At 38.3% G+C, this 140,514-nt stretch overlaps 2 protein-coding genes across 2 annotated transcripts; one reads left to right on the top strand and one right to left on the bottom strand.

The window, feature by feature from the left end:
* Positions 1-20,167: 20,167 nt before the first annotated feature.
* On the bottom strand, positions 20,168-57,894 carry Ccnb3 (cyclin B3). Its single transcript, XM_052171622.1, has 11 exons — positions 57,802-57,894; positions 54,679-54,762; positions 52,110-52,222; positions 39,925-42,400; positions 38,273-38,386; positions 34,795-34,887; positions 31,265-31,402; positions 27,203-27,361; positions 26,376-26,525; positions 20,487-20,617; positions 20,168-20,249 (listed from the first exon to the last, which is right to left on the bottom strand). The coding sequence occupies exons 1-11, from the start codon at positions 57,892-57,894 to the stop codon at positions 20,168-20,170; spliced, it is 3,633 nt and encodes a 1,210-aa protein (XP_052027582.1).
* Positions 57,895-106,654: 48,760 nt separating this feature from the next.
* Positions 106,655-117,939, top strand: Akap4 (A-kinase anchoring protein 4). Its single transcript, XM_052171660.1, has 6 exons — positions 106,655-106,681; positions 109,829-109,924; positions 112,774-112,824; positions 113,183-113,284; positions 115,302-117,416; positions 117,784-117,939. The coding sequence occupies exons 1-6, from the start codon at positions 106,655-106,657 to the stop codon at positions 117,937-117,939; spliced, it is 2,547 nt and encodes an 848-aa protein (XP_052027620.1).
* The last annotated feature ends 22,575 nt before the right edge of the window (positions 117,940-140,514 follow it).

Genomic DNA, 140,514 nt, shown 5'->3' with positions numbered 1-140,514 from the left:
TTGTGGAGGGGAAACAGAAGGGATATAACATTTGAAATCTAAATAAATAAAATAACCATTTCCTTTTAAAATATGGCAAGAGAAAAAATAACCAGTAACATATAAATGCAGATTTATCAGAATTACATTAACTTCTCAGCAGAGACTCTTTTTTTTTTCTGGGTTCTTTATTTTTTTAAAAATTTATTGATATATTTTTTATTTACATTTCAAGTGATTTCCCCTTTTCTAGACCCCCACTCCCCGAAAGTCCCATCAGCCCCCTTCTCTCCCCTTGTTTTCCCCACCCAACCCTTCCCACTTCCCTGTTCTGGTTTTGCCCTATACTGCTTCACTGAGTCTTTCCAGAACAAGGGGCCACTCCTCTGTTCTTCTTGTACCTCATTTGATGTGTGGATTATGTTTGGGTATTCCAGTTTTCTAGGTTAACACCCACTTATTAGTGAGTGCATAGAGACTCTTAAAAACCAGAAGGGCCTCAGAAAATGACTTTCAGTCTCTAAGAGACCACAGATACCAGCAAGACTACTATAATAAGCAAAACTCTCAATTATCATCGATGAAGAAAATAAAATATTCCATGACAAAACCAAATTGAAACAATATCTATCCACAAATCCAGCAGAATTATGTATCTATCCATACAGAAGATATTACACAGAAAACTTCAACCTAAAGAGTACATCAAGAAAAACATGGGAAATAAATAATTCCATACCAGCAAAACCAAGGGAAGAGAAACACACACACATATGCACATACACCAGACAATTATCAGCAACATCAAAATAATAGGAATTAATAATCAATTATCATTAATACCTCTCAATATCAGTGGACTCAATTCCCCAATAAAAAGACATGGGCTAATAGAATGGATATGAAAATATGATAGGAAAATAGGAAAATTCTGCTGCTTACAAGAAATACATTTCAGGAACAAAGACAGACATTAACTCAGAGTGAAAGCTAGGAAAAATATTTTCCAAGCAAATAATCTCAAGAAGCATGCTAGAAGCATGCTGGAGTAGCCATTCTAATATCTAATAAAATAGATTTTCAACCAAAATTAATCAAAAGATATGGGGAAGGACATTTCATACTTCTCAGAGTTATACCAAGATGATGTCTCAATTCTGAATATGCCCCAAATACAAGTATACCCACATTCATAAAAGAAACATTACTAAAGCTTAAATCAAACATTGAACCCAACACATTAATAGTGGGAGACTTCAACAACCCATTCTCACCAATGGACATATCAGAAACTGAAAAGACAGAAACTAAACAGATAAATAATGAAACTAATAAAAGTTTTAAGTCAGTTGAACCTAACAGATATCTACAAAATATTTTACCCAAACATAAAAGAATATACCTTCTTCTCAGTACCTCACAGAACCTTCTCCAAAATTGAGCATGTAAGTTGGTCACAAAGAAAGTCTCAACAGATAAAAAAAATTTAAAATAATTCCCCGTGCCTTATCAGAATACCATGGATTAAAGCTAGACTTCAACAACAACAATAGAAAACCTACAAACTTATAGAAGTTGAACAACTCTCTACTCAATGGTCTCTGTCTGGGTCAGGGAAGAAATAAAGAAAGGCATTAAAGACTTTCTAGAATTCAATAAAAATTGAAGGCATAACATATCCAAACTTATGGGACAGACTGTGAAAGAAGTGCTAAGAGAAAAGTTCATAACACTAAGTCCCTTCATAAAGAAATTGGTGAGATCTCATACTAGCAACTTAACAGCACACCTGAAAGCTCTAAACCAAAAAAGCAAACATATCCAAGAGGAGGATATGGCAGAAAATTATCAGACTCAGAGCCAAAACCAATAAATTAGAAACAAACAGAATAATACAAAGTCTCAAGGAAACAGAGTTGTTAGGGAGTTTGTAAGTTGTTTTTTTTTGTTTTTTGTTTTTCTTTTTTGAGAAAATAAGCAAGATAGACAAACCCTTAGCCAAACTAAGAGGCAGAGAAAGATTATCCAACTTAACAAAATCAGAAAGGAAAATGGGAGACAAACTAAGAGGCAGAGAAAGATTATCCAACTTAACAAAATCAGAAAGGAAAATGGGAGACAAAACAACAGATAATGAGGAAATCCAAACAAGCATTAGGTCTTACTTCAAAAAACTGCATGCCCCAAAGTTAGGAAATATAAACAAAATGGACAATTGTCTTGATAGATACCACTTACCAAAGTTAAATAAAGATCAGGTAAACAACTTAAATAAACTGATAACCCCTAAGGAATTAGAAGCAGTTTGAAAGAAAGAAAGAAAGAAAGAAAGAAAGAAAGAAAGAAAGAAAGAAAGAAAGAAAGAAAGAAAGAAAGAAAGGAAGGAAGGAAGGAAGGAAGGAAGGAAGGAAGGAAGGAAGGAAGGAAGGAAGGAAGGAAGGAAGGAAGGAAGGAAGGAAGGAAGGAAGGAAGGAAGGAAGGAAGGAAGGAAGAGAAAGAAAAGGAAAAGAAAAGGAAAGAAAAGAAAAAAGAAAAGAAAAGAAAAAGAAAAGGGCCCAGGACCAGATGTTAGCACAGAATTCTACCAAAATTTCAAAGAAGACCTAATATTCCTCAAATTATTCCACAAAGGAGAAACAGAAAGAATATTGCTAAACTCATTCTATGAGGCCACAGTCACCCTGATACCTAAACTACACAAAGACTCAAGAAAGAAAGAGAACTTCAGACCAAATTCCCTTATGAACATTAATGCAAAAATACTCAATAAAATATTTACAAACTGAATCTAAGAACATATCAAAGATATAATCCATCATGATCAAGTAGTCTTCAGAACTACCCCAGAGATGTAGGGGTGGTTCAATATATGAAAATCCATCAACATAATCCATCATATGAACAAACTAGAAGAAAAAAATCACGTGATCATCTCATTAGATGCTGAAAAAGCCTTTGACAAAATTCAATATCCCTTCGTGCTAAAAGTCTTGGAGATATCAGAGATACAAGGCACATACCCAGAAATAATGAAGGAAGCTGATAACCAAAATCAACTTAAATGGAGAGAAACTTAAAGCAATTCCACTAAAATCAGGGACAAAACAAGGCTGTCCACTCTGTCAGTACCTCTTCAATATAGTACTTGAAGTTTTAGTTAGAACAATAAGACAACTAATATAGATCAATAGAATATAAATTAGAAAGGAAAAAGTCAAAGCATCACTATTCACAGATGATATAATATATATATATATATATATAACTTGCCTGAAAAATTATACCAACAAACTCCTACAGTTGATAAACACCTTCAGGGAAACAGCACCCTTTAAAATAGCAACAAATAATATAAAATATCTTGCTATAACTCTCACCAAGCAAGTAAAAGACCTGTATGACAAGAACTTCAAGTCTTTGAAGAAATTGAAGATATCAGAAGATGAAAAAATCTCCCATAATCGTGAATTAGAATTAACATAGTAAAATAGCCACCTTACCAAAAACATTATACAGATTCAACACAATTCCCATCAAAATTTCAACACAATTATTTTTAGACCATAAAAAAAAACAGTACTCAACTTCATATGGAGAAAGGAAAAACCAAGGATAGCTTTAAAATTCTGTACAATAAAAGAACTGTTAGAGGTATCACCATCTCTGATTTCAAGCTGTACTACAGAGCTATAGTTATAAAACCCACATGGTATTGGCATAAAAACAGAGAGGTGATTGATGGAATCCAATTGAAAACACATAAGTAAACTTGCATACCTATAGACACTTGATTTTTGACAAAAAAGCCAAAGCCATACAATGGGGAAAAATAAAGTATCTTCACCCAATTGTGCTGGTCTAATGGCACATCTGCATGTAGTAGAATACAAATAGATCCATATTTATCACCCTGCACAAAGACATACCAGAGAGAAGAGAAAGTGGGGAACAGCCTTGAACATACAAGAGACAAGTTTCTAAACAGAACACCAACAGCCCAGGCACTAAGAGCAATGATTAATAAATGAAATCTCAAGAAACTGAAAAGCTTTTATAAGGCAAAGGACACCTTCAATAGTACAAAATAGAAGCCTGCAGAATTGTAAAAGATCTTCATGAACTCTACATCTAACAGAGGGCTGATGTCCAAATATATATAAAGAACTCCAGAAATTAGACATCAAAAAACCAAATAACCCAATTTAGAAATTAGGGTGCAGGTATAAACAGAGAATTTTCAACAAAGTAATCTCTAATGGCCAGAACACACTTTAAGAAATGTTCAACATCCTTAGTCATCAGGGAAATGCAAATCAAAATGACTCTTAGATTCCATCTTACATCTGTCAGAATAACTAAGATCAAAAACTCAAGTTCATGCTGGCTAGGATGTGGAGCAAAGGGAACACTCCTCCATTGCTGGTAGGAGTGAAAACTTGTACAACCACTTTAGAAGTCAATTTGGCACTTTCTCAGAAAATTGGAAATAGTTCTACTTGAAGATCCAGCTATACCACTCCTGGATATATGCTCAAAGAAGAAACTTGCTTAACTAAGTTCATAGTAGCTTTATGCATATTAGCAAAAAACTAGAAATAACCTAAATGTCTCTCAACTGAAGAATGGATAAAAAAAAGTAGAACATTTACACAATGGAATATTACTTAGCTATTAAAAAACAGTGACATTATGAAATTTGTAGGCAGCTGGGTGGTGGTGGTGCACGCCTTTAATACCGGCACTTGGGAGGCAGAGGCAGGCAGATTTCTGAGTTCAAGGCCAGTCTGGTCTGCAAAGTGAGTTCCAGGACAGCCAGGGCTACACAGAGAAACCCTGTCTCAAAAAAAAAAAAAAAAGAAAGAAAGAAAGAAAAAGAAAAAAGAAAAGAAAAGAAAAAGAAAAGAAAAAAAAGAAAAAAAAGAAAAAAGAAATTTGTAGACAAGTGGATGTAACTAGAAAAGATCATCCTGAGTGAGGGAACCTAGACCCATAAAGACAAACATGGTATGTACTCACTTACATATGGATAGTAGACATAAAGTATAGGATAACCATCTACAGATCAAAAGAAGACAAATAACAAGGAGAGCCTAAGGGATGTTGCTTGAATCTTTCTCAGAAGGGGAAATAAAATAGACTTGTCTGTGATTGGAGGAAGGGAGCTGGGTGAGAGAGAGGGTCATGAAGGGAACAGGAAGGATCAAGTATAGGGAGGATGGAGGGAATGAGAACTGGGAGAGAGAATTGGAATCAGTGGTGGGGGTGGTCATCTCTGGGATGAGCTAGACACCTAGAACAGTGCAAATTCCCAGGAACCTATGAGGGTGACCCTAGCTAATTCTCCTAGCAATAGGAGATGTAGAACCTGAAATACTCTCCTCCTGTAACCAGGCAAGACTTCCAATGGAGAGATGTGGACACCAACCACAAAACCTTAGACCTATAATTTGTCCTGCCTACAAGATGTGTGGGGATAATGGTAGAGCAGAAATCAAGGGAATGGTCAACCAATGATTGGTCCAGCTTGAGACTCAATCATGAGAGAGAGCCCAGCCCTGACACTATTAATGATATTTCTTATACTTGTAAACAGGAGCCTAGAATAACTGTCGTCTTGAGAGGCTTCATCCAGCAACTAATGGAAACAGATACAGAGACACATACTCAACTGTTAGGTAGAACACAAGGAATCTTGTCGAAGAGGGGAGGAAGGACTGAAGGAGCCACTGAGGGGAAGGACATGACAAGAAAAAGTACAGAATCAACTTACTGGGCCTATATGGGCTCACAGAAACTGAACCACCAACTACCGAGCATGCATGGGACGGACCTAGGTCCTGTACACATATGTAACAGATGTGCAGCTTGGTCCTCATGTGGGACCTTAATACTGGGAGCAGGGATTGTCTCTGACTGCATTGCCTGCCCTTGGATCCTTTCCCCCTAACTGGGCTGCTTCGTCTAGCCTCAATAAGAGAAAATGCACCTAGTCTTACTGCAACTTGATATGCCAAGGAAGGTTGATATCCATGGGAGGCCTCTACCTCTCTGAGAAGAAAGAGAAAGGAGATGTAGGGAGAACTGGTGAGAGGGAAGAACTGGGAAGAAAAGAGGAAGAAGAAACCAAGATTAGGATGTAAAGTGAATAAAAAAAGAAATAACTATGGTTCTTTAATAAGGTACTAAACACAAAGATCCTGTTATAATGGGTATCTTAATTTTAAAGTAGTTATTAAGCTTTAACTATAAAGAATTTACGGGCCAGAGAGATGGCTCAGTGTTAAGAGCACTGACTGCTCTTCCAGAGGTCCTGAGTTCAAATCCCAGCAACCACATAGTGGCTCACAGCCATCTGTAATGGGATCTGATGCCCTCTTCTGGGGTGTCTGAAGACAGCTACAGTATACGCATATATAATAAATAAGTAAATCTTAAAAGAATTTACAATAGCAAAACAAGATGATTGATGATTCATTGGCATCTCTAAAGAACAAAGTTGGAAAAAATTCAAGAAATAATTCAATTACTTAGTTTTACCCCTGATGTGAAGCTCAAGGTTTTCAAAAAGCAGTAGCCAGTGGATCGGGGGAGTAAATATGAGAGAAAGGAGGTAAGTAAAGCTCCAGTTCTATGCTTTTAGGATACTTGTACAAAGTTGCTTTCTGTTAGCTAGATTTTTTGGTCACTTTACAAAGAAGTAGAATTTGGCAACAGGATCCTAATGATATCTTCCAAGGTAGTGCTGTTTATGAGGAGTAATAAGAAATTGATTCTAAGTGACAGTAAGCACTAAGGGCTTGCCATATTAACCCTCCTGTCCTCAAACCTTCAGAAAATGTTGTATGTCTTGAGAAGTCTTAGAGCAAAGTTAAGTAGGCATTTTCCCCATAGCATCTTCATTAACTATCAACACCAACAGATGTCCAACCCAGAACAGGTCATAAAAACCTTCAACAAGTAGTATCAAATAGCCATAGAGTAATCAGGACAGTCATTAACTACAGAATGGAATAATATTTACAGCTGGGTGTTTGGGCACATGCTGCAGCCCCAGTTAGTGAGGAAGTTGAAGCAAGAGAGTCAAAAGTAGAAGGCTAGCCTGGGCAAATTCCTGAGAATTTTTTTCAGAATAAAAAACGTATGGCAAGGGAAAACAGCAAAGATAACACACAGTAAAGTCTTATCCTGTAAAAGTCAAGGTCTATTTGAAAAGTGTAGCTCTTAGTTGCTGAGCCATCTCTCCAGCCCCAATTCCTTTCTCTTTTTACTTGTTAATTATAACCCTCCATAGATTTAACAATCCCTAAGATCTTTAGGCCCTAATTATAACCAAACTATTAGTTAGCTCTCGGTGGTTTGAATGGGAATTCTCTCCTTGGGCTCAGGTATTTGAACAATTGGTCCCCAAAATTGGTGATGTTGCTTGGGGACATGGTATAGCCTTGACCTTTGCTTATACTGATTTAGAAAGCCTTGTGTTCTTGGTACTCTCCATCCCTCTGGCTTTTACATTGTTTCTACCTCCTCTTCCATGAGGTTCCCTGATGTCCCGAAGGGATGGATGTATTTGATGGAGACATCTCAAGTAGGGCTCTGTGTTCCAAGGACTCTGTCTGTCTGTCTGTCTTTCTCCATGTGTGTGTGTGAGAGTGAGTGTGTGTGTGTGTGTGTGTAATGTCTGGTTAGGGAGTTTCTATATTTGTTCCCATCTCCTGCTCCTCTGAAAATGGCTGAATAAGCACTATTCTATGAGTATAGCAGAATATCATTAGGAGTCTGAATGAAAATGAGGGCATGACTACTCTTAGGTATAATTGAGGAGAAGGGAGTTATTGGAGATATAAGGAAGAACACAGCCAGAAGCATCTGGAAGCATTCAGACTGAACAAGGCCAGCAGAATACACTGGACCATGAGAGGAGAGAGAGGAAGGGAGAGTCAGAGAAGAGAAAAGAAAGGGAGGAAGAAGCCAAGAGGACCAAGAGAGTGCATAGAAAGCAATAAAGCATATAGTCAAAGTAGCTGAGTTATGTAAGAATCAGAAGCTGGAGGAAGGGAAACATAGCCCAACCTCTAGGCTGAGGTTTATTGTAAGTGGGATGAGAAATGCTAGAAGGAGCCACAGGTACTGAGTGAGATTCGTCTTAGGGTTTTTTGGTATCTAACATTCCAGCCTTTTTGTTGATAACAAGTGATGTCATCTCAAATGGGACCTCATAAAATTACAAAGTTTCTGTAAAGCAAAGGACACCATCTAAAGGACAAATCGGCAACCGAGAAACTGGGAAAAGATCTTCACCAACCCTACATCAGATAGAGGGCTAATATCCAATATATACAAAGAACTCAAGAAGTTAGACCCCAGAAAACCAAATAACCCTATTAAAAATGGGGTACAGAGTTAAACAAAGAATTCTCACCTGAAGAACTTCGGATGGCGGAGAAACATCTTTAAAAATGCTCAACTTCATTAGTCATTAGGGAAATGCAAATCAAAACAACCCTGAGATTTCACCTTACACCAGTCAGAATGGCTAAGATTAAAAATTCAGGAGACAGCAGGTGTTGGAGAGGATGTGGAGAAAGAGGAACACTGCAAACTGGTACAACCACTCTGGAAATCAGTCTGGCGGTTCCTCAGAAAACTGGGCTCGTCACTTCCGAAAGATCCTGCTATACCACTCCTGGGCATATACCCAGAGGAATCCCCAGCATGTAATAAGGATACATGCTCCTCCATGTTCATAGCAGCCCTATTTATAATAGCCAGAAGCTAGAAAGAACCCAGGTATCCCTCAACAGAAGAGTGGATGCAAAAAATGTGGTATATCTACACAATGGAGTACTATTCAGCCATTAGAAACAATGAATTCATGAAATTCTTAGGCAAATGGATGGAGCTGGAGAACATCATACTAAGTGAGGTAACCCAGTCTCAAAAGATCAATCATGGTATGCACTCACTAATAAGTGGATATTAGCCTAGAAAACTGGAATACCCAAGACATAATTCACACATCAAATGAGGTACAAGAAGAACGGAGGAGTGGCCCCTGGTTCTGGAAAGACTCAGTGTATCAGTATAAGACAAAACCAGAACAGGGAAGTGGGAAGGGATGGGTGGGAGAACAGAGGGAGGGAAGGGGGCCTATGTGACTTTCAGGGAGTGGGGGACCAGAAAAGGGGAAATCATTTGAAATGTAAATAAAAAATATATCGAATAAAATTTTTAAAAAGTTAAAAAAAAGTGATGTCGTCTCTTCTATAACTACTTCCTGTCATCTCTTCTATAACTACTTCCTGCTGAAATTGGGACATCATGGTCAGTGGTAACCAGGAAGGCCTGAATGTTGGTCAAATCCAGGAAGGGTGAGAGGAATGCAGGTTGGAAGACATCTGCTTTGCTTGCTGCCCAGGTTCTGCTGAACCACCTAAGGCTAATGAAGTACAGGCAGCTTTGGATAAGCCTGGGATACAGATTCTGGAGGAACACCCGGAAGATTGCAGCTTTTTGGGGGCAGTTAGCAGTCAGCAGTTCACTGGAAATCTGTTAGGACAGATATGGACAGAAGGTAAAGTCAAGGAACTTAGCAGATTTTTTTTTTCATTTTGAGTGTACACTGGAAATTTCCAGGCCCATGGTCTTGGTAGCTGGAAGGAGGGATCCTAAGACCAGAAGAAAGAGGATTCCACCCTCAGTAATAGGCAGTAGTGGAAAATGCTAAGATATATTAATATTACCACTGGTTTTAATGTGTATTGAAATCCACATCGTAGAAAAGGCAGTAAACTCATGCCTTTGAGTAATAGCAAAAACTTGGGAACAAAAATTATTCTAGATTAAAAGTATTAACACTTTTATATCTAGAGAGCTGGATATACAGATTGGACAGAAATGTTTTTAACACGAGAAACTTTAAGTCTATATCTAGAAGACAACCAAAGGAAATTTAAAATTTTAAACTCGTCACTGATAATAGCAGCAGTGCTTTACCAGGGCTAGATTAACAGCTTATATAGACCTTTACAACTTGCATTTACTTTCTTAAACTCTTTTAACTTATAGAAACTTCAAACCTTTTCTTTCCATCCAATCATTTTCCAAAAGACAGGAGTGATTGATTTTTGAGAGCAAAAGTGATTGATTTTTGAGTTACAAAGAAAGTTGCTTTAAATAAAGGACTACTAAAGAGTTACACTAAAACCTGTTTTGTGAGTTTCTTTCTTTTGGTGTGAAGTCTGTCAGCAAGATAAACTGTGTCTGCCTTTCTCAGCTGGAGACCTGGATTTAAAGTGAGGCCTGACTTTTAAGTATGAAATGACTTGACCAAGCTGCTGTAGCCTTGGGGAAGGAGCTGGGATCCTGCCACAGCCTGATAAAACTGGTTAGCCATCAACACCTTCAGAGATGTGAAAAGGATAAATTATAGCAGGAAGTATAATCCAAATTTCCTACATATCAATTAAAGTGACAGACACTTAGTGCCAACTGTGTGGTCACCCTAGGCTCATGCCATCTCAATGGCTTCATTAGGGAGCAGAGGTCATAGGTGTCACATAGCTGTCACATAGTCACACAAAACAGCATTACATCTCAGCTGCTGCACATAACAGCATTGGCCTTCCACTGCCAGGCAAGAAAGGTTTGAGAGATTTTCCTGTGGAGGAGGAATTTGGGGAAACTGATACACCTTAAGGAGGCAGAGTAAAGCAGTCAACCCAATGGTAGCTATATTTTCAGGAGAGTCCTGGTAACAGACTGCGTGGAGCAGTTCTTGCCCAGTGGTTAGAGCCAGCAGAATTCAGGTGTAGTCTTCTATGCACCACAATCTTCTTTGGAGACCCTAGGGTCACTGAGAGGAGTTGGGATTTCTGTCCATCACAAGAAGCCTTTACAATAAACACTTTAAATGGCATATTCATCAGAGCTCTAAAAAAAAAAAAGAGTTCAAGGAGCATTATCTATAAAGTATACCTAAGAATCGTCTATTTTTAGTTACTTGCTTTAGTCTTAACCTTGAAGACATATACAGCAGGCTAAATGTTTGAGAGGCTCTACCAGAAGCTGACTGAGACAGATGCAGATATTTACAGCCAAGCATTGGACTGAGGTCGGGGACCCCTATGGAACAGTTAGGGAAGAATTGGGGGAAATGAAGGGAATGGCAATCCTTTAGGAAGAAAAACAGTGTCAACTAACCTGGACGGCTGGGAGCTCCCAGAGGCTGAGCCACCAACCAAAGAACACACGGGCTGCTCCATGGCCCCTGGCACATATATAGCAGAGGATTACCTGGTCTGACCTCAGTTGGAGATGATGCACCTAACCCTCTAGAGACTTGATTGACTAAGAAACAGGGATGAGAGGTGAGGTGAGAAGGTTGGGTGAAGGGGGCAGGGGTAGGGTAGCACTCTCTCAGAGGCAAAGAGGAGGAGGAATGGGGTAAAGAACTCTGGGAGGCAGGCTGGGAATGGAGGCAGCATTTGGAATGTAAATAAAACAATTGAAAAAGAAAGAAAAGGGATTAAAAGAAGAAATATGAGAAACATTAGCGATGAGAGATTAGGGATCATTTGCTTGTGAGATGCAAGAAATTATTACAATATGCAAGGATTTGGAAATCAAGTGTGCTATCTTTGGCCATTGAACTGTACTGAAGCCAAGCTGTTTGCAGTAACTTAGTGAGGCTTTTAATGAAATCTCCGAGTCTGAGGATCAAAGAAGAGAGGGTCACAAAACAAACTTTTCTGGAGGGAAGGTTCCAATAGGTTCTGAGGGGAAGCTGAGAGACAGAGTGGTGTGGAAAATCGTTGTTAGGGACAAGCGTTTCAAATGAAAACTGTGCCTGAGGGAAGAGTCCAATATCCTAGAGGCTATGACTGAGTAGAGAAGTGGTGGCACTGCAGGTCCTAGGAAGCAAGAGAACTGCAGGAAGGAGCTGAGAATAAAGGCTGAAGAGAGGCATCAAGTGTCTTAGCAGGTACTTGCCCATGTGGTGGAGCTCTGGAGGATGGAGGAGGCTCCAGGAGGCAAAGAGAGGACACTTACCAAGTAGGCAGGGAGAGACGGATGTTTGGAGCAGGTAGAGGGAAGAAGTGGCAGAAAAGACAGATTCTAGAATTTAGATTTCAAATGTTATTCCCTTTTCCGGTTTCTCCCCTCCCAGAAAACCCCTAACCCATCTTCCGTCCTCCTGCTTCTATGAGGATGTTCCTCCACCCAACCCACTCCCACCTACCCTCCCTCGATTCCCCTACACTGGGGCATCTACGGAGCCTTCATAGGAACAAGGACCTCTCCTCCCATTGATGCCTGACAAGGCCATCCTCTGCTACAAATGCAGCTGGAGCCATGTGTATCCCTTGGTTGGTGGCTTAGTCCCTGGGAGCTCTGGGGTGTCTGGGTGGTTGATATTGTTGTTCTTCCTATGAGGTGGCAAACCCCTTCAGCTCCTTTAGTCCTTTCTCTAACTCCACACTCAGTCCAATGGTTGCCTGCTAGAATCTGCCTCTGTATTTGTAAGGCTCTGGCAGGGCCTCTCAGGTGACAGCCATATCAGACTCTAAAGCCTTTTTTAAAATTATCCTGATTTGAAGATAGGTAGAAAGGGAGGTCTAAACACATAAAGTCCAGCCAAAAGCCCTTACCCCACAAATGAACCTGAGGATTGGAACACACGAGCGCACACTGCACACACACATACACACACAACCATAAACACACTCTCAGCTCTGAGTAGCAGTCAGGTTCAGCTTTGCCTGCTGCCTATAAGATCACAGAAATAGGACACTTATCTCAAAAACAATCACCAGACCACAGTAGATGGTCATACTATACAAAAGTGGATTCTCTTGAGAAGGGTTTTATTTTAGATACAAGGGAGAGAACAACCAGAGACATCAGGAAAACTAAGCATATGGTCAATAGAACTGACAGAGGTAATGAAAGGAGATAGGAGAGGGGAGAGCCAGAGAGAAGAGGGAGGGAAGAGGAGGCCAAGAGGATCAAGACACTTTAATCCATATCTTGAGGAAAGACACACCTTTAATCTAGGCCACAGCTCCTGCTGAAAGCCTATAAAAGGACACGTGAGAAGGAAAGATTTGTTGCTTGTAAATTTCATTATTTGTACTCCAACAGTTATTGAGTGTGTGTGTGTGTGTGTGTGTGTGTGTGTGTGCGCGCGCGCGCGCGCGCGTGCGCTGGGGTAGGGGGAGATTCATTCCTCTGGAGAACCCTGACTAATACAGATGAAGATGTAATCACTCTGCCTGCCATTTACTACTACGCCCACCCCCTCTACAATGGACTCTTATCTCTATGGTACTGCAAACCCAAATAAACTCTCCAATAAATTGCTTTAGGTCGTGGTGTCTAACACAGAAACAGAAAATGAACTAATACATAATCTTATACTTACCCACACTAATAACCATTGTGAATATTTGGCTGGTACAATATAGGATTAGTGCTGATAAAGCAGTTCTGGTTTCTCAATTATAAAATATCCTAATCAGGGAACAATATTTAGTTTAGCTCAGGCACCCTGATCTCTAGGTCTAAGGAACCATTTTCCAAACTACACATTCAACTCTACCATATCCAAGACCCACTTGAACATTGTGAATATTTCATGTGAAACACACACACACACACACACACACACACACACCTGATCTTAAAAAATACTAAGCAAATAACATAAGGAGCTTAAACCCAAATGTACTGATACAAGAAAAATGAAAAGCCAAGGCAACATAACTCCTCTAAAATTTACTATTCCTATAATGATAGCTTTTAGTGATTTATGGTTAGATGAAATCTTAGACAAAGAATTAAAAAGAATGCCCATCCCACTAGGTGAGAATAAGACCATGACCACAATTTTTGAGCCAAATTTGAAGCCGGCTTTATTAAATATTAAACAATAGACACTGGCCAGGTTGATACCCTAGATTCCCAGAGCATGGCCACAAATTACATTAGTCAGGTCCTTATAAAGGCAAAACCTGCAAGGCTATGATCCTTTCTGCCTTGGTCCTATCGGGCACAATCATACATCCTGATATGCCTCCTGCCTACGTACCTCCTGCCTATTTGTGATCAAGCACATCCTGTGCAGTTGGGGCAACTAACCTTGTTTACAAAAGTAAAATCATGCGGCTTGTTATCTTACATGAACAACAAATAGCTCCCAGAATTCCAGGAAGTTATCTGTCCTTGGACAAGTAGGGTTTATAGGTTATAGGCATTTTTGTTTTATAGTTCTCTTAAGCACAGTGATTTAAACTTAAGGCAAAACTTTAGCTCTCAAATTTGATTATAAGTATGTTCAAAGAAATAACATCAGCTCTTGGTAGAGGACCAAAGAGAAGAACGAAATCAGGAAAGTGATGCAAGATCTGAAAGAATTCAATAAAGAACCACACTAAAGAAAACCCAAACTGAAATGCTAGAAATGTAAAGCATTGTAAAACAGGATTCACAAGATTTCTACAGGATTACAGATGACCTTGCTTGGTCAAGTCAGAAAGGAATGTTTGCAGAGATAATCTGCCTCCCAAAATAATTTGTCTTGATTCAAGCACAGAATTCCAGGGAAGAAGCTAGAGAACTGCATATAGTCTACATGGCTGCAACAACCTCCCCATTTTCGATCGTCCCATGCTGGCCCTATAGAGTTGCAGCCAGCCCTTCCCCTTTACAGCCACTTCTTTTCCCACAGGAGAGTGTTTGTCCTCTGAAAAAAAATTCCAGCCTGCTTAGGTCAGAAACCTGTCTCTCTTAAGCCTTCTGGCCCCTTACATTTCCTCAGAAACACAACATTTAGTGCTAAAATCTAAGAGAGAAATCTGGGGTCTTTGCTCCCAACACCAGCTGGGGGTGGCGCCATCATCTTTGTCTACTCTTGGGACCTGTTTTCTCACAGCTTCTAGGTGTACTGCAGGTCTTTGTCAATGAGACTTTGGGCTCTTGGGGCTTTATGGGAGTCCTCCCCTCTTTTATTGAAAATAGATTCCTTTACTCATACAATATAACCCGATCACAGTTTCCTCTCCCTCTACTCCTCCCAGTTCTGCCTTGCCTTCCTTCCCATCTGGATCCTTTTCTATGTCGCCTTAGAAAATAACAGGCTTCTAAAAGATAACAACAAATATAACAAAATAAAATATAATAAGATAAAACAAAAAGTCACATTGAGACTGAACAAGGCAACCTACTGGAAGAAAAAGAGTCCCAAGAGAAGGCACAAGAATCAGAGACCCATTCATTTACACACTCAGGAGTCCCATAAAAACACTAAGCTGAAAGCTATTATATATATAATATATGTAGAGGACTGGTTGGAGACTCATATAGGCCCTGTGAAAGTTGCCTCAGTCTCTGTGAGTTTAAATGAACTTTGTTTGTTCAGTTGATCCAGAGGGCCTTGTTCTCCTGGAGGCTGAGTCCTTGAAAGACACTGATGATTCTGACTGTGGTGACCATGCTCATCCAGCACCTTTGCTGAGTCCCTTTAAGTCCACCTGACCGTACACCTGCCTGCCTGTCACTCTCATGAACTTCTCTCCTCCACTATCTCACCTTCTCTTAGAAAATATTTACATTTTTCTTCTCCCATATCTGTTTTCTTCCAGCAGTCTATCCTCCAGATAAGGGGCTAATTCTCTATCTGACCAGACCACACATCCAACACAGCCAAATGTCAGGACAAGGAAATTCATGGGACTTAGAAGTGCCCTGATTAGGTTTCAGGGAGGCAAACTTCTCTCTGTCTTAAGACTCACTCAGATCAGGGGCTCCAGGAATCCTCCTCTATCCCATCTTCAGACTTGCTCAGTCAAGAGTTGTAGGAATTTCCAGGGCCCCATAGTCTCTTAAACTCTGAAAAATATGAATTTAGGGATACCCCTCCTACTTCTCAGGTCTGTTCAGTTAATCCCAAACTCAAGGGACACCCCAAGGGGTCTGGATTTTGGCCCCTGTCTTTATTTTGATATGGATACCTGCTATGGTTCCAAATTGTCTGGCCAAAAGACACTCCTTTAGCCTGTTTGTGGAATTACATAAAGGAATTCCAATTATGAGAACTGAGACCAATGACTCTTCTTTACTTTTCAATGCAAATATGGTCTCAGTGTGCACTGGGCAAAGTCAACTGTTGACCAGAATCACTTTGATTTTAGTATCTTAATTGATTTAAATAACTTCATAAAATTGAATGGACAATAGTCTGAAGCCCCTTAGAAAGAAGGCTTTTTTGTTCTCTGGGCCAAACCTTTCTCTATTACTCTTGCCTTGCTTGTCAAGTTTTCTTCTGCCTCTGAAATCTTGGTTCCAACCAGCAAAAAGCCAATGTCCCCCTGTCCTCCAGTTTCAACCCTGCAGATGACCCTTCACCTTAAAAGTACCCTACACATCTTCTACCAGCTCCTACACCAGCTCCCTCGATCCTTTCCAGCCACCCCCCCCATCTTCTCCTTCTCTTCCATATCACCTCTATCCCTTGAGGCAGATAACAGGATGGCCTCTCTGTCTATTTCCACATTTTGTTCACCATAGTTGATATGGACCACATGGAGAAAAAAATTATGGTCCTTCTCAGAAAAATGTTTACATTACGGAAGAAAATGTGTCAGACTGTGCCAACTTTACTCATATGGCAGGGCATTTATTACATACTTACAGGCACTGTAACAGCAGATTAAAAAATCATATATCTGAAAGGTAGCCCAAGACTACGTTAGAGAGGCTCTACCAGGTAAATAAACAATCTGCAGGGGGAGGAGATACAATGCCCACAGGCAACTTCAACTCGAAGTACCTGGCAAATGGCATGGTGACTCAACACTTTCAATTGTAAGTACTTGCCTAGCAGAAGGCATATAACAAAATATTCAAAATATTTAACTTTTGAATGGTAAACCTTTAAAAGTTAGAAGAAATAACTCAGAGCCCATCAGAGAACCATAGCCCCTTTTTAAACTGAATTCAGGATGCTGTCACTAAACTTACCATTGTAGACCCAGAAACCCCAGAAGGAACCTTCTGTCACCATATCCATTTCATGAAATACCAGCCCCTGCCATTAGATGCAAATTCAAAGAACTAGAAAGGTTCCCCTGATACTCCAGAATGAACCCCTTGAAACCATGTTTAAGGTCTTTAACAACAGAGATGACAAGAGACAGAGAGAGAGAGACAGAGAGAGAGAGAGAGAGAGAGAGATAGAGAGAGAGAGAGAGAGAGATAGTAAAATGGTAATATGAATCAGATTGAAAAGCTCAATTTTGGTCCTGGCCTGGAAGAATACCACCCCCTCTCTCCCATGACTCTGCACTCAGATGCAAGTTCCTGCTGAGCTCCTGCTTCAAAAACTAAGTCAGACCATTGAATAAGAGACAGCCCAGTCCCTGTCCCCTGAATCTGGTATACCCCATATGTAGGAAATAGGGACACTGGAAGGTGGACTATCCATGGGGACTTCTTGAGGCTCCCTTACATGTGTCACATACCGATAGCACCCATAGCATATACCCATAACATTAATATAATATACAAGTTAAACACCCCTGCCTGGAGAATCTGCCAGCTTGTTTGAACTCAGGGTAATAGGGACAATGATAGGGAGATAAATCTCTTTTGTCCTGGACACAGTAATTTCTGTTTCTCTGCTAACCAAATGGCATGGAACCATGTTCCCTTCCCTTTTTACAACTGTTGGAGTGCCTGGGGTCCCTATACATCCCAGAAGCACCGCTTCACTCTCCTATCAATCTGGATCCTTATTTCTAACACATTCATTCATAGTTACAGCAAATTGACCCCTACATTTCCTAGGATAAGACCTCACCACCAAAATAAAAGGCTCCTTTCACATGAGCCTCCTACCTCATGTAGAAACAACTTCCAACTTTTTCTTAACAATGGGACCAGGCTCAGGTGGTAAGATAGCATCTCCTAAACCCTTTCTCATCCTATGTCACCCTCTATTCACCCGACAACATGTGACACTGCTGATCCTTCCATAGCCTCATCACTCTGTCTCTGTCTCTCTATAAGACCCCCTCCTCCTATATAAGACAAGTACAATACTATCTATCCACAAAACATGAAGAGGCCTAATACCCCAACCCCCAATTCATCAAATCCTCTGGAAGGACTCCTAGTTCCCACATCCTACCCTCATAACTCATCTATCCTGGAAGTAAAAAATCAAAACAAACAAACAACAAAAGCAACCGAAAAACAAACAGAAAACTAATGGGTTCTTCTTCCCATTCCAAGACTCTAGAAAATTCAACAAAGGTATAGTCCCCATCCCAGTAGTCTCCAACCATCCTTTCATCCCTCCCTCCCAGCATGGCCTAGTTTTCAATTGTTTACTTAAAAGATACCTTTTTTAATGTATTGGACAGTCCTATGCCATGGCTTCCAGGACATCCTTCTTCTTTTATCAAGCCCTGCAAAATGACCTAGGTTGCCTCTTCCTTTTTCCTAGTTTCCTTCTGCAATATGTAGATGGCCTTATCCTCTACAGCCTTACCCATAAAGACAAGCTTTGTCAATCCACACCCATCCTCAGTGCTCTGAGTTCCTGGAACTATTAGGTGTCCAGACAACAGGCACAGGTTTGTACCCACACTGTTCACTACCTAGGCCACTTCTTCTCTCTAGGAGCATCTCCATCCCCACTTCTTGGACTCAGGAGCTGGTAATGGACCCCTTACCCCAGACAAACAGAGAACTCATGGCTTTGCTAAACCTTTTAACCTTTTTCCAGATATGATGTTATATATGATTCTTCATATATAACACACTCCTTCTATGAGGCCTCTAAAAGTCCTGTAGAGGAATCTCTCCTGTCTCCTCAGTCTCACCAGAGGCCCACAGACCAGTTTAAATCCTCCATGTACCCTGAAGTTTCTGGATACCCTCAGACCCTTCTTTCTTTTCCAATTGAATCAGACACAAGAACTAACAGTCAAAAGGCAGGAGATACGTTTTCTCCTGTAGCTCATTTGTCAAAGGAACTGGATATGGCCATGAAAGGCTGGCCCTTATGCTACAAAGCTTGGCTGCCCTCACTCCTGATTCCAGAAGCTGACACTATTTTTCTCTACATCCTGTGCCATGTATTCAATTCACATTCACCCAGGGATCTTCTAAATCATCAAGCCTTCCTCTCCCTATCCCAGTCTTGGATACAGATCCTCCACATCATTTGTAGTCCCTAAACAGTGGGTCAAAAAAAGCTGTGAAAATGATGGTAGTTCCCTCATTCCTGCCCCACCCTACAGGTGTAGTAAGATGCTGCTACAGGAGCTTTCAAAATGCCTGTTCCTGTAAATAGGGTACCACTACACCTCTTCAGCCTGCAGCTGTCACAGGAGCTGTTGATGGTGGTGCATCTCCTTTCCTGTCTCAGCCTACAGCCTTGGTGAAGCACCATCACAGGAGCTGTCTATATTGGCAGCACCTTCTCTCCAGCCTTGACAAACAGCTCCACAGAGATGGTACCTCAGTCAAAGCTGCCTGCATCTGTGAAGGACTTCCCATTCTAACCCAAAAGGGTTGAAGAAAAGCAACCAATCCCTGAGTAGGAAAACTCACCAATCCCTGAGCAGGAAAATCCACCAATCCTTGAGTTTTCCATGCTCAGGACTTGAAATCCCACCATGCCTCAATCTGGAAATCTCTGCTCTGAAAATCTCCCCCCACCAAGAAACCCTATATGAGCCCCATGCTATTCAGTCTCAGGAGCAGTACTGGGCACTACTCACCAAGATCATTCTTTTATAGACTCTCTTAATAGTTCACACCTAGCTGAATTCCTCTTCCTCTGAGGAGAAACCTGGTAAATGAGATCCTGAAACAGGCTTTACTGGGTTGGAAAATAACCTTCTTGGGCTATTCATGGGGTGCCTCAGTAATAAGAGGGGACATGAGTCATTCTAGTAACCATTGTATTTTATTAATTTTTTTAAACATATAACAAAACAATGTCTTTTCTTTCATAAAAGTAATTTAACAAATTTAAGTTTCCACAATTATCAGTTTAGGAAAATAAAGAGAGGAAAAATATTAATGAAAAGTTGACAAAAGGGAAACTTCATGCATAAGATAAATGAATAAATGTATACTATGTATTTGTCTGCCCAGCTATGACAGCTGCTGTCAGAGGTCCTCAGCTGAATAATGCATAATTCAAAAGATCCTCCAGCTCTTTCTTGCTCAAAAGAGGGATTTTGGCAACTTCAAAGTAGGTCCTGCAAAAGGAAGAGTGTTCTGCTTAGAGGAAAATAAGCCAGAGAAAAACAGGTTCCACAGGAGAAATGTCACATTCGAGCCTCTGGCTTCCTATCGGGCTTTAACTGTAGAGTGGAAAGGAAGGTGTAAAGTTACTGAATCCTCTTTTTTAAAAAGTGAGATTTGTCTAGGCCCACTGTTTAAAGGTTTCTAATGAATGAGTATAAACTCCACTTTAACTGTAGTTTGGTACTTACTCTTCACAATACTTCTCATACACATTCTTGAGCACAGTTTCGGATCGGTGGTTCAGCAAATAGTTTAGCTTCCTGACCACGATATGGAGTTCTGCCATTTGGTAGCCAGTAGAATATTCCAGTGTAGGAACCTGACAAAAAGAAGAATGAACATTAACTTCTATTATTGGAAGTATACCCTAACTCGAACTATGCTTTTCAAGTCCAAACATCCCTTTTCTGGTTTAGACAGGGAGATACTCAAAACATTCCAAATACTCATACAGTACAGAGACTAACTAAACATTATAAGCTAGCACCTAAAAGAATAAGTTTTAAACACAAACTTCCAAGATGATTATGTTCAAGTGTTATCACTTATGTTAGCCCTAATTAATTAGTTCTAATTAGTTATTGGATGCTAAAAGCCACCAAAGACCAAAGAAAAGGTTTTAAAATTTTACCCCAAACATATACTCATTTCTTTAGTGCCTCACATCTTTTCAGTTCATACTTTGTCCACATTAAATATCTCCTCTCACAAGTTTCTACTCATCTTTCAAGACTGAGCTTAAAAATTACTCTTGTGGTGTGGACAGAGATGAAAGTGGACAGAAAGGATGCTAAGGATGGAAAGTTTTAAATGAAGATGGAGGTAGGGGTGCAGGAAAGCAAATGTAAGGGTGGTAGTTAACTAAAACTAATAATGTACGAAAAAGTCAGATAGAAACCCAGTATGCTGTGAGCTAATGTTAAAATATAATTTAAAAAAGACTTTGAACAACAACAAAAGAGTATTGAAAGCTGCAAGGAAAACAAACAAAAACAAAAACTGAAGTCATGTATAAATGAAAATCCATGAGAATAACAGCTAACCTCTCAATGAAGATTTGAAAACCAGAAGAGCCTGGAATAAGGCATGCAAATTCCTGAAAGACCATGATTGTCCATCTTGACCATACTCAAAAATATCTGCTATAGTTAAAGGAGAAAGACAGACTTTCCAAAAATACAAACATCTTTAAAAATATCTTCAACGAAGCAAATGTAAAGGAAATGTAGGGACGACATGTTGGGCTGTAAAGAGCAATGGACACAGCCAAGAGACAGAGGACAGAAACACAAAGCCGTAATTACTAAGACACACAAGCAATTCCAGAATCAGCAACACAATGGCGCAATTAACACAAACATTTCAAAAGTAACTTTAAGTATTAATGACCTCAATTTTCCAATGAAAAGACACTGGCTGGCTGAACAGAAGAAACTAAAATCCGCCTATCTGTTGTCTTCAGGAAATACAGCTTTAAAAGTAGCCACTACTTTGAATTAAAGATAGACAAAATTACTCTAACCAAATTGAAGTAAGAAGCAAGGAAACATTATTATTCTAATACTTGACAACAAAGACTCCACAATAAAAGGAATCAGAAAAGATAAAGAAGAACAATTCTTTCTAATCAAGGGAACAGTTAACAACAACAACAACAAAAAGACATTACTATCATCTATATGCATCAAACCCTGGAGTTCACAATTCATTTAAAAAGTTACTGCTGGATTTAAATACAGATTAACTTCAACCCAATAAAGATAATGATAGGCGGCTTCAATATTTCACTTTCTCCAATAGACAAGTGATCTGCACAAAAATAAACAAAATTATTAGAAATAAATGACAACATAACCAAACACAGAAATATACAGAGTATTTGTTCTACCCAAACACTAACATCAAACAGATATATACAGAGTATTCTACCCAAACACTACTCAGTAGCACAAGGAAGCTTCTCTAAAATAGGTCATATCCTGGGGCACAAAACAGATCTTTAAAAATTCGAAAAGATTGAAAGCATTCTTTGTATCCTATCTAACCACAATGAAACAAAACTTAAAATTGACAGCAAAAGCCAGGCAGTGGTGGCACATGCCTTTAATCCCAGAGCTTGGAAGTTAGAGGCAGGTGGATTTCTGAGTTCGAGGCCAGCCTGGTATACAGAGTGAGTTCCAGGACAGCCAGGGCTATACACAGGAACCCTGTCTCGGAAAAAAAATTGACAGCAAAAAACTCTCTAATAAATATACAAAGTCAGAGATATTAAGCTACTCATTGCTTAATGATTAATGAGTCAAAGAAGATATCAAAAAGGAAAACACTTCTTAGAACTAAATACAAAATGAAATGACAACACAAGAAAACCTCTGGGATGTAATGAAAGTAGTCCCACAAGGTAAATTTATATCTTTAAGTGTCTATATTTAAAAAATAAAAAAACAGAAAGAGCATAAATAAATATCTTACTGATAAAACTCAAATTTTTGGAAAAATAAGAACTAAAACCAAATCCAGTTGATGGCAAAAATAATAAAGATCAGAGCAGAAACCAATGAAAAATATAAAAAAGCAATACAAATAATTAACAACTTAAAAACTGGTTTTGGTTTTTTGTTTGTTTATGTTTTTTTAGAAGATAAGATTGGCAGGCCTTTGGACCAACTAATCAAAATAAAGAGAGAACCTGAATTAATAGAATCAGAAATGAAAGGGAAATACATACTACAGTGGATACCAAAGAAATTCAGAATGTTACTGGGCACATATTTTTTTTTAAAAAACCTGGGCTCTATTAAGCTGGAAAACGTAAAACGAATGGGTGAGCTTCTATATTCAGCCAAACAACTAAAATTAAACCAAAAAGTCAACTATCTGAATAGATCCATAACAAATAAGAAATTGAAATAATAATAAAAAGCCTCCCAGCACCCCCTCAAAAAGGTCCAGAGCCACATGGATTCACCAATGGAATTCTACCAGACATTCATAGATCTACAACTAATCTTTCTTAAAAATATTCAAAACAATAGAACCAGAAGGAGCACTCTCCAATTACTTCTATGAAAGCAGTAACACTCAAGTACACAAACCAGGTAAATATACAATACAAAAAAGCCAATATCCCCAATGAACGTACTCAAAAATACTCAATAAGATACCTGCAAAAAGGATATAGACATACATCAAAAAGGTTACATACTGTGACCAAATTTAACTCATCCCTGAAATGAAAGGACTGTTCAACATTTGCAAGTCAATAAAAGCTGAATAAGCCTTTTACAAAAGCTAACTAACACATCTTCAGGATAAAAGCCCTCGAGCAGGCAGCACTTCAGGGGGGGTGGGAGTTGAATGACCTTTTCACAAGGGTCACACATCAGATATTTACCTTACTATTTATAACAGTAGCAAAATTACAATTATGAAGTGGTAACTAAGTGGCAACCATGTCAGAGGCACTGTATTAAAAGGTCACAGCATTGGGAAGGTTGAGAAGCACTGACTCAGAGAATGTAGGGCTGGAAGGAACATACATTAATACAATAAAAGTTATATATGAGAAATCATAGCCAACATCATCCTAAATGAAGAAAAACTTGAACAATTTCACTGGCATCTGAAATGAAACAGGTATGTCCACCATTCCAACTCATTTTTAATATTGTACACAAAATGCTAGCTAGAGCAATAAGACAAAAAAAAATACAGGGATACAAGTGAGGAAATAAAATGTCAAACTATTGTTATTTGCAGATGATATGATAGTATATATTAGAGAATCTAAAAATTCTACAAGAAAACTTCTAGAAATGTTAAATTCAGCAATATGGTACAATACAGAATCAACTTTTAAAAATCAGCAGTTTCCCTAACACTAGTAACAAACATCACAGAAAAGGAGATTATGTATACTTTCATTTACAATGTTTTAAAAGAAAACAATGTGTCAAAAAACAAACCTAGCCAAGGAAGTAAAGAACGCTACAATGAAAACTTTACATCTCTGAAGAAAGATAAAAGAAATAGACACTAGAAAATAGAAAGATATGGCATACTCATGGATTGGTATAATTAATTTTGTGAGAACAACTCATTTTACTAAAGCTATTTACAGATTCAGTGCAATCCAAATCAAAATCCCCAATCTCATTCTTCACAGAAACAGAAAAATAAAAATCCTAAAATTCATATGAAACCACAAAAGACCCCAGAAAGCTAAAGTAATCCTGAGAAAAAGAACACATTGAAGGAATTACCTTGAAGGTATTAACATATATAATAGAGCATAAAATCAATATGATACTGGCACAAAAACAGACATATAGACAAATAATGATATTGGAGACACAAATATGAGCATGCATAACTTCAGCCACTTAATATTTGAAAAAGATGCCAAAAACATAAACCAGAAGAAAGAAGACATCTTCAAAAAATGATTCTGGGAAAACTGACTGCCCACATGCTGAAGAATACATTTAACCCATACTTATCACCTTGCCCAAAAGTTAACTTCAAATGGATCAAAGACCTAAACATGAAATCTAGAACACCAAGACTTCTAGAAAAAAAGGGAGGTAACACTGTATACAGTAAAAGTGTCTAGAAAAGAACTTCCTGAATAGGATTCTACTTGCCCCCCAAGTTAAGGCCAACAATTGACAATGTGACTTCATAAAACTAAAAAGTTGCATAAATTAAGAAATAATAACCTGGAAGAAGAGGAAGCCCACAGAATGGAAGATAATCTTTGCCAGCTATAATCTAACAGATTAACATCCAGAATATGTAGAGAAGTCAGAAAACAACTAGTCAAAAACAAATGCCTCATTCAAAAAAATGGACTTGGGACAAGAACAGAGTATTCTCAGAAGAAGAAAAAAAGTTTAAGAAACACCTCAAAAATGTTCACCATCCCCAGTAATTAGGGAAATGGAAATAAAACAATTTTGAGATTTAATCTTACCCCAGCTGTAATGCAAAAGATTGAAACATGAAACACTTTAAACTGCTAGAAAAAAATGCAGTTGTTGGCTGTTCACCTGTCTGTGGATTTCTCAGCATTCAAAGGCTTACTAATCAAGAATAGCTCAGAATTTCTAAATAAGAGGTCTTAGAAATGGTTCAAAAAGTGCATTATTAGCATATTGTCTCTACTTTGATTATATGTTATACATCTGTAAGAATCCAAAGTTTTCAAAGTTACTTTTCTCTAAATTGTTTTATAAAATTGAGGGAAGGACCAAGTATGAATTTTATTAGCTGTCTACAAGTGTTTGGAGACTTTCTACTTGAAAGGTAGCAATATAGACATGGCCTGTTATCCACATGGACAGAGAGTCTTGCACTAGCCTATAGTCTCTGGGTTAGTGTTTCTCAAACTCTAGTCTAACAAGCACCTTAAGAAGCCGGCTCTTCTAAGGGGATTGCCAGGGACAGGAATGGAATGGGGTAAAGGATAGAGCCCACCATAGCCCTTGACAATCACAGTGAGTTCACATTGGTCTGTTTTGCAATTTTGGCATTTGTGGGAGGCTCTATTTAAAACAATTAGTGCTATAGGCTAAGAAAATATAAACATTTGAAAGCAATTACTATAATTACTTGCCCATATGTTGTTCAGGTGTTAAGCCACAGGAATGCAGGAGTTCTGTTACATGAACATCCCACAGTCCTAATTTTCTCCCTATCTCTGACTCCTCATCATAAACATTTACTTCAAGGAGTTTTTGTGCATGTGTGTGTGTGTGTGTGTGTACCTGTGTGTATACATGCACAAGTCATAGGAGAATTTTCAGGTATCCTGCTCTATCATTGTCCACCTTATTACTTTGAGACAGAGTGTCTCACTGAACCTCAAGCCAGGCTAGCAGTCAGCAAGTTCCCAATGATTCCCTTATTTTGACACCCCTACCTCCCCCAACACACACACACACACACACACACACACACACACACACACACACACACATGACTAGTGGCACAGTCAAGCCTGGTTATATGTAGCTTTTTACATGGGTATTGGGGATTTGAACTTAGAACTTAGTGACTGAACCACCCCATCCATTTACACAGTCGTTGAGATTCCTCATAAAGAGGGCCAAGACGAAGGAGGCTGCAGCTAGCTTTGAAGGCCTCTCTTCAATATATTCATATTCCTGCAGGGTCATCTCACAGATGTAGCGGGATAAGGTTAGTGTCTTCATGCTAACATGGATACACTAAAGGAAACAAGAAAAATGGTTAGCAATCAATTCAGAAAAACAGCAGCAGGATTAAGACTCCCTTTCAAGTTATCTCATCCCTAGTCCACATGGATTGAACAATGTACTTCTCCTGCTACTATCAGCCCTTTGGCAGACTCCTGTCTACACAAATGCAGACACTCTAGAAGAAGCTTATGATACTGGCAAGGCTCCTAAACTACCAAGTGCCTCTTCTTGCTATAGTAGTCATCCTTTGATGGGTCAAAGTCTCTCAACTGTGTCTGTGTCTCTGCACATAGTTCTACTCTAGGAGATGGTTCAGGCTCAAAAACACTGTTCCTTCTTATGTCTGAAAAAATTTTAACTTATAATACACATAAAAACATGCATAAAACAATTGAAGGACAATTAATAATTATAACCTGATCTTCCCCTACAACCAATATTCAACTAAGGAAAATAAGATTGCCAACATTTCCTCAAACTGTATTCATCCTCTCCTGATCAAAGAATATTTTTACCTTACCCCCTACTTTGCCCCTATTCCAAAACCGTATAGCTATGCCACAGAAATCTATGATGTACCCCTACCCCAAGTATCTGATAACCTTTCACCTAGAAGTCTGTCAGACACTTGGGATATAGAAAAATAATCCATAAATCAAAATAACTAAGCTGTGTCTCCTTGTTACCGAAGCATATCTACGCAGAAAATTATATGCAGTGGGAATATTGATTTCAAAGTTGAGAGTTTTCAGCATGTGGCGTTCCAAGGACAACATGTCATTCTTCTGATAAAGATCTTCTTCACAAGTGTACAAGAACTCTGACAGAGAAGGGGGATATGATTCCTGTGGATAGAAAGAGACACAATCATCCATGTATACATTCCTTTAGTCTCTAATTATGATAAAAGGAAAATAGTGAAAGAAGCGAGGGATAAAGAGTTGACCACATTTCTAGACATAGACTTTCAGGGCAGATCTGAGCCAGTTTTAGTTCATCTGAATGGCTCAACAGAAAGAAAAAAAGAAAACAAAAAAATTCTCTGACCTAAATTCTACCAATATCAAGCAGAGGGTAGGGCTAAAGGTTATGGGCACTTACAGTGCTAAAAAACAGCCTAACATGTAATAGCACTGGAGAGTAGGAATGGGCCTTCCTGATGGGTGAGAATCAGAACTCAGAATAGAAAGAGCCAAAGCCTTCTAGGAGAAAGCAATGGAAGGAAGTCAAAGAAGGATAAGCTAGAGACAGAGAAAATATACATGGCAGGATGGGGAGGAGCTGGGAGTTCAAGTGTGCTATGAATCCCACTGTGCCGAGAGTGCCTTTCTATCCCTGTTCTCTAGAGATTGAACACTGGTTTGAGGAAATCATGAGGATATAAAAAACCCTTGATGTTTTTACTCAACCTAGGGCTCACTGTCCACTCCAGCTTTACTTTCCTCTTGACCTCCTTGCTGCCCTTCCTCTCTCCCTCTTCCTCTCCCTCCATTCCTCCTCCCCTTATGGAGTCATAAGGTCCACATACCCCCTAATTACTTGTTCCTTTTCCCACAATCATCCTAATTCCACACCTCCCTTAAAACTCTTTCGGCTCACCTGTGTTGTGATATTCCCCACTCTCGCTCCCTCCTCCCATGCTCCATCTTTACTTTCCTGTTTTTTTTTTTTTTCAGTTACTTCAGGATATATTCACAGCTGAAGATTTGGAGTTAAAAAAGCAGCAAATCATAGAACACATGGCATTTATCTTTTTTGTCTTGGGATATATCACTCAATATACTATTTTCTAGCCCCATTGATTTACCTCCAATTTTCATGATGCATTTTTTTCTTTACAGCTGAATAGCATTTCATTGTATATACATACAATTTTAATCATCCATTCAACTATTGAAAGACATTGAAATTGTTTCCATTTACTAACTATTCTGAATAGAGGCACATATGCATTGCTAAACATGTTATTTGTGAAGTAGGAATGTCAAGTCGTTATGATATCTACCAAGAAGTGGTATAGGTGGGTCATATAGTTTATTTGAAGCTTTCTGAGGATTTTCCAAGCTTAATTACAGAATGGCTGTACCAATTTTATTCTCACCAATAGCGAATGAGGGTTCCCTTTTCCCCATATACTAACATTTATTGTCAGTTGTTTTATAATGCTACACCAAGAGCCACAGATTACTTACCAAACTTCTCAGAACCAGGCAGGAGAAATCTCTTTTCAAGCTGTTGATCAGGACAGTCCAGAAGACTCCCAAGACAATATAAGCTATTGCTGTTATGCTTGGGTGTCTCCCAGAGATTGAAAGAATCTGTTCCTGAAGACATCACACACTTTGGAAACATACAACTTTGAATGGAGAATTTGAGATGGATCTGGCCTGAAATCTTCCTCCCTGAAGTCTAGGTTTCATAGTACCAGAAGCAATCAACAGTCTTACCCAGCTATGATACTTGTAAACCACAAGAATGGCATTCAGAGCACAATATCCCTAAGGTGCAATAGTGACGTTCATATCTTGGTGATAACCAACAGCTGTCTAGTTAGACTTAAGACCACTTACCTCAACAGGGAGAAAACAATGCCTGCTCCTAGAAACCTATCTAACTTCCCCAGGCTAGTGAGTTATTGATCTTAGAGAAGAGCCTACTATTGGTGCTTCGCTAAGGCAGCATAATTCCTAGCTGCATTCTAAAACTTATTCTTATACCTACAGATAAGTATAATTCCCACCTTTCACCAAAGAAGCTTTACTCTACAGCAGGTGGAGAGCATCAGAGAAAACCATAAATGGCCAAGATATAGAAAGCAAATGATAACGGGGTATCAACAGCCAGTTGGTATAACTACAAGAACAAGAACACCAACACCTAAGGCTTAGGAAACGTTGCAGGAAAGAGTGTAAAGATTGTAAGAGACAGGGCCAGGAAAACTGTTGTGAGATGAACCTAGAAATGACAGGAAGGATATATCACAACAATATGGCTGCCTAAACAAAACCTGAATGATGACAACACCAACTGGCATCATAATGTGGAAGCAGAAAACTTCACAAGCCCCACTTAAGGAATTACAGGCAACTAGTGACTGCTAAGAGAGGGAGAATTAACCTTTCTCAGAGATGGTCCCCTTATTTGATTATCCTATACCAAGTGGTCAGTCCTGAAATCATGTACATACAAGCAATATTAAATGAACTCTGCAGGTTGTATATTTATGTGTGTAGTACATAAACAATAATAAAGAAAAAGAGGCCATGAATTTGAAATGGAGTAATGGATGTGGGGGGAAGGGCAGAAGGAGGAAAGGAAATGGGTAAAGAATGTAATTACATTTGAATTAAATTTTTATAACTTAAAAATTCTCTTTCATGGGCTACAAAAATAGCTCAGCACTTAAAAGTGCTTTTACCTACTGTTATAGCAGAGGCCCTGACTTTGGTTCCTAGCATGTATATCAACCGGCTCACAGCTGCCTATAAATTCAGCTCTAGAGACACTCAACATCAATTACATGTATATCTGAACTCATATGTGCAGACTCCCACACAGATATATACACATTATTAGGAAATAAAAGAAAATTATTTTTTAAAAAGTCTTCTAGCATTTCTAAATCCCGTAAGGGGAAGCTATCCTTCCTCCACAGGCCTTAGTAGAATCTCTTCTGACCATAAGAAGAGGAATACTCCTGGTTCCAAAGCTCGGTTAAATGGACCCCATTGACCTCTTTGTCTTTCTTCTTACTCTACCTATGCCCAGCCTTGAAAGAAAGGTGTAGGACAGCATCTCTAAGGTGCACATAAGCAGGGAAGCAATGACATAGAGAGGGAGACACAGACAAGATAGAAAAAACATAGGTAGCAAGGGGAAAAGAGAAGAGAAAACACACACACACACTCACACACACACACACACACACTCACACACACATACACACACACACACACACACACAGAGAGAGAGAGACAGAGACAGAGACAGAGACAGAGACAGATAGACAGACAGACAGACAGACAGACATGGGAGCCAGCAGACACACCAAAAAAATAGCTCAAAAAATTTTGAACCTTAAAAAAAATACCTAGTAAAGTTGATATCTTCTCTTAAAACACTAGTTTGATACTACTAACATAATTGAAGGAAAACTTAAAGAGTTGAACAAGATCATTAAATACCTAAATAAAGGAAAAATGAGAGAGGTTAGCAAGATGGATTCTGGTGATGAAGACCAGTTGTCTTTATACTATTACTTCAAAAATAACTATTTCACCTAGACCATTTTAGACTCACTATAATCTATAGCAAACCCTTTCCTATTTTCTCTGGTATCCCACTTTGTTTTATTATATATGCAGACAAATATTCTCCTAAGCAAGAAAAACTTGGGGAGAGGGCAGGAAATCATGAATAAGTAGAAACTTTTTAACAGAACAACCTATCAAATTAGGCGCCTTTGCCCATACATACCTTCAAAGACTAAACAATTGAACCTTACTGATGTCAGGACAAATATGCCACCAATGCCAACCAACAACTTTCCAGATTTGAAGAAATAAACAAAATTTTGATAAGAAATATATGTGTATGTGCATGTGTATGTAACTTATACACACATATAAATAATTTTATAGAAATGCATAAATACAATTTTTCATGTACAAATACATTTCCATATTCATTCTCTTTTTTAGGAAGGATATTTGTTAAGTTCTGCTCAGACCTTGAGGATTCAGACTCACCTCAAATTTGGCTGCAATCATGTAGGCAGTGGAACCAAGGAGTTGTAGATGATTCTTCTCGCATTGTACCTTCATTAGGTAGAGATCCATTAGCTTCACTGCCAAATACAGGGTCTCATGGCTCAACTGAAATGATGTCTGTAGGAACAAATAAGATAGAAATCTACATATTTTCCAAATAAATAGCCAGCTCCAAAGTAATCTAGAAACCTTGCCTGTCTGAAGCATCAAAGATAGCCCTAGATAGTTTGTACTCTGCTAGGAATATGGAAAATGTTTTAGAAAGGTACCAACATATACCTTAGTAGGGTCCCCTTTAAGGATCTGACAATTATCTGTTATTACTACTTGGATAGAAAATCAACCTTACAAACTAGACAAAAAATTTATCCCTTGTCTGTGTTTGCCTCAAGTCCATATACCATTTTTCTTCTTAATCTCTAATAATCAGATTCCTGTTTTCCTTGTTTGTTAGTAACTTGTAATCTCCACAGAGAGTGTTTCTTTAGTTCCAAAACACAGAGACGGGGCTAAAAGTCAAATTCATAACAGGTCCATCTTCCCCTGTAGAAGTTCTAGTAAATAATATATTATCTTTCATTTTTAGCTTGCAGAGGCAATTCACATTTTTTTTACTCTGTTGTACCTTTCATATTCCAAACCTGTGAATAACCAGACAAATTTTTCTCATATTACATTACCTAGTTTCCCTGGTCCACATTTAAGGACACCTGTAAATACATCAGGCTCACTCTAACAATCTGAGATCACTGGTGTATCATAAACTCAGCTGATTATCAACTTTAACATTTCACAGGTACTGGAGATTCTTTTTTTTTTTTTTGGTTTTTCGAGACAGGGTTTCTCTGTGTAGCCCTGGCTGTCCTGTCCTGGAACTCACTCTGTAGACCAGGCTGGCCTCAAACTCAGAAATCTGCCTGCCTCTGCCTCCCAAGTGCTAAGATTAAAGGCGTGCACCACCACTGCCCAGCAGTACTGGATATTCTTACATCAACATTTTATTTTGCTTTCCATGGTATTCAAATGAATGTCTTAAGATAGAAATAGGAAGGTAAAAAGTAATTGCTACAATCTTAAGTAGCAAATTGAAAAAAGCTAATCACTAGATAGATAGATAGATAGATAGATAGATAGATAGATAGATGATGGTAGGGATGGGTAATAATATGTATCTAAGGCTAATATTTCTGTGAATACATCCAATGTGAACATGCCCAATACATTGCTTCCTTCTAGTACACATAGTCACTTATTCATTCCTGTATGCTGGCATTAAATGGCAACATATAAATATGTGGGTAATATACGAATGATAATCCTGTGTGTATTCATGTACATGTGTGAGTGCACATGTAGGGAGTACATGTGTGTAAACATATAGCAGTCAGAGGTCAACCTCAAATGTTGTCCTCAGGTGCCATCTACCTTAGTCTTTGAGACAGTCTCTGTCAGTGAGCTCCAGTGCTGGGATGATTGACACACACAACAATGCTCATCTTTCTATGTGTAGGCTGGGATCCATTCAGGTCCTCATGCTTGGCTAGCAGAGAACCTTTTATCTAAGTAAATGGGGTTTAATATAAGATGGAACCAAGTTCTTTCCTGCTATATTTTTGCTGGCTACAACTTGAATCCTGGGGCTAAGCCATTTGTTTAGATGTTTGGATGATTTAAATAAATAAACTCTCACTTATTTCTGAGAGTTTAACAGATCTGTATGCTTTCTTCTGGCTATTGAAAGTCAGCCCTTGATGTAAGTATTTTTAAAACAAGAAATCAAAAGTAAAAGAAAAGTAGAAAGAAAGGTAAAATAGTAAATAGGAAAAATGATAAAATTTCTTGGAGTCAAAGAATAAACACATTAATTAAAAAGGCCTTACAGTATAACAACATAATTATAGAAATCAGAGCCACATGTAGGGTTTTTTTTTTTCAAAATCAAACATACTTGACAAGACTAATATAGACCTAAAAGCTTAGATTTTTAAAACTGAAAGCCAAAAGAGGAATGAATTGAAATATGCAAACTATTTAATATTATGTTAGGAGAAGTTAATTAGTTCACTTCTATCAAAAGGGCTAGTTAACTAAAAGTTTTGTATAGTTAAGAGAATCGCAAAGCCATTTAAAAAGAGTGCAGTAGGGGAGAGGGACAAAAAAACTAAAATTAAAAAAAAGGAGTACAGTAGATCTATACTTATAGGGAAAGATTGCTTGGATTATTTTTTGCAATTGTTTTGAGATAGGGTCTCATGTAGTCCAAACTGACTTCAAGCTTGCTGTGAGGCTGAGGATGGCATTGACCGCTTGACCACCTGACCCTACTTTCTAAATATGGAGATTACAGGTTTGTACCACCACATTCATGTTGGGGTTTGCTTGGTTGTTTCATTTTGTTATGATGTATTGTGTTTTTACAAAAAAATCTATGAATACATACTCTCATACCTGTAATCTCAGAATTCAGAAGGATCAGGAGGTTAAGGCTGCATGTGTATTACTGACATAAACAAAAGACAGCAGGACCTTAACAAAACATACAGGAAAATATTTGAAAGCATACACTCCAATTAATGTATAGATGGTAACCCTTAGAGAATAAGGAGCAGTGAAAAAAAGTAATTTGCCTTAATCTGTCTCTGTAGTTGAACCAGTTTGGCCAAAGTAGATTCTCTACAATCTGTAAAAGTTAGAACCTCACTTTGTAACCAAACAGCTGAGTACCAGTCAAAGAAGCTGACTTTATAGCCAATTAGAAGGTGAAATTGCCCAAATCTTGAACATATAAACCCAACACTAGTAGTTGCCATCAGGGTTATATTATATTCACTTGTCTTCATGGCTTATTTTTTCATCTAAATGATAAATTCCAAGAAATCAGGAACTATTGTTTCTTTGGCTCTATAGATTCAGTATGTTTTTAGTATGTTTGATTTGAGCTGAAAAAAAAAACCAGCTTCTCAAGACTGTAGGCAGAATTTTTTTGTATACAGTTTGAAGTTTACCCTTGGGTTATTCAAATACTGATTTCTTTGCCCTCACATCTTGTTTCATTCAGGGCATGGCTTTGTTGTTTATTTTTAGAAGCTCTTTTCTCAAGTTTACATAAACATTGCTCCTCATTCATTCTCTGCCTTGTCAATAAAAACCAAGGAGCCAATACAGAGTTTTAGAAAGAGAATAAAGTAGGACTTCCAATGATAAAGGGGTAGAGACGAGAGACAGGAAGGGAAGGAGGGAGCCACAGGAGAGGTAAAAAAAATCAAGAGAAGAGAGCTGGGCCAAGGAAGGATGAAAAAAAATGCAAACTGGGAATATTGTCTGGGAAGAAGCCTGACTAGCTTGGAGTAATCACTCAGTATTTGGCTCAAGGCAATTTTAATAAATCTTAGTCTCTCTGTGTGGTTATTGATGAATTTAGCTGGTTAAAGAATAACTATTGCTGTACTAATTTTATGAATCAGTCTTAATATAATTATTTTACATGAGGGAACAGTTGCTAGACTTACCTGTATTTCCACCAACCAGTCCACAAGAATGGCTCTCATATCACTGGTGAGTTCCATCTGCCTATGCATGTATTTCTCAACTATGAACATTTCCTGTGTTGTTAAAAAAAATCATGTTGATAAACTATTCTTGTACTCCAAAATTTTAACAATTAATCTCTTCTTCATTCATGAACTCGCGATTTTCAAGTAGTACCAGATATGAGCAGATTAGAATATCTTTTTCTGAACAAGTTCCAGTTATCTTTGGAAAGTGGACATTTAAATATTTAAGTGTCAGAAGAGATATTGGAGAATTCACCTATGGCTGTCAATGAATACTAGAAAAGTTGCAGTACTTCTTTGCAATTCAGTATAAAACACAATACCATAGTGTGCAGACCAAAGCTTTTCAACTTTGACATGCATATGTAGTACTCAAATATATTTTAAAGCTTCCTATCTTGATTTAGAAATCTAATCTTAGTCTCTACATTTACGTTAAGATTTCCAGTGAGATCTACCAGAGCCAGACTGCCTACATGCCTGACCCCTTAGCCGACCCCTACTGACAATGTGGTATTCTCTGAGATCAAGTTCTGGCATGGGCCCCAGAGCTAATGTGCTACCCCAAAATCTCATGGCTCCAGTGAGTACATCCCCAGGTACAAATCTATATTTCAGCCCCAGTCTCAATCCCACTCACCTCTACCTGAGGAAGGTGTAGCATTCTATGCCCCACCTCTAGGGAACACCTTCCATTCCCACTGAGATCCCACACCTACTGGAATAATAGACTATTTTTTAAAAATCATGACCTTCAAAATTCAAGCCTACTGGCTAGCTTTCCTTATTCTGGAAGATGCTGTGTATGTTACTAGGGAAGAAAAATTAATGAGTGTTACTCATCTGTGAACTCTGAAAGTATAATGACAACTACTCTGGCAAGATATTTCCCCTGGTACAATAGTGGAGTAGATGTTATGGAAGTAACCAAACGCATTCTGATTGGATTTAAAGCCAGTCCACAAGGTAGAAGCCATATCTGGAACCATTACTGGAGCCCAATACCAGGGGCTAGACAAACCTAAGGGAAAACCTAACTGCTAGTCCATTAAAAGGACATAGTATTAAATCATCGTCTAATAATTGAATGCTGCATCTATAGATTATATTCACCTTTCAATCCTCATCATAGAAGCTTCGTTTTTAGCAGAGGGGCAATTGACTAAGATCCAAAACTAGTCATTATGCTGAAAATAAGTCACTATGGAATGATCAGCCCCAAATGGCTCAGGGATGAGTGTAGAAGGAGTAGAAAGACTGTAAGAGTCACAGATGATGGTTGATTACATTGAAAGAGTATTTTCCTGGCATAACAAACATGAACACATCGTGGTTGTGATGAATGCACAGGACCTGCAAAAGCTCTGCCCAGATAAAATCCCAGCATGTAGGAAGAAAGTAGGCATGAAATACCACTTCTAGGTGAGGATCTATTGGCTATTTATAGCTTCTGAGAAAGGGAAAGTTCATTTTCTTTAAGAATGTGATTCTTGATATATCAACCATGCTCTAGGGGTGGTTCTATACCCAAGAAATAATATTAGGCTAATATATATTGTACTTGATGGACTTAGAAAAAGAAGACACAAAGTTGAATGCTTATATAGGTAGGGATGGATCTAGGAAGAGCTAGGAAATGGTGTGACTATGTTCAAAATACATTGCTTGAAATTCTCAAATAATTAATAAAATAAGTTGTTATTTAAAAAAAGATTTTAGAGAAAGAAGGATGGGCAGGGAGAAGGGGAGGATCTGGGAGTAGATGAGGGAAGAAAAATCATGATTGGAATATACTGAATGGCATATGGCTCATGTGGAAAGGTATCACATGATGCCAATAACATATGGCAGACAGGAATCACAGAAATCGAAAGTACTATGGTCACAAAATACCCTCCACAAGGATTCCTTCGATGACTGAATCTCCTCTTACAAAACATACCTACAAAAGGTTATTCTATTTCCTGGTATCACCTCAAGTGAGGGACTAAGCCTTTGGGGAACATTCTAGATCCAAATGATAGCATAAAAACTCATGGAAAATCTGAAACTTGTTATCAATTATGTAGAAATATGGGTATAGTAGATACCTAGTCTATGTCTGACATATGAAGCTAGTGCATTACTGTGTAACTGAGCCCTTTATCTGAGGGATCTGATGCGAACTTTGGGTGCCTAGTGTCAGAAATGCATCAAACTGTTCAATAGTCATTTGTGTTAGAGAAATGGGCAATTGCTGCTGTACAAAATGTTGTATTAGCTTTGGATGAAAAAAAACCACTCTAATACCTAAAAAAATAACAATTACAACTTACTTCACCTTAAAAAAAGAAGATACTATATGAAAAAATTTATTTTCAAAAAATAAAACTAGGAAACATGGAAAACATTTTCAGATTTCATCTAATACTATTAAGCCAAGTCATGGTTAAGGGAAAAACAAAACAAAAAACAAAGATATCTCCTGGTTTCTCTAAGGTACAGATGGTCATGAATTATAATATTTCAACTTAATTTTCATACTTTATGATAGGTAAAAATCAATATACATTTAGTAGAAACATAATTGCTAGTTTTTAAATTTGATCTTTTTCAGGGCTAAAATATGTATTATAATCCTCTCTCTCAATGCTGGGTAGCTTTTCAATTAATTTACAGTTAATATATTCTGGCTGAGAAATGATATTTCAATTTTATACAGATTTTATCCTCTTCATACACCAATAAGTATCTATCTGTACATTTAAAAAAGCATGGATTCTAAAATCAGGTAACCAATTCTCTCGAGAAAAAGTGTGAGATGTGTATTCACCATCATATATAAAGTCTGTTAAGATTTCTACTTGGTAGATAATCTGACCAATTACATTGAAGAGAAGAAATTTTGGAACTAGTGAATATTTGAAGCAAACCTTTCATTTTCAAAGGCAAAGAATACTGCACCAAATTTGAAAGTTGAAACAATGGGTGTGATTATTACACACAATATCAGAAACATGGGAAAACAAGGAAAATGACCTCTAACAGAAGTTACTCAGATACAAGGCACTTAGGATTTTTATGTCTTAGACTATCTGATGAACAGCTAGATGTTGCAAAGTCACGGTCTTCATGGTAGTCAGATTTTTCCTTCTATTTCAATTCTAGCATGTAATATATGTGACTCTGGGTAGTTTCCCCTACAATACAAAAGGGAGATAATAATCTCCACCATCAAAACATTTTGGATGAATTAACATAATGTCAACAAATCCTTTTATTATTGGTCAATTTAATTGTGGTCAACACACAATAAGCTACCAATAGATGTTATTCACTGATATGGTTATTTTCAACTCACTATAGGTCCCTTCAATTTATATACTGAGGAAGAGAATGAGAAGAAAAGGAGAGCTAGAAATTACTGTCCACTTTCAGCAACCTTCATACCGACCTCTCTTTCTTTCAAGTAAATGAAGATGTCTTTGGTATATGAAGAGTTCAGTGGTGGACTGTAGTCTTCCGATTCAATACTTTCCAGTGTGTCACTGTCATCCAGTATGATTATCTGCTTAGAAATAATCAAAAAGACATTAGAAAAGGATTTCAAAGAAATATTAGTCCACACATACTTATTTTCATTTCACTGTCTTCTATTATGGTTCTGCAAGCTTCAAGTATTCTGAACAATCACATATCATATCTTGGCCCTGCAATCTGCAAACTGTTCTGCAATCAATATTTGCCTATTATATGCCTGTTCTGCCCCAGGAACAAGGCATCCTTTTTACATGTAACTTCAAGCCTTTATTTTACATGTATGAGTGTTTTACCTGCATGCTATGTATGTGCACCATGAACATGCAGTGCCAGTTTGAGGACAGAAGGCATTAGATTCCCCTGGAACTGGTATGATAGTTGTAACAAGTCATGCAAGTTCTAGGGACTAAACCTGAGTCCTCTGCAAAAACAGCAAATATTCTTAACTACTGGGCCATCTCTGCAGCCCCAATTCAAGCTTCTCTTATAACATTTTTATTTTATTATTTCAGCTATGTCATTTGCCTTCTAACATCTCATACTATGCCTCAGTCTTTTGATCTGCTCTGATTCATCTTAGTAGTCTACATGTAAACCTTTATCTAAGTTGTTTTGCTTCTAAATAGGGAACAATTCTCCTTCAACTTGTTAAATATCATGTTTATTTCATTCTTATAATTTATAACTTACTTGTATTGTGCTCCAATACTCTGATCTATCCTAATTCATCTTAGTAGCTTTTTCCTGCATCTAAACATATATCTAGTTTGTTGTGCTTCTAAATAGGGGAACATTTCTCCTTCAACTTGTTAAATATCATTCCTTTATTTAATTCTTATCATTTATGACTTAACTACTTCATTTCCTGGGATATATATGTCTCAGTACTTTGGCCTTAATGAACATAAGTACTTTCTGATTGCTAAGCTTCATCATGATAAAAATCATAAGTTAAAAATATCCTATAATATCAACTTGATATAAGAGGAAATTTTCAAAGGGTCTAGTAACTTTTTTCCATGTCATGGGTAACCTTAGGGTATGAAAATGAGAAATGGGAGATTATGCATCACTTCTCATTAAATAAAATAAGAAAGTAGCTAAAGAAATATCATTTCTTCCTAAGTAGCAGCTCCTTCCACAACACTGTCTACACTGTTTAGTTGCATATAAAGAACATATAAAAAGAACACTTTCGATGTTCTGGAGTTATGGCTCAGTAGCTAAGAGCATCTGCTGCTCTTGCAGAGAACTTAAGTTCAGTTCCCAGCACCCATTTTGGGTAGCTCACAACTGACTATAACTCTAGCTGGAGGGATTTTTCAATGCCTCTGGCTTATACAGATACCTAAACTTGCATGCATAGACATAGACACTGGCAGATAGGCAGGCAGGCAGGTAGGCTGGCAGACAGTCAAACAGATACACACTTTATTAAAATATTTCTTAAATAATCTCCTTGGTAAAAGATAATTTATCTTAAATTAGATAAATCATCTTACCTAAATTTTTAAAAGCCCCTTATTTATCTAATTTTTTTTAAAAAAAAGAAAAAGAAAGAAATACCTCAGTCTCTTTTCCACCCAGAGTTGACTGAAAGCTGGAACTAGATACATGTGGATTGGAGTTCATGACAGGACTTAATTTCTCTAAACTTGACATGACATCACTGGAATTGTCTTTTCTGTCTTTAAAAGCATTGCTGAACATATTAGGGCTATTCTCATTTTCAAAGACAAGGAATGATTTGAAAAATTCCTCTTCGTCAACAATTTTACTCTCTTCAAAATTCTGTAGATTTGTAAAGGCCAATTGGTCTGCAGCAATGAGTCCATGACTCCGTGCTAATGCCCTCTCATAAAGGGTATCCATGTTGAGCTCCTCAACAGTTAATGATGTTCTGGTTATTTCACTCTTCTCAGCGTTAGGCTTATGATCAAAGGATAGAGAATCCTTGGGGCTTGACTTTTTAATGCTGGGATTCTCCTGCAAGGCCAAGGGCTCCTTCAGAGTAGATTCATCAGCTGTAGTATTCTCCACCAATGCCAATACTTCCCTCAAGAGAGTCTCTACATTACTGGGTGGATTCTCTTGAAAGGCTAAGACCACCCTCTCCAGCCTGGGATTCTTTACTAAAACAAGTAGCTCCTTCAGAACAGTCACCAGCACAGCTCTATGCTTCTCCTGTGAAGATAAGGGCTCCTTTAGAGTTGCTACCTCATTAACGCTGGACTCTTCCAAGGACAAGGATTTCTCAGCATGAGCTTCCATGGCAATAGTATAATTCCTGATAAAAGTCTCCTTAATAGACTCATCTTCTGTGATCAACGACTTCATGAGGGCAACTATGTTCTCAGTGCTGATTTCTTCCTGAATGTTTAAAGGTTCCTCCGAGGTCTCTGAGGCCTCCATGGCCTCCTCCATAGTGCCAGAATGGTTCTGAATGTGAGGTGACTGATGACTAAGAGGGCCATCAACATCACTTCTGGTGTCCTCATTCAATAATTTCTTTAAGAGGAATTCCTGTTCCAGAGCAACCGTCCTCTCTTGGCTTGATTCTTCAGAGGAGGAGTGTCTGTCCTTACAAAATAGCTTTCTTAAAAAGGACTCCTCTTCAGAAACACTGTCCTGGGAGACAAACATTTTTGGGGGGGAGTAATTGTTGCTATCAACCTTTTCTTGAATGTCTAAAGACTTATGGAATTTCAATGTATCTTCATCAGAACTGAAAGGAGAAAATAGGTCCTGAGAGAAGTTCTCCTCATCACTTGAAGCCACTGATTCCTTACTATGTGCTCTTTCTTGACTGGTGATTGTCTGTGAGGCAAATGACATCGAGAGGGATAGTTTTTGTGAAATTAAGCAATTTTCATTTGGTGGCAATGGACTCTGCAGGAACCCAGGTGTAGGTTCCTCCCTATATGATCCACACTTTATAGAAAACAAACTTCTATCTTCGTCTATCGTTTCCTGCCACTCTGTCTGTGCTTGTTGTAAGGTTATTGTGTGACTAGTACACTTGCTTTTCAGTAAAGGTGTATTTTCTTCTCCAAAGGGTGGTGGCTCTTTAGTCAGTGACTTTGCTCCTGAAGTAACTGTTGGTGGATTTTTCAAGTGGAACCCTGTCTCTTTAGTAATAGTCTGCTGCATCTCTAACTTTATAGGCTTATTGCTGGAGCCTGGCTCCTCGCTGACGTGCTGTTTCTTAGAAGCTGAATCTAACTGAAAATATGAGTCCTCATCTATGAGAGGCTTTGGTGTGACAAAGCGCTTCTTCAGTGTTCTGGACAATGACTCAGGACTGTTATGCTTCTTTCGCAGTGTAAAAGACCCCTGGAAAGGGGGATCTTTCTCAGTGGTAGACTTCTTAAAGGACAATTGTTCACTAGTGACTGTTTCTTTTACTGCAGAGTTACTGGAGAAACCTCTCCTTTTAGGGAGCTGTTGCTGCTTTCTTAAAGGTGAGGACTTCTTCAGGTAAGGGACCTCCTCCATGTTATGCTGCTTCTTCAAAACTGTAGCTTCGGGAAAATGTAACATCTCCTCACTGGTAGGATTTTGCAGAGCCAGGGATTTTTTCACAGTGGATGCCTCCATTTGAGGAATATGCTTGTCTGGCAGTACAGATGGCCCATGGAAATGGGAATCTTTCTTCTTAGTAGTTGACTTCTGAGAGGACAATGAGCCATTTTTATGGGTGACTGGCTGAACTTCTAGTGGCCTCAAAGTTTGCCTAGTTACCTCTTCAGGTTCCTCCTTCTCTTCAGAAGTCATTAGCTCTTCTGAATCAAACTCATTGAAATCTTCAGTTTCCTCCAGCAAGGTTAGTGGCTCAATTAGAAGTGTCTCCTGATGAAATGCACAACTTTTTAATGTCCTCTTCATAAAGCATGTCTCTCCACTATCAGACTCGTCATTTAAAACTAATGTCTTTTGAAAGATAGCTGGTTCCTCAGTAGTTAGTGTATTAGGTTTGTTGGGTATATCCAGAACAAACTCTTTCTCCATGTTTGACACTGACGTACCACGTCCCATCTTAGAACTGTAAATAAAACAAAGTCTGGGTAAGAAGAATGTAACTCCTAGTCCTCACCCACCATTTCATACTGTTGCTGCATTAACCAAAAGAAAAGGAAAGGACTTTAACTCCAAGACAGTGCAAAGGGTTTAAAAAAAAAAAAGATGTCAGTCATACCAAATCAAGTTAGTAGCACACAGTATAGTTTCTATTTCTACATCCTTACACTTTGTACTTTTCCCATGAAATCCATGTTATACTTTCCTAATATAGTTTATTGCCATTACTTACATACAATGTTCCTATTATAATACTTATTTGGATGCATTATCTGCATATGTATTGATCACTCTCGTTAGAACTAGTTATTTATCTTTGTCTATCAGTACCATGCCTCTGATAAAATGCATGTTGAAATCATTATTGTTTGAGAGATGAAGATAATTAGAGATGAAGGCTAGTAATTAATATTGATGGTATCTAACAATATTCTCTTTACCAAGAAGTATTTAGAAGTTTGACTCTTCTTTAGTTTTAAATTTGACTTTTATTTTCAAATGATTTGATTATAGTACGTTGATCACTCATTAATCGGGGAATTCTATTCAAACCACTATCCTGAACACAAGGGATAAATGCCTCTAAAGACTACATAGCATATAATTCAATCCACACAAAATATACAGGATGCTAGGGTAATGGGCAGCAATTCTCAAATTGTGGATTGTGACCCCCTTGGGGGTTGAAAAATCTTTTCACAGGGTTCACCTAAGACATGGATATTTACATTACATTTCATAGCAGTAGCAAAATTATAGTTAAGAAGTAGCCACAAAGATAATTTTATGGTTAAGGGGCACCACTACATGAGGGAAACGTATTAAAGAGTTGCAGCTTTAGGAAGGCTGAGAACCACTGATATAGGGAGAGCTGGAAATTAAATGTCTAGATATAGTTTGTTTTGAAAGTGTTAACATTTTTAAAGCTACATAGTGGTAATAGCTCTAGAAAAAAATTAAACCACTGTATTGTAAAAGATAACAGAACACCAATAGCGTATGCTCTAAGATCAAAAATTGACAAACGGGACCTCATAAAATTACAAAGTTTCTGTAAGGCAAAGGACACCATCAAAAGTACAAATCGGCAACGAACAAATTGGGAAAAGATCTTCACCAATCCTACATCAGATAGAGGGCTAATATCCAATATATATAAAGAACTCAAGAAGTTAGACTCCAGAAAACCAAACAACCCTATTAAAAAATGGGGTACAGAGTTAAAGAATTCTCACCTGAAGAACTTCGGATGGCGGAGAAGCATCTTAAAAAATGCTCAACTTCATTAGTCATTAGGGAAATGCAAATCAAAACAACCCTGAGATTTCACCTTACACCAGTCAGAATGGCTAAGATTAAAAATTCAGGAGACAGCAGGTGTTGGAGAGGGTGTGGAGAAAGAGGAACACTCCTCCACTGCTGGTGGGGTTGCAAATTGGTACAACCACTCTGGAAATCAGTCTGGCAGTTCCTCCGAAAACTGGGTACCCCACTTCCGAAAGATCCTGCTATACCACTCCTGGGCATATATCCAGAGGATTCCCCACCATGTAATAAGGATACATGCTCTACTATGTTCATAGCAGCCCTATTTATAATTGCCAGATGCTGGAAAGAAGCCAGGTATCCCTCAACAGAAGAGTGGATACAAAAAATGTGGTATATCTACACAATGGAGTACTATTCAGCCATTAGAAACAATGAATTCATGAAATTCTTAGGCAAATGGATGGAGCTGGAGAATATCATACTAAGTGAGGTAACCCAGACTCAAAAGGTGAATCATGGTATGCACTCACTAATAAGTGGATATTAACCTAGAAAACTGGAATACCCAAAACATAATCTACACATCAAATGAGGTACAAGAAGAAAGGAGGAGTGGCCCCTGGTTCTGGAAAGACTCAGTGAAGCAGTATTCGACAAAACCAGAACGGGGAAGTGGGAAGGGGTGGGTGGGAGGACAGGGGAAGAGAAGGGGGCTTACGGGACTTTCGGGGAGTGGGGGGGCTAGAAAAGGGAAATCATTTGAAATGTAAATAAAAATATATCGAATAAAAAACAAACAAAAAAATTAATTTAAATGAAATGCCTTATTAAGATTCTGCTCAGCAAAACATGTTCCCAGCCCTTCCTGATTCATCTCCAGGTCTTCAGATAGTCTAGGTATAATAAGAACATACATTGTCTGGAGCTAGCCTGTCAAGATTCAAATCCTTATTTAGGGCTTAGATAACCTCAGGCAAATCAACTCAGTGCTTTTGGGTTCCCTACCTATAAAATGAGGATAAAATTAATAGCTCTTTAATAAGTTTGTTGTATACATCTAGACAAATAGGTAGACCAATGAAAAGATGGGCAGACAACAGATAGATCAAAAGCTGACAGACAGACAGACAATAGATGGACGGACTGATGAAAAGATAGACCGGACAGGCTGAAAGATGGCAGATGGACAGACAGATGAACAGACAACAGATAGACAGACCAATGGACAGACAACATAAGACAGACTGATGTACAGAGGGACAGACAGATGGACAGACAGGTGGACAGACAAAAAGATAATAGTACAAATAGACCGACAGACAACAGACTGACAGACAACACAGATAGACAGATGGACAGACAGACGGATGGATGAACAGATGGATGAACAGACAGAGGGACAGACAGACGGATGGACGGAGGGACAGACAGACTAAAAGATAATAGATGTACAGATAATAGACTGACAGACAACACAGATAGATGGACGGATGGACAGACAGATGGGCAGACAGACAGACGGATAACCAGAGGGACAGACAGACAGAAAGATGGGCAGACAGACTAAAAGATAATAGTATAGATAATAGACTGACAGACAACAGACTAACTGACAGACAACACAGATAGATGAACAGACAGAGGGACAGACAGACGGATGGACAGACAGACAGATGGAAAAGACAGACTAAAAGATAATAGATATACAGATAATAGACTGACAGACAACAGACAGACAGACAACACAGATAGACAGATGGACGAATGGACAGATGGATGGACAGACATACAGATGAACAGAGGGACAGACAGACAGATGGACAGACAGACTAAAAGATAATAGTACAGATAATAGACTGACAGACAACACAGACAGATGGATGGATGGACAGATGGACGGACAGACAGATGGACAGATGGACAGATGGACGAACAGATGGACAGACGGATGGATGGACAGAGAGACTAAAAGATAATAGATGTACAGATAATAGACTGACAGACAACACAGACAGATGGATGGATGGACAGATGGACGGACAGACAGATGGACAGATGGACAGATGGACAAACAGATGGACAGACGGATGGATGGACAGAGAGACTAAAAGATAATAGATGTACAGATAATAGACTGACAGACAACAGACAGACAGACAGACAACACAGACAGATGGACAGACGGAGAGATGGCTGAACAGATGGACAGATGGACAAACAGATGGACAGACGGATGGATGGACAGACAGACTAAAAGATAATAGATGTACAGATAATAGACTGATAGACAACAGACAGACAGACAGACAACACAGACAGATGGACGGACGGAGAGATGGCTGAACAGATGGACAGATGGACAAACAGACAGAGGGACAGACAGATGGATGGACGGACAGACAGACTAAAAGATAATAGATGTACAGATAATAGACTAACAACAGACAGATAACACAGACAGACGGATGGACAGACAGACGGATGGACAGACGGATGAACAGACAGAGGGACAGACAGACGGATGGACGGACAAACAGACTAAAAGATAATAGATGTACAGACAACAGACAGACAGACAACACAGACAGATGGACGAACGGACAGATGGACGGACAGACAGACGGATGAAGAGAGGGACAGACAGACAGATGGACAGACAGACTAAAAGACAATAGTACAGATAATAGACTGACAGACAACACAGATAGACAGACGGATGGATGGACAGATGGACGGACAGACAGACGGGCGGATGGACAGATGGACAAACAGATGGACAGACGGATGGACGGACAGACAGACTAAAAGATAATAGATGTACAGATAATAGACTGATAGACAACAGACAGACAGACAGACAACACAGACAGATGGACGGACGGAGAGATGGCTGAACAGATGGACAGATGGACAAACAGACAGAGGGACAGACAGATGGATGGACGGACAGACAGACTAAAAGATAATAGATGTACAGATAATAGACTAACAACAGACAGATAACACAGATAGACAGACGGACGGACAGACAGACGGATGGACAGACGGATGAACAGACAGAGGGACAGACAGACGGATGGACGGACAAACAGACTAAAAGATAATAGATGTACAGACAACAGACAGACAACACAGACAGATGGACGAACGGACAGATGGACGGACAGACAGACGGATGAAGAGAGGGACAGACAGACAGATGGACAGACAGACTAAAAGACAATAGTACAGATAATAGACTGACAGACAACACAGATAGACAGACGGATGGATGGACAGATGGACGGACAGACAGACGGGCGGATGGACAGATGGACAAACAGATGGACAGACGGATGGACAGACAGACAGACTAAAAGATAATAGATGTACAGATAATAGACTGATAGACAACAGACAGACAGACAGACAACACAGACAGATGGACGGACGGAGAGATGGCGGAACAGATGGACAGATGGACAAACAGAGGGACAGACAGATGGATGGACGGACAGACAGACTAAAAGATAATAGATGTACAGATAATAGACTAACAACAGACAGATAACACAGATAGACAGACGGACGGACAGACAGATGGATGGACAGATGGATGGACAGACAGAGGGACAGACAGACGGATGGACGGATAAACAGACTAAAAGATAATAGATGTACAGATAATAGACAGACAACAGACAGACAGACAACACAGATAGACAGATGGACGAACGGACAGATGGACGAACAGACAGACAGATGAAGAGAGGGACAGACAGACAGATGGACAGACAGACTAAAAGACAATAATAGTACAGATAATAGACTGACAGACAACACAGACAGACGGATGGATGGACAGATGGACGGACAGACGGACGGGCGGATGGACAGATGGACAAACAGATGGACAGACGGATGGACGGACAGACAGACTAAAAGATAATAGATGTACAGATAATAGACTGATAGACAACAGACAGACAGACAGACAACACAGACAGATGGACGGACGGAGAGATGGCGGAACAGATGGACAGATGGACAAACAGACAGAGGGACAGACAGATGGATGGACGCACAAACAGACTAAAAGATAATAGATGTACAGATAATAGACTGACAGGCAACAGACAGACAGACAACACAGATAGACAGACGGACGGATGGACAGACAGACGGATGGATGAACAGACAGACGAACAGATGGACAGATGGACAAACAGACAGAGGGACAGATGGATGGATGGACAGACAGACTAAAAGATAATAGATGTACAGATAATAGACTGACAACAGACAGACAGACAACACAGATAGACGGACGGACGGACAGACGGACGGATGGACAGACGGATGGACAGAGGGACAGACAGACGGATGGACGGACAAACAGACTAAAAGATAATAGATGTACAGATAATAGACTGACAGACAACAGACGGACAGACGGACGGACGGACGAACAGACGGACGAACAGATGGACAGATGGACAAACAGACAGAGGGACAGATGGATGGACGGACAGACAGACTAAAAGATAATAGATGTACAGATAATAGACTGACAGACAACAGACAGACAGACAATACAGACAGACGGACGGATGGACGGACAGACAGACAGATAGACAGATGAACAGACAGAGGGACAGACAGACAGATGGACAGACAGACTATAATATAATAGTACAAATAGACTGACAGACAACAGACTGACAGACAACACAGATAGACAGACGGATGGACAGACAGACGGATGGATGGACAAATGGATGGACAGGCGGACAGATGGACGGACAGACTAAAAGTTAATAGACTGACAGACAACAGACAGACAGACAACACAGACAAACATGGATGGACAGACAGATGGACAGACGGATGGACAGACAGACAGGTGGACTGATGAGCAGACAATAAACAGACTGAAAGATGACAACGGGATGGACAAAAAGATGAACAGACAACCAGACAGACTAACAGACAACATATGGACAGACAGACTAAAAGGTAACAGACATGCAGAAAGATGTCCAGATAACAGACAGATAAAAAGACCATGAATTCTAGAAGTGGTTGGGAGAATACCTGAGAAGCTTGATTGGGGTGAAGGGGCTAGCAAAGATGCAGATATAGTATACTCTTTTATGAAATCTTCAAGTACAAATATATCTGAAGAAGAAATCAGATTCATGGACCTGATATAAACAACATCTACAAAACCCTAAAGTTAAAATCATGTTTAACAGGAACAGAATAATGCCTAACATTAGCAAAAAGGCAAGAATGACAAACTTTGGGTGGTTCTATATTTTACTGACATTCTAGCTAAGGCAGTTAGGTAAGAAAATTAAATAAAGGCACCCTATTTGAAAGAAATAATCAAATTATGTATATTACCATATATTTATGGTAAAATATATAAATATTTATATAATATATATAAAATCCTAAGGCATCCACACAAAAACAGACAATAGATAAGTTAAGCAAGATATCAGGAAAAACTAGATGCCCACATGCAGAAGAATAAAAATAGACCTTTATCTATCACAATGAACAAAAACTATACTCAGGTTCACCAAAGACCTCAATTTGAAACCTAAAACACTTTAAAACTGCTAAAAGAAACATCAACTGTCCCTTATAAGATATAGAGTTAGAAAAGTACTTTCTAAATAGGACTACATTTGCTCAGGCATTAAAGGCAACAACTGACAATTGGGACTTCATAAAATGTAAGGCTTCTGCACAGCTAAGGAAACAATCAACCAAGAAAAGATAAGGCTCACAGAGTGGAAGAAACTGTTTTCCAGCTACACATTTGACAGAGAATTAATATACAGAATACATAAAGAACTAAAAGCCAAGTCAGAAAAATTGGGTTATGGATCAAAACAAAGGGTTCTCAACTGAAGAAATAAAATGGAAGGAAATGGGAGAGAAGTACAGAGGGTCAGGAATTTGAAAGGAGGGGAGTAGCATTGGGGGAGGGAGAACTGGGGGTAGCCACTAGAAAGTCCCAGATGCCAGGGACCCAAGAGGTTCTGTATTAATATTTTAGAGGTAGGTGGGTGGCCCATCCCTCAACTGGGATATGGTCTTTACAAGTTCAGACACTATTGCTGATACCGAGAGCTCCCAGGGACTAAACCACTAACCAAAGAAAACACAGAGTACACATGGCTCCAGCTGCACATGTAGCAGAGGATGGCCTTATCAGGCATCAATGGAAGGAGAGGCCCTTGGTCATGTGGAGGCACAATGACCCACGGTAGGGAGGAATAGGTGGGTGGGTGGGGAAACACCCTCAAAGAGGCAGGGGGAGGGGATAGGGGGTTTGTGGAGTGGAAACTGAGAAGGGGGATAGTATTTGAAATGTCAATAAATAAAATAACCAATAAAAATAAATAAAAAATAAAAAAATAATTTGCTAAGAAATATCTCTAAAAGTGTTCATCATCTGTGGCAATTAGGGAAAAACAAACTCAAACAGCATGGAGATTTATCCAAGACTAAGATAAATAATAACATTTGATCATAAATGCTTCTGTGGAGAAAGAGGACTCCTCATTCATTATTGGTGGGAATGCACACTAGAGCAGCCAATCTAGAAATCAAAAAGCTAAAACTAAGTGCACCATATGAGCCAGCTGTATCACTCCATTGACCACAGGACTGGACATCCTACTCACGAATCTTTCTCAGTTATGTTCATTGTTCCTCTATTCAAATTAGGTCAGAAATATAAAAAAAAACTCCATGTCCTTCAACAGATGAATGAATAATGAAAAATGTGGTATGTGTACATGGAAGAATATTATCCAGCTGTAACGAAAAGACTGAGATCATGAAATTTGCAGGAAAATGGACAAAACTAGAAAATACAGTGTTGATTAAGGTAACTCAGACCTATAACAAAAATGCTGCATGTTTTCTATCATCTATGCTTCATAGTTCCAAACTATCAGATAATAACCAGATATACAACCTGCAGTGACCACAGAAAAGTGAAATAATACCATTGGTGGTGAGGATGGAGGGAGAAGAGCAGGTACAGGTGATATGAAGCAGAAATGGAGAAATAGGGAAGGGTTTAAGGAAATCAATACAGAAGGCAACGAGGGAGGAGGAGACAAATACCATTAAGGGTATTTACAAAAGTCAGGAATCATATTATTTTATATTTGTCTAAAATTACATATAAAACATGAGTATGTATATATTCACACACATATTATATATAATATATTACATAATATATTTTATATATTATATAATATATATTATGTATATATACAGAGAGAGACAGAGTGTGTGTTTTGCCGCTTAGGCTTATGATGCTCTCCCCTCTCTACAAGAGCGTTACACTATATAGCAGACAAAAAATCAGGCATGAGAAACCTCCTTTTAAATTGTTGGTTAGGGGAGTCCAATTGACTCCCAAAACAATATAGGGTACTGCTGTTACACTTGGATTCCTCCCAGAGGCTGGAGATACCACACATCTAGGACACAAGATTTGAAGGATTTGGGATACATTTGGCTGCAAAGCTTCCTCCCTGAAATCTAGTATCCACAGTACCAGAGGGTGTCATTTAAGCTGCTAAAGGAGGGAAGCAATCAGCAGTCTTACCCAGCTATGACACTTGTAAACCACAAGAATAGCATGCAGAGCATGATCTCATGAGGATCATGAGTTCTAGGCCAATGTGGGTTACGTATTAAAACAGAATCTCACAGAAAATCTAAAAAAAAAAAAAAAAAATCAGGATTTCATGGTAATCAATCCATGCTGGCAATGTAAATACTACAACATACATTGTGTAAAGCCATGAATGTAGCTGTATATGTTAAATAAAATTTTATTGCTTGCCAAAATAAGAAGGACTAAATAAAAAATATATCGAATAAAAAAAGAAAAAAAGAAAAAGAAAAAAATAAATAAATAAAAGAGAAAGAAAAAAAGAAGAAAAAGACCTCAGTAGTTTTTAAGTCTTCTTCTAGTAAATGCTTTCCTAGAAGTAAATTTTTTTTTCTAACCTACTTATATAACCTCTAACAATTGGGAGGCACATGTTTGAGGTGCAAGCAGAAAATTGCCCTATAGTAGCAAAAGGAATAGGTTTCTCCCAAAACTTCTAATTAGATAAGCACTGTCTGTGTTATTAACTAGCTGCTAATACATGTTCATGAAAAGTTAGGGGTTCAATTTCATATATGATCTCTTCCAATTGTGCAATGAAGAAAGCAAGAAGAGGACTAGAACTCCAGCAACCACAGGTAGTCTTCCATTAGCATCCAAAGGTAATGTGCCAGTCACCACTGCACCTCACTAAAATTATTTTTAATGGAGACAAAGATGATGTCATAGTTTTGCCTTTATCATATGAGACAATGCCTGCTGAGTCTTCTCTTACCGTTTTCTTCTTTTCTGAGTAACTTCACCAGCTCCCTTATTTGTCCTTTTGGAAACATGGCTTCTAAGCTCCATATTGTCTTCCTTTGACTGAACACATTGATCATGAGATGCCTACAAACAAACAAAAAGGAAAACAGTAAATTAAAAGAACCACATATTATTCAATACATGATTCTTATAAGTCATGATATGTTCCCCATCCTAGTCAGTTTATTAAAATCCCATGCAGAGGAAAGAGTAGCTAAAACTTGCAACAGAAAAAGGTTGATAGTGAAAAATGTATGTTCTATATAATCTTAATTTACTACACCATACCATATATGTAACTACTATTCAACTCTTATTTAGGAACATACATTTTTTTTAAAAATTAGAACAAGGAGGCAACACCAGCTCTCCAAGATGGTTTAGTTTAGTTTAGTTTACTTAGATGAAGAAGGCAACACTGGGCTTCTAAGATATTTTTCATAAAGCTGAAATATTTCATGATTTTTGTCCTAAGAGTGAAAAACAACAGACAGGGACAAAACCACAAACAAGGTTTATGGAAAATAGGACTCAGAAACAACATTTGTTTGATGATGCCCAAGAAGGAAGGAAGGAGTGGCCACTGGTTCTGGAAAGGCTCAGTGCAGCAGTGTCAGGCAATACCAGGACAGGGAAGTGTTGGATGGGGAAACAGGGGGAGGGAAGAGGGCTTATGGGACTTTTGGGGAGGGGGGATCCAGAAAAGGGAAAATCATTTGAAATGTAAATAAAGAATATACTTAAAATAAATAAATAAATTGGTACCTTAAAATTCCAAAAAACAGTTTATAAAATTCTAAGTTTATAACAGTCTTTAACAGACTTTATAACACTTTATAACACTTATAATAATAATAAATAATAAATAAAGTTTATAACACTTTAACAGAAACTGACCTAAAGACGTGTGTCTAATCACACATGTTTGCTAATTGTAAGGTTTTAGCTACTTAAAAAAAATGTCATACCAAAAATAACCTGTGATATTTTTTAAAAGTATACTATAAAAGGATCTGGAAACGAAGTTCCTAGCTTCTCTATGGACTGTATTTACAGTTTGACATTTATTTTCATACTAAATGATCTTCAATTTTGAAAGTTACAAAATTTATGGCTCAAACTTAACAGATAAAATCCTGAAATCCTAACATCATAAATGTTACTAACTTATAAATTGTTAAAGCTAATCAAGATATAAAGTTAATGGTCAGTCACCTTATACATGATCAAATTCTTTAATCTGCTCAAAACCATGTTTATAGTCATGCTAAGTACAATTATAATTTGTTTATAATTATAATTTGTTTACAAGCTTGGAGGGAGAAATGATTTTTTAATCTCCCATTATAAATTGTCAAAGTCAAGCAAACTGAAGCAATGAAGTGAAAGCAAGTTATAAATAAATTTAAAATTTGTTTAATATAGACAATGGCCCTCAAAGTCCCCAGTATCTGCTGAATATGGCATATAAGGTACTTAATGAAAGGGAGGAGCAGGAAAGGCCACAAAAATCTTCCCAAGGTAGGCAGAAATACCTGCTTCTGGCTGCATCTCTGAATCCACTTACAAGAAGAATAGGGCAGCAACGGACTCCACCTAAGATTTGCTTCAAATGTGGCAACACCAGTCACCGGATGAAGAACTGTGCTTCACCTCAACTGCCACCAAGACCCTGCCCCTGCCCCTGCCCAAACTGTGTATAAGCAGGATGCTAGAGAATCAAGTGTCTTTTGCCTAACCAACATAAGTCAGTACCCCAAGATCCTCCTCCACAGGAAAATTTCTTGGGTTTTCTGGGCCTAGTAACTGAAAACCAATGATGCTGTGGGATCTTAGCTCCCAACAAAACCATCATGATTACCATGGAGGAGCCTAGGGTAACTGTTCAGTTGAGCAAGATCTTCATTTTTAACTGATACTGAGGTCACTTGCTCACTATTTCTGCTTATTCCAGCAAAGTTTATCCTTCTCAGATCTCTGAGGTAATGGGGGTTGATTGTTAGCCCAACCAGCCTAGGGCTATAGGTCCTCTCCTCTATAGTTTGATATACACAAGAGGTAGTTTTGATTGTCACTATGATTAGGCTAATTATAGAATTTAAATCCTGGGAGACAAAAGTGATAGGTGAGGTAAATACTACAGAAAAGAAAAATAGTCTTCCCCCAAACTCCCATACAGCTTGAATTGAAAATGTTACCCTGGACTATAAGTATCCTATCATAATTCATTTCCAAAGACTAGGGAGCCATTTCTGGATTTTGGGTAAATATAGTCTCTCATCATTTTTTTTTAGTTATTTAAAATTCCATGTACTAGTCACTGTTTACTGGCTCCAGAGAACATATAAATTGACCAAAATGGTTTATGCTAGTAAAAAGAGCCTCTCTTTTGTGATATTGTGTCACTGATTCCAAATAAATTCTGCTGTCAGCATTCCGAGAGAGTCAAGGTCTGCTGGTAAACTGGAAAGATCCTTCAAGGCAAAGAACATCTAAGAGTTCTGTAAAACTACAGAAAAGAACAGGGTTAGCAAACTCACATTAGTGACATCTTCAAATGCTGATCTCTTCTTTACTGTGCTTTGAGATGAAGATGAAGATTCTGAGTGGTTACTCTTTTTAATCTATAAAAATAAGAATCAAATGAACATGGACAGTTGAACAGCCCCTTTATGAACTTGGGGTCTCATTCGGGGTGTGGATAAACTCCACCATGTCCAAGTAACTGGGATATGTATAATAAATCCTATGAACTACAACAAAAAGTTTTAGTATCCACAGATTTAAACACTGGAGAATATAGTCATTGATAATAGGGACATGAAAAGATTACATGGTCTTCAGTAAACAATTTCAAAATGAGTAAAACATGTTGGTGAAACTGATTTATTCTCCTCATAGTTATGGTTATACTATCCAGGATCAAATATAATCACAAGGAATAGTGAGTCTTTCTATAGGAATTCCTCCAAAAAAGTTAGTTAAAAATGTAAGTAATTAAGTACCTCTTATACTAAGTGAATTTTAATACATATTCAGTAGGGACAAACCTAGGTACTAGCCCAGATTCAGCTCAATATTTTTTTAAAAAAACTGTTGATCTTGGAGGAGTCACTTTAATCTATGAGACTCATAATTTTCTCCTCAGTAAAATTGGAATGATAACCTACCTTACAGAGTCTTTGTGGATTACAAAAGAGAATATACTTTTAAGAGTGTTTTATTGTGATTGTGCTAAAGATTGAACCCAGAGTTGAGAGCCTAAGCAATGTTTCTACTATAGAATATATTTTTCAGTCTATATAAATTGTAAATGGAAAGAAAAAGTACTTTAAAACTATGTAGTCCTGAATGCTTGTAAACATCACAAGAAAAAATTTATTTTAAGAAAATAGTTTGTTAATACAGATTATCTCTAATGTTATTTGATATGTGAGACTCATGGCAAAGAACATCAGTGATCAAGGGGAGAAGGAAGCTGCATCCCAGAAGCAATGAAGATTTTCTTTCTTGGTACTATACATGCCTTAACCTACTCCCATGTGACTATGACTATCTCTATGGAATTAGAAGTTAGGGGAAATCAGTCTTGTGGCATTTCTCTATCCTTTCACGGTTTCTAGTTGGTGACTACCTATTAAATCTCAGCTTTATCTTTTCCAATTCTAAGAACAAATTCTGCCTTACCTTTAAAAGAAAGTTCTTACATTTTTTTAAACAGAACCCTGGGATATGACCACTAGTTTTGTGCTAACTACATCTTTAACAATATATGACATAGTAAGTGCTCAAAAACTTGGAGAACAGTATCGTGATGCAATATACCATTCAGCAAAATACAGCAATTCTAAGAATTCATTCTCATTCTATTTCAGCTTTAAAAACCCTATTTATTTTTATCTTATAAATAAAATGTAATAAATAATCCTAGTAGAAATAATTAGCAAATAATACAACATCACTTTTCTTCCAAACAGGCTAAAAAATAAGCACGTAGTCTTCTAATTCTCATTTGATATTACTGTTAAAAATAATCTCAAAGTCAAATTAACAGTAGAAACAGAACTTAATAAAACTTATACTTACAAAATATGTCCAAAATAAGTTAGGATTTGGAAAACAATAGCCATGAAAAGTAAACTTAGAAAATCATAACGACATTCAGAACATTTGATATAAACAAAAGCTTAATTAAGGTATGAAATCTTCTTTTAAGGTATAAAAATCTTTCTTGATAAATATATATGGAAAATGTCTCATTCCTTCCATGAAATCATTTTACTAAGACATGGTAAAAATTAATAGAAAATGTTTATCTACACATAAAAATGTCTGCAGTGCTAGAGATTGACACAGGACCTTGGACCTGATAGACAAGGCCTCTGTCACTGAGCTATATGTCCAGCACTATTAAAAAATTATACTGGCCTAATGCTCTCTGCTTCAGAAAAACTCTCCCTGATGATAACTCATAAGTGATAATATAACTATTGTTAAAATATATATGGTAATGAACATAGAATATACCAGGATGAAAGGGTCAATGTTAAACTTCCCCAAAGTCAAATTAGGCAAGTTTGAGTGTACCAACACATTCTTGACATTTAATACTGCCTAAGTATCCTATATCTATCATGCTTGGGACTAGAAGTTTCTTGGATTACAGCTGCTATGTCCACTCAGCCTTTTATGCAGATGCAAGGAATTCAAACTGATCTGAATGCTTGTACAGCAAATGCTTTAAGCACTGAGCAACCTCTTTGGCCCTTAGTATGCCTGCAGTTTGACTGTAAACTCCATTACCTGAGATTAAGTATGGCATTTTCCACTTACAGAATCAGGTCAGCACTCAAAGATTTCAGAGTCTGAAAATTTTAATTATTGAATTTCCAAATTAGGGATATTCGATCTGAATATTCAAAATATGATAATATTTCCTGACAGAATGTGCTACCAAGAATGTACTACAGCCTCTGGTAAGATACTTGGAGCTTCTAGAAAAATATATACATATAAACATGTTCAATAATGAGAACTCAACATTGTTTCGCCTTGAAAGGTATAAAAAATGACCTTTACTTCATTCATACATATTTAAATACTAGTAGAATTTTTCATTTTTGCTTCATTTACTTTGGGAAGACAAATGGGATAGAACCTAAGGCCTTGCATATGCTAGGTAAGAGCTCATCCCTGTACACTAGCACCCCAGGACACACTCAGCACCCTAAGACACACTCAGCACCCCAGGACACACTCAGCACCCTAAGACACACTCAGCACCCCAGGACACACTTAGCACCCCAGGACACACTCAGCACCCTAAGACACATTCAGCACCCCAGGACACACTCAGCACCCAAGACACACTCATCTCTCCAGGACACACTCAGCACCCCAAGACATACTCAGCACCCAGGGCACACTCATCTCTCCAGGACACACTCAGCACCCCCCCCCCAAAGGAGCTCATCCCTGAACCAAATCTTCAATTCCTAGCTCCATGTTCCAACATACTGGTATTCTTCAACTATAAGAATTTCTAGAAATTCCACTTTCTCAGATTAATACAGACATCATAAAAGATTCAGAGGTATGGATAAGCACTATTGCATAAAGAGACTACATGAGATACTATTGGAAGAGATAATTTGCTTTTTAACCTTTTCAGATTGCTGATCTTCCATGGTTGTGATCTCGTCAGACTCAGCTTTCTCATTCTCTGCTTTGGATCTTTTGTTTAACAGTGGTGGCATCTTTAAGCAGATTCAGCAGTGTTTCCTCCAAGGCAGAGCTGCAATCAGAAAGAAATGCTTTAAAATACCATTCACCAGAAACACTACAATTTTTTGTAGACACTCTAAAGAAAACTTAGTTGCTCTATCACATCTCTAGGAAAATGCACACTTTAAGACAGAGTAGATCTAAATACAGAGCTTTGTTCTATCACAGTTAACCCTGAGAAACAGCTACCTCACCTATAAAGCAGATGTAAACATACCTGTCTTTATCTACGGAGTCTGTTAATTAGGTAAGGCATGCCACCCTTAAAGGATGTGGCCTAGTATGCACAAATTTACATAAGAGTTGTGTACTGAAACCATCAAATACATGACAGCTCATATAGACTAGCTACTAGCTGGTGGACTTGAAAGAAGCTGAGGAGGAGGGCGACCCTGTAGGAGGACCAGCAGTCTTAATTAATCCGGACTACCCAGAGATCTTCCAAACACTGGACCACCAACCAGGCAGCAGACACCAGCAGACACCAACACACATACACTTCTGGGTCTGTGTTCATTCAGAGATGATGCACCTAACCCTCAAGAGACTGGAGGCCCCAGGGAGTTTAGAGGTCAGGTGGGGTGGGGGGGTGGGGGTATCCACATGGAGACAGGGGGAGGGGAGGAGGTATGGGATGTAGAACAGTAGGAGGGTGGACAGGTGGGAGATAAAATATGGAGTATAAAACTTTAATTAATTAATCATTTAAAAAGAAAAAAATATTAAGCAATACAGATTAACAAGTGCTTTCTAAAGTACTACAAAGTCCTTCTTAAAAAACATTTCAAAGAATTGAAAGGTTGCAGTGTGAAGAGGCAGAATGAGCACAGATTTTAGAATTTGAGCAATCAGCCTTCTAAATCAGCTAACTTAGAAGTCTCAGGGAACCTTGTTTGCAAAACAATTATAATGGCACTAACATAAATAAGAGTCATGCAGCTCAAATATAAATCTGTATGTACAAAGTACATAGTAGATGCTCAATAAATAGTAAGCTGTACTCTCCTCTCAAATCTAAACCAATTTTTAAAAATCTTGTTCCCCAAAAACTTGGCCCAACAGCAATAAAGTTAAATTGGATGCAAGTATCTTTTAGAATGTATGAAATCATTTATACCACAATCATTATTCTTGTTTCAAATTCATTTCTATGGCTTACCAGAGTCCTATGTTATGAAACATTTACCTTTACCTTTTAAAGGGAAAGACGAAATGTGGTGTCAAGAATCAAGAACAGTCTCTGTTGATAACTGCAGATTAAACCCCCAGAGAAAATAAAACTATGCAGATTATGGCTATACTCATTATCCAGAATACAAAGTATCTGCTTTAGGGGAAGCATACACCAGCTTAGGCAAACTAATATCCCAGCCACCAGGGACAGACATAGGAGAAAGGGGGACTGCCACTCTTTAAAACATATTTTTATAAGTGGATGCTTTGGGACTGAAGAGATGGTTCTGTGGGTAAAGATAGGCCTTGCTCTGCAAGTATGAGGACCTGAGTTTGGATCCACATCACCCAGGTAAAAGCCTATCATAGCAGTACATGCCTATAACTCCAGAACTAAAGAGGGACTACTAGAAGAGAAGGTGGAGACAGATGTATCCCTCTCACTCAGTGGCAGTCTGTGAGTTCCAAGTTCAATGAGATACCTTGTTTCAAAAAATAAAGTGTAGATTAATTAAGAAAGGCACTTGGATGTAATAAGGACACATGCTCCACTATGTTCATAGCAGCCGTATTTATAAAATATAAAATATAAAATATAAAAATAATGACTTTAACCACTCCTGGGCATATACCCAGAGGACTCCCCAGCATGTAATAAGGATACATGCTCTATTATGTTCATAGCAGCCCTATTTGTAATTGCCAGATGCTGGAAAGAACCCAGGTATCCCTCAACAGAAGAGTGGATGCAAAAAATGTGGTATATCTACACAATGGAGTACTATTCAGCCATTAGAAACAATGAATTCATGAAATTCTTAGACAAATGGATGGAGCTAGAGAACATCATACTAAGTGAGGTAACCCAGTCTCAAAAGATCAATCATGGTATGCACTCACTAATAAGTGGATATTAACCTAGAAAACTGGAATACCCAAAACATAATCCACACATCAAATGAGGTACAAGAAGAAAGGAGGAGTGGCCCCTGGTTCTGGAAAGACTTAGTGAAGCAGTATTTGACAAAACCAGAACTCATGCTCAATAAATAGTAAGCTGGGAAGTGGAAAGGGGTGGGTGGGAGAACAGGGGGAGGGAAGGGGGCTTATGTGACTTTCGAGGAGTGGGGGACCAGAAAAGGGGAAATCATTTGAAATGTAAATAAAAAAAATCGAATAAAAAAAAAGAAAAAAAAGAAAGGCACTTGGATATCTCTCTCTCTCTCCCCTCCCCTTCCTCCTCTCTCTCCCTTCTTCCTTCCCTCCCCAACCTCTGTGTGCTGTGTGTGTGTGTGTGTACGTGTATGTAACACACAATAAAATAAAATAAAAACCATGAAAGGGCACACTTGATTTCTACCACCTACAAAACCTCAAACTTCCCTTACAGAAATCAGAATACTTTCCTCTTTCTTGATTTTCCATATCCCTAATTTTATGCTGATAATTGTGGGATTCTCTCTACTGTGCATTCTAACCCACACCAGGGTAGCAGAGTGAAAAATATGATCAAAACAGATGAGTAACAACATCATTTTATGTATCAAAGGTAATTGTGTGCAGAACACTGGAAAGAGGGCTCAGTGAAAACAGCTGTGTTTAATTTTGACCCTGTCAGGAGGCAGGGGGTGGGAGGAGGGGTTGGGGGTTTTTCAGAGAGGGGGGAAACTGGGAAAGGTTTTAGCATTTGAAATGTAAATGAAGATTATATTCAATTAATAAAAGAAGTTATTTTGATGACACTGGGCAATGTAAACCTTAATTTTCCAACTAATAAAACAGCTGCCTCCATATTCTAAGAGTGATCAATGACATGCAGCATTACCAACACCTGGGAGCTTTTCCAAAGCCCCGCCATGAGATCAATTAACATCTCCAACTGATGCGTATGCATTTTAAAGTTTAAGAGGCTCTGTTTCTGCAGTCCCTTGGGCTCCTCACCTTCAAAGACTCTAAGTGCATCTTAGCAGAAGACATCCCTAAGAAAACCAAAGTTTTAAACCAGAGAACAGGGCTGTAGAAGTGTCAGCAGAAATAAAAGGAATAACAAGAGAAAAGACAAGTTTCTACCCTTTAATCTGTAGTTCAAAAGACATTTTGAAGAAGCATTCTCTGTCTTAGCAATACAGCAGATCTAACAGCACTTGTACAAGAAACCAATTGTGTATACTTTCACTGTGAAAGACATTTTGTAAAAGTACTCTGATGCGGCCATGTGTACTGGATCATCCATCTGAAGGCAGAAACCCACTCTCTTTAGCTTTTCTATCTCATTTCCCAGTAATCACTCTCTGCCCACCTTTGTGCGCAGTGCACTCCAAGGAGTAAAAAGGAAACCAATGTTTCCTAAAGAAACACTGTGCATTCCAACAAAAGAAGACAGGGTGAGACAAGGAGCAGAAGTGACCACCAGGGACTAACTAGCAGGTGACAGGGCCAGATACTCAATTGAGCTAACATTACAAACCAAAGGTGTCTATCTCACACTGAGATTAAGGATAGAGCAAGAAAGTACCAGAAAAAGAACAAAGATAGGTGTCTGTCTCGACCAATCCTGGGCTCTCTCTTAACAAGGCTCACTAGAGTTTGCTCCAGGAGAAAGCACAATGATGGCTGGCAGGTGCTACTATGATCCCATGAAAACCAAAGGGATTGGGTATTTTTACACTGGACTCCTGAGCTAATGGATCTGTCATTTGAGTTAGGTTAGGCCTGGGGAGTAATATGCCTCTATAAAGACACTTTTAATCCTCCTGGAGGATGAGTTGGGGAGAAATACTGAATAATGTCATTCAAACAATGGCATTCAAATCAAAACAAGTAGCAACTCTTATAGAGTCCAGTATTAAGTTCTTAAGGCTTTAAAAATGTCCAAAGGACATAAAGTTTGGCCCCTATTTTATGAGATCCTGAAGTATAGAAAGCTAATAGAAATTAAGATGAATTCAGCCACAGCTCTATGCTATTATGAAATTGTTATTGTTCTAAATATTGGTCAAAAAGATAGGTGCTTCTATTATTCCCATTTTAAAGATGACAAAATGCAGCTCACTAAATGACCAGTATCACAAAACTACACCGAGGTACAGCAATTTTATAATATAGACATTATCATTTATTTCATTTATATATTAATTCAGTTGTTCAGTTGTTAAAGAGAATTTGGGGAATAGGCTTTATTCCCAAAACTAGAAAATATATAGAAGGAATCAACAAAAAGTTTACGGAATTTATAATCTGCCTAACCCTCTGAAAAGGCAAAGAGAAAACAGAGATGCCAGGGATAAATCTAGGACTTTACCTACATACAGCAAGTACTCTACCACAGAACCATATCCCGGGCCTCTTTTTATAATCTACTATCCATAAGATCTCCTGCAAGTATCATCACTGTGCATAACTATGTCCCACAAGGATTAAAAATGAGTAACTGTGCTTTAGTCAAAAGAAGAAAGGGCCCACCAATCAAAAGCAACATAAAAATCACAAAAGTAATTTAGGTTTACCTATTGCTTTCTAGCTCATCATAAAACAAATGAAAAGATATTTAAAAAGATCATTTGGGTTTTGACATAAGACTTCACTATATAGCCTGAGATGGCATCAAATTCAGGATTGTTATACCTCATCTTCTAAGTGCTGAGAGTATGCGTTTGTACCGCCATGCTTGGCTCTTTTAAAAACTTAAAGATTTATTTCCCCTTAGTCTTCATACCTCAAGTTCATTTAATCTTCTCTGAGGGTAGGAACCAAAAAGAACACAGAGGAAAGAGGCACTAGCCCTTAACTTTTCCAATGTACTACTCCCAGTGTAAACTGCCCTTTCTTTTCCTCCTTGTACAAAAGTTATATATCTCACATGAAATTATATTCCAGAGGGGTCCATGATTTAAATGTGAAAATAGACTATAAATTAAAATGAACCACAGTAAACTATATTAAAATAGAACTATAGATAAAAATGAAAGAGTATTTTTATAACTTTAGAGAAAAACACGTAAACAACAAAGAATCATCCTGATAGCTGTAAAGGAGAAATACCACCTTGCAAATGGGCATCAAAATCTATAAATGGCAATGGACTGCCCATCAGAAACCATGATGCCAGAAGGAATAATACAATATTTTCCAAGAACTAAATGTACAGACATGCTAATTCAGAAATAGATTGCAGTGACAATATACTTTATGGATAAAGGGGTAAAACTCAAGTGTTTCTCAGATTATGGGAAATCAAGAGAATCTGTTACCAATAATCTACAAACAGAATGTTCACAACATAGCAAAACAAATGAGCAAACAAACATGTTTTAAAAGCCTATAGAGGAAACACTGGAACAGCAAGAAGAAAAACAATGGAAAGAGTGAAAAATATCAGAGGACCTAGAGAGACAGCTTGGTGGTTAAGAGTTCTTACTACTCTTGCAAAGGACCTGGGTTCAATTCCTAGCACACACTCACATGACAAACCACAAATGCCTGTAATTCCAATTGCAAGGCATCTGACAATGAAAGGGAGAAAATATTAGTAAAAATATAAAACAAAAACCTGGTACATTTAAGAGATGAAACACTTGACTAACTCAAGACAGAGAAGGAGGAGAAAACTTAATATAAAAAAGTCACAGAGGGAGGTTAAAAAGATATATACTGCATACATGCCACACATACACTTATAGTACACTCACTCTTAAAACAAACCTTGATAGGAATAAGTTATAGAGATATTCCACACAATAGTGTAGAAAGTAGATCTTAGTGGCCAGGGTGTAGTGACATACACCTACTATCTCAGTCTTCAAGCAGGAGATTGAGTCAGTTCCAAAGCAAGGCTGACCAACAAAAATACCTGCATGCACGCATATATATATATATATATATATATATATATATATATATATATGTGTGTGTGTGTGTGTGTGTGTGTGTGTGTGTGTGTGTGTGTGTATCTCATTAAATTATATGCTGGGATTAAAGGCCTGCGCCAGCACTGCCTGGATACTATTTGCAGGTCTTACATTTCAGGTATATGCCAATGAAACTATTTAAAATGAGATACCAAACAGAGCACATTACTAAAGATCCTATTGCGAGTAAACTAATCAGTAAATATTAATATTTAAACAAGTTGTCAACTTAAATAAAATACAACAATTCCTCAGGAATTGAAAATATCCATAGTATCTGCAATACAAAATAATTTGAGTGAACAGTTTCTAAAACATTTTTATTTTTAAAAGATTTATTTCTACAAGTTTTTGTAAATCTACCCATATCTACCTCCATATCTGTTCATATTTATCTGAATCTAATTCTCCTTAGAAACCCTCTAATGCCATATTCCTCCCAGTTCCATATCCTGTTTTTAATATTTGATATTAATAACTCTCTGGGTACAATTACTGCTGTCCATGTGTTAACATTAGTACTATGACTATCAAAATAAATAACAATAAACATCATGAACTAAATGATACCCAAACCATTTAAACACAGCACACACAAAAAGAAAATTGCAGGCCAATATCACTCATTGAAGTTAAAAACTTAATATGTACACATGGCCATAAGCCCATAGTTTAAAGTTAAAATTTTAACTTATAATTTTTCTAAAAATTCATATCAAAGCCCAGGTTCTTTACATGGAAAAATAAACCAGGCATTTCAAGAATATATAACATCAACTCTATGCCTATCACAAAACAACAATACAAAAAACTCAGGTAGTAACAGCCAACTCATAGTCACACAATCCATCCAAAGATAGCACAAAGAAAGAAAATTGCATGACAAAGTCACTGATAATATAGAAGTAAAATATTTGATATCCACACATGGATAGAAGCAAACAGTTAAAAATTGAAATTTTAGTTCATAATTCTCCCAAAAATTATTCTCCAAGCCCAGATATTTTACATCAAAATGGACTAAGCCTTTAAAGGATATTTAACATTAGTTCTATTTCTATCTCAATAAAATCAAAGCTAAACAAGACAGAACAAAAATTCAGGATATTAAAACCATCCAAAAACAGCACACAAAAAGGAAATTAAAAGCCAATTCACTAATATACCAGCAACTCTAACAAATTACTAACAAAATTATTTTAACAATATATTAAAAGATACCCCTAAAATGAGTTTATCACAAAGATATAAGACTTGTTCCAAAAACTAAATATATGTAAACCAGCACATATGCAGACAGGCTTAAAAAACTACAGTAAAAAAATTATTAGATCTAACAAAAAAGCTCAAGATTTTAGGATGCAAGCTCCATCAACAAACTAATTAGAAAGAAAACTGCATGACAAAGTCACTCACAATATAGAAGTAAAATATTTGATATCCACACATGGATAGAAGCAAACGGTTAAAAATTAAAATTTTAATTCGTAATTCTCCCAAAAATTATTCTCCAGGCCCAGATATTTTACATCAAAATGGAATAAGCCTTTAAAGGATATTTAACATTAGTTCTATTTCTATCTCAATAAAATCAAACCTAACCAAGACAGAACAAAAATTCAGGATATTAAAACAATACAAAAACAGCACACAAAAAGGAAATTAAAAGCCAACTCACTAATATACCAGCAACTCTAACAAATTACTAACAAACTCATCTTAGCAATATATTAAAAAATACCACTATGAGCGACAAAAATACCTGCAAACATAAATATATATATATATATTATTTGCAGATGTTTTTATACAAATAAATATATATGTATATTTGCAGGACTTTTTATATCTATAAATATGTGTATATTTAGGTATATAAAATATCTAAATATATATAAAAATAAATATATATGTATATATGCATTTGCAGGTCTTTTTTTTGTTTTGTTTTGTTTTGTTATTTCTGAGACAGGGTTTCTCTGTGTAGCCCTGGCTGTCCTGGAACTCACTTTGTAGACCAGGCTGGCCTCGAAATCAGAAATCCACCTGCCTCTGCCTCCCTGAGTGCTGGGATTAAAGGCCTGCGCCACCACTGCCCGGATACTAATTGCAGGTCTTACATTTCAGGTATATGTCAATTAAACTGTTTAAAATGAGATACCAAACAGAGCCCATCACTAAAGATCCTATTGCGACTACAGTAATCAGCAAATATTAATATTTAAACAAGTTTGTCAAATAAAATACAGTAGTTCCTCAGGATTTGAAAATATCCATAGTATCTGCAATATGAAATAATTTGAGTGAACAGTTTCTAAAACATTTTTATTTTTAAAAGATTTATTTCTACAAGTTTTCGTAAATCTACCCATATCCACCTCCATATCTGTTCATATTTACCTCCATCTAATTCTCCCTAGTACCCCTCCAAAGCCATATTCCTTCCAGTTGCACATCCTGCTTTTAATATTTATTATTAATAACTCTCTGGGTACAATTACTGCTGTCTGTGTGTTAACATTATTACTATGACTATCAAAACAAACAACAATAAACATCATGAACTAACTGATACCCAAACCATTTAAACACAGCACACACAAAAAGAAACTTGCAGGCCAATATCACTCATTGAAGTTAAAAACTTAATATGTTTAAAAATTAAAATTTTAACTTATAATTCCTCTAGAAATTAATATCAAACCCCAGGTTCTTTACATGGAAAAATAAACCAGGCATTTCAAGAATATTTAATATCAATTCTATGCCTATTGCAAAATAACAATATAAAAACCCAGTTAGTAACAGCCAACTCATAGCCACAGAATCCGTCCAAAGATAGCACACAGACAGAAAATTGCATGACAAAGTCATTCATAATACAGACATAAAATATTTGATATCCACACATGAATAGAAGCAAAGAATTAAAAATTAAAATTTTAATTCATAATTCTTCCAAAAATTAATTTCCAGGCCCAGATATTTTACATGGAAAAATGAACTAAGCGTTTAAAGAATATTTACCATTAGTTCTATTTCTATCTCAAAAAATACAAATCAAAACAGAATAAAACACAAACTCAGGATACTAAAACCATCCAAAGACAGCACACAAAAAGGAAATTAAAGGCCAATTCACTAATATACCAGCTACTCTAACAAATTACTAACAAACTCATTTTAGCAATATATTAAAAAATACCCCTAAAATGAGTTTATCACAAAGACATAAGACTTAATCCAAAAACTAAATATACGTAAACCAGCACATATGCAGATAGGCTTAAAAAACTACAGTAAAAAATTATTAAAGCTAACAAACAAGCTCAAGATTTTAGGCTGCAAGCTCCATAGACAAACCAATTAGAAACATAATCACATGACAAAAATTCCATTCATAAAATAGAAGTAAAATATTTGATATCCACACATGGATATAAGTGAACAGTTAAAAATTATAATTTTCCTTTAAAATTCTTCCAAAAATTATTCTCCAGGCCCACATATTTTACATGGAAAAGTGAACTAAGCCTTTAAAGGATATTTAACATTAGTACTGTTTCTCTCTCAAAAAAAATCAAAGCTAAACAAGACAAATCAAAAACTCAGGATACTAAAACCATCGAAAGACAGCGCACAAAATGGAAATTAAAAGCCAATTCACTAATATACCAGCAACTCTAACAAATTACTAACAAACTCATTTTAGCAATATATTAAAAAATACCACTAAAATGAGTTTATCATAAGGACATAAGTCTTATTCAAAAACTATACATAAATATATATAAGCCAGCACAAATGCAGAGTCCAAAGACAGCCTGAGCGACAAAAATACCTGCAAATATGAATATACATATATATTTTTTATTCGCAGATGTTTTTATACATATAAATATATATATATAAATATATTTGCAGGACTTTTTATATATCTAAATATATATATATTTAAAAATATATATATAAATATCTAAATATATATATAAAAAATGAATATACATGTATATATGCATTTGCAGGTCTTTTTTGTTTTGTTTTGTTTTGTTGTTTCTGAGACAGGGTTTCTCTGTGTAGCCCTGGCTGTCCTGGAACTCACTTTGTAGACCAGGCTGGCCTCAAAATCAGAAATCCACTTGCCTCTGCCTCCCTGAGTGCTGGGATTAAAGGCCTGCGCCACCACTGCCCGGGTACTAATTGCAGGTCTTACATTTCAGGTATATGTCAATTAAACTGTTTAAAATGAGATACCAAACAGAGCCCATCACTAAAGATCCTATTGCGACTACAGTAATCAGCCAATATTAATATTTAAACAAGTTTGTCAACTTAAATAAAATACAGTAGTTCCTCAGGAATTGAAAATATCCATAGTATCTGCAATATGAAATAATTTGAGTGAACAGTTTCTAAAACATTTTTATTTTTAAAAGATTTATTTCTACAAGGTTTCGTAAATCTACCCATATCCACCTCCATATCTGTTCATATTTACCTCTATCTAATTCTCCCTAGTACCCCTCCAATGCCATATTCCTTCCAGTTGCACATCCTGCTTTTAATATTTATTATTAATAACTCTCTGGGTAAAATTACTGCTGTCTGTGTGTTAACATTAGTACTATGACTATCAAAACAAACAACAATAAACATCATGAACTAAATGACACCCAAACAATTTAAACACAGCACACACAAAAAGAAAATTGCAGGCCAATATCACTCATTGAAGTTAAAAACTTAATATGTTTAAAATTTAAAATTTTAACTTATAATTCCTCTAAAAATTGATATCAAAGCCCAGGTTCGTTACATGGAAAAATAAACCAGGCATTTCAAGAATATTTAACATCAATTCTATGCCTATCACAAAACAACAATATAAAAAACCCAGGTCACAGAATCATTGTCACAGAATCCATCCAAAGATAGCAGAAAGAAAGATTTTGCATGACAAAGTCATTCATAATATAGACGTAAAATATTTGGTATCCACACATGGATAGAAGCAAACAGTAAAAAAATTAAAATTTTAATTCATAATTCTTCCAAAAATTAATTTCTAGGCCCAGATATTTTACATGGAAAAAGGAACTAAGCCTTTAAAGGATATTTAACATTAGTTCTATTTCTATCTCAAAAAAATCATCGCTAAACAAGACAAATCAAAAGCTCCCAATACTAAAACCATCCAAAGACAGCAAACAAAAAGGAAATTAAAGGCCAATTCACTAATATACCAGCAACTCTAACAAATTACTAACAAACTCATTTTAGCAATATATTAAAAAAATACCCCTAAAATGAGTTTATCACAAAGATATAAGACTTATTCCAAAAACTAAATATATGTAAACCAGCACATATTCAGATAGGCTTAAAAAACTACAGTAAAAAAATTATTAGATCTAACAAAAAAGCTCAAGATTTTAGGATGCAAGCTCTATCAACAAAATAATTAGAAAGAAAACTGCATGACAAAGTCACTCATAATATAGAAGTAAAATATTTGATATCCACACATGGATAGAAGCAAACAGTTAAAAATTAAAATTTTAATTCATAATTCTTCCAAAAATTACTTTCCAGGCCCAGATATTTTACATGGAAAAATGAACTAAGCGTTTAAAGAATATTTAACATTAGTTCTATTTCTATCTAAAAAAATACAAATCAAAACAGAATAAAGCACAAACTCAGGATACTAAATCCATCCAAAGACAGCACACAAAAAGGAAATTAAAGGCCAATTCACTAATATACCAGCTACTCTAACAAATTACTAACAAACTCATTTTAGCAATATATTAAAAAATACCCCTAAAATGAGTTTATCACAAAGACATAAGACTTAATCCAAAAACTAAATATACGTAAACCAGCACATATGCAGATAGGCTTAAAAACTACAGTAAAAAATTATTAGATCTAACAAACAAGCTCAAGATTTTGGGATGCAAGCTCAATCAACAAACTAATTGGAAAGAAAATTGCATGAAAAAGTCACTCATAATATAGAAATAAAATATTTGATATCCACACATGGATAGAAGCAAACAGTTAAAAATTAAAATTTTAATTCATAATTCTTCCAAAAATTAATTTCCAGGCCCAAATATTTTACATGGAAAAATGAACTAAGCATTTAAAGATTATTTAACATTAATTCAATTTCTATCTCAAAAGAAAAAATCAAAGCTAAACAGGTAAAAAAAAAACGCAGGATACTAAAACCATCGAAAGACAGCGCACAAAATGGAAATTAAAAGCCAATTCACTAATATACCAGCAACACTAACAAATTACTAAGAAACTCATTTTAGCAATATATTAAAAAATACCACTAAAATGAGTTTATCATAAGGACGTAAGACTTATATCTGCAAATATAACTATACATATATATTTTTTATTTGCAGATGTTTTTATACATATAAATAAATATATATATTTGCAGGACTTTTTATATATCTAAATATGTGTATATTTAGATAACAAAAATATCAAAATATATATAAAAAATAAATATACATGTATATATGCATTTGCAGGTCTTTTTTGTTTTGTTTTGTTTTGTTGTTTCTGACACAGGGTTTCTCTGTGTAGCCCTGGCTGTCCTGGAACTCACTTTGTAGACCAGGCTAGCCTCGAAATCAGAAATCCACCAGCCTCTGCCTCCCTGAGTGCTGGGATTAAAGGCCTGCGCCACCACTGCCCGGGTACTAATTGCAGGTCTTACATTTCAGGTATATGTCAATTAAACTGTTTAAAATGAGATACCAAACAGAGCCCATCACTAAAGATCCTATTGCGACTACAGTAATCAGCAAATATTAATATTTAAACAAGTTTGTCAACTTAAATAAAATACAGTAGTTCCTCAGGAATTGAAAATATCCATAGTATCTGCAATATGAAATAATTTGAGTGAACAGTTTCTAAAACATTTTTATTTTTAAAAGATTTATTTCTACAAGGTTTCGTAAATCTACCCATATCCACCTCCATATCTGTTCATATTTACCTCTATCTAATTCTCCCTAGTACCCCTCCAATGCCATATTCCTTCCAGTTGCACATCCTGCTTTTAATATTTATTATTAATAACTCTCTGGGTACAATTACTGCTGTCTGTGTGTTAACATTAGTACTATGATTATCAAAACAAACAACAATAAACATCATGAACTAAATGACACCCAAACAATTTAAACACAGCACACACAAAAAGAAAATTGCAGGCCAATATCACTCATTGAAGTTAAAAATTTAATATGTTTAAAATTTAAAATTTTAACTTATAATTCCTCTAAAAATTAATATCAAAGCCCAGGTTCGTTACATGGAAAAATAAACCAGGCATTTCAAGAATATTTAACATCAATTCTATGCCTATCACAAAACAACAATATAAAAAACCCAGGTAGTGACTCATTGTCACAGAATCCATCCAAAGATAGCAGAAAGAAAGAAAATTGCATGACAAAGTCATTCATAATATAGACGTAAAATATTTGGTATCCATATATGGACAGAAGCAAACTGTTAAAACAAAATTTTAATTCATAATTCTTCCAAAAATTAATTTCTAGGCCCAGATATTTTACATGGAAAAAGGAACTAAGCCTTTAAAAGATATTTAACATTAGTTCTATTTCTATCTCAAAAAAATCAAAGCTAAACAAGACAAATCAAAAACTCCTGATATTAAAACCATCCAAAGACAGCACACAAAAAGGAAATTAAAGGCCAATTCACTAATATACCAGCAACTCTAACAAATTACTAACAAACTCATTTTAGCAATATATTAAAAAAATACCCCTAAAATGAGTTTATCACAAAGATATAAGACTTATTCCAAAAACTAAATATACGTAAACCAGTACATATGCAGATAGGCTTAAAAAACTACAGTAAAAAAATTATTAGATCTAACAAAAAAGCTCAAGATTTTAGGATGCAAGCTCCATCAACAAACAAATTAGAAAGAAAACAGCATGACAATGTCACTCATAATATACAAGTAAAATATTTGATATCCACACATGGATAGAAGCAAACGGTTAAAAATTAAATTTTTAATTCATAATTCTTCCAAAAATTAATTTCCAGGCCCAGATATTTTACATGGAAAAATGAACTAAGCGTTTAAAGAATATTTACCATTAGTTCTATTTCTATCTCAAAAAATACAAACCAAAACAGAATAAAACACAAACTCATGATACTAAAACCATCCAAAGACAGCACACAAAAAGGAAATTAAAGGCCAATTTACTAATATACCAGCTACTCTAACAAATTACTAACAAACTCATTTTAGCAATATATTAAAAAATACCCCTAAAATGACTTTATCACAAAGACATAAGACTTAATCCAAAAACTAAATATACGTAAACCAGCACATATGCAGATAGGCTTAAAAAACTACAGTAAAAAATTATTAAAGCTAACAAACAAGCTCAAGATTTTAGGCTGCAAACTCCATAGACAAACCAATTAGAAACATAATTACATGACAAAAATTCCATTCATAAAATAGAAGTAAAATATTTGATATCCACACATGGATATAAGTGAACAGTTAAAAATTATAATTTTCCTTTAAAATTCTTCCAAAAATTATTCTCCAGGCCCACATATTTTACATGGAAAAATGAACTAAGCCTTTAAAGGATATTTAACATTAGTTCTATTCCTATCTCAAAAAAATCAAAGCTAAACAAGACAAATCAAAAACTCAGGATACTAAAACCATCGAAAGACAGCGCACAAAATGGAAATTAAAGGCCAATTCACTAATATACCAGCAACTCTAACAAATTACTAACAAACTCATTTTAGCAATATATTAAAAAATACCACTAAAATGAGTTTATCATAAGGACATAAGTCTTATTCAAAAACTATACATAAATATATATAAGCCAGCACAAATGCAGAGTCCAAAGACAGCCTGAGCGACAAAAATACCTGCAAATATGAATATACATATATATTTTTATTTGCAGATGTTTTTATACATATAAATATATATATATATTTGCAGGACTTTTTATATATCTAAATATGTGTATATTTAGATATATAAAAATATCTAAATATATATATATAAATAAATATACATGTATATATGCATTTGCAGGTCTTTTTTGTTTTGTTTTGTTTTGTTTTGTTGTTTCTGAGACAGGGTTTCTCTGTGTAGCCCTGGCTGTCCTGGAACTCACTTTGTAGACCAGGCTGGCCTCGAAATCAGAAATCCCCCTGCCTCTGCCTCCCTGAGTGCTGGGATTAAAGGCCTGCGCCACCACTGCCCGGATACTAATTGCAGGTCTTACATTTCAGGTATATGGCAATTAAACTGTTTAAAATGAGATACCAAACAGAGCCCATCACTAAAGATCCTATTGCGACTACAGTAATCAGCCAATATTAATATTTAAACAAGTTTGTCAACTTAAATAAAATACAGTAGTTCCTCAGGAATTGAAAATATCCATAGTATCTGCAATATGAAATAATTTGAGTGAACAGTTTCTAAAACATTTTTATTTTTAAAAGATTTATTTCTACAAGTTTTCGTAAATCTACCCATATCCACCTCCATATCTGTTCATATTTACCTCTATCTAATTCTCCCTAGTACCCCTCCAATGCCATATTCCTTCCAGTTGCACATCCTGCTTTCAATATTTATTATTAATAACTCTCTGGGTAAAATTACTGCTGTCTGTGTGTTAACATTAGTACTATGACTATCAAAACAAACAACAATAAACATCATGAACTAAATGACACCCAAACCATTTAAACACAGCACACACAAAAAGAAAATTGCAGGCCAATATCACTCATTGAAGTTAAAAACTTAGTATGTTTAAAATTTAAAATTTTAACTTATAATTCCTCTAAAAATTAATATCAAAGCCCAGGTTCATTACATGGAAAAATAAACCAGGCATTTCAAGAATATTTAACATTAATTCTATGCCTATCACAAAAGAACAATATAAAAAACCCAGGTAGTGACTCATTGTCACAGAATCCATCCAAAGATAGCAGAAAGAAAGAAAATTGCATGACAAAGTCATTCATAATATAGACGTAAAATATTTGGTATCCACAGATGGATAGAAGCAAACAGTTAAAAATTAAAATTTTAATTCATAATTCTTCCTAAAATTAATTTCCAGGCCCAGATATTTTACATGGAAAAAGGAACTAAGCCTTTAAAGGATATTTAACATTAGTTCTATTTCTATCTCAAAAAAATTAAAGCTAAAAAAGACAAATCAAAAACTCCTGATATTAAAACCATCCAAAGACAGCACACAAAAAGGAAATTAAAGGCCAATTCACTAATATACCAGCAACTCTAACAAATTACTAACAAACTCATTTTAGCAATATATTAAAAAAAATACCTCTAAAATGAGTTTATCACAAAGATATAAGACTTGTTCCAAAAACTAAATATACGTAAACCAGCACATATGAAGATAGCCTTAAAAAACTACAGTAAAAAAATTATTAGATCTAACAAAAAAGCTCAAGATTTTAGGATGCAAGCTCCATCAACAAACAAATTAGAAAGAAAACTGCATGACAAAGTCACTCATAATATAGAAGTAAAATATTTGAAATCCACACATGGATAGAAGCAAACAGTTAAAAATTAAAATTTTAATTCATAATTCTTCCAAAAATTAATTTCCAGGCCCAGATATTTTACATGGAAAAATGAACTAAGCGTTTAAAGAATATTTATCATTAGTTCTATTTCTATCTCAAAAAATACAAATCAAAACAGAATAAAACACAAACTCAGGATACTAAAACCATCCAAAGACAGCACACAAAAAGGAAATTAAAGGCCAATTCACTAATATACCAGCTACTCTAACAAATTACTAATAAACTCATTTTAGCAATATATTAAAAAATACCCCTAAAATGAGTTTATCACAAAGACATAAGACTTATTCCAAAAACTAAATATAGGTAAACCAGCACATATGCAGATAGGCTTAAAAAACTACAGTAAAAAATTATTAAAGCTAAAAAAAAAAAATTATTAAAGCTAACAAACAAGCTCAACATTTTAGGCTGCAAGCTCCATAGACAAACCAATTAGAAACATAATCACATGACAAAAATTCCATTCATAAAATAGAAGTAAAATATTTGATATCCACACATGGATATAAGTGAACAGTTAAAAATTATAATTTTCCTTTAAAATTCTTCCAAAAATTATTCTCCAGGCCCACATATTTTACATGGAAAAATGAACTAAGCCTTTAAAGGATATTTAACATTAGTTCTATTCCTATCTCAAAAAAATCAAAGCTAAACAAGACAAATCAAAAACTCAGGATACTAAAACCATCGAAAGACAGCGCACAAAATGGAAATTAAAAGCCAATTCACTAATATACCAGCAACTCTAACAAATTACTAACAAACTCATTTTAGCAATATATTAAAAAATACCACTAAAATGAGTTTATCATAAGGACATAAGTCTTATTCAAAAACTATACATAAATATATATAAGCCAGCACAAATGCAGAGTCCAAAGACAGCCTGAGCGACAAAAATACCTGCAAATATGAATATACATATATATTTTTATTTGCAGATGTTTTTATACATATAAATATATATATATATTTGCAGGACTTTTTATATATCTAAATATGTGTATTTATATAATATATATAATATATATAATCTAAATATATATATAAAAATAAATATACATGTATATATGCATTTGCAGGTCTTTTTTGTTTTGTTGTTTCTGAGACAGGGTTTCTCTGTGTAGCCCTGGCTGTCCTGGAACTCACTTTGTAGACCAGGCTGGCCTCGAAATCAGAAATCCCCCTGCCTCTGCCTCCCTGAGTGCTGGGATTAAAGGCCTGCGCCACCACTGCCCGGATACTAATTGCAGGTCTTACATTTCAGGTATATGGCAATTAAACTGTTTAAAATGAGATACCAAACAGAGCCCATCACTAAAGATCCTATTGCGACTACAGTAATCAGCCAATATTAATATTTAAACAAGTTTGTCAACTTAAATAAAATACAGTAGTTCCTCAGGAATTGAAAATATCCATAGTATCTGCAATATGAAATAATTTGAGTGAACAGTTTCTAAAACATTTTTATTTTTAAAAGATTTATTTCTACAAGTTTTCGTAAATCTACCCATATCCACCTCCATATCTGTTCATATTTACCTCTATCTAATTCTCCCTAGTACCCCTCCAATGCCATATTCCTTCCAGTTGCACATCCTGCTTTTAATATTTATTATTAATAACTCTCTGGGTAAAATTACTGCTGTCTGTGTGTTAACATTAGTACTATGACTATCAAAATAAACAACAATAAACATCATGAACTAAATGACACCCAAACCATTTAAACACAGCACACACAAAAAGAAAATTGCAGGCCAATATCACTCATTGAAGTTAAAAATTTAATATGTTTAAAATTTAAAATTTTAACTTATAATTCCTCCAAAAATTAATATCAAAGCCCAGGTTCGTTACATGGAAAAATAAACCAGGCATTTCAAGAATATTTAACATCAATTCTATGCCTATCACAAAACAACAATATAAAAAACCCAGGTAGTGACTCATTGTCACAGAATCTGTCCAAAGATAGCAGAAAGAAAGAAAATTGCATGACAAAGTCATTCATAATATAGACGTAAAATATTTGGTATCCACAGATGGATAGAAGCAAACAGTTAAAATTAAAATTTTAATTCATAATTCTTCCTAAAATTAATTTCCAGGCCCAGATATTTTACATGGAAAAAGGAACTAAGCCTTTAAAGGATATTTAACATTAGTTCTATTTCTATCTCAAAAAAATTAAAGCTAAAAAAGACAAATCAAAAACTCCTGATATTAAAACCATCCAAAGACAGCACACAAAAAGGAAATTAAAGGCCAATTCACTAATATACCAGCAACTCTAACAAATTACTAACAAACTCATTTTAGCAATATATTAAAAAAAATACCTCTAAAATGAGTTTATCACAAAGATATAAGACTTGTTCCAAAAACTAAATATACGTAAACCAGCACATATGAAGATAGGCTTAAAAAACTACCGTAAAAAAATTATTAGATCTAACAAAAAAGCTCAAGATTTTAGGATGCAAGCTCCATCAACAAACTAAAGAGTAAGAAAACTGCATGACAAAGACACTCATAATATAGAAGTAAAATATTTGAAATACACACATGGATAGAAGCAAACAGTTAAAAATTAAAATTTTAATTCATAATTCTTCCAAAAATTAATTTCCAGGCCCAGATATTTTACATGGAAAAATGAACTAAGCGTTTAAAGAATATTTATCATTAGTTCTATTTCTATCTCAAAAAATACAAATCAAAACAGAATAAAACACAAACTCAGGATACTAAAACCATCCAAAGACAGCACACAAAAAGGAAATTAAAGGCCAATTCACTAATATACCAGCTACTCTAACAAATTACTAATAAACTCATTTTAGCAATATATTAAAAAATACCCCTAAAATGACTTTATCACAAAGACATAAGACTTATTCCAAAAACTAAATATAGGTAAACCAGCACATATGCAGATAGGCTTAAAAAACTACAGTAAAAAAATTATTAGATCTAACAAACAAGCTCAAGATTTTAGGATGCAAGCTCCATCAACAAACAAATTAGAAAGAAAACTGCATGACAAAGTCACTCATAATATAGAAGTAAAATATTTGATATCCACACATGGATAGAAGCTAACAGTTAAAAATTAAAATTTTAATTCATAATTCTTCCAAAAATTAATTTCCAGGCCCAGATATTTTACATGGAAAAATGAACTAAGCATTTAAAGAATATTTATCATTAGTTCTATTTCTATCTCAAAAAATAAAAATCAAAACAGAATAAAACACAAACTCAGGATGCTAAAACCATCCAAAGACAGCACACAAAAAGGAAATTAAAGGCCAATTCACTAATATACCAGCTACTCTAACAAATTAATAACAAACTCATTTTAGCAATATATTAAAAAATACCCCTAAAATGACTTTATCACAAAGACATAAGACTTATTCCAAAAACTAAATATACGTAAACCAGCACATATGCAGATAGGCTTAAAAAACTACAGTAAAAAATTATTAAAGCTAACAAACAAGCTCAAGATTTTAGGCTGCAAACTCCATAGACAAACCAATTAGAAACATAATTACATGACAAAAATTCCATTCATAAAATAGAAGTAAAATATTTGATATCCACACATGGATATAAGTGAACAGTTAAAAATTATAATTTTCCTTTAAAATTCTTCCAAAAATTATTCTCCAGGCCCACATATTTTACATGGAAAAATGAACTAAGCCTTTAAAGGATATTTAACATTAGTTCTATTCCTATCTCAAAAAAATCAAAGCTAAACAAGACAAATCAAAAACTCAGGATACTAAAACCATCGAAAGACAGCGCACAAAATGGAAATTAAAAGCCAATTCACTAATATACCAGTAACTCTAAAAAATTACTAACAAACTCATTTTAGCAATATATTAAAAAATACCACTAATATGAGTTTATCATAAGGACATAAGACTTATTCAAAAACTATACATAAATATATATAAGCCAGCACAAATGCAGAGTCCAAAGACAGCCTGAGCGACAAAAATACCTGCAAATATGAATATACATATACATTTTTTATTTGCAGATGTTTTTATACATATAAATATATATATATATATATATATATATATATTTGCAGGACTTTTTATATATCTAAATATGTGTATATTTAGATATATAAAAATATCTAAATATATATAAAAAATAAATATACATGTATATATGCATTTGCAGGTCTTTTTTGTTTTGTTTTGTTGTTTCTGAGACAGGGTTTCTCTGTGTAGCCCTGGCTGTCCTGGAACTCACTTTGTAGACCAGTCTGGCCTCGAAATCAGAAATCCACCTGCCTCTGCCTCCCTGAGTGCTGGGATTAAAGGCCTGCGCCACCACTGCCCAGGTACTAATTGCAGGTCTTAAATTTCAGGTATATGTCAATTAAACTGTTTAAAATGAGATACCAAACAGAGCCCATCACTAAAGATCCTATTGCGACTACAGTAATCAGCAAATATTAATATTTAAACAAGTTTGTCAACTTAAATAAAATACAGTAGTTCCTCAGGAATTGAAAATATCCATAGTATCTGCAATACGAAATAATTTGAGTGAAGAGTTTCTAAAACATTTTTATTTTTAAAAGATTTATTTCTACAAGGTTTCGTAAATCTACCCATTTCCACCTCCATATCTGTTCATATTTACCTCTATCTAATTCTCCCTAGTACCCCTCCAATGCCATATTCCTTCCAGTTGCACATCCTGCTTTCAATATTTATTATTAATAACTCTCTGGGTACAATTACTGCTGTCTGTGTGTTAACATTAGTACTATGACTATCAAAACAAACAACAGTAAACATCATGAACTAAATGACACCCAAACCATTTAAACACAGCACACACAAAAAGAAAATTGCAGGCCAATATGAAGTTAAAAACTTAATATGTTTAAAAATTAAAATTTTAACTTATACTTCCTCTAAAAATTAATATCAAAGCCCAGGTTCGTTACATGGAAAAATAAACCAGGCATTTCAAGAATATTTAACATCAATTCTATGCCTATCACAAAACAACAATATAAAAAACCCAGGTAGTGACTCATTGTCACAGAATCTGTCCAAAGATAGCAGAAAGAAAGAAAATTGCATGACAAAGTCATTCATAATATAGACGTAAAATATTTGGTATCCACACATGGATGGAAGCAAACAGTTAAAAATTAAAATTTTAATTCATAATTCTTCCTAAAATTAATTTCCAGGCCCAGATATTTTACAAGGAAAAAGGAACTAAGCCTTTAAAGGATATTTAACATTAGTTCTATTTCTATCTAAAAAAATACAAATCAAAACAGAATAAAACACAAACTCAGGATGCTAAAACCATCCAAAGACAGCACACAAAAAGGAAATTAAAGGCCAATTCACTAATATACCAGCTACTCTAACAAATTAATAACAAACTCATTTTAGCAATATATTAAAAAATACCCCTAAAATGAGTTTATCACAAAGACATAATACTTATTCCTAAAACTAAATATACGTAAACCAGCACATATGCAGATAGGCTTAAAAAACTACAATAAAAAATTATTAGATCTAACAAGAAAGCTCAAGATTTTAGGATGCAAGCTCCATCAACAAACTAATAAGAAAGAAAACTGCATGACAAAGTCACTCATAATATAGAAGTAAAATATTTGATATCCACACATGGATAGAAGCAAACAGTTAAAAATTAATATTTTAATTCATAATTCTTGCAAAAATTAATTTTCAGGGCCAGATATTTTACATGGAAAAAGGAACTAAGCCTTTAAAGGATATTTAACATTAGTTCTATTTCTATCTCAAAAAAATCAAAGCTAAACAAGACAAATCAAAAACTCCCGATATTAAAACCATCCAAAGACAGCACACAAAAAGGAAATTAAAGACCAATTCACTAATATACCAGCAACTCTAACAAATTACTAACAAACTAATTTTAGCAATATATTAAAAAATACCCCTAAATGAATTTATTACAAGGACATAAATACATTTTCTAAAAACTGTATATACATAAGCCAGTAAATATGCAGACAGGCTTAAAAACCCACAGGAAAAAATTATTAGAGTTAAGAAACAAGCTCAAGATTTTAGGTTGCAAGCTCCATAGGCAAACCAATTGGACTTCTTTCTATATCTTTACAAGGAATAATCTGAAAAAGAAATTAAGAAAATGACATCATTAAGAATGAACTTATGCAAAGTCACATATATACAAAAATAATCTATAAATAGAAATAAATATTTTTCTCTTTAAGGAGAGAGGTTTTTTCTATTCTGAATTTCTTTAACATTCATCTTCCTTAAGTCTAAGATCCTACTTCATGTAGGTATTATTCCTTAGCATTGAGTTTTATTATATTTTGAAATATGTGCAAATTTGTACTTGCTTTCATAAGGTAATGTCCTTTCTTAGTAAGTATAAGACAAAATACCATATACATACATATACATATACATGTATAAATAATAAGGATCAAAATACAAATATACACACAAAGAATGAACTTAACAAAAGAAGTACATTCTAAGATTATCACAAATAATTACTGAGTGATTAAGGGTGGGCTAAATCCCATTATGAGACTAAATAATCGGTGCCCTCACAGAACCCATCTTTTTAAAAAAGAAAACTTATCAAAAGCAGTATATATAGGTTTTTACTAATGCGGGAATTGCCAAATTCCCTTTTGAGGAAAAACTCCTGAAATGTATGTTTTTGAGAAGTATTTTTTTTTACTAGTAACCACATAAACCCACTGCCTCTGTTCAGGATCCTGATTTGTGAACACCAGGCCCTGGCAATCTAAGGCTGACAGCTAACCTCTGAGTTGGACTCCAGCAAGGCCTGAGACAAAGCCTAGGGACATCCTTAAGGACCTACATTGTGGGGAGCCTGCTCTAAAGTACTAAGGGCACCCGAAAGGCTTTGCCCTTAAAAATCTGTTTTACAGCTAACAAAAACACTATCTAGACTGAAAAAAAAATCAATGTTTTAAACAGTAAATAATATCACATGTAAGGACATTTTTAAACATTATTTTTCCCCGTTCGGTGTTCAAATTCGTCGGTTTAGCAGAAAACCGTTCAGATTATGTGGCTAATTCTGTCAGCCAAATTTCCTCTGGCATTTTGATTTTTAATACCAAATATAAATACGTGAGCCAAAAAACCGAACAACAAACAACAACAAAAAATGTTTTAACGGACAATAAAACAAGAACTTTTACCAAGTTAAAGAACGATAAACAATTAGAACAAAAGCTGGAACACTGAAAATGTTCCAATCTACTGGACATTAAATAAAATATAAGGTGGGGGCTACCGAGAAAAAGCGTACTGACCAACTGCCTTAGCATAACTGCCTCCGCGACACCGTAACCGCTCCACAGCATCTCCGCTCCAGTCGCTGCCTTCTAGTAACTGCCGCTGACACTAGAAGGCCTGAAGAAAAAAACGGCCACGGACTGTACCATTTTCACTTCCGGGGGGAGGTATAGAATCAATGTTTCCCTCAATTGGACTTAAAACCAAATAATAGGGTCAAAAAAGCATAGTAGCGTGCTTATAATATTCTGTCAAATTATTTCTTGTCTGAATCTCCAGGGTCTAGAAGAAATAAAAGACTTACAAATCTCTGCACCCGCCGGTGCACCCCTGCCAAACTCAAGACAATGGAAGTGACCAGCAACCGACACGCCCCCTGGACATACTCCTGTCCATTCCCGCCAAAAGTCCAGCGCGCCAGCCCCCGATTTATAAAATGAAGGTTAAGCATCTGGTGATTTAACTCCAGTAGCAAAGTGGATTCAAATCACAAAACTACCACAAGATGGACATTTTAGCATAAAATAATAGTTGTTTTAACTTAAAATTACAAAGAATAAATTGTAGTATTATATTAATAAATACACGAGAGGGTTTGCCGGGGCAATCAGGTGGCGTGGGGCTTCTTTTTAAAACAAGTGTTTCTTTTTTGTTTTGTTTTGTTTTGTTTTTAATTTTTTTATTTATTGAATAGAGAAGTAAAGGGAAGTAAAACACTTTATGATAAAATTAAAGATTTACATGGAAAATATTTCAGATAAACACGTTAAAATTGACAATTTTCATGGAAAATTAAGGAGTAAAGTGGTAGACACGTAAAACATTTCTAAATTAATTGAATATGGGGTAGAAACATTTTATGATAGAATTGAAGATTTACATGGAAAATATTTCTGATAAAATTGTAGGAATATTTATTTAGAAAAACATGGTAAAATTAAAGATTATCATGGAAATTATATAGATAAAATGATAGGCATAAAGATAATTCTAAGTTGATTGAAGGTGGAATTATAAACATTTTCAGATAACATTGAAGACTTACATGGAAAATATTTCTGTTAAAATTCAAGAAATAAATAGACAAACACGTTAAAATTAACTATTTGATGGAAATTTTTACATAAAGAATGGTTGATGTAAAAACTCTTTCTAAATTAATTGAAGGTGGAATTCCATTTGTGATAAAAGATTTATATTGAAAACATTTTTGATACAATAGAGGAAGTATATAGAATGACATTAAAATTGAAGATTATCATGAAAAATAGTGCAGATAAAATGATAGACAAAAGAAATTACTAAATTAATTAAAAGGGGAATTGCAAACACTTTCTGATAAAATTGAAGATTTACATGAGAAATACCTTGTCAGTCTATGTCTTTTTATTGGGGAGTTGAGCCCATTTTTGTTAAGAGATATTAAGGAATAATGATTGTTGTTTCCTGTCATTTTTGATGTTATTTTTGTGTTTGTGCAGGTATCTTCTTTTGGGTTTGTTGGAAGAAGATTGCTTTCTTGCTTTTCCTAGGGTGTAGTTTCCCTCCTTATGTTGGCATTTTCCATCAATTATCCTTTGTAGGGATGGATTTTTTTTTTAAGGCAAGGTCTCCCTAAATTTCTCACTCTGGTCTGTAACTAGCCCATAACCTTAGCCTAAGCTGAAAGACTTTTCTTTCTAATTTCTTATAGATTATTGCCTTATTGGTGGTCTAAACGTCAATTTATTTGAGATTACAATGCAATTACAACATTTCTTCCTTTTCTTTCCTCCCTTCAAACCTTTATACTCCTGCCTATTTCCCTTCAAATTCTATTGCCAAATCGAACCTACTTTTCAAAAGTAGTTGTCATTTTCTACCTCTCTAATTAAGCTTCTGACTGTACAGGAATTTACATTTCCCTTAACAATTTCCCTATAAATTAAAAAAATATAAATTGTTTGGAGATATTGAAATGACCAATGCTAATTACTGACAATCACACTAATTAAGGCAATTAAGAGTATAATAATCTTTCCTTTAATAATGGCCAGATCAAGAGCATTTAAAAACATAAATAAATAAATAAATAAATAAGCACAATCACATCAGTGTTCAAAGAGTTTGAAGTAACTCTGTAACATCTGTCTTTTGCAGAGATTTAGCAGTATTTTCCAGACACAACACAACAATTGTTTTTGATCTACACTTCCTCTAATTATTCTACTTTATGCTTTAGCTTGCACAGACATTAATTCTTTTAGTTAATACAAGTAAACTGTGGCCTAGATGGTCTGAATAGCATTGGCAATAGCATTTATTTTGTGACTAGGCAGACACAAAATAAAGTCAAACAGGATGGCACCACCTTAGTCACTTCAATATTTAAGTCCTTTATTTTGTTCTCTCTATTCTTTTCATTCATAGGAAAGGACAGCTATATATGATATATAACATAATAACATACCTTCTTTTTCACTGTTTCACATGCATATATCTATTTGTATATACAAACATATCCCTAAATATAACCTGTTTGATCTATATAAAGCTTCCTGCATGCATGTTTTCAGGGCTGTTTGGCTCTGGGCAACAAATGGCTGTGCTTTTCCCTAGAGAAAGCAACCTCTCTCACCTCCAGCTTCCCCCAGTTACCTATGGTTCCTTGTTGGCTTTGCCCTGTCCAGTTTGTTGTATTCACTGGTGCCCTCTTTATTGGGCTCATATTTGACACTCATGGTAGTGAGAGTTTACGAACATAGATTCTAACTTTTCTAAGAGACATGATCTCACTGCATGCCCCCTGATCTTTTGGCTCTTACCATCTTTCTGGGCCCTCTCCCATGATGTTCCCTGAACCTTAGGTTTAGAGGAGCTTCGTGGATATGAGAAGACTATGCTTAAAATATTTTTTAAACCACAAAAATATAAATGTTTGAGAAAATAGATACTCCATTCACCTTGACGTAATCACTAAAAAATATATGGATGTGTCCCAACATCACTTTGTAACCCATGAAGATATAGGATTATGGACCAAATGTAACATTTGTGCCCAGCATGCTAATTCTCCCTGTGTACATAATTCTATATAGGAAACTTAGTCCAAACTGTCCAGACAATTTGGACACTGTAAGCTCTGAATTAACCTCAAGAACATAATGAGACCCTGTCTCAAAAAGGTAAAATAAATAAATACGTAGTAAATAGGGCTGGCATTCTTAAAGGCACCTTTTATCCCAATATTCAAGAAGGCAGATGCAGGCAAATCTCTAGGAGTACCTACACAGCACGTTACAAGTCAGGAATGGCTCCACAACGAAGCATTGTCTCCAAAATAAATAAGTAAATAAATACCCACCTAATAAGATGTTATATGTGAAGCCCAATAACTGCTTCATTTCTGAATAATTAATTAGAAAGCGAGGGATGGAGTTCGAATGCCTTGTTCTAAGTGGCTGCCAGATAACTGTCATATGCCATAAAGTTGACATTTATTATTCTGGAAACAATCTTTTCCACTTGGATAAATGAACAAACTTTATTTTATCACTTTTTATAGATCACACAACTCTGTGGCTTCTCAATTTGGTTTCCTGCCTAAATTTTAAAACTGTTGTTGACTTCTTGGCCCCTCAGCTGTATGCCTAATGATGTGGTGTATACAATGAAAACAACACAAATCATTTCATTTCCACACTTGCAATAGAGTTATCCAGACATAGGAAATGAATTTGTTTTATCAGACCAAATCCAGTAAATGTCACACGAATTACATTAACAATAAATACATATTCTAGGAAATAAGAGGGAAATCTCACAGTTATAAGAGAAAGAACCTAATCTGAAATAGCCACAGCCAAACTAAGGCTGCTTATCAAAAATAGCTGTCAATCATTGTGATGCATAGTTTCCTGTCACTTTGACACAATCTAAAGTCATCTGAGAAGAGTTAGCCTCAATTTTTTTTTTGTTTTTTTTTTTGTTTGTTTGTTTTTCAAGACAGGGTTTTTCTATGTAGCCCTGGCTATCCTGGAACTCACTCTGTAAACCAGGCTGGCCTCGAACTCAGAAATCCACCTGCCTCTGCCTCCCAAGTGCTGGGATTAAAGGTGTGTGTCACCATCCGGCACATATTTTTTGATTTTTTTTTTTTTTAGTTAGCCTCAATTTAAAAAGAAAAAATTCCATAAGATTGGCTGTAGGCAGGCCTAGGGTATTTTCTTAATTGGTGATTAATGGGAAGAGCCCACCCAATTGTAGAGAGTGGCACTCCTGGCTTTTTGTCCTGGGTTCTATAAGAAAGCAGGCTGAGCAAGCCATGGGGAACAAGCCAGTAAGCAGGATCCTCCATGGCCTCTGCATCAGCTCCTGCCTCCAGGTTCCTGCCCTGTGTGAGGTCCTGTCCTGACTTCCTTCAATAATGAACAGCAATGTTGAAGTATAAGACAAACATACCCTTTCTTCCCCAAGTTGTTTTTTGGCCATGGTGTTTCATCACATCAATAATAGCCCTAAGTAAGATATTCATTTTCTACCACGAGGCAATAGTATATTCCTTAGCTGTCTAATTAAGCCTCTAACAGCAGAGGAACTTGCATTTATCTTTAACAGATCCCCTATAAAACAGAAAATACAAATGTTTAGAGATACTTAACTCCTTTATTTTTTCCTTTATTCCTTCTCTCATTCATAGGAAAGGGCAGAGGTACACTATACATGACAAATAACATAAATACTGGACAGAAGTGGCTATGAAACACCATTGTAGCTATGTTCAAAATAGCTATCCAAGATTAAACTTTAATAGACTTATAACAAGCTGCTTGAAATAGCCTTGTGTGTTCATTCTCCTGCCTAGAAGATGAGTCAAGAGAAAACTAAGCAGCATTCCCAATTTTATTGGCGCACAATAAACTATGTAATAATCATTGGTATCACTGCCCATTTTTTAAATAGTCATGGTATCATCATCTAAACTAAATTGTATATGTATACATACACATATATATGGAAGATACTTAGCAGGACAAATAGAATACATAGACTATGATTTTATGAATCATAATTTTTTTAATATTTTTATGTTCTATATTCTTTGTTTACATTCCAAATGATTTCCCCTTTCCCGGACCCCCCCTCCCCATATGTCCCATAAACCTTCTTCTCCCCATCCCTTCTCCAATCACCTCCCTCCTTTTTCTCTGTCCTTATATTCCCTTCCCATGCTAGATCAGTCCTTTCCAGGATCAGGACCCTCTCCTTACTTCTTCATGGGAGTCATTTGTTATGCAATTTGTGCCTTGGGTATTCAGGGCTTCTGGGCTAATTAATATCCACTTATCAGAGATTGCATTCCATGTGTATTCTTTTGTGACTGGGTTATCTCACTTAGGATGATATTTTCCAGATCAAACCATTTGCCTAAAAATTTTGTGAATTCATTGTTTCTAATTGCTGAGTAGTATTCCATTGTGTAAATATACCACATTTTCTATATCCAGTCCTCCTTTGAGAGACATCTGGGTTCTTTCCAGCTTCTGGCTATTATAAATAAGGCTGCTATGAACGTAATGGAGCATGTGTCTTTATTGCATGCCGGGGAATCCTTTGGGTATATGACCAGGAGAGGTATAGCAGGGTCCTCCAGAAGTCTCCTGTCCAGTTTTCTGAGGAACCTCCAGACTGATTTCCACAGTGGTGAATCATAAATTTTTGAATCAATAGTTCCTCTCTTTTTTCATTATTCAGAACATTTACATTAGAAATCCAGGTCTCTGGACCAACAGTCAGGGAGCCTTTATGGGTGTGACACATATGCTATGATTGTGCAGCTTGGTGTTTTTCGGAACTCCTAATGGTGGAGTCTGTCTCTGACATTTTTGCCTGCTTTTGAGACTTCTTTTGTCCTACTGATTTGGCTTGTCCAACCTTGATGTGATAGCATGTGTCTGTTCTTATTATAACCTGTTATGCCGTGTTCACTTGATATCCTTGGGATCCTAGTTCTCAGAACTATATTTTCTTCTAAGTTCATTTTTCAGACTTATAGTTAGTTATTTAATCCATTTGGAATGGATTCTTCTAATTGGTGAGAAATAATGTTCTTGTTTCATTCTTCTTCATGAAATAGGCATTTCACCAATACCATTGGATAAAATAGACATTTCTCAAAACAAGAGAGATAAATAGACAACACAACATGCATATGAAAAATACTGATATCACTATTCATCAAAGAAGTACAAATCAAAACCCCAATGATATAGCATGTAATTCTAGTAGATATAACTATTATAATAAATATAAAAATCTTAAGTGCTGGTGAAGATACTGATAGGATACTAGTGATAGGAAGAAATGGAAACTCATATGGGTGACCCTCAAAAGAATTGAACTACTATATGATACAGCTATTCTGCCACTGGGTCTATAAACAGAGGAAATGAATGTATTACATTAATGAAGAGTCTTCACTATCCTCTAAATTGCAACATTAATTGCAGTAGCCAATATACAAAAAAAAAAAAAAAAAAAAAAAAAAAAAAAACCTTTATCTATTATCCGGTAATGAGTGGATAGAGAAATAAGAAGTACACATATACCACGAGATACTACTCATACTATTTAGCCATAAAAGAATGGAATCCTGCTATTTGGTACAACATGGATGGGATTGAAGAATATTAATTTGAGTAAAGTAATCCAAACAGAAATATAAGTACCATATAATCTCACTTATATGGAATCTGAAAATTTGTTCTTATAGAAATTTAGTGTAGTCAGCAGCAGCACTCAGGAAAGCTGGTTCTGCACCTTGCCCAGGGGGCATAGTGGAGGTAGCCCTGATAGCAGGGGCCCAGGAGACCCAACCCTGAGGATACGAGTATAGGAGAGCTGGCCCGACCACTTGTCTGCTAAGAAGTGGCCTGGGTCCAAAGTTGATGTTCCCTGCCTCCTCTCCCCTTGCTGCCTGCAGTAGTTGGGAGAGCTGGCCCCTGAGGATTATGAGAGCAGGAAAGTAGATCCTGCACCTCGCCTGGACAACACAGCAGAACTGGTCCTGGTGGGGCACTGGGTGCAGGTGAGCCAGCCCTGAGGGCCTGAGAGCAGAAGAGTTGTCCCAGACACTTGCCAGCTGTAGTGTACAAAAGAGTAGGTCTGTGCCTTGACTTGCAGCACAGTGAAGCTGGCTCTGGAGGCCTGGGTAGGTGAGCCATTCCCAAGGACATTAGAGCAGGAGAGTTGACCCTGCTTCCTGCTGGTGGAGACACTGGGTAGCCTAGCTGGATCAGTGCCAGGGAGCTTGTCCTGGTGGTGCAGAGAAGGGGGAGAGCATAAGCTGAGCAGTTCAGCTGCCACCCAGGCCCAGATCCAGGGCTTTGGGTTGGCCCACCCCGAAATCTACATATGTCACTGTCTCTCTCTTTGTGTGTGTATCTGTTTGTTTTGTTTCTTTATATTGACCAGTGGCTTTCTCTGGTGTGAGAGCTTCTCCACACTCGGCTTCCTTTTGGCTCTGCTAGGTCACACAGAGATAACCCAAAACCTTTCCACTATCCCACTCTGGGGAGCAGGAGTGCTTGTCTGTTTGATTTTTTTTGGCTCCTGTTCATACCAGGGTTGGTTCCTCTGTGGAGGTGGAGAGACACTTAGTTCAGGCCTTTCATCCAGAGTGCCCTGCCATTTAAGCAGAATGTACCTAGTGAGGGGAAAATAGTTCCCCATCTCCCATACTCCTCCCTCCTCCGCTCCTGGGTTAGCATCCCAGAAGTCCCTCTACACTACACCTGGTCTAAGCATCCCTAAGGAAGGGAAAAGCTCCCCCCCTAGGCTGAGCCTGAAGGAAAAGAAAAAAATTCACTTCGTTTTTCCTCATAATTCATGTCTCCTTTTAAACCAATGATCCATAAAACAAAACAAACAGCCGCCTGGGCTGGGCAAGGGGATTACTGCCAGAGAAGAGCAACAACGCAGACTAGACAAAGCATTCAAACACAAGCTTTGGGCTACAAAATGTCAGCGGAGAAAGACCATTTTGTAAAAGGCTACCTATCTTGGCTACCAGCTTTTAAAAACAAAGCAAAACAAAACAACCAAAACAAAACAAAACAAAACAAAAATGAAGCCTTTCTCAGAATAGGATTGCTACCATCCTTTGATCTAATTCCAAAGACTAAGAATCAGGTTCAAGATTTCCTAGGTGCAGCTGGAGATCAGTGCCTCAAGATACCATAATTTGTGGACATAGTAAGGCCAGCACAAAGGGTAGAACTGTGGTGGTTTGAATAGGAATAGCCCCATAGACTAGAGTCTGAATGCTTGGCACTTAGGGAGTGGTACCGTTAGAAGGTGTAGCCTTGACAGAAGAAGAGTGTCATTGTAGGAGTGGGTTTTGAGGTCTCAGATGGCTCAAGTGATGCCCAGTGTGGTAAATAGTCTCCCTCTGCTGCCTGTGGATCAAGATGTAGATCTCTCAGCTCCTCTAGCACCATGTCTGTCTGCATGCTGCCATGCTTCCCACCATAACAATAAAGGACTAAACTTCTGAACTGTAAGCCAGGCCCAATTAAAGATTTGCCTTTGTAAGAGTTTTCATGCCCATGGTGTCTCTTCATAGCAATAAAACCTTAAGACTGGAACTGAGCCCCTAATCTGGACTGAAACTCAAGAGAGGGCAACTGAGGCTTTAAAAACAGCTCTGACTTCTGCTTCAGGCTTAGAAATTCCAGATATCTCAAAACCTCTTCATCTGTTTGTCCATGAAACAAAAGACATTACAATTTGGGGTTTTAACCCAAACACTGGGGCTGTGGAAATGCTCTGAGATATACCTGTCTAAACCATTGTACCCTGTAGCCACAGAATGGCCTACCCATCTAAGAGCTGTTTATCACCACCACTACTAGCATTATTGCTAGTTAAATGAAAGAGAAAAGACAAGATAACTCTGGGTCAAGATCTTATACACACAGCACACCAGAATATAGTTGAGGCCCTCCGAGGAGCACTAAAACGTTGACTGTCTAATGACCATGGACCATTCCTACTCAAGTCAGGTTTGAGAAACACACCTCCATCGGTTCAGCCACCCTCTTGCCTTGATGACATAGGTGCTCCTGGATCTCCTGAAAGACATCCATGACTTTCAGGAGATAAAAGATGAAACCAGGTATTCGAGAGATGCAGTAGTTACTTTAACTCAAACAATAAGGGCCTAAGCCAGCACCTCTCCCCAGAGAGCAGAACTGATAGATCTGACCCAGGCTATCAAATAGGGAAAAGGAAAGTCCACCACAAAACACAGAGTCTGTCAGTCCATATGGTTTTACTACTGGGCATGTCCACAGTATGATCTATACAGAAAGAGGCCTCCTCACTGCTGGGAAAAAGGACATTAAAAAGTCTTGGCCCTTCTTGAGGCTATTTGGCTTCACTACATACTGATATCCTCCATTGCCAAACTGCTGACCCTAGATGCCTGACAAACAGTCCTCAGACCAGTGGGGAATGTTGATATTCTGACAACATACCACAACCTGGTACTGCCTGAGACTCCATGGTAAAGAAGAAATGGACAGCTCAAATCCTCCAGTTGATGAAGGACACCAGAGGGAAGGGTCATTTTCTCCCAGAAACAACTAACTGACAGAACTCTGGTAACTAACATTCACCAGGCTTCTCATCTGGTGTCCACAAAACTCTCTGAGTTGCTCAGACCAAGGTATGTTATGCCTAGACTAGACAGCCTAGCATGAAATGTCCCGGCCAGATGCCAGTTTTGTGATCCAGTGAGTCCAAAACAGAGAGCCCTTACCAAGGAAAGGATCTAAATAAGAGACCAAAACCCTGGTGAACTCTAGAAAAATTGACTTTACTAAGATCCAGTCTCCTAGAAGAGGAGAAAAGTTCTTGCTAGGTTTTGTAGAGAGTTTTTCTGGGTGGAAAGAGGCATTCCACACCGACACCGGAAATGCTTCAATAGTAGCTAAAATGCCCATCCAAGAAATAGTTCCTTGATTTGATCCCTCTATAGCAATGGGGTCAACAGTAACCTAGCTTTCATCACCAAAATCTCTCAATTAATAGCTAAAACTTTAAACATAGATAGGAAACTTGATTGTGCAAGTAGATCTCAGAGTTCAAGCCAGGTACAAAGAATAAACGGGGCATTAAAAGAAACTCTAACATGATTTTCTGCTCTAAATGTTCTGATTTTTCTTTAATTAACTTTATCTATTATTTATGTAGTATTAAATTTTCCTTTTATTCATTGTCTATCCCCTTCAAGTAAACACAAGACTATTTCCCATCAAAACTGTATGAGACTCAAAGAGAAACAATAAGAAGCTTGAGAAACTGTAAGAAATGAAACTGTCACTAGAGTCCAGAAAAAGGGTGGGTAGGCCTTCTTCCTTTGCTTTGCTTCAGCCTGCTCTACCAGATATAGGGAGGGATTTATCCACATGAGATTATGTTTGGAAGACCTCCCTTACTACTTCCCAGAATGGAGCAGTTGGCAGAACTCTCTATGCCATTCTCAAGTCACTACAGGCCCTCCAGTTCTCCATAAAGCATATTCATTGGACTATCTGAGAGACCCAGCCAACCTCTGAGCCTACCACCAGTTTCCTTTATTTCAAATCCAATAATACCACTTAAGCAAAGGGGTGCTAAGGAACTCTACAAGTTGATTTTCTCCACACATATGTCGATGATCGTACCATGGGTCTACCAGACTCAGGTCTCAAGAAAGCAGAAGCCACAGACTCTGCTGCTAAATGAACCCAATGAAATTAAAGTTTAATTCAGTCCCGGGGTACCTCCACTCCCTGCGTCTCTGCATCCTCCTGAGTCTTGTGTTTTACATTATAGGTATGAATAACAGGGTCAGGTCCCTGCTCCACTGCCCTCCTCAATCCCAGACCTGAAACCAAGGAAGATAGATAGATACAGGAAAGGTGTTAGTTTGTGTGACTACAGACCAGCAACCTATATTCCATAGTGACTTTTGACCTTTACTTACTGGTGTCCACTTTAAGTATCTGGTCACATAGAGAAAAGGGAAGATGTGGGACTTCATTTTTTTTGAGATACGAATAGAGTTTACAATTCTATGCATGTCCTGCGCCTGATCCCCTCATTGTCAGAAACAAGGGACTTTCCACTGCAAAAATTGGGATTATAAAACTAATGTTTGTGTAAAGTTTCCTTTGAAAAGATTCTGGCCTTTGGAAAGCAGGAAAAACTTGGAGAATCAGCCTCTGCCATAGTAAGGGACCCTGGGAGATAGGGTTCATCATTCTCAGGCAGAAATCAGCCAGGATTGCTGATGCTCACACACCCAGTCTACCTACTGCAGAAGAGCTGAAACAAACACCACGGTTCTAAAATATTTCAGATAAGGATAATATGTATTTGATGTTTTTTGTCATAAGAGTAAAAAGCAACAGGTGAGGATAAAGCATGAGCAAGGTTTATGATAAACAGCACTTACTAACAACATATGGTCGGTTATGGTTTATGAACTTCTAAGGTTATATTGTATTCAGGCTAATAGAAACTGACTTGACTCAAAGATATATGTCTAACTACTTACTTCTTTGCTAACTTTGTTGAGCTTTAGATCTTTGAAGAAAATGAGTCATTAAGAAAAAAACTAATATTTTATAAAAGTGCACTATAAAAGGGTCAGGAAAATGTGTTTTGCAGTTTCTCCATGGACTGTATTTATTTTTTAAGGTTTAGTTTGAAGATGTGCAAGTTAATGGTAAGTCACATTATAAATGACCAAATTATTTAATGTGCTCAGTACTATGTTTGTAGTCATGCCAAGTACAAATGTAATTCATTTATAGGGACAAACTTGGAACAAGAGACCAATTCATATTTTACATCATATAGTATTCTGTATATGCTGACAAGGTTAACCCTAAAGCAGGTAACTGAAAACAAATTTATAGTAAATTTAAAGTTCATTAAATATAATATTCAAAACCAGATATATTAAAAACAAAAAACTTAAGGGACTAGATGATGGACCACAAACTCTTCAAGAGATTTGTTGAATATGCCATTTAAGGTGTTTGATGGAAGAGAGGAACACTAAAAGATGGAAGGGGCCTCCCATGACAGAAATACTAGCTACTGGCAGCAGCCCCCAAACTGTCAGCCCATTAACTGACAAAACAGCAATTAGATTCCCTTGCAGTAATGGTTCTTCAAATTTGTAGAGGCTCCTTCTCATGAGACAAAGAAAACTATATCTGGCTTTGGGACATCAACCTGTCTACTTAGTGTGGAAAGCACCAAAAGAGGCAAATTTAGTGAAACCATGGTACATGCCCACCAAGTGGTAGTCTCAGCAGCCCAGAGGGTACCAATGGACTCCATCTGGAGCTGGCATATGTGGTTTATAGTCCCTGCTTACTCTGATGAAATTAATCCTACTCAGATCTCTGTGATGGATTTTGTTGGTCAGCCCCACAAGCCCAGGGCAACAGGTCCTCTCCTCTGTTTCCTCTGGGGCCCACCTGATTGCTTACACCTTCCTTGTTAAGCCTAAATGGCCACCCATTATTAAGCAGGGATATCATTGCTAAACTATACTTTTCTCTTTTTCTTCTTTTCATCCAACTCTTTCCAGATTGTTTCCTCTCCTTGTAACTTCTGAAGAGTCTCCTTATCCACTGCAGACAGTAATGTTTTACCCTATCCACTTCTAGACTCCCTTGTTAACCCAAAAATATAGGTATGATACAAAAGCCAGTAGCTTCCCATCATCCCTCCATTAAGGTCCTACTCTGGGACACTACCGACTACTCCTATGACTCTCAATACCATATCTCCTTAAAACATAGACAAGGTTTAAAACCTATTAAACAACTGCTCACCCATTTATAACAGCACGATCTTGCCTATCCTAAAGTCTAATGACTCCTATACTGCGGTCCAGTACTTCAGGATTTATTAACGTGGCTGTCCTTCCTATATATTTAATAGTGCCTAACCCTTACACTCTATTTTCTCAGATTCCCTCTTGTATTCCTTACTTTGCTTTCTAGACCTCAGGAATCACTCCTTTACACCCAGATTCACATGATCTCTTTGTCTTCAGCTGGGAGGACCCTGACATCAGAATAGTATCTCGGATTACTTGTATTGTCCTCCTCCAAAGGGTTCTGAGATAGCAACCATTTCTTAAGCCAGGCTCTGGCCACTGACCTTTCTCTCAGCCACTTAATCTAATATGTAGATTACCTTCTTCTATGCAGCCCCTCACTGTCACAACATATTGTTCAGCTTCAAAACTTTCTAAGAAACAAAAGATACAGTCACACACACACACACACACACAAAACCTCTCATTATCTTACAGGTCACATACCTAGGCTTTCTGTTATCCTCTAAGTCATGAACACATTCCTGTTTGCAGATAGTACCTGTGGTCCTTCACACCTCCAACCACCAAGGAAAAGATTCCCTCATTCCTCAGCCTGGCCAGGTGCCTTAGAACAAGGCTTCCAAACTTTTGACCTTTATGCCCACTCCCTCTATAAAGGAACCAAGGGCCTTTAACCTGTAGATCCGTGATTTTCAACCTTCTTAATACTGTGGCCCTTCCTTGCGTGGTTGTAACCCCCAACAATAAAATCACTTTTATTGCTACTTTGTAACTGTCATCTTCCTACTGTTATGAAATGTAATGTAAATATCTGCTAGGCAGGGTATCTGTTAAATGGTCCCTATGGACGGGTCATTCAAGCCTCAAAGGGTTGTGACCCACAGGTCGAGAACCACTGCTCTATCTCCTGCTCAGCCTGTCACACCTGCGTTCTCTCTCCTCTGAGAGGCACTCCTATAAGTCCCCACTCTGGCTCTCTCAGACCTTAAGCAATCCTTTTTCCTGTGAAAAATGACGTCTGGGGACAAATGAGAGGACCTACCTTTGCCCCTATTGCCTATCTTTCCAAGCAGCTAGATAGTAAACTTGCCTGTGGGTTAATGCCAACAGCAGCCTCCCTATTGGCCCTGGGAGGCCTCTAAGGTCACCTTTGGTTGCTTTCTGGCTGTTGTTTCTCCACAGTGGCTCAAGGATCTCCTATCACACAAAGAACATCTCACCTTTGACCCCTTCTAAGCTTCAACGTTTTCCCCTGTTACCTTCTTAGAAAATCCCGATAGATATCTCACTTGATTACTTCCCTCTTCCAAAGGCCAAGACCCTCACCCATTCTTGCCTGGAATCTCTTGAAACTCTTACCTACAAAAAAAAAAAAAAAAATCCGCAACTTTCTCTCTGCCCTTGGCCATATTCTAATTATATTTACTTTGTAGATGGAAGCTCATCTCCCAACTCCACTGGCTCCTGCTTTGGTTTGCCTCTGACCAGATTGTATAGTCTGTCCCTTAACCACTAGGTACTGATTCTCAGAAGGTAGAACTCATAGCTTTCGCTAGAGCCTACTCCTTAGCACAATATGAACCTGTGCCAATATATACATAGATACAAAATATACATTTCACTATCATGCCTCCATTTAGCAGCAAAGAGACTTTCTTATTATAAAGGGCATATCTATTACCAATGGGCCTCTAATCCTAAAGCTGCCAGAAGCCTCTTATCTTCCCAAGCAGGCAGCAGTTATTCACTGTCAGGTTACCAGGCCCCTCCTAATGACATAGCCTTAGGAAATGCTTTTTTACTGACAGGAATGCTAAAGAGGCCAGCCAACACCCCTACCCTCATTCTGCTAGTCTCTTCTTGGCTCCTCCAAACTTAACTCCTAAAAATCCTGAATCCCAGTGCCAGGCCCTCTAGGCAATGGGAGATATTATGGGCCCTCAAGAGTAGATTTTATACGGGGAAAGGTGCTATCTCCCTGACATTCAAGCAAAGCCCCTTCTGACAGTTATTCACAACTTCTTTCAACCTGGGTCTCAACCCCTCTACTACTTCCTCCAATATCTAGTCTTACACCCTAACATTCCTGCTCTTCTTAACGCTATCACCCAGGGATGCTCCACCTGCACTCAAACCTCCCCACAGCAGGCTTGTGACCCCTTTCTTCCTTCAACCAATACCAATTTCAGGGTAATCTGGGAGAGAACTGGCAGATTTCCCATATATGCCTCCAACACAAAACATAAATATATCCTTAAAATGATAGAGACTTCCTCAGGATAGGTAAATGTTTTCCCTACTCTAGGTAAGATTTCAGGAGTGGTCTGTTCCTGTGACAGGGCTCCAGACCTTAGCTGGACCCCAGGCTTTGGCACAACTCACTCCACAATTGAAGTGCCATCCAGGCTGTAAAACTCAGTGCATAGACAACACCACCTGCCAAAACTAAAGCTTGATCCATCAAACTCAAAGGTGTTTAACAACGAAGAACTGATTGGGAGAAGGCCTTTTGCATAAACTGAAAGCTACCATCACCTTCTTCGATAATTAGACAGACTTAAGAGATACCTAGCACAATTTTGGTGTCTTGCCCTCTTTCAGAAGATTATCTCCCAGCCAAAAGTTCTGCCTCCAATCAAAAGATACAGCTGGCCTATCTCAAGAAAACCTTGGCCTTCCTAGAGGCAATTTGGCTTCCCCTACAAATTGCTGACTTCCATTTTGACAGACCTCTAATCTGGCTGCCCAACAAATGGCCCTCAGACCAGTGGGGCCTATTAATATTCTGATGACATACCATAACCTAGTCCTGCCTGAGACTCCATGGTAAAGATGAAATGAACAGCACAAACCCGCACACAGGTTGATGGAGGACACCAGAAGGAAAGGTCATTTTCTCCCAGAAACAACTGACAGGACTCTAGTAACTGATATTCACCAGACTACTCATCTGGGGTCTACAAAACTCTCTGAGTTGCTCAGACCAAGGTATGTTATGCCTAGACTAGACAGCCTGGTGTGGAGTATCTCAGCCAGATGCCAGGTTTGTGCTCCAGTGAATCGACAACAGAGAGCAATTACCCAGGATAGAATCAAAATGAGAGACCAAAACCCTGGTGAACTCTGGGAAAACTGATTTCACTAAACTTGCTAGTTTTTGTAGATACCTTTTGTGGGTTGACAGAAGTATCCCCACCAAGATTGAAACTGCTAAAATAGTAGCTAAAAAGTTCCTCAAGAATCTAGTCCCCTGATTCGGCCTCCTACTAGCAAATGGGGTCCAACAATGGCCAAGCTTTCATAGCCAAAACCTCTCAATAGCTAAAGCTTTGGACATAAATTGAAATCTTCATTGTTCTTATAGACCTCAGAGTTCTGGCTAGGTAAAAACAGTAAACAAGAAATTTAAAGAAACTAAAATAATTCTCATTAGCGTCCAGAGAAGGACTTTGCTTTAGACCTACTGTACCATATTGGAAAGGATTTACTACCTGTGAGATTATGTTTGGAAGATCTTCCCTATGGCTTCCAAGGCTCAGAGACCAGCAGTTGGCAGAACTCTCTAACCATTCCTTTCTCAAGTCACTACAGGCCTTCCCATTTTCCATACAGGCTATTCATTTGTCTATTTGAGAGACCCAGCAAACCTGTGTCCACCACCAGTTTCCCCTTATTCGAGTCTGGTGATACTGCCTGGGTCAAAAAGGTAGCCAAAGGGGCAATGGAACCAACTTGGGAAGGACCCTACAAGGTGCTTCTCTCCACTCCTATGCTGGGAAGGTAGATGGCCTTATACTATGGATCCACCATTTCTACATCAAGAAATGGAAAGCCACAGATGCTGTTGCCAAATGGACTGTCTCTGGATCATGGACTCTCTGAAATTAAGGTTTCATCAGTGTTCAGGCCATTCTACTCTCTGTCCTTCTACCTCCTCCTGAGTCTTGTGTTTTATCTTGTGGCTATAAATACAGAGTTATGGTCCAGCTACTACCACTCTTAGGCCTGGATATAAGAACTAAGGGAGAGTGATACAGGGAAGGTAACAGCTATTGTATCAGCAACCAGTATTCTGTATTGAATGTTACTTACTGACATCCACTTCAAGTGTCTAGTTATATAGATAAAAAATGATAGGAGAATTTATCTTTTGAGATAGGAATATAAAGTCTATGATTCTATGTGGCTGGGTCCCATAGTTGCCAGAAACAAGGGAGTTTCCATTGCAAAATTTGGGATTATAAAGCTGAGATTTCCTGAAATTTTCCTTTTAAAAGAGTCTGGCATTTGGGAAACAGGAAAAACCTGGGAAATCCAACTCTATGCCACAGGAAAGTACTCTGGAAATAAACTTAATCATTTGTAGCCAGAAATCAGCTGGGATTGCTGGTTACTTTTAGACATCCAGTCCCCATACTACATAGGAATAGAAACAGCTCAAACTGTCATCCCATTAACTGACAAAACTCACTGGACTAGGGACAGTCCGAATTACAGTTAGAGAGTTTACAAGGGACTAAAACTTGTCTAATATCCCAAACCTTTAACATACATACTTCCTCTTATTCTGGTGTCTGCTATTCTGCCTTGTGAGTTAATTCATCTGGATAACAGCAATATGACCTAGCACTGAGACCACCACTTTGTGGGCATGTACCAATGGTTTGACTAAATGTGTCTCTTCTGATACTTTCCAAACTAAATAAAAGTCTATAGTCTTAGAAAGTCTCTGAGTGTACTAACCTTAATTTTAGCTTCTGTAGTTCTGCTTCTGGCCAACTATTCCTGTTAACTGAACTGTGTCATCCCAGAACATGGCTATTTTGTTTAAAAGTTCACCTTGTAAAAGGCTCAGGGCTATCCTGAGATCCCAAATACTCAATGTAGCCACCAGATGGGTAATAAAAACTTGCTATTGGCTTAAACCCATATCTGAGCTGTTTTCTATGGTAATACCCCACATTTCCACCCCATGTATAATATTATAGTCATATTTGGACTTCCTATATCCATACAGTTGTATAATGGCCTTACAGTTACCTCTATCTCAAGTCACTCAGCTATTTTCAAGGTTAGCAGTACAATGTCACCTTCACATTTCCTACCATCCCTAATTTTCAGAAAAGGAAGAAAGAGCTAGTATTTTCTGAACTTTACCTTTCTTGGCTTTAACTCTTAGCTCTAGCCCTAATCTACATTCATGCCTGTATAATTGTCTGTATAATTTTCCATGACAAGCTTCAATTTTAACACATTTTTCTATATATTTCTTCAATCTTTTCAGACATATTTTTCATGTGAATGTTCAATTTTATCAGAAAGTATTTATAATTCCTTTTCCAATTAATTTAGAAATTATTTTATGTCTACTATTTTATTAGTATGATTTTCCATGAAAATATTCAATTTTAAAACATCAAACTTCCTCTTTCCTGAGATCATTTGAGTTCGTTTACAGCTATCCTTTTCTTTGGGGAAATTTACCTCCTCTGAAACCAGTCCCACTCCATGACTACTTACCTTCTTTCCTCTCTTAAGATGCCTTCTTTGTGAACATGCTGATCTTGTCCTCCCTCAGCTCTCCACAGATCCTTCAGCCTTCCACCGATCCTATCACTTAAACCATTTTAAGACAAAAATCCACCTAAGCTCCTTAACCTTATATTCTTTCCATAGTCTGTTATCTGTCTTAACAGATTTCCACCCAGAAGATACCATCCAGGAGTCAATCTCTAGCCCGGAAACTGCTAATGATATTGCTACTATGTGAACCAACTGGCCAAGTAGAAGAAAGGATTAATAACTTACATTAACTGGCTTACAAACTCCAGAGTCCAAGGGGTCAACTCCAGTGCAGGATTCCTGTTATGGTTCTTTATGAAGCCTTGGTTTCTACCTCTCCTCAGCCCATTTTTCTCTATCCTTCTCATAATAATGATTCTCCCTTATCTCTTCTGGGTCCTCCAGGAGAGAATTAGTGACACAAAACAACAGTCAGTAAACCAGATGGAATTTCCTTGGGTCTCCTACCATCTTTCCTTGAGCCCCTGCTTTGAACCACTATTCCAAAACCCATCCTTTTAAACTCCCAATCAGAAGGAAATATACAGAGGATTATTGTCACTCTTATAACCAACAAAAGTCTTAGAAGTTAGGTCCACAGAGGGCCCCCAAAATGACAGTGATATAACCTTGGAAATGAAAGGATTGTTATTGGGGATCCAGAGCCTAAATTCAGCATCCTAGGGAATCTCATAAGGTGACTTTATCAGGAAAGCAGATCTCCTAAAAGAGATTTATGTTTACCAGGACCTCCCTTAATCTTCACCCAAAGGTTAACTTCCTCTGGCAAGGGCATTTAGTTCTTGGTCAATCCAAACAGTTCAATGACTCCCACCTTGCTGACTGCCATACAAAATCTGCTTGCCTTTTTGACATCTATTTCTCTCTGTTCTCCTGAGTGATATTTTTGGCATTTTGCTCCCCAATAAACATTTCTTTCTATCCATGAAGTGGCTCAATTGAGTTGTTTGACTGTACCCTCTTCCTCAAGACCAATCCATCAGAGAATGGAGAATCTTTTGATGGGAATCACAGAGTGAACATCTTCCTCTGTGTGGTATAGAAAGGCAAGCCTCCTTGAGGAATGAGGTTTACCTTGTAAGCATAATGATGCCCCCAAATAACTGATGGGCTCAGAAATACATTACAACCCCTAAAATCTGCATATATGCAATAGATCCATAAGCAGGGTGTGGCAGCTTTTGTCTGGTCTTCTTTACTGTAAGTGAAAAGACATGCAACTGAAGCTGATGTATTTCCCAGAAAGAATTTGCTCCTGTAAGGGAAAAATTATAATGAACCAACAACATGTAGCATCTTCCATATCACATTAGTGTTTAATTTTCCAGGGAAAAGGTCAGGGGAAATAGAACATAAGATCGAGGTGATGACATGTCATTTCTTACCACTGGCAGGTTGTAAGAGAAAGCAAATATAAGTTGGATATTTCCAAGAGCCCTCCTGAAATCCAAAAAGAAAAAAAAAAAAAAAAAGAAACCCTAAAACCCATGAGAAAAACTGGGCAATAAAGAAGGAGAACATGAAGTACCAGTGTTGGAAGACACTCTGCAGGCCAAACCTTTAATAAAATTAATACATGGCTCAGCATGTAGATGGGGGCCTTAATGTCCTGCGGCCAGAAACTGTGTTAACAGGAGAAAAACTCAGCATCTGAACTAAGTATGATCTTTAAGCAAAGGGCCTTTCACAGTTTAGCTTAGGAGGTTGTAGAACATGGGGATAGGTGGGATCAGCTTGAGTGCCATGGAAACAGAGAAACGGAGTAATAGAACTAACCATCTCCCTTTGAGACAAAGGCTGTATAACTTAAGGCAATATGAAATCATATTCCCTGATGTTGCTGATGTTACTGGCTCATATAAGCTATTAGGGATACTTGGTTATCATGGGTTAAGGTCCTCATCAGGGATATAAAGGCAATAGAAGGGGAAATGGCATTATTAAGAGAACTAGCTACAAAAGAGGCAGTGTTTGATGCCCACTTCACCAGACCTAATAGAACTGTATTCATAGGAATGTTAAGAAAAATGCTGAGGGCTGGAAAGGTAGCTTCATGGTTTAAAAAAGCTTGCTGCCATTCCAGAGGACCTGAATTGAGTGACTCACAACCATTTGTTAAGTCCAGATTCAGAGATGATGACACTTCTTTTTGAGCTCTAGAAATATTGCACTTAGATGTGTACATACGTACACCTAGACACACATATGCAGACATAATTAAAAATAAAAGAAACATTTGTTTAAAATAAAAAGTGCCAGGTGGTGGTAGCGCACACCTGTAATCCCAGCACTCTGGGAGGCAGAGGCAGGTGGATTTCTGAGTTCCAGGACAGCCAGGGCTATACAGATAAACCCTGTCTTGAAAAAAAACAAAAAGAAAGAAAGAAAGAAAGAAAGAAAGAAAGAAAGAAAGAAAGAAAGAAAGAAAGAAAAGAAAAGAAAAGAAAAGAAAAGAAAAGAAAAGAAAAGAAAAGAAAAGAAAAGAAAAAAAAAGAAAGATGTTGATTGAGCAGGTACCTTGAATCTGGTATGAGGCTTTAGTGGTATTTCTGAGCCTTATAGTGGGATGAGATCTTTACAAGGTAAGAAGGGGTACTGATACATATAAGTGGTTTAAATCACATATAAATTGGATTCCTAAACTTATAAAGTAATCAAGAAAGGGTGTCTCTGTGCCGCTCTTAGACAAACGTGGCAAGATTTGTGTTGAGTCAGCATTTCTGGGGGACAGAATTGATAGAAAGCCAAATGCTGTGTTAGTGAGTTGCTGAAAGGCTGTCAAGATGAGCAACAGTTCACAAAAGACAAAAAATAACAAAATGCTGCAAGTGAAAACTATTAAGTTTATTCTAGGGTTGGGATGTTATTCTCCATAGAATATGATGTATATGATTTTCCTTAAAAGAAAGTATACTGGGAGTGAGCACAGTTGACTTAGACTGAGGCCCTTTTAGTACTCAGTTATGACTGTTGAAAAATGAAGGGTCAGGGTACTGATTCAAACCCTGTCAAAACCAAAAAGCTAGCTCCAGAAGTAAGCATAGTGTAGCTCTGGTCCTCTTTGGGCCTGAGTTGGGAATAGCAAAAGTTATCTCAATAGAAACTATTAGGGTAAGCAAGTATTCAGGAAATTTATGGCAGAGGTAGCACCCCAGGATGGGGAGACTGAATAGTTACAGAAAATGACTATGAATTATAGATGGCTATATGGAATAGTGCCTCCTATCTATGATTCTGCACCCAATGTTATTATTTTTGATAAAATAATTGATAAAAAGTGGGGGTATCTGTTCTAGTTTGTTTTCCATTTGCTGTGATAAAGATGATGACCAAAAGCAATGTGGGGAGGAAGGGTCTTATTTGGCTTAGACAGCACAAACATGGGCCATCATTGAAGGAAGCCAAGGCAGAAACTTGTAAGCAGGAATTAAAGCAGAAGCCATGAAAGAATATGACTTCTTTTCTTTCCAGGCTCATGTTCAGCTACCTTTCTTATATGACCGCCTGCCTTGTAGAACAACCCATGGTTGGCTAGGCCCTCCCACATCAATTATTAATCAAGACAAACATTAAAATCACAGACTTGTTGTGGTGATTTGAATGAGAATGGTCCCCATAGGTTCATGCATTAGAATGTCTGGTTGACAGTTGGGCAGTTGGTAGACTGTTTAGAAAGGATTAGGAGGTATGCTTTGTTTGAGAAAGTATGTCACTGGGGGTAGACTTGAGGTTTCAAAGGCCCATGCCAACCCATTTTCCTTTCCTCCCTCCCTCCCTTATTCCCTTGCCTCTGCCTCCAACTCTGCTAATAAAATTTAAGGGTTCAGCTGCTGCTCTAGCACCATGCCTGCTGCCACACTCCCCAGTGCAACCCTCGGAAACTGAAAGCAAGCTCTCATTTAAATGCTTTCCTTTAAAAGCTGCCACCTTCATGGTATCTCTTCACAGAGACAGAACAGTAACAAGGCCCCAAAGTAGATGTGATGGTGATGGAGGCAATTTCTTGATTGAGCATTCTTCTTCCCAGATATGTCTAGGTTTATATCAAGCTGGGAAAATCTAAGTAGCACAGGACCTTTTCATGCTGTACCTGACATTTCAAACAATTCCTTTTTCTGCTCACTTAGCTATCCAATTGCAATGGACAGTGATGGACCTTTAACTATACTAACTATCCATGTAAAAATGTTTCATTATATTCTGCTAACCCTTGAATGTCTTATATATCCATAGAAATATTTGAAAAGGCAATGAAAATAGCAGTTCAGGATACTGAACAAAGATACCTCATAGAGGTTGAAAAAACTACTTCCATACACCATAATATTACTACTGCTGTCAAATTTGGTCTGCCATAGAGAGAAACTTACTTGTTTTGAAATAGGTTATGTCTTACAGAGACTCATCACCAGTTAGATTCCTGAGATTAAGTGACTGATGCTGAGAGATAGTGTCCAATTCTCAGACAAAAAAAATGGGAAAAGGGAGTCAGACATCTATATCATCGCCTCCAAGGCCCAGAAAACATCACAGGAGAGGTAAGAAAGAATGTAAAAAGAGTCAGAGGAAGGAATTACCATAGTATATCTCTCTCCACATTAAAACCTTCCCTCCTAGAGGGAAGAGAGGAGGTCATATGACTCAAGATGCTAACAAAACTTAAAAGCCTCTGGAAATATCATGGAAGTTACAAAATTTCTAAAGACACCCCCACCAAGATTGAATAATAAGGACACAATTGCTGAGGACAGGATACTCTCTAAGTGGCCAACATGTCCCCAAATTGTTCAGGATGCTCCAGGAACACAGCAGTCATTAGCCAGAACCTGTGATGGGGTAAGCTTTCTGGTGGTACAACAACCATTAAGAATCAGCTATGGTCCTGTAAGAAAACTCTGTCTCTGTTGTTAGGAAAAGTATAGCCCCAGGACCCCCATGACCAAGTTCTCAACACAAAGGAGATTTATTTTCCTGAGAGAGACAAAGGACAGGGAATAAGACAGGAGGTAGAGAATGAGGAAGAGGGGAAGGGGAACAAGGGAGAGGGAGGAGGGGTATTTGTCCTATGGGGGTGGACAAAGGACTGCCTCTGAATATAGAGGAAACAGATGTGGCACATAGGGAAGTGGCAGTTTATAAAGGTACAGGGGGAAACCCGTGTTAGGATGAGGTGTTCAAGTTTAATTGGACATGTTAACTAGGTGAGTCAAGGGGGGATTTTGACTGCTGGACTTCAATACTTTGGTGGCTGGACTTTAGTAGTCAGCTTCAGGAGGAGGATATGGCCAAACAAACAAATAGACCTTGGAGTTGTAGCTTTAGGAATTTAATCTAACAGTTTTTACCAAGGCAGAAGAAATCAAGGGGAAGGGCAAGGCCTGCCAGAACCACGCTAGCCACACTCAAGCTGGCTAGGGTCCCTTCATGTGTTCCTCGAGATAACCCCAATAAACTCATTGGTTCACTGAACTTGACTTTGGTAAAATCATTTTTTAAAATCTATCATAGGTGCCCTATCTTGGGTGAATAGAAATTTGTTTGCTTCTTTTCAGGAAAACTCATTCAACAAGAAGAAAGTGATGATATGACCTCAATATGAAACTGTATTATCTAGGGGAACATCTCAAATGATTCTGGGTTTGGCTAAGTTTATTCACATTCAAATGGTGAAAGAAGAGACACCGTGAAAGGACAGAGTAAAATAAAGTATAATTTGGACACAGAAGAGAGACTATCCTTTGGTGTGTACTAATATTTTTAAACTTGTTTAAACAGGAGGCATCTCAATGGATATAGATAACTCTCTAAAACATACGGCAGCCAACAATGATCACTGGCCAAAATGGGAAAGAGTAAGTGATTTCATGGCTTTTTTTTTTTCGTGGCTTGGCCATGTTGATCACCTAGAATCCTAAGGCAAAGGCCCACCATTTTGTGCTGTCATTGTTCTCTATAGAAACAGTGATGTCATGAATTTTAAGTTCTAGTACCAGCTGGCAAGTAGGCATTAGGAGAGTATGGAGGGTTGAGGAAAGACCTAATATCTTGAGGCAGACTGGAAGAGTCATCGCAGCATCCAAATTCTCCCCCCCAAAACATCCAAGGGTCCCAGATGATCGCCTACTGTGGTACTACAAAGGTAGAGACGTCGTCTGACTTCTTTTTGGATAGTATGGGAGGTGTCTTATTAGTGGCTTAGTCAACCTCTCATTTTTAACTTCCATTTTATCTTGGATAACTAAGAATGACTTTGGTCAAAGTTTCTTTCTTTCTACATAAATCTAAACATCTCTTGCCACATAACTCTGGTGCTGTAGTGGGAAATTCAAAGAGAAGTAAACAAAAGTGGGAAAATGTTTTCACTTGCAAAGACTGGGAGAGATTCTGTATGTGAACACTACAATCCCCCACCAAACTGCTAATGAATGTCATTAGATTATTCTCAAAGTCTAGGAGGGAAAGGAATGAGATGCTTGATATCGGGAGGTTGTGAACTGTGGAAAATGTTGTGAAATATCTGTACCAACTGAGACAGGTGGCCTACAGTAGCCAGCTTGGCACACTTTGGATATGAAAAGGTTACTGACTTTTCCAGGTGTGCCATGCCTTTGCTCAGGTTGCTACAGCACCGGGTATTGTGACTCAATAAAGATACTTGTCATACCCCAGGGTCAGAGCCAGGAGGAAGCAGCTTGGCCCATCAGTCTGGTCTAACAGCTGACCAGGGTGGCAGCCAGCTGCAGGTGCCCAAGAACTTGGCACTGCCCCCTTCCATCTAAAGGGGCACATCTCCCTTCTGGGTGGCACACATTCAGTCAAAGGTACAAAACAACTCCATCATCAAGGTAATGAGTTAATACATCTTACTTTTTACGGTTTTTTAAGATCCAACTCTTAGAAGGGATCTTGTAGCTTCTGACTTTCTTTCAAAGCTAGTAGTTGTTCACTAGCTGTTCAAAAAAGAGGGTCTCTCATCTGAGGGGGTAGTAAGGCTTTTTATACTAGCTTTCTAAAGTTTTGTAGAATTCTTAATTGGAAACATTCCCAAACACCTTGGGAAGTGGTCAAGATACATATTGTTTAAGAAGATAGCCACTAGATAACTTGTTTTTTTAGAAAAGTGCTGCCAAGAGAACACAGGGTAGAAGAGGAAAGAAGGAAATATGGGGGCGGGGGAAGAGAGGAAAGGGGAAGGAAGTGAGGGAAAGAGAGGGGAGAGAAGAGGGAGGAAAGGAAGAGAGATGGAAGGGGAGGGTCATAGGTGGAGACAGAAAGAGGGAGGCAAGAAAAGGGCAGGTGGTGAGGGGGGACGTTAGGGAAAGGGCAAATGGAAGAGGGGAGCAGAGGGAAGATGGTGGAGGAGAAGAGAGGAGAGAGAATGAAGGGGGAGGAATGAAAGGGATGAAGAGAGGGGGAAAGAGGAGAGGGGAGGAAGAAGGGTTGAAGGGAGGGAAAAAGGAAGGGAGGGAAGATAGAAAACAGTGAGGGAGGTGGGAGCAGAGGAGGATGGAGGAAGGAAAGGTAAAGAGGGGGCAGGAAAGGGAAGAGGGTGAAGAAAGGGAGGAGGGAAGGGGAGGATGGAGAATAAAGGGAGGGAGAAGAGAGGAGGAGGGAGGAGACGAGGGAGGGGAGGGGGAAAGGGTGGAGAGAGGGAGGAGTGCAGGGAGGATGGAGAATAAAGGGAGGGAGGAGGAAGGGAAGGAGGGAAGCAGGAAGGGAGGAGAGTGGGGAGGAGTGAGGGGAGGGAGGAAGGGTGAAGAGAGAGAGGAGGGAGGGAGGATGGGGAATAAAGGGAGGGAGGTGGAGGGGAAGGAGAGGAGGGCAGGAAGGAGGGTGGGGAGGAGGGAGGGGAGGAAGGAGGAGAAGAGTGAAGGGAGGAGGGAGGGGATGAGGGAGAAGGGGAGGGAGGGGAGGAGGAAGGGGAGGAGGAGGAAGGAGGGAGGGGAGGAGGGGGAAGAGGAGGGAGGGGAGGAGGGGGGGAGGGAGGAGAGGAGGGGGAAAAGGAGGGAGGGAAGGAGGGGGAGAGGGAGGAGAGGAGGAGGGAGGAGGAGGGAGGGGAGGAGGGAGAAGAGGAGGGAAGGGAGGAGGTGGAGGAGGGAGGGGAGGAGGGAGAATAAAGGGAGAAGGGAGGGGAAGAGGGAGGGGAGGAGGGAGGAGGGAGGGGAGGGAGGATGGAGAATAAAGGGAGAAGGGAGGGGAAGAGGGAGGGGAGAATGGAGGAGGGAGAGGAGGAGGGAGGAGGGAGGGGAGGAGGGAGGAGAAGGAAGATGAATGAAGAGAGATGGAACAAGAGAGGACAAAGAATAGAGAGATGGAGGAGGGAGTAAAGGAGAAACAAGGGATGGAGTAAAGGTAGAAAATAAAGTTGGGAGGAGAGGGAAATGGAGGATGAGAGGCAGGAGGTGGAAAGGAAGATGGCTGAAGAGAGGAGGGAAGAAGCATGGAGGGATGATAAAGAAAGGATGAAGGGAGGAAGGAGAAAGAGGAGGAGGCAGGAACCCAGGGAGGCAAGAGGAGGGAGGGAGAGGAGAGGAGGGGAGAGGAAGAGAAGGAGGAGGAAAAGAAAAGGGAGGCAGAGGGAAAGAACAGAATGAAACTAGTTTGAAGACGTACAGGGAAGAGCAAGATCTAATAATCTAGTTTGTAGAAAAAGCCACACACCCCTAATACTTAGGAGAAGAAATGTATCCTGTTAGATTCTGGAAAAAATCCAATTCAAGCCATGGACACCAAAATACAAATCTAAGTTTTTAACTGGTATTAAAAAGCAAAATTTTATCAATAATTTATTTGGTTGTCTTTGTCCCTTTAGCTCCAGACTGGATTGGGAAAGCAGAACTGTAGGGAGTTAGCAACTTTCTAAAACAATAAATTTGATTTTTTTCAGAACCTGGTGTTATTTCTCTAAGACATTTGATTAGCCATGTAAGGTTGTTAGCAGCTTTCATGGAATACTTTGTGAAATAGCTAAATCGCTAAATATAAACCCTAGTTTTTTTTAAAATTTAAATTTGCTTATTCGTGTACCACTTTTCCTGCTTGTATCTTAAGTCAACATATTACCATGTTCAAGATACTTAGTAAGGTAAGTCTAAATGAACAGAGACCACATATTTTAGTGATTAGTCCTGTGCCTTGACTTTAAACATTTTACCATCATTCCCCACTTTCACATCTCTCCTAAACTTCAATGAAACATAGATTTATTTAACAAGTTTTATTTAAACTGACTTCATTTTATAAACTACATGTAAGAACTTCACATTTCTTTTGCTTCTTCCTGCAGATGTCTGACGATATTGACTGGTTACACAGCCGCAGGGGCGTGTGCAAAGTAGATCTTTACAGCCCAAAAGGACAACAAGATCAGGACCGAAAAGTGGTAAGATACAAACTGACTCCAAGGAGTAGAAAAATTGACCATACAGGTATTGGAACCCGAGATAAAACTCATGGAAGCTAATATGTGGCTTCTCCAAGCATCCAAGCTCAGTAAAGGCTGTCAGGGGCCAGCACATATCTACATTACATCACACAGGGGTGAATCAAAGGCGAGTGAGGAGTAAGGAGAGAGGGGAGGGAGGAATGTGAAGGGAAGGGAGGGAGGAGCCTAAGAGGGGAGGGGCCTAAAAGAGGGAGAAACCTAAGAGAGTGGGAGGGGCCTAGGAGGAGGGAGGGGCCTAGGAGGAGGGCGAGGCCTAGGAGGGAAGAACCTAAGAGTGGGAGGGGCCTAAGAGAAGGAGGGGCCTGAGAGGAGGGAGGGACCTAAGAGTAGGGAGTCACCTAGAGGGGAGGGGCCTGAGAGTGGGAGAGGCCTAAGAAGAGGGCGGGGCCTAGAAGAGAGGAACCTAAGAGTAGGAGGGGCCTGAGAGGAGGGTGGGGCCTAGAAGGGAGGAACCTGAGTGGGAGGGGCCGAAGAGAGAGGCCTACCATGGGAGGGGCCCAAGAGGAAGGAGTCACCTAAGAGTGGGAGGGGCCTAAGAGAGTGGGAGAGGCCTAAGAAGAGGGCGGGGCCTAGAAGAGAGGAACCTAAGAGTGGGAGGGGCCTGAAAGGAGGGGGGCCTAGAAGGGAGGAACCTGAGTGGGAGGGGCCGAAGAGAGAGGCCTACCATGGGAGGGGCCCAAGAGGAAGGAGTCACCTAAGAGTGGGAGGGGCCTAAGAGAGTGGGAGAGGCCTAAGAAGAGGGTGGGGCCTAGAAGGGAGGAACCTAAGAGTGGGAGGGGCCTGAGAGGAGGGGGGCCTAGAAGGGAGGAACCTGAGTAGGAGGGGCCGAAGAGAGAGGCCTATCATGGGAGGGGCCCAAGAGGAAGGAGTCACCTAAGAGTGGGAGGGGCCTAAGAGTGGGAGAGGCCTAAGAAGAGGGTGGGGCCTAGAAGGGAGGAACCTGAGTGGGAGGGGCCTGAGAGGAAGGTGGGGCCTAGAAGGGAGGAACCTGAGTGGGAGGGGCCGAAGAGAGAGGCCTACCATGGGAGGGGCCCAAGAGGAAGGAGTCACCTAAGAGTGGGAGGGGCCTAAGAGAGTGGGAGAGGCCTAAGAAGAGGGTGGGGCCTAGAAGGGAGGAACCTAAGAGTGGGAGGGGCCTGAGAGGAGGGGGGCCTAGAAGGGAGAAACCTGAGTAGGAGGGGCCGAAGAGAGAGGCCTATCATGGGAGGGGCCCAAGAGGAAGGAGTCACCTAAGAGTGGGAGGGGCCTAAGAGAGTGGGAGAGGCCTAAGAAGAGGGTGGGGCCTAGAAGGGAGGAACCTGAGTGGGAGGGGCCTGAGAGGAAGGTGGGGCCTAGAAGGGAGGAACCTGAGTGGGAGGGGCCGAAGAGAGAGGCCTACCATGGGAGGGGCCCAAGAGGAAGGAGTCACCTAAGAGTGGGAGGGGCCTAAGAGAGTGGGAGAGGCCTAAGAAGAGGGCGGGGCCTAGAATGGAGGAACCTGAGTGGGAGGGGCCGAAGAGAGAGACCTACCATGGGAGGGGTCCAAGAAGAGGGAGTCACCTAGAGTGGGAGGGGCCTGAGAGCATGAGAGGCATAAGAGGAGGGCGGGGCCTAGAAGGGAGGAGCCTAAGAGTGGGAGGGGCCTAAGAGAGTGGGAGAGGCCTAAGAAGAGGGTGGGGCCTAGAAGGGAGGAACCTGAGTGGGAGGGGCCGAAGAGAGAGGCCTACCATGGGAGGGGCCCAAGAGGAGGGAGTCACCTAGAGTGGGAGGGGCCTGAGAGCATGAGAGGCATAAGAGGAGGGCGGGGCCTAGAAGGGAGGAACCTAAGAGTGGGAGGGGCCAAAGAGAGAGGCCTACCATGGGAGGGGCCCAAGAGGAGGGAGTCACCTAGTGTGGGAAGGGTCTGAGAGTGGAGGAGGCCTAAGAGGAGGGTGGGGCCTAGAATGGAGGAACCTAAGAGTGGGAGGGGCCATAGAGAAAGAGAGGATGGGAGGGGTCCAAGAGGAAGGAGGTGCGTAAGAGGGGAGGGGCCTAAGAGGAGGGAGAGGCCTAAGAGGAGGGCGGGGCCTAGAATAGAGGAACCTAAGAGTAGGTGGGGCCAAAGAGAGAGGCCTAAGATGGGAGGGGCCCAAGAGGAGGGAGGTGCAGCAGAGGGGAGGAGCTTGATTGGAGGGAGGAACGTAAGAGTGGGAGGGGCCTAAAAGAGAGGAGCTTAATGAGGGAGGGGCCTAGGAGGGGCGGAGCCTAAGAGGAAGGGCAGCCCAAGAAGAGTTTAAGGGGAGGAGCCTAAGCAGAGGGAGGGGCCAATGGCATAAAAGGGAGGAGCCTAGGAAGGGAGAAGCCTAAGAAGAGTAAGGATCCTAGGAGGGTTAGGAGCCTAAGAGGAGGTAAGGGTGGTCGTTGCCACCAGCTTTTATTCCCTAACACTAAAGCCATAATGTTTAGCTACCAGGAAGTTGCTCTTATCCACTAAGGAAGGCAAATTACTTCAACTATTTCATATTACTTCCCAAATTTCTAATTATTTGGATAGTACTTCACTTTTTCATCCTGATCAAGTACCAAAATTGTTTATATTTAAACATGATCATCACCCTAAGCAATGTTATTCATAATACCACAAGCCTCATATTTTAGTACAATGTACCTATTAAACAGAAATGTTTACCTGTGTAATACATTTGATTACACTATCACTTCCTTTTCCCAAGAATCCTAGGAGGTAAGTGTTCTTATCATCTCCAAGAAAGAAACTAATGATGTTTCTTCTAGAGTGTATCTAAATTTGCCCTCTTATTTTTATGTAGATATGCTTTGTGGATGTGTCCACCTTGAATGTGGAAGATAAAGATTCCAAGGTGGGTATTTTCTCAAAGTGGAAGGAGGGTGAGAAAAAGAGTTTTCTATAAAATATGACGAAAGGGAAGGGATGAGGGAGAGAAAAGAAAGGGAGAGGGGATCATATCACCACAGAATATGGCTCTTGAGATGCATAGTCGTGAGTGTCATCAGAGGATGGATTAGCAATTTGTGGAAATAAACTTGTCTCATTCTTCAAATTTTGTAGCATTGAAACCCTACCTCTCCTGAAGAAACAAAGGATGATGGGGGACATGACCTTCATGCTATGAAATTATAGCCAAAGGGGTAGGGCAGCATGGAGAAATTGCAAAAATCAACTTTTCATTAAAAATCTCTCACCCTTTAACTCCACAGGGTGCTGCTGGTTCCAGTTCAGAAGGCGAATTAAATCTGGAGAATCTAGAAGAAAAAGAGATTATCGTGATCAAGGACACTGAAAAACAAGATCAGTCTAAGGTGACCTAGCCTCTGAGGTTCTATCATTTCCTAATTTCTAGGACCAATATTTAATCTGAAGACTCTGGTTCAGAGATGGTAAGGAAATGGTTGTCCAATAGGTCCACCAACCTGGAACATATGATATTCTAGAAAACATAGAACTAAGTTCAGGGCCATGGTAAGTTCCACATGCAATATTTTAAAATGGCGTTCACTAATCACAAAGGTTCAAAATACTACTCTGTGACTTGTATGGATCGACTCCAAACAGAACCTTGCTATTCGCGTTCTAAGAATGATGTACATTTAGTATTACAATGCTCCTTGCTGACTTGTACTATGCTCCTATGCCTCATATTGCCCAGTATTTAATAAGGAAGAAAGATATGGAACAGAGAGAAAACACGTACCAACCAAAAATTTGAGTACCTAAGAGATTACATACGTAAGCTGTTGAAAAGATTCAAACTAGAAGCTGTGGTCATAGCCCAAATCCATTTGTTTTTGTGTATTTCAAATTATATCTGTTAGGCTCATTGTTTAGAGTGCTGAAACACACCCACATTCTTATAAGCCTGGACTAACTGGTAATGGAAAGGATATTTGGCTTCAATGCAAAGAAGTCAAATGCTTTCTATTCCCCGTCTCTAGGCTCATATGTTATAAGCAAAACATCATTAATGATCTCACACACATTTGGAATGAGGCCAGTGTGTCCCTGAAAGAAGAAAAACAAGTCATAGAAACATTCTTCGAAGTTTTGGGGATAATTTGGGGGTGGCCAGTTCCATCCTGTAGTCTTAAGAAAGGTACAACTTGGGGCTGGAGAGATACCTCAGAGGTTAATAGCACTGACAGCTCTTCTAGAGAAGCAAGGGTTGATTCCCAGTACCCACATGGTACTGCAATTCCAGTTCTAGGAGACCCAACACACTTTTCCTGGCTTCCATAAGCACCATATATTTAAGTGATGTTACATTTCACATTTATAAACACATATGCATTAATAAACATACTGTCCTTTACATATAGAGTTAACATATACATGTAGTCAGATATACTGATACGCCCACATGTGGCAAACATAAACACCCGCATTTACATTAATACACACAATGCATAAACATACACCAATACACGTTAACACATATAAACCTTGATCAGAACAGTGACCATAACAAACTCAGATATTGACATACACATTATAAATGCATATGGAAAGACCTATGTGACAATACACAATCCTGACTGGCATGCATACACACATACAAACACATAAAGTAACACACTTGTATGATACTTTGATGCACACATTTACACAAATGCGGTTATATACATACTATGTTATTCACATATAATTCTTAAAACACCCAGAGAATGTACAACTTGTATATACACAAATACCTATAGATCTTATAAATGTAGAATAAACCACATATGATTATTATTTTGTTCCTAGTAATATTGAAACTGACAGTGGGTTCTTTACATATTCAGACATACTGACATATACAAGTATATTTTTCCACTCACTCATGCATGCTTGTGTTGGCTTATAGGCACAATAGGTACTAATATTAACACATTATTATATATGGTTACACATAGCCATACGAAAACATATACACACATATAATAGCAACTTCCAACACCAACAATACAGACAGACATACTTTCATATCTACTGAAATACCCAAATACATGAATTGCCATATTGACATGCCTACACACACAATATACACTGGCACAGTGTTGACACAATGAGACATACACACATACTCAAATGAAATTGGCAAATACATTGGCAGTACTTGTAAATAGTTAGATCTACAAGCATATACACTCTTTATACTCCAAGTTTTTGTTGCTATCATGGTGCTTGAATGTTTATTACTGAATATCTTTAGATGTTAATAAAAAGCCAAATCTCTGTGTTACTTACAAGCTATATCTTCTAACAACCAGAAAACAAAGGGCAGAAATAGCATACCCAAACTCTTCAAATTCTTATGGTGAGGTGTTCTTCTTTTTCTAGACGGAGGGATCTGTGTGCCTTTTCAAACAAGCTCCCTCTGATCCCATAAGTGTCCTCAACTGGCTCCTCAATGATCTCCAGAAGTATGCCTTGGGTTTCCAACACGCATTAAGTCCCTCAGCCTCTAGTTGTAAACATAAAGTAGGAGACCTTGAGGGTGATTATCAAAAAATACCCTCTGAGAACTGCTACAGTGTGTACGCTGATCAAGTAAACTTGGATTATTTGAACAAAGGACCTCAAAACCTTCGCCTAGAAATGGCGGCATCCAAAAACACCAACAATAACCAAAGTCCCTCAAATCCTGCAGCCAAATCTCCTAGCAATCAGAGGTCAGTTGCCACTCCTGATGGAGAATGTTCTATGGACGATCTTTCCTTCTATGTCAACCGATTGTCATCTCTGGTAATCCAAATGGCCCGTAAGGAAATCAAGGACAAATTGGAAGGTGGAAACAAATGTCTCCATCATTCCATGTATACATCAGGAGAAAAGGGGAAAACCAGCCCCCGGAGCGCTGTCAGCAAAATTGCTTCTGAGATGGCCCATGAAGCCGTCGAACTGACCTCAGCAGAAATGCGCGGCAACGGAGAGGAATGCAGGGACGGCCGGAAAACCTTTTTGTATAGTGAAATGTCTAACAAGAACAAGTGTGGAGAGAAGCAACAGATGTGCCCGAAAGATAGCAAAGAATTTGCAGATTCCATCAGCAAGGGGCTTATGGTTTATGCAAATCAGGTGGCATCTGATATGATGGTCTCTGTTATGAAAACTTTGAAAGTGCACAGCTGTGGGAAGCCCATTCCGGCTTGCGTGGTCCTGAAGAGGGTACTATTGAAGCACACCAAGGAAATTGTATCTGATCTGATTGATTCATGCATGAAGAACTTGCACAACATAACAGGAGTCCTGATGACAGACTCAGACTTCGTTTCTGCTGTCAAGAGGAATCTTTTCAATCATGGTAAACAAAATGCAGCGGACATCATGGAAGCCATGCTAAAGCGTCTGGTCAGTGCGCTTCTTGGTGAGAAGAAGGAGACTAAATCTCAAAGTCTGGCATATGCAACCTTAAAAGCTGGAACTCATGATCCGAAATGCAAGAATCAGAGCCTTGAGTTCTCAGCTATGAAAGCTGAAATGAAAGGAAAAGATAAATGCAAGGCCAAAGCAGATCCATGCTGCAAAGCGCTGACGAGTGCTGAGAGAGTCAGTGAGCATATCCTCAAAGAGAGCCTTACGATGTGGAACAACCAGAAGCAAGGAAACCAAGGCAAGACGACGAACAAAGTATGCCCCAGTAAAGAAGAGAAGAGAGAGAAGATCAGTCCTTCCACAGATTCACTGGCCAAGGATCTAATTGTCTCTGCCCTTATGCTCATTCAATACCATCTGACCCAACAAGCAAAGGGCAAAGATCCATGTGAAGAGGAATGCCCCGGTTCCTCCATGGGGTACATGTCCCAAAGTGCGCAATACGAAAAGTGTGGAGGTGGCCAAAGTTCGAAATCACTTTCAATGAAGCATTTTGAAAGTCGTGGAGGTCCTGGACCATCTACCAGTGCGAAGGACAATCAACTGGAGTCCCAGAAGATGGATATGTCAAACATGGTTCTGTCCCTGATTCAGAAACTTCTGAGTGAGAGCCCTTTCAGCTGTGATGAACTATCTGAAAGTGAGAATAAGCGTTGTTCTGATCCGAGATCAAGCAAAGCAGCTCCCATGGCCAAGAGACCTGAAGATCAATGCCAAGACAATACAGAACTGGACTTCATCAGTGGGATGAAGCAAATGAACCGCCAATTTATAGACCAGCTAGTAGAATCCGTGATGAAACTGTGCCTGATCATGGCTAAGTACAGCAACAATGGAGCAGCCCTGGCTGAGCTGGAAGAACAAGCAGCCCTGGCAAGCGGTGGCCCCAGATGTGGCCGTGAAGCTGTGATGTCGCAAAATTATCCTGAAGCTCCTGGCCCTGAAGTTATTGTCAACAATCAGTGCTCTACAAGTAACTTGCAGAAGCAGCTGCAGGCTGTCCTGCAATGGATTGCAGCCTCTCAGTTTAATGTGCCCATGCTCTACTTCATGGGAGACGATGATGGACAACTAGAAAAGGTAAGAAACGCATTAAGGCCTAAGAAATTAATGATAGAATGAGTAGATATGTGCAGACTAGCATTCATATATATAGAGAGAAACTGCATTCTCTACACACACACACACACAGTTCCCTCATTAGATTTCAGAGAAATCACATAGTGAAATCATGCTCCATATAGGAGTTGAAATAAAACCATACAACTCTCCTTATACCCATTTCCCAGATCTTAGGGGAAAAGGCTAGGCATGTCAGCAGTTCTGGGTCTATGACAGGGTGTTAACCTTGGGGGACAGGCACAGGGAGATGTTAGTTCACTGTGCCCACTGGGTCCTCCTTCTGAAATGTATCAGATTCCTCAAGATAACTCTGCTCTCTCTACAGCTCCCTGAAGTCTCAGCGAAGGCAGCAGAGAAAGGGTACAGTGTAGGCGATCTTCTTCAGGAGGTCATGAAGTTTGCCAAAGAACGACAACTGGATGAAGCCGTGGGCAACATGGCTAGAAAGCAACTGCTAGACTGGCTTCTCGCTAACCTGTAAGCTGAGAATTCCTTTGACTCCCCTCCATCCATCCTCTCCCCAGCAGCAATTCCACCCCAGCTGGAGCCACCCTCACCATCAGGCTGGTGAACTGCACAATTGCGATCACATTTACCAATACATCTGAGCAGTTGCACTGTGAAAATAGTGGGTGCCCTCCTGGGCAACATGAATAAAAAAATTCAAAAACTTGTTGTCATTTTCTTGATGTTGGAGAAAAGTGAGGGGGTAAATGGATTCCTTTTCCACGGCTGGTGATAGTGGTGAATTTGTGTCCTTATCTCACACTGGGCACCCAGTCTGAGTACCCAAGACACAAGGTCTCTAACCTGTTTCACCAAAGTCTGTTTAAAATTTCTACCCAGAGTCTGTTTAAAATTTTCACCTATGGCCTTATTTCTGTTGGAAAGGCAAACTGAACAAATACCCTTTCTAATCCTACACCTTTCTTAGTCTGGTAAAAATGTACAGATAGTCTTGTTCAAAACACACACACACACACAAAAGGACCCATACAAAGACATACACAGAGACACACAAAGATACAGACAGCAAAGACACACAGACACCAGCACACAAACACACAAACACACACAAAAGGACCCATACAAAGACATACACAGAGACACACAAAGATACAGACAGCAAAGACACACAGAGACACACAGAGACATACACAAAGGCAGACACCAACACACAAACACACAAACACACACATACACACACACAAAAGGACCCATACAAAGACATACACAGAGACACACAAAGATACAGACAGCAAAGACACACAGAGACACCAACACACAAACACAAACACACACAAAAGGACCCATACAAAGACATACACAGAGATACACAAAGGTACAGACAGCAAAGACACACAGACACCAACACACAAACACACACACACAAAAGGACCCATACAAAGACACAGAGACACACAAAGATACAGACAGCAAAAACACACAGAGACATACACAAAGGCAGACACCAACACACAAACACACACACACACACACACAAAAGGACCCATACAAAGACATACACAGAGACACACAAAGATACAGACAGCAAAGACACACAGAGACACCAACACACAAACACACAAACACACACACACAAAAGGACCCATACAAAGACATACACAGAGACACACAAAGATACAGACAGCAAAGACACACAGATACCAACACACAAACACAAAAACACACACAAGGACCCATACAAAGACATACACAGAGACACACAAAGATACAGACAGCAAAGACACACAGACACCAACACACAAACACAAACACACACAAAAGGACCCATACAAAGACATACACAGAGACACACAAAGATACAGACAGCAAAGACACACAGAGACACACAGACACATATACAAAGGCAGACACCAACACACAAACACACACACACACACACAAAAGGACCCATACAAAGACATACACAGAGACACACAAAGATACAGACAGCAAAGACACACAGAGACACCAACACACAAACACACACAAAAGGACCCATACAAAGATACACAGAGACACACAAAGATACAAACAGCAAAGACACACAGACACCAACACACAAACACACAAACACACACACACAAAAGGACCCATACAAAGACATACACAGAGACATACAAAGATACAGACAGCAAAGACACACAGAGACACACAGAGACATACACAAAGGCAGACACCAACACACAAACACACAAACACACACACACAAAAGGACCCATACAAAGACATACACAGAGACACACAAAGATACAGACAGCAAAGACACAGAGACACCAACACACAAACACACAAACACACACAAAAGGACCCATACAAAGACATACACAGAGACACACAAAGATACAAACAGCAAAGACACACAGACACCAACACACAAACACACAAACACACACACACACACACACGGGACCCATACAAAGACATACACAGAGACACACAAAGATACAGACAGCAAAGACACACAGAGACACACAGACACATACACAAAGGCAGACACCAACACACAAACACACAAACACACACACACACACACACACAAAAGGACCCATACAAAGACATACACAGAGACACACAAAGATACAGACAGCAAAGACACACAGAGACACCAACACACAAACACACAAACACAAAAGGACCCACACAAGAACATACATAGAGACACACAAAGGTACAGACAGCAAAGACACACAGAGACATACACAAAGGCAGACACCAACACACACACACACACACAAGGACCCATACAAAGACATACACAGAGACACACAAAGATACAGACAGCAAAGACACACAGAAACACCAACACACAAACACACAAACACAAAAGGACCCACACAAGAACATACATAGAGACACACAAAGATACAGACAGCAAAGGCACACAGAGACATACACAAAGGCAGACACTGACACACAAACACACACACACAAAATGACCCATACAAAGACATACACAGAGACACACAAAGATACAGACAGCAAAGACACACAGAGACACCAACACACACACAAACACAAAAGGACCCACACAAGAACATACATAGAGACACACAAAGATACAGACAGCAAAGGCACACAGAGACATACACAAAGGCAGACACTGACACACAAACACACAAACATACACACACTAAGAATTTCAACTGAGAATTCCCACCTTTCACTAATCTGAAAGAAAACTGTCCCAAGAACATGAACTTAAAAGATGGTGAATATTGCAGGATGTCAGCATCTTCTTAGGGCCTAGGTACTGAGGTCTCACATTTGTTCTGTATTTCCCAGTGATCAATGATTATGGGAATTCATCGCAGACCAGATCAGTGGTCTCAACGCTGGGCTCCATCCACTCATTATATACTTAATGCTTTGTCACCCAAGGTGCTATGTGTGGTACAAAATGTGGTCTCCATCTTGGAGCCTTCATCTGTAAAATGTAGCTGTAAACCACGCTCACACAGTTTTGAGGCTAAATTGTTGTGGTAGGAATGGGGGTAATAGCACCTGGCAAATTTTGTTTAAAATGTAAAGATGTGAAAAATTCCACACTTCTCAAAGCCTGCCCTAACAAAGCTTGGAGTGGTCTCTTAATTTCAGAGCTCAACACAGAAACCATCAATGTAAAAGGACTCAGGTAAGAGGCAGGTAAGATGCAAGGGTCATAGGTCAAGATTGCCAACCCTTCACAGTACCTGGGGACTGGGAGGAAGGAAAGACAGGCTTCCCCAGAGTAGGACCTTTCAAATCTCAAAGCCTGCCAGGATGAATCAAACGTGTAAGGCTCTGGAGTTGAGTCAGCACAGATCTCTTTTTGTCCTTGAAGAAAATCCTTGATAACCAACTCCTGAAGCCAAGGCTGTCTTTATAATGCCTGAGTCTTTCCCAAGCACAGCTGGGTCCCATGAGAGCTTACTTTCCTGATTAACTTGGCTCTTACCTTGCTCCTGATTTGTATTATAAGGCAGCCTTGGGGATTCCTTGAAATGTGGAAATAGAGCAAAGGAAGTTACATGTTCTGTTAAATGAGGCAGCCTGAGGCAAGATGGTCTCTAAGGGACCTTCAGTTATGACATTTGAGGATTATGAGAACATGTCTTTTCTACAGACTTTCTCCAGGAACCGTGTGTGGATAATAGGCAAATTTGGGGTAAGAAAATTTGATCTTTTCCAGAACTAACCGACAGATCCCAGCAGGGAAAGGAATGCTTTGGGCTACAAGAGCCCTGACAGGGTCTGGAGAAGCTCAATAGTCCTCAGGGTTTATTCCTGGAGAGTGAGGCCCTGGCCTTTGACCTCTGTCAAATGAGAAGTGATGCCAGGCATCCCAAGAGCAATGGGGCCATGCTCAGTGACAGCAGCTGGAAAAGCTCAGGCCTTATGCTCAACGGAGAGGCCTGTGTCAGCGGGAAAGGAAGCAAGGCAGGGAAACGCAATCCTCTCCCCGGCGAGTACAATCTTCTTGATAGCTCATAACAGTTTCAGCCTCTCTAAAATGAGGTCTCCATTTCAAAAATAGTCGTGAGTGGAACTTCTCTAGGTTATCACAGGACCATGGATAGACAGCTGCACTGTGCTGAGGCAAAAAGCTGCTCATCTGTGTCGAAAGCTGAGGTATCAAGAAATTCCACACATGGATACGACATGTCTTGGCGATATGCATCTCCCGTCCCTCCCTGCCAGCCCCTCCAGACTGCAAACGCCCTACAAACTCCTTCCCAACTTCAAGTCTCCTTTTCTTTTCTTTATAACCCACTGAATCCAAATTTGTACCGCCCACACGTACATGTGGGGCATAAGGAACTTAATGATCATTCCCCCAACAAAAAGTGACTCACCCTTCTTCAGCTATCAACTGCCAATAGCTCCTTGGGAGCAGGACATGTAGGTCTCTCTCAGGTAGCCATGGCTGCTGAGAGTTCATGTGTGCAACAGCCACGTTCTGCTCTGAGAACCAGTATCCCACAGTGCTCCTTCCTATCCATCAGCTCTTACATTCGTTCCATCTCCTCTTTCATTCTTCCATGCTATTCCCTGAGTGTTAGGTGGGAGGGTTGATATAGCTATTCTATAACTGAGCACTCATAGTGGCTGGTTCTCAGGACTCTGAACTGTTATGAGTCTCTATCATAACAACCTATTGCAATCAGTTTCTCTGACCAAGGTTGACAGCAACACAAATCTCCGAATGTAAACACAAATATTTAGCAGTTTGACAGCATGAACACGTAGAAAAAACACCAATAGCTTCTTTCCTTGGGTCTATGTCTTCCTTAGCCATGGAATTTTTTTACCATGTTTATAGGAGCGGACCTCAAATCCAACCAGGATAGTGGTTAATACATCCATAAACAATCTCACCACTATCACAACAGTGGACATGTCTTGCCTTAAAGGTTAGTACTGTAGTAATGGCTAAGACCATTGATAGCTTTCTACCCCAGCAGCCCAGCAGAACACTTTCTGGTACCAAGAAATTTAGGCAGAGCTTCCTGCACCCTTCAGGTGCAGAACAGAGGAGTAAAATTTCATGACATTTAAAAATAATGCCAAACCCCACACAGTGATCCAAATACCAAAAAGTGGTAATACAAAAGATCAGCCATACCACAGTAAAGAGGGAACACTGGTAAAAAATGTATCTGTGAGAATAATACTGTATAGGATTGAGCAAGACAGTATTTAGAAAATGAGTTGCCCTAAAAGCCTGAGGCAAGGCAAAAACTTTTGAAATGTCCTTCACTTAAGTCTTTTAAAGCCAAGCAGTGAGTGGTAGGGCAGTGCTTACTTTCTGGCATAGAGTAACAGGAATACATCTTTCCTAACAAAAGCTCTTAGATGATTTCTTGCTAAAATTAGCATCTGGGCCAGTGAGATAGCTCGGCAGGTAAAACTCTTGGTTGCCAAGCCTGATGACCTGAGTTCAATCCCCAAAATCCACATGGGGAAAAGTGAGAATCGACCCCCTACAAGTTGTCAGCAAGAACACACATGCACACACGCACTCACTATAAAAAAAGAAAAAACCCATTGCTCTTGTTGCAATTCTCCCTTAACAAGCTTCCAGTAACGACAGGAGAAAAATAGTGAAAGAAAACTGCTGAGTTGAATGGCTACTATTGCGAGTGATATTTTCATATATCCATGAAATCAAAACCCCAAAGAGGTTTGCCAATGGACATGATAGAAGACACTGGCAAACTGTAAGACTATCACCAACTGAAACTATCCCAGCCCCTTTCTCCACAGTTACTGAAGCTTGTAAAAAAGACCTAGCAATTCCTCCACAGTTCACTGAGGTTTCAGAGCACCAAATGAATCTAAAATAATCTAGTCACCCAGCTATAGAAAACACCAAAGTCTATTTACAATAGTAGAAACAGACTCTTGCATTTTAAAGAGGTGTTCTGGGCACTAGGTGTTTTAATTCTTTCAGAAACCATTTTGAGATGTTTCCTATTAACTGCTCTATTATGGATGAGAAATCAGAGGTATGGATTCAATTGCCTTTCTCAAGGTCTGCCAATAAATGCAAGTTGAGAGGTCCAGCTTGACCTCAGATCAAATTCTAGGTTCTTAACATACATTGAGTTCCTATTAGATCTATGCTTATTAAAGAACAAAAATCTGTAAAGCAGTGGTTATCAACTATCCTAAGGCTGCGACCCTCTAATATAGTTCTCATGTTGCTGTGCCATGAAACATAGTTATTTCTGTTGCTATTACATAACTAATTTGCTGCTGTTATGAATCATAATGTAAATATTTTTGAAGACAGGTTTGTTAAAGGGGGTCATGACTTAGGTTAAAACACTGCTATAAAACATGAAAGAGAAAAATCAAAAGTAAAGTAAAAACAATAAACTTCATTCCTGATTGGTTAAAAAGCACTCTCTAATACAACAAGGTAGATCTTATACATTGCCGTTTCAGCACACTCTAATTCAACACATAGACTTTATATAGTACAAATATAATACTCTAATACAAACATATGGATTTTATATGATGTTAATTTAAATTTTTAGGTTAATCTTATATATCCAAGCTGTTTATTAGTAACTTTACACTGGAGAAACTCTTTAGTCCCTTATTTATTTGTATTTCCTGATATGATATGAGCAGATGGCTATTTCATCTATATTTCCTTCTGGCCTAGAACCATATATATACCCAGTCTAAGTATGAAATACCATCAGACAGACACAAAGTGAGTTCACATTATGTACTACATCTGACCAGAATAGACTTCAAAAAGCACAAGGGAACAGTTTAGGGTGCTAGAAATATTCTACTTATCTTTATAGGGGAAACACCCAACAGAGATATATATATAGGTAGAAAGATGATAGATAGATAGATGGATAGAAAGAAAGAAAGAAAGAAAGAAAGAAAGAAAGAAAGAAAGAAAGAAAGAAAGAAAGAAAAGAAAGAAAGGAGAAAGAAAGAAAAGAAAGAAAGAAAGAAAGAAGAAAGAAAGAAAGAAAGAAAGAAGAAAGAAAGAAAGAAAGAAAGAAAGAAAGAAAGAAAGAAAGAAAGAAAGAAAGAAAGAAAGAAAGAAACAAAGAAAGAAAGAAAGAAAGAAATCCACCTCTCAGGAGTCATCAAACTTGTACCGTTAAATTTAGTGAATTTTAATGTCCTAACATGTCTTAAAAAGGTTGACTTAATATATGTTTAGGGCCAGGAGCGTAGTTCAGTGACAGATCATATACTTAGGATTCGTGAGGTTTAGCTTAAATCCCAGCACATATACAAACATATTTAAACTTAATAAACACCTATAGGGGAAATAATTGCTTTCTCTGCCTTCAAAAAGTCTTCACTTTCACATCTCTCTGACTGGGCTCTGAGCCATCTTTAGTGTGTAGACCTCTGTTTTGTTCTTTCTTTTTGTCTGTGGTGGACCAGAACAGGATCTTGAGTGTTCTTTCTGGAAACTTCCCTCCTATATCTTAGCTGTATCCCTAAGGTGAGGAGGTCCCCAGATCAACTCCTTTTTCTCACAAAATTTGTCACCTCAGGAAAGGTTTCCTTCACTACCATGATATGTTGCCTACACCACGCTGCTTCATTTTCAGTCACACAAAATGATATTTCTGCTTATCACTATTTAACTGTTTATTGGCTGTCTCTTCACACTAGTATGCTGACCTCAGGAGCCAAAGGACCTGTATGGCTTGCCCACTACTGTGCTCTGAGCACCCAATACAGTGCTTAGCATATAGTAGCACTTCAATACATGTTTGTTAAATAGTAAATTTCAATATTCCTTAGTGGGGACAACTAGCACTGGGTTGTGAATCAGAAAAGTTGCCATTAACCTTAGCTACCTCACTTATACAGCCTTGTGTTAGCTTCTCTACTTCAAAAGAGGAGATGCTGATCAATACATTTTCATACACACCTCTCTGAAAATGCTATGAAGATCAACAGAGGCAATCAGAGTGAAAACATTTGAAAAGAATGCCTAAATGGCCCATTAAATCTCCAATACAAAATGATAGTAGCAATAATATTTATAGATTTTACTATGGGCCAGACATTCTTCTAAGTGTTTTCTAGAACCATCTAACCTCTCCAGTAACCCTACGTAGTAGGCACTATCATTATCTCATCTTAGAGATGGAGTGACTGAGTTCCAGAGAGGTTAATGAGCTGAGTAGTTTGGCTGAAGGAATCCAACCTGGTACATAGGCATGAATTTTCAAAAGGCTTTTGCAGGCATGTGGCTTGGTTCAGTAGAAAGCAGAAAGCTACCATGAAGCACTGGGACATGGCATAAGGGATATCTGTCCTCCCCAAGTACAAGTGTTACAAACACAGCCCATAAAAAGATTTACTTTTTATAAAAAGTAAAAAGTTAAGTGAGGTAGCTAAGGTTCTTGACTGCTTGTTGTGTAGTAAAGAGCAACTAGACATAGGTGTACCCAGGAGCGCACTGATGAGAGACCAGGACAGTGCACCCAAGAGTCAGGATGGGTGAAGGTAGAGCTTAAGGGAGAGGTGGAGGTAGAGGAAAGGTTATGGGGCATGTGGGTTCAGTACACAGGTACTTCAACATTTTAACAGCTAGTAGGGTGATATGTATGCATAAAAATTGAGTAGCAGCCCTAGGGTGGAAAACATTTACTGCCTCCTTTCCTCTTCAGGCCTTGGGAATTCAGGATTGCACATCACCTGAGTCTGACTGAAGACCAAGAAGGCAGAAAACACACAAGTTGCCTTCTGTCTCACTCACCTTTGCCCTTGAGTAGGTTTTGGTCTTATTAAAGTCCCAGTTTTGTGTCTGTCTTCCAACTGGACTAGTAATAAGTGGACATCAAAAGCTTCCCACCTGCTGGGCAGCCAGATAATCAATGTTTGTTGAGCCAAGCGTGACCTGCATGTTGATATGGGATATCATGCTGTGTTAGGCTCTCTTCACAAGTTCTTTCATCATATCTTCAAGCCAGCCTTGTTGGTGCCATGTTTTTCAACTGAAGATGTGAAGACAAAGAAGTTTATAAGCTGATTTTATCTAAAATCATGCCCAAGCAAAAACAATTCTGAAATAGGCACCTTTAACTCCCATGCTAGACTTTAGTTGGTAGAGGGCATCTATGTGCAAAAAGTCAGAGGTGAATCAAGTATGGCTTGTTTGTGGACATAGTTGTGAACATAGTGGTCAAGGGAAAGTTGGAGGTGACAAAGCCAGGTCAGGTGGTAGCAGATTGCATATTACATTGTAAAATGGTCTGACTCCTGAGAACAAGAAGACTCCTGAAGGATTTGAACCTTGAGCTTGAGGCGTGTACTGTGGGATACTGACTTCCTTTGCTGTGAAAAGGAAGCACTAGAGTGAGTGGCTCAATTATTAACTTTAAAAATTGTTTATTTCTTCGTCTTTTTTCCACAAAAAGATGTGAATGCAGGTGCCCAAGGAAGCCAGAGGCATCAGACCCACCCAGAGCTGCAGTTACAGGTAGTTGTGAACCATCCAGTATGGGTACTGGGTACTGAACTCAGGTCCTCTATAAGAGTTCTATGCACCCTGAACCATGAACCATCTCTCCACCCCTTTATTTATCTTTCTGAAAAGTCAATGCCAATCTTGATGAACTTTTCTGAGGGTAGAAAGGCTTTCTCAGCACCTGAGGCAATACTGCTTATGAGAAAGGGAGAGAAGGGGAAGGAAATGTGCCCCTCATGTCTTCCCAGAAACTTCCAGATGGGACAGACACATTGGCCAGGGGGGTGTTATAGGGTTCTTCTTTTCTTTCTGCAATGGTGCAGTTTGTCTCCCAGACTGTATTTACTATTCTTACTGCCACTACATGCCAAGAACAGAAGTGTTCAGATTCCAGACTCCCCCCAACTCCAGATGACAAGTGTATGTATCTTCTTTAACCTTAGGGTTGTTTTACACAGCACTTCCTTGAAAATATAAATCCTGTCCCTGAACTCAGCAAGAGTAAAACAAAAGACAAAAGCAAACACCTTGACCTACTACTCTTCCTCTCAGAGATGTTGCTTTTGGAAAAGGAAATTCTCCTGCCAGAGATTGCGGGTGACTTTGTCAGGCAACCCTGTGCCATAGACCATCTGGCAGAGCGAAGATGTCCAGAAAAAAAAAGTCTCCAGCAGCAGTTCTCAACCTGTGGGTCATGACCCCATTGGGGATCGCATATCTGATATCCTGCATATCAGAGATATGCATTACAATTCATAATAGTAGTAAAATTAGTTACAAGATAGCAATGAATATAATTTTATGTTTGGGTGGTCACTGCAACATGAGGAACTATATTAAAGGGTCACATCCTTAGGAAGGTTGAGAACAACTGCTCTAGAGATAATGTGGTCTACATCTGAACTAACAAAGCAACTTGGTCCACCCTAAGCATCCTCCAATCAGGCAGCCCTAGAGAAATTTAGTGTGTCATCTCTCCATTTGCCTCTAAATATGCTCTCAAGAATTAATTCCTACTACTCTGGCTTTTCCTTTCTCTTCATTCTAATTTATACAATTAGATCTCTGTCCATCTGGTCTGCCCCATGATCTGGTCTCATCAATGCTCTTCTTGATGCCCCTACTCCATAGATGAGTAGGCCTAACTAGGAAATTGCCAAAGAGAACCAGTGTCAGAGTTTGGGTCCTAAAGGATAATCAGAGGAGATAGGAAAGTCTAGGACAAACTTTCCCAGTTGTTTCTTTCCTGTGATCCTGGGACAATTAAATGCATGATCTCAGCCTGCCCCACTCCAAGAAAACTCTCTATTCAGGCTGAAGTGTGTGTGTGTGTGTGTGTGTGTGTGTGTGTGTGTGTGTGTGTGTGTATTTTAAAAACTCTTTTGCAAGTAATCTTTCATTGCCCCCTTTGTATTTTGAACAAATTAAACCCTACAGAATTTTTAAGATTAGTATAATGAATACCCTTACCCTTCATCCAACTCCAACAGCTAATATTTTGCATCTTGCTTTATCTAGCACACAAATAACGTGTCATGCATCAATAAAAATGATTACATAAAAATAATTTTGCTGACCTACTTTAAGATTTGAGCAGACATCATGATGTTCACCAGTGTGATATGTATTTTCTAGGAATAATGACATACATTTATGTGCAATCTTCTTAAATATCTCAATAGTAGCTTTCAAAGCTGCTACCCTCAATGCCATCCAAAATCCATGTATTGCATTTATTATGTCCCTTTAGTCTTCTTTCATCTAGAATATTCCCTAGCCCTTTTTTTTCCTTTTTGCTTTGTTTGTGATACTGGCAATTTTAAAAAGAGTTTTGTAGACTGAGAAATTTTAATCTACAGCCAAGATTAATTTTAAAACCCTTGGTTTGGAGGGGTGATGAATAGGCAATGAATGAACTGGAGGTCAGAATGGAGAGCTAGGAACTGTGCAGGTGAGGTGTGCACTGAGGAAGATGGGTGGCAAGATATAGTGTATGCCTTAAACTTATATGTAAGATTAGTACATTCAACCCTTTCCCAATTTTAGATAAACAGTCCATTGTTAACCATTCTCACCCTACTACCCTTTAGCTAGCTATGGATTGTTGTGAGTCTTAGGTCTGTAGAAATGGATATAGTCAGGTTATCAGTCTTGAGTTCACATTTCTTTCAGCTTTTGCTTGGGCCATAGAGGTTTCATTGTGCCATTTGGTTTATTAGCCAATGAACAGCTACAGCATATAGACATTTATTGAGACTTTAATATGTGTCAAGTATTGGGACTAAGTACATTGCATGAATTTGCAGAGATGATTGACTTTCCTCACATTATCAACACGACCATTGGTCGGCCAGTTGGGTCATAAGGAGGATTGTTTAGCAAAGTTCTAAAAGTGTTGAGTCCGTTAAAAAAGACAGTTTACTGTGCTTTTGAGAACTGTTGGTTTAGATGAGAAGGGCAGTTTAAAACGGTTCTGAGTATTGGGTCCGTGGAAGTGGATCTAGGTACGTTCTAAGTGCTGACTTCCGGGACCAGTTGGTGTACGTCATAGCATCTTCGTCATGCAATTTAGACAAGGTGCATTCGAGCTAAGGACATAGTGTGGAGGCAGGATATTTGAGTTTCACAAATAAGGTCTAATGTTCAATTTTCAGCCATTCTTTTCTTTTCTTACCCAAAAGGTCCACTCTTTCCTGATCTTATATATCCCCTCATATATTTCGCTCTTCTGGCCACACGGGAAGGATGAGAGGAAACTGGGGAGAGAAAGCTCCACTTTTTGTCCTTACAAGTTTCTTTGTATTAAGTTCTAGTCTATTCAGAAGCAAAACTCATGGCACTTTTATAATAGGGTTTTTCTAATGAGTTTTTGTGTATGCATCTGTCAATATGCATGTGCATGCGGGTCCTGGTAGAGGTCAGAGGAGAGATTAAGATCCAGAGCTGGAGCCAGGCGGTGGTGGCGCACGCCTGTAATCCCAGCACTCTGGGAGGCAGAGGCAGGAGGATTTATGAGTTTGAGACCACCCTGGTCTACAGAGTGAGTTCTAGGACAGCCAGGGCTACACAGAGAAAGCCTGTCTCAAAAAAACAAATCCGAAAAACCAAAAAACCAAAAAAAGAAAAAAAAATATCCAGAGCTGGAATTACTGGTGGTTATGAGCCACCAGGGAAGTGTGTTAGGAACCAAACTCTGATTCTCTCCAAGAGCAGCAGGCACTCTCAACCACTAAAGCCCTCAGCTCCCTTTTAAAACCTGTATCATTGTGCCTGTCCAAATAAATGTTCTTTAGACACTATGCATTCATTATGTTCTATATAAACCAGGATTCTCTAAGGGGAAAGAATCAATTTATTGAATCATCTTAACATGATTGGAAGCTCCGTAGTCCAAAACAATTGCTGGAGATTGGTCAAAACCAGTAGTTACTCAGTCTAAGAAACTTGCAACCCCAGAATTTGAGGAACCAATAATGCAGTCAGTCTGATGGCCTAGCAAGCTGGCAGGAGTTTTCATTGAAAGGTGATGACAGTAGAAGTAGATAGATGCACATTCAGGAGAAAGATACTTTCATGAACTGGGCAGCTTCATTTTCCATTTTTTCTGGTCCCCAGACCTGAAATGACGATACCTACATTCAACATAGTTCTTTCTCCCTCAATTTCCCTGCCATTATCAGTCCTCTCTGGAATTGTTCTCAAAGACACCCTAGAGGTACATTTTGCTCAGAATCCTCCAGGTATATCTCAATGCACCATTGTGCCTATAGAATTCATTACCTCTTCATCAAGCCTTACCTCTTCCAATGTGAACCCCCATCATTTACCCTTCTGTCTAATTTAGAAGCAGGTTGGTAACTTCCTCTGTGAGTCCTCATCCTCCCTTCCACCAATATTCAGCCCTTCATTCTTTCTCACCTGGAGTGTTGCTAAAGCAACAGGCGTGATGGGTGGTGTTTTGTTTTCTCTCTTTTCCTTTTTTTTTTAACAAGATTTTTTTTAATTTATTGATATATTTATTTACATTTCAAATGATTTCCCCTTTTCTGGACCCCCACTCCCCGAAGTTGGCTGTGGTCAGAAAGTTCCAGATTTTATTAGCCCAAACTGACCCCACCCATTGCCAAGAAGCAGAACATTCTCAGCCTCCAGGGATCCCTTTGTGCTCCCTCTCAAACATTACCCATTCCATTCTCCTTATAGGTGACCACAGCACTGACTTTTAACACCATGGCAGGATTTTTACTATTAGGGGAAAAAACCTTCATGTATAGAGAGAATCATAGTGTGTGATTTTGAGCATCTACCTTTCTTAGCTAAACATTAGGTTTGTGAAATTCACTGATGCTGTTACATAGTGTTTAATTCTCTGTGCTATGTGACACTTTCAATGTATTTCATAGCTTCCATCTTAGACATTTGAATTGTTTCTAGATTAGACTTTTATACATGTCTTTTAGTGCTCCTTCATGCGGGATGTCTATCTAAAATATTTCTAATATATACATGTTCAACATCCATCAACCTTATCAAACTCTATCAAGGCATTTGCACCAGTATCAAGTGATGACGTATTTATGTCCCCTTTCTGTTTGTGTGTTTCTCTTTTCTTTCCCTCCTGTCAAGTAGGTAGCTACTTCTGGCCCTCTTGACTCTCACAGTATTTCTAACACATCAGAGAGCTGACATTTCCAACAACACTTACTGAGTTTATTAATAGCCCTCTTGAGCCCCAGAGGGATGAAAGTAAGGTTGGCAAGTAAAGGAAGGAACATGCAGGGAAAAGAATTTTCTCAGCTTCAAGGAGATAGTTCCTCAGTAACAGGGGGAGAAGAAACAGTGCCAGTTGCAGGTCCTAGTTATCCTGGTTCTGGCAAGTCTGCAAGGAGCAAAACCTCAGGACAGTGAGGAAGGTAATCAAGGAAGTTAGGACAATGGGAAAACATTAAAAATCCAACAAACAAATGCCATTGTGCTTCTAGATCTGCAGACCCTGCTCAGGGACCTATGAATATCTCAGCAGCAGCCAGTGTGAGCAGATGACTTGACAGGATTAGATAGACATTTTACAGGACAATACTCCAGTGCAAATAAAGTCTCAGAACTTGGGCACATAACTCTTAAGAGAGGGGTCACAAGAATAACCTAGGGTAATGTTCCCTCAGGACTGAAGAATTAAGAATTAGAAGTGGAATTTGCTCCAACTTTCTAAATAGATGTGATGTTTCTCAGGCACTTGTCTGTTATTCTTAGGGACTACTACTGGAAAACAATCTAGTGGAAAAAAATAATAAAAATCAGGATAAAGACACTGCCTCTGGGATAACCTCCTTTTTGCTGGGCTGGCAGTGTTGCATCAGGGTGAAATTGTGGTATAAGTATAGCCCCTGAGACACACAGAACCCCAAACAACTACACACAGAAATCCTCAATAGTAGGTTCTTGTCCCAACACAGCCTTCCTGTCATGAACAAACTTTTTGTTTGAAGCATATATCATACCAGTTCTGCAGTGACACAAATACATGAGCCCCCCCCCAGTCACGTGTGCTTCTGTATCATTATAAAGGTGGCTATTTCACATCAAAATATGTTGCCAGTGTAAATACATAATGATATCATGTCCAGAAAAATATTTAAATATCATTGAAAATCACTGATATTTATTACATGTTACAATGATCATGCTTTAGATATGACATATAACTTTCCTCTTTTATTATTATTTTTTATTTGGTGCTGAGAATGGAAGTCTTGTGCACTGGGCATGTACTCTAGTCCTGAGCCATATACCAGCCTCCTCCTTTGTTTTATTAGTATAACTGCCAGGAAATTTTATATTGCATGTGTGGCTCAGATTATATTTTTTTAAAAAAAAAGATTTATTTTATTTATTGTTTATTTATTGTTATATAGCTGTCTTCAGACACACCAGAAGAGGGCGTCAGATCACATTACAGATGGCTGTGAGCCACCATGTGGATGCTGGGAATTGAACTCAACACCTTTGGAAGAGCAGTCAGTGCTCTTAACCACTAAGCCATCTCTAATGGACAATGACTACCTGACTTGACTGCTGAAGCACATTATAGCTTGGCATTTGCTTCTTTTATGGCCTTGCCTCTCCTCTCTTCTTCCTTTTTCCTCCCCACACTTCCAAACTGCATATGCACATCCTTCAAGTGGCATTGCTCTAATCCCCTTATGCCATTTCCTCTCACACCATTTACTTTTATAAAAAAGCGTTTCTCTTTCCCTCTAAATGTATTTGTCTCCCTTGGGTCTTAATTTCTTCATGCATCAAATTAAAGAAGAACAACAGATCGCTAATGGTTCTTCCAGCTGACTGGCTCCATAATTCAGCCTCCAAGAAGTACACAGTGGCCTACACAGTCCAAAATCCATTTGTATTTTCAGCCAATGGGAGAAAATAAGGATAGAGAATATGTACTGTTGGCCTAGTGTATGTCAAACTCTGTTTTTTTTAATTGCTTTCCAAATTACATAATCTCACTAGTAACCTATGAGACAGGTACCATCACTGTATGCCAGGCGGGAAAACATTGGCTCAAAGAGGGAACGTAATTTGTTAAGGTTACCAAAACCTCACAGCTTATTGTCTTATACCTCATCCAATAGTTTCAGAATTAATAGCACTTTCGATTGAAGGAAGCCAACCACACAATAAAAGGACAAATAAGGGAAAGATGTCAAACTACCCAGACTATTCTGTCCCCTGTCTTTTAATATCCACTGCCTGAACTTTCTCTGACACTGGTAGGCAGGTTTCTCTCCCAGTATCATTGCCTGACCTTCCAAGTTTCCTTTCCCTTAAAAGCTAAATCGTAGAGGCTTAGCCCACACTATGCATAAAACACATTTGAATGTTACCTCCCCTCCTTGTGCAGCAGTCTCTAGTGTCCAGAAGGTTTGACCGGAGGAGATGCTCAACATCTTCAAGCTGGATATTTCCTTGTGTTTGGAACTGGGTTTCAACACTACCAGGAAATGCACTGATCTTGGGGCTGGAGAGATGGCTCAACTATTGGTACTTCTCTTTCAGAAGACCTAAGTTCACTTTCTAGTAGACATATTAAGCAGCATATAGTTCCCTGGTAACTCCAGCCTCAGGGTAACCCAACGTCTCTGGCCTCCATTGTCACTAGTACCTATATGTTCAAACATACATGTATACACACATACATGCATATATGTATGTGTATATACATATATAGTTTTATGTATTTATATAAAATCTAGGATTTATAAATGAGAGAAAACATAAAATATTTATCATTTTTATGTATTGGCTAGATTTATATCAACTTTATACAAGCTAGAGTCATTTGGGAAGAGAGAAATCTATTTAAGAAAATGCCTTCACCAGATTGACCTGTGCTTGGTGTGTAGTTCTTAATTGATGATGTAAATGGGAGGGCCCAGACTGCAGTAGGCAGCAAAACTGCTGGGCTGGTGGTCCTGAATGGTATACGAAAGCAGGATGACTAAGCTATGAGGAACCAGCCAGTAAGAAGCACACACACACACACACACACACACACACACACGAGCATGTGTGTGTGTGAGAGAACGAGAATAATGTTGGAGGGATTGCCACTCCACACCTAAAGATTTATTATAGAGATACAGCAATAAAAACAGCCTTGCATTGGCACAAACACAGCCATGTAAACAGAACAAAATAGAAAATGTGAAATTCAAGTCATCTGTTATTTGACAAAGTTATCAAAAATACCACACTGTAGAAAAGTCTACAGCTTCAACAAATGGTGCTGGGAAAACTGGATTCCCACATGTAAAAAAATGAAATTATATGTAAGTCAGAGGAAGAGAGACAGACAGACACACAGAGAGGTACACAATACACAGAGAGATACACAACATACACACACACAGGAGAGAGAGAGAGAGAGAGAGAGAGAGAGAGAGAGAGAGAGAGAGAGAGAGAGAGAGAGAGAGAGATCTTCAAGATCTCTTGTTAAAGGCCACCTAGAAAATCCCCCAACTTTCCATTCAAATTTCTCCTCTTGTTTGTCACCAACCATGTGCATAATGTAGAACAGGACATCTAAATCTTGTATCTTCTTCTGGTTTCCTCTCTCTGTGGCATTCTTCTCAGCACTTAGAACATTATCTCCAGTTCCCACAAGTCCTTCCACTCTTTAACAATTCTGTCTCTCCACATTAGTGGAAATGTCACCTTCTCAGAGAGGCCACATTTGGGGACCTAGTCTATGTATGAAGTAAAGGCTTAACCTCCAACATGCTTTTGGTTTTCTTCCTAGCACTTATCAAATTTGAAATTACATGTTCAGCCATATTCTCCCTGGACAACTGTTTCATCATCAGACTGGGAGATTTAGACTGGGTAATGTTGTATATTGTGTTCCCTGTCTCACCAAACACTAACAACTCACTTACTGCTGGGGACCCTTATGTAGATGGCAGTCAACTGTGGAAAGCTTCAGAGGAAAAACACGAAGATCAGTAACACTTATTTGTACATGTCTTTCAGTTCCACAAGTAACCCAATAACAATTAATTTTTCATTCAACACACACACACACACACACATACACAAAAGTAGGTGCAGGGCTGAAGAAATGGCTCATTAGGTAACAGCATTTGCCTTGCAAATCTGGTAACCTGAGTTCAATCCCTGAACCTTTATAATGGTGAAAGGAGAGAATAAACTCAACAAAGTTGTTGACCCCACACTTGCTACATACACACCATTACATGCATTAGCCCTTCTCACCACACACACATATCAGGTATACACTGTGCATATGCATATACATACACACACACACACACACACACACACACAAACACACACAAATAATTTTAAATAGATTCCATAAGGAGGGAATTCAGAAACTAAGATATATATTCTCATCCACCTGAGTCCTCTTGGCAAAAAAAGAATTAGATCTTTGTTAATTACTAACTTCAACCACCCTTGCAGGCACCACTATACAATGACAAACAACGAAAACCTGGATTCTTCGCGAGTAAAACTGTCTTATCCTGTGCCAGACTTGTCAAATCAAAAGTCTCATTATCCCAAAGCAGAAGAAATATTACTTTAAGAAAGGATCAAAAGTAAGGGAAAGTGGCCCCATTCCCATATTGCCTACAATTCTTCATGCTTCTCCCAGAGGGGAGTAGGGATTTGTCTTTTAAACATATAGAAATGCTTTCCACAAAAGTTGAGAAACAACTCAGATGAAAAGTAGAAAAATATAAATCTATGTGTATCCCCAGCTCCTGGATTTCCCCTCTTTACAAGTAGGACCTTTCTAAAACAATAGGAATAGAATTGCTTCTTGAGATTATCAGATGGACAAATTCCAATGTACTCATAAGCATTCACTCTCACGTCTAAATTGAGTAGAATTAAATCCATGTATTAAGGTTATATTGCAAGGCGCCAGCTGGTGAGATAGCTTAGTGAATAGAGGTGCTTGTAGCAAAGTGTGACAACCTGAGTTCCATCCCCAGGAGAACTGACTCCCACAAGTTGTACTCTGACCTCCAGACATGTGCTGTATTGCAAAGGTAGTACCTGGGATGAGCAACCTCTTACCGATCTAACCTGAACAGAGTCACACTAAACCAAACAAGCCCCATTATTAAATAGCATATAATGAATAATCATACACATGGAATTTATTACCCTAACATAAAAGAGATGTTTATTATTAAAGAGTCAGTTTTCTCTAAGGGTATGGGCCCTGGTAGATCAACCACATTCCAGTGGATAGCCCCACATCTGGGAATATAAGGACATTACAGACTGAACTTGATAGGTTATTATTTTAAAAATACAAAATTAGAGGATAGAGAGTCTGGATGGATTTTAAAGGAGTTAGGGTAAAGAGTATGGGGTAAATATGAATAAACTACATTGTAGAAATTTCCCGAAGAAACTTAATATCATTTGAATGAAACCATAGTATCCATTTTTCCAGTTTTGTTTTTGATAAAGTTACTCATTTGAATAGTTTTAAGATTCTTACTATATATTTAAATTTTGTTAACTATGTTATTCTGTAATTTTTAATCCAATAATTGGGGCATTTTAATTTTTAAATATTTATTTATTTGTTTATTTATTTATTTATTTATGTTATGTATATGACTGCCCTAACTGTATATACACCTGCATGCCAGAAAAGGGCATCAGATCCCATTACAGATGGTTGTGAGACACTGTATAGTTGCTGGGAATTGAACTCAGGACCTCTGGAAAAGCAGTGTTCTGAACCACTGAGCCATCTCACCAGCCCTTAGTTTTAACTTTTTAAGTAAAATATTTTTACTTATTCTTTGAGAATCCTATATGGGCATATATAGTAGACATATGATGTAGTTTGAGGATGTCTACCCTCTTCCCTTATCCAACTCCTTCCAGATCTTCCCCCATATCCTGCTCCCAGCTTCATATCAATCATATCCTCTTTACAAGTTCTTTCTTTTTCTCTATAGCCTTCTGTATCTAATTCATGGTGCTCGCATAGACCTCTACCTGCACCTCTAGTAACCATCAACTGTCAATAGCTCCTCAGCTAAGGGCTAGGGCTTGTGTGTTCCTTCTAGATCCATCCTGGAATGCTGCTTGGCTTGATCTTATGCAGGCAGCTCCAGCTGCTACAAGTTCATGAGTTCAATAGTCTTGTCATGTCCAGAAAACATTTCCACCCTAATCCTCCCCAACTTCTGACTCTGACAATCTTTCTCCCCTCCCTTCTGTTTCCCCGAGCCTTGGGGAAATGATACAGGCATCTCATTTGGATGTTTATTCTCTGCACTTTGGCCAACTCTGCATGTCTATATTCACTGTCATTTTCTGCACGAATACAAGTTCTCTGATGAGGTGAAAGTGGCACTGGTCTATGGCTATCTGGAAGGAAAGTTTTGATACTCTGTCTCTTTAGCATAATAATAGTAGTAAGTTCCCCCTTCAGGTATATGATGTTCTTGACCCAAGGTATTGGCTAGATTTGTAGTACCAGGCATGAGCACTAGTACCATTCCTCTAAAGTAGGCCTTAAATAGAATCAGAAAGTATTCGGTTACCTCCATAACATTTATGACACTGTTGTGCCCATGAACATATATTACTAGGCCAGGTATTATTGTAGCTAACAAACTTCACTGCTGGGTAAAACTGTTGATGGCTCTTTTCTCCCCCAACAACCTGCATAGAACTTTCTATCATTATGAAAGCTGTCCAGCAGCGCAATACCAGATTCCTTTCTCCATGTCCTATGATCAAAGTGTGTGGGGTCTTCAGCAAAAGGCTCTGGTGGGCAACCAAAAGCAATAATGGTATGGTTTTGAGGGCCTCCGTGATTCACCCATTAACAACTTCAGGGGAGATACCCTGCACTTGAGAGTGGGTTTTTATTCTGTGATCTTTTGGTGAACAATTTTTTTTTAAAGAAAACTTTTTAAAGGACAATGTAAGCATTATAAAACTAATTAAACGGATATTGCCCATATTTGATTTTTAAAAATAGGATGACAAGTTTCTTTTGGCCCCATGGTATAGCAGAATATTTGCTTTTCCTACTTTCCCCCTCTCCCTCTCTCCCTATCCTTCTCCCTCTCTCCCTTCCTTTTTTCCTTCCTTCCTCCCTCCTCTCTGTCCTTCTATCACTCCATCTTTCTCTTTCTGTCTGTATGTCTGTCTTGAGATAGTTTTATAAGTAGCCCTGGCAAGCCCCAAACTCACAACTATCCTCCTGCCTCAGCCCCCAGCATTCTGGATTTACAGGAGTGCACTAATCACACCCGGCACTTCTTTTCTGATAATGCTTTGGCCTACCTGTATTTTTTTTTTTGCAATGATAAAATTTCATGTAATAAAATGTAAAAATCAGATCTGGTCTGGGAACTCACACCTGTCATCCCATCATTTAGGAGGCTGAAGCATGAGGAGGGTGAGTTTGAGACCACACTAGCTTGGTTAACAAGTTACAGTCCACACTGAGCTTCAAAAAGGGCTCCTGCTCCAAAGACATATACAGTAAATTCACTTAGTCCCATGAGTCTGCTCTTAGAAAGCTCCCATCATACCAACTCTGGCTGCTAGTCTAATATGCCACCAAACTAAGTAACTTTTCAACCACAAAAGTGATGAATTTTGAATTCCCAGGACTTTACTTATTAGCAACAGCAAGTTTTAGATTTCTAAGAATGTCTAGCTTCTTTGTGTTTGTTTTGACAGAACAGCTGTTCTTAATCAGGTTTATAACATCTATAAAGGTATCATATGTGCTATCAATATCTTTATATGATTTTTTTAAAATATGACAAAGAAAATTGGATATTAGCACAAGTTAAGTCACTTTTAGAAAAAAATGACTTTAAAGACCAGAGGAGATTTAAACATGTAAATCTGATATTGGATTTCAAACACATTATTCTCCTTGTAAAAATTTAGAAAGTGCTGTCTGATGTTGCTAGATTTTACTAGTGGACCTTTAGTTCTAAAGAAGTCTTATTTCCCAAATCTTGAGTCATGGTTTGCCAGATGATGTTTTTATTTTGACACACATATAATATGGAACAGTACTGAAAGAGCCAGGCCCACTTCTAGGCTGCACATGACCTCTTTGAAGGTCTTCCATTTTAGGAAGAGCTGATAAATTTCTGTTTTACCATAATCCTTTGTATTACTTTCATCCTCAATGTCTTTCCAAATTAGAGAAAGAAATATTTCTCTTTCAACACTTTAAAATTATGTTTTATGACGTTCATAGTTTCCTTTTGCTGGTGACATTGATAGACATTTTATTTTTTTAACCTTTTTAAAGATTTATGTGTTTTATGTGAGTACACTGTAGTTGTCTTCAGACACACCAGAAGAAGGCATTTTAAAAAATCTTATGGGCTTCTGCATGCTTTCAAAAAACTGAAAAATGATCCCAAACTTTCATTTTGAATGCTTTTAGAGATAAAGTAAACACATTTGTTTTTAGCAGAATCTTACATCGTGTGTGTGTGTGTGTGTGTGTGTGTGTGCACGCGCACGTGCGTTCATGTGTGTGATTTAACAGATTCTATTTCATCTCCA

The sequence above is a fragment of the Apodemus sylvaticus genome, chromosome X (assembly GCF_947179515.1).
Source record: "Apodemus sylvaticus chromosome X, mApoSyl1.1, whole genome shotgun sequence".
NCBI lineage: Eukaryota > Metazoa > Chordata > Mammalia > Rodentia > Muridae > Apodemus > Apodemus sylvaticus.
Note: the sequence above shows the minus strand (reverse complement) of the source record. Positions and strands in the feature narration are given on the sequence as shown.

Bases quoted from the DNA above. Each gene is read 5' to 3' on its own strand.
- Ccnb3 (XM_052171622.1), bottom strand. From the start codon at position 57,894: ATGCCACCACTGTTAAACAAAAGATCCAAAGCAGAGAATGAGAAAGCT. The intron at 34,888-38,272 runs GTCGGTATGAAG...TTAACAACACAG, and splicing joins TTTACTTGAAAGAAAGAGAG to GAAATGTTCATAGTTGAGAA. The intron at 27,362-31,264 runs GTGAGTCTGAAT...TTCTATCCACAG, and splicing joins TGATTGCAGCCAAATTTGAG to GAATCATATCCCCCTTCTCT.
- Akap4 (XM_052171660.1), top strand. From the start codon at position 106,655: ATGATCGCCTACTGTGGTACTACAAAG. The intron at 112,825-113,182 runs GTGGGTATTTTC...TTAACTCCACAG, and splicing joins TGGAAGATAAAGATTCCAAG to GGTGCTGCTGGTTCCAGTTC. The intron at 117,417-117,783 runs GTAAGAAACGCA...CTCTCTCTACAG, and splicing joins ATGATGGACAACTAGAAAAG to CTCCCTGAAGTCTCAGCGAA.